Raw genomic sequence first — 135,023 nt, 5'->3', positions numbered from 1 at the left:
TGATTTCCTGAGTTTGAGCCCCACACTGGGCATAGAGATTACATAAATAAAATTCAAATGAGATAATGTGGAGCTTATCTGACACATCAGAGGAGCCCAGAGAAGGGTGTCCCCCCCCGCCCCCCATTATCATTACTAGCACAAGTCACTGGGCTAGGTGAACTGGCAAGAGCTTTGGAGGAAGTCTTCCATCAGATATAAAGTCCCACAGGAAGTGCGGAGTCACAGCTGAGCACACCAGTCAGTAGCCAAATCTTTCTCCTCAGGCCTCAGGGGACCACTGTGGTGTCATGAGCTGGGTGGGGATGCAAGAGACAAGACCTTTGCCCAGGCTGTCAATTATACCTACCCACTTCCAGACAGAACCCCTGGCACCAGCACCAATGACCAGAAGCCCAGGGGCAGAGATGCCATTCTGCCACTCATTGCCTGCACTGATTTCCAAGCTGTAGGTTGGAAGGCCAAAAGGCATGGAGTTCCTTGTGTCCCTTGAGTTCCTTGTGTCCCTGGGATGCTACTCAATTAAACCTGGGCACCAGGGCTGGCTTCCTGGGCTTGTAACCCCAACATTTGCACAGGTCCCTCTCTGAGAAGACCTTCACACTTGGTTTAATGCTCTGCTGTTGCTTTCTTGAAATTCTTGATCATTTTTGAACAAGGAGTCCTGCATTTTCATTTTGCACCAGGCCTTGCAAACTCTGCAGCTGGTCCTGCTACATGCCTTGTTGTTTGGATTTATTTCCTTAAAGTGGAGACCTTGAGACATTGGGTTTTATGCTTTATCCTTATGTAATTGAAGAAAAACGTCATCTTTTAACACAGTAATATGCACTTGGGTTCCATTTAGTAGGTATTAATTGAGCTCCTAGTAAGTGCTGGATATGGTGCCAGAAGGAAGAGATACAGAGACAAACATGACATAGGCCAGCTCTCAGGAAGCCCTCCCACTATGGTAGACAATTTTACCAGTGGGATAGAGATGGGAATAGAATAGGAGTAGTTAGCCTAGCTTAGGGGTCCTGGAAGGGCTTCCTGGAGGAGGTGATGGCTATGTGGAATCTTAAGGAATGAGGAAGGATTAGCTCTATCTATCTAATGTGGTGAGCCCTACCCAGGCAAACATTACAGTCTCAGCATAGAGACATAACATAACAGGATGTGGAGGAGACTGCAAAAGATTTATGCAAGATGAACACATAGATGAAATCTTCATTTATAAACACCAGTAAACATAATATGTATTAAAATAAATACATGCATCTTATAATAAAGACCAATATTTTACATAAATAAAATACATATTACCCTGTAAGTTATCTCCACCACTGGATTCGGGAAAACAGCACCCGTTTTAGTTGGGTATCCCGGGAACTCCAGTGTCTAGATGTTTAGACAACGGGTCAATCAGCAAATATTTATTGAGCGCCTACATGCCAGGTGCTGTGCTAAGTGCTGGAAATAGAGCAGTGAATACAGAGATGCGCCTGCTGTTCCGAAGCTGACATTCCCGGATGGGTCAATACACATTTTGAAATGAATGAGTAAATGAAAGGAAAAAAAATTATTACCCAGTAATAAGTTTTCAGGAGAGGAGCAACAGGGCCATTTTTGAGTTTTAGTTGAACACAGAGAAATCTCACTTTTTCTGCTAAAAATAACTCAGATCAGTGCAACTAGTCGCAACCTCAAAGGTGAGTCAGGCTTGCAAGAACTCAGAGCCTTGGGGGTTGAGAGTCCCAGATGCTGTTTAATTATCTTAGGGTGACACCCCGTATCTGCAAGTTCCAGATGTTCATGCAAGATAAAGCCATGTGTTTTGTTTCTGTTTTTATTTTTTATTTTTTTTGCTTCCGTAGGCCTCACCGCCAGCCGCCCGCCAAGCCGCTCCGCACATGCACTTCGGGGAGCCCAGGAGGCCGGCAAATTCAGTCGCCCAAGCCGCCCGGGCCGCGCGGCGCGGACGCACGCCCAGACTCGCGCGATCCGGAATGAACCATCTATGCCCTCCGAGGGGGGGATGGCGGGTCAGCTCCGCGCGGAGTCAGGGCCCGGACCCTGGGAGTCCCGAAGCAGCGCGGCCTGGAATACCTTCTCGCAGGACGACCGGGGAGGGGCGGCTTTGCCAGGGCGGGCAGGAGCTGCGGGCGGGGTCAGCCTTCTCGCAGATTCCACACCTCTTCCCTCCACCCCCCCCCCGGCGGTGAACTCGGCTGCAAGGCCCGGGGCCCACCGTTCCCGCTCCAAGGTTTCCCACCCGGGTTGGGGCGTGGAGATCGCGGCGGCCGGGTGCACCGTGCGGGAGGTGGGGGACGGGGTCGGGGTGTCTGGCGCCCGTTGGGCCCACGCGGTGCGCGCGCGGGGTCGTCCCAGGAGGGACCCGTGGCCCCATCACAGACCTCGCGCGTCCCACCGCCCCCTGGCCTCCGGGACCGCACATCCCGCGTGGGCTCGCATGGCAGACAAGAAACTGGTGGTGGTGTTTGGAGCCACAGGTGAGCGAGCGCAGCCCCGCGGAGCCCAGGGTGGGTGGATGGGGCCTGGAGAGAGGGTGCTGCGTCTCGAACCCCTGACCCGGCTGGGGCTGGGGGTGGGGTGGGGCCGGGATGGGGGCAGCACCTGGGCGCACAGCCCCCATCCCGGGAGGGAGATTTAGTTTTGGTACTATGTTCACGTGCCACTTAGTACCAAAACTAAATATCCCTCCCACCTCCGTCCTGACAACCCCACCCATCACTGTCATCAAGTTTCTAGAGTATCCTACCAGGTTAGAGAGACACAAAGATTATTTTTTTAAATGGTAAAAGGTCTTATTTTGCCCCCATCTGTTTTTTTTTTTTTTTCTTTCCTGTATATGTTTTTAAAATCATAGAACAGGGGAGCCTGGGTGGCTCAGTTGGTTAAGCAACTGCCTTCGGCTCAGGTCATGATCCTGGAGTTTCAGGATCAAGTCCCGCATCAGGCTCCCTGCTCAGCAGGGAGTCTGCTTCTCCCTCCGACCCTCCCTCCTCTCATGTGCTCTCTCTCTCTCTCTCATTCTCTCTCTCAAATAAATAAAAATCTTAAAAAAAATAAAAATAAAATCATACAACAACTTCAGGTATACAGCACATACCGTACAATTCACCCATTTAAAGTGTGCAGTTCGCTGATGTCTAAGTATATGCACAGAGCTCTCTGGCCATCACCACAGGCCGTTTTAGAACATTTCGTCACTCCCAAAGGAAACCTCATACCCACTAGCTTTTCTCTGGACTTTCCCCAGCCCCTGGTAGCCATCAGTCTACTTTCTGTCTGTAGATTTGCTCATTCTGGACATTTCCTGTAAATGAAATCATACAGGATGTCGCCTTTTGTCGCCTTTCACTTGGCATCATGTTTTTGAGGTTCATCCACTTTGGGTTTTTTTGTTTGTTTGTTTTTTGGGTTTGGGGTGGGGAGGAGGAGCAGAGGGAGAGGGAGAGAGAGAATCTTAAGCAGGCTCCGTACCCAGTGCGACCCTGGAATCACTACCTGATCCGAAATCAAAAGTCAGATGCTTAACCCACCGAGCCACGCAGGCGCCCCAAGGTTCACCCACTTTTCAGCATGTATCAGTACCCCACTTCTTTTTATAGCCGAATAATATTCCATTTTATGGTAGACCACATCATGTTGATCCACTCATCCATTGATGGACATTTGATTTGTTTCCACCTTTTGGCTATTGTGAATGCTGCCGGGAACATTTCAAGTACAAATTTTCATGTAGACAAGTTTTTAATTTGGGGGGTACATGCTTAGACTGGAATTGCTGGATCATATGGTAACTCTGTGTCTAGCCCTTTGAGAAACTACCAGACTGTTTTTCAAAGTGACTGCACCATTTTACATTCCCACCAGTACTGTGTGAGGGTAGTTGTACTTCTGCACCTTACCTTTTCCACTCCAGGAGAGTTCATGTTCACCTGTGCAAGTCATACATACAGATCTGCCACATTCTTTTCAATCACTTTGGCATGGATCGATCACTTATTTAACCAGATTTTTTCTTTCTTTCTTTCTTTTTTATTTTAGATTTTATTTATTTGAGAGAGAGCATGAGCAGGAGGGAAGGGTAGAGGGAGAAGCAGACTCCCCGCTGAGCAGGGAGCCCGACTATTTAACCAGATTCTTACCGAAGGACACGTCATTTGTCTACAAATTTCCACTATTGCAAACAGTGCTACAGCCAATTTTCTTATACGGGGTCGGGGTGTCTGGCGTATATATTTGTCGCCTTTTGTGAATCCATCCATATATTTATGGATGATTTTTATTTTATTCCTTTTGATGATGATTTTACTTTTTGTCATTTTCTCAGTCATTTTTATTTTAATTTTTTAATTTTATTATTTTTTAAAGATGTTATTTTATTTATTTGAGAGAGAGAGACAGCGAGAGAGGGAACACAAGCAGGGGGAGTGGGAGAGGGAGAAGCAGGCCTCCCCCTGAGCAGGGAGCCCGATGTGGGGCTCGATCCCAGGATCCTGGGATCATGACCCAAGCCGAAGGCAGACGCTTAACAACTGAGCCACCCAGGCGCCCCTCTCAGTCATTTTTAAATCTATTTTAAAGGTTTTTTTTTAATTTTTAAAAAATTTTTAAGTCATGTCTGCACCCAAAGTAGGGCTCAAACTCATGACCCCGAGATCAAGAGTTGCATGCTCTTTTGACTGGGACAGCCTGGGGCCCCTCAGTCTTTAAAAAAAAAAAAAAAAAAAAGGGAAGAAGATGGTAGGTAATACTATATTTCTTAAGCTAAAGGGTGGGTACATGGGTTTTGACATCCCTTTGTGTATGCGTTAAATATTGTAATACATTTTACTTATATATTTTGTACAAGTAAACTCATGACTCTGAGGTTGCTCTTTCTACCTCCCAAGCAGCCAGCTGCCCCATAATACATTTTAAACATTTTTTAAAAGATTTTATTTATTTATTTATCAGAGAGAGAAAGAGAGCACAAGCAGGGGGAGCGGCAGGCAGAGGGAGAGGGAGAAGCAGGCTCCCCACTGAGCAAGGAGCCCGATGCATCCAGGACCCCGGAATCATGACCTGAGCCAAAGGCAGCCGCTTAACCGACTAACCCACTCAGGTGTCCCACATATCAAACATTTGATAAAAGGTGTGATGCCTGCTAAAACATGGAGGAACTTTGAAAACAGTATGCTAAGTGAAAGAAGCCAGACACAGCAGACTATATATTGTATGATCCCATTTGTGTGAAACATCCAGAATAGGCAGATGGATCGAGACAGAAAGTAGATGAGTGGTTTCCAGGGCTGAGAGGGAGGGCAATAGGGAGTGAGTGCTGATGGGCATGGGTTTTCTTGGGGGGTGGGAGGAATGAAATGTTCTCAAATTGACTGTGATGATGGTTGCATGCTCTGAATATACAAAAAACCACTGCACTGTACGTTTTATGTATTTATTTGACCTGAAGCAGCGAGTCTTACTGGTGAAATTCGAGGCAAGTATAATGCGTGCATGGTGGGAGAAGTCTCAGTTGCCCAGTATAAGTATTTGTTTACTCTGGGTAAAATCAGCCAACTAGTATATGGATTTTCCAAAATACTTTTTAAATAAATACACATTATCTACCCTTTAAAAGGTGAGTGAATTCTATCTCAATAAAGCTGTTATTTTTTAAATGGTGTAAGGCGTTCAGTGAGGATCACAGGTGAAAAGCGTCTGGGTATCTGGCTGGTGGGGAGCGTTCCCTTCGGGGCTTCCCCTGAGCAGGACCCCCAGGCAGGTCCCACCCTGCAGGTCTTTCTGTCTCTTCACAGGTGCTCAGGGGGGCTCAGTGGCCCGGACGCTCCTGGAAGATGGGACGTTCAGGGTTCGAGTGGTGACGCGGGACCCTGGGCAGAAGGCAGCAAAGGAGCTGAGGCTGCAGGGTGCAGAGGTGGTCCAAGGAGACCAGGATGACAAGGCCAGCATGGAGCTGGCCCTTAGTGGGGCCCATGCTGCCTTCATTGTGACCAACTACTGGGAAAACTGCAGCCAGGAGCAGGAGGTCAAGCAGGTGAGGGCAGGTGGGAAGATGTGGGGAGGCTGGCCTAGGAGCAGGGCATCTTACAAGGAGCTCCCTGGGACGCAGCTCCAACTTCTAGAGAGGGGCTGATCCTGCCTGTGACCACTGTCCACTGCAGGCCTTTTCCTTCCTCTTCCATGCAGTCCTCCTGGACTTTAGTGAGTACGGGAGGCAGCTGCTTCCTCTTCCAGTAACTTTTGCTTAGATGTCATTCAGACACCATAGTTTGCCCTTTCAAAGTGTATTAATTCAGTGTATACTCTCAAAGTTGTGCAGCCATCACCACCACCTAATTCCAGAATATCTTGTCACCCTGAAAAGAAACCTGTACCTATTAGCAGTCACTCCCAGTTCCTCCCTCCCCCAGCCCACTTTGTCATCCAGTAACTTTTTACTTTCTAAAAAACCAACTCTGTTGACCTATCATTTTGTGATAATAAGATGCACACATTTTAATTGTACTGTTGGATAAAATTTGAATATAAATATACTCACATATTACCAATCTAATCAGAACACATTTCCATCAGCCCAGAAAGTCCCCGTGTCCCCTTTGATGTGTTGTATGTTTCGGTTTATTCTGTTTTCCATGCACATTCTCTCTAGTTAGTCGGTTATTGAGCCCAGGCGGCACGGGGAGGGATAGGAAACAGAGAACGTGAAACGTGGCCATCGTTCTATCCCACTGAAGATGGGGACACTTGCACAGGGCCCGTCACACACAGGTACTCAGGGATCTGTGGAATGTGGTGGCAGAGGAGAGTCCCCTGCTGACTGGCCAGCACATTAGCTTTCAGCCCTGCGTCATCCACAGCCCTGCTTTGGACGTGGGCCTTCCGTGCCCTGGGCTTTGTTAGGAAAAAGGGCCTTCGTAAAATAAAGGGAGATTGGACCACCACTGGTCTCCAGACTTGTTTTTAGCCTTGATATTGTTTTTGATTTTTTTTTTTTTTTTTACTTGACAGACACAGCAAGAGAGGGAACACAAACAGGGGGAGTGGGAGAGGGAGAAGCAGGCTTCCTGCCGAGCAGGGCTCGATCCCAGGACCCTGGGACCATGACCTGAGCCGAAGGCAGACACTTAACGACTGAGCCACCCAGGCGCCCCTTGATATTGTCTTTGAATACATCTTATGTGGAAGCCCATCCCACAAAGTGGAGAGCACAGCTTTTCTGATGGATGGCAGCCTTGGCTCATTATCCCAACTGCCTATGTTCGCATCCCGTGGCCGCCATTACAAGCCAAGTGGCTTAAAACAACAGGAACTGACTCTTCTCCGGTCTGGGGGCCAGAAGTCCAAAATCAGGGAGCCTTCAGAAGGAGGGTCTAAGGGCGATTCCACTCCTTGCCTCTTCCAGCTTCTGGTGGCTGCTGCCTCTCCTCATGGCCACATCCCCGTAGTCTCTACCTTCATGTGGCCTACTCCTCTCCATGTCTCCTCTTCAGTCTCTTATAGGGACCCTTGTCCTCAGATAGAGGGCCCACATGGGATGATACCAAGTTCCTTAACTATATCTGCAGATTTCTTTTCCCAAATAAGGTCACATTCACAGGTTCTGGGGGTTAGGATGTGCACATATCTTTTTGGAGGCCACCGTTCAACCCCCTACACATTCTTATGTGGTAGGTGGTGTGGCTGTCCCAGTTTAACCGCTGCCAGAAGGTTAGGTCGCTGGTCCAGGATCTCGAGGCTAGTGCATTGCAGAGCAGGTGTGGCCCCTGAGCATTATTTGTGCTTCATCCCTGAGCTATACCACCTCCTTAGCGGCCTGCTGAGGCCCTTCAAGGAGCATGGCTTTGCATGGAGCAGGCAGAGGTGGGAGAGCTCCGTGCAGCCCTCTCCCAAGCAGAAGACCTACCCCCACCCGTCACAGTGCACATGGGTGGGCCGCAGTTGAGCATATCGGGAAGTACAACCACCTGGGTGATCTGGAGAAGTAACGCTAAGACAGAAGGCTCACAGTGGTGTGTGAGAGGGCGCGGTACCACGTGCGAGCATCATTCCAGAAGAGGGAGCCTTATCAGAGGGTGAAGTGGTGTCGGCCTCTTAGCATCAGGCACAGTGGCAACGGGGGTGGGAGAGCCAGGGCTCTGACTGGGGACACACATCTTCCCTCTTAGCTTTGTGTCTTCTCCTTTCCTTCTCACCAGGGAAAGCTGCTGGCCGATCTGGCCAAGCGCCTGGGCCTTCACTACGTGGTCTACAGCGGCCTGGAGAACATCAAGAGGCTGACGGCTGGGAAACTGGCAGCAGGCCACTTTGATGGCAAAGGGGAGGTAGAGGAATATTTCCGGGACATTGGAGTTCCCATGACCAGTGTGCGGCTGTCCTGCTATTTTGAGAACCTCCTCTCCTACTTCCTGCCCCAGAAAGCGCCTGATGGAAAGAGCTACTTGCTGAGTGAGTGCCCTTCCTCCTTCCTGAGCGTCCACTCTGAGGAGTGCTGTGGGTGTTGTAGAAAACAGGCTTGTCCTCAGATGGTTCCAGGTCCAAGCCCTGGTTCCCTCATGTTAGGCCTGTGACTTTGCACAAAACATGTAACTTCGCTGGGCCTCTGCTTCCTGCTCTGTGAAATGGGTGTGACTGACTCTTGCAGGGGCAATGAGAAAATCTATCAGGAGGCAGTCATGCGATGCTTCGTCCTAGAGACGAGCACACCTGTTACTTCTCCTTTGGGAGTAAGGAGAGGACTTGGAGGATCAGGTCCAGTGGTAGGTGTCACAGAGTAGGAAAGCGCTTTCTTCTCCGTCTGTAAATGGGCTACAGGGAACCTTAGGCAGCTTGTGTCCTGTGGTTGGCCAGGGTCCTCAGCCGGCCATCCCTCCCCTGTGCGTGAACAGCAGGGACGGTGAGCAGTCTGGGCCTGGTGTTGGCACACTGGCATCGCCCTTTTATAGTTTGCAGAGCTGGTCGGGGATACCTCTTGTGTTCCGACTCTAGCTGAGCTCTGTTCCCACAAGGTTTCTGGGTGATGGGCAGCTGTGGTGGACCCTTCTCATGGGTGTGGAAAGCATCAGGACCCAAGTGCTCCTGCTCTGCCTTCCCAGCCACCAGACCACCTTGGCAGGTAGAGTCACCCACCGACTCCACACATTTAGGGAGCACCTGCCATGTGCCACTCTGGGCCAGTCCCTGGCCGTGGCATCCGGCATTCCTGTTAGCATAGCTGGCTTTCCAGGTCAGGAATCCCAGATACCACAGAGTGCACGGGGGCCGGCGGCTTGGGAGCAGCCCCTTCATTTCCTTCCCGTTCCTGTCTCAGCCCCGGGAGGGTAGGCAGGCCCAGCGTTTGCCCCACTCTGTAAATGGAGCAACCAGGGCTCAGGGCGTAAACAGGGGCCAAGGTGGCAGAGCTCGGATCGCATCCCGTTTCCTGAGTGAAGCCCACTGCCACTGTGCTGACCTGTGCCCGTGTCCTGGCGGTGGGCATGGCAGCAACATGTGCTAGCACACCCCTCCCCCCCCCAGGCTTGCCCATGGGTGATGTGCCCATGGATGGCATATCTGTGACCGACCTGGGTCCCGTGGTGCTCAGCCTGCTGAAGATGCCGGAAGAATACGTTGGCCGGAACATTGGGCTCAGCACCTGCAAGCACACAGCAGCAGAGTACGCCGCCCTGCTCTCCAAGCACACCGGGAAGGCCGTGCGCAACACCAAGGTGGGCTCCCGCAGCCCTGGGCCCGGATGGGTGCCGTCCCAGCTCCCACCAGGGGGCTCTGGCACCCCGGTCTGGTCACTCTCACCCCTAGTGGGGGCTTTATGGGTGGTAGGGAAGCAGTGTCTCGGGCAGCCCCCTCACTCCGGGCAGGGTAAATCTTAATTCTTATCACTGTGAACCTTTGTCATGCTGTACTTGGGAGCCAGGTCTGGCTTAGACAGTTGACTAACTAGCGAGGAAGTTTCCAGGAAGAGGGGATACGAAGGTCCAGGGCAAGGCATGAACACAAAGGGGTGCTGGGCTTCTCTGGGGTGTGACTTGAGGGAGGGAAGGGGAAGGAGACCAGAGAGATGGGCCCCACCCTGTCTCCTCTTGGCCTGGCTGGGAGGGTGGGAGGCCCTCTGACCCCCTCTCCCCGCTGACCCTCAGTCTTCCTGTTCAGAACCCCGGGTGCCTTGTTTCTTATTGGTTCTTCCCATTATGGTAGTGAGACTGACTTAGTAAAGAAATTTTATTAAAGAAAATCTGGGAAACTCCCAAGTCATTGAAAGATAAAAACCACCCCCAGAGCCCCCAGACCCGAGCAGAGCAATGATGGGGACGCCATGGCAGGGCGTGTTTCAGGTGGGTCAGACTCCCCAGACTCAGATCCTGCTCTCAGCCCTTAACACCCACCAGTGTGTGACCTTGAGGCACAGTCCCAGATCCTCTCTGCCTCAGTATCCTCATCTATAAAATGGTTGTATGAATAGTATCTCCTTCCCTGGTTGTTAGGACTGAACGGAATAATTGATGTTAAGTGCTTCCTTAGTGCAAGGAGGTGCTCTAGAAAACATGCCCTAAATGGCCGTGCATTACATCTCAACAAAGAAAGGTCTGATGCAGCTGTGGAGGATTTCAGGAGCTGAGTTGACATTCAGTTTCGTCAGGAAAAGGGAATAGCTTTGGTTTTTGAGCAAGAAAGTGATGTTTGCAGAGTTCTGGTTTGGAAAGGGCTAAGAAGTTTCCATCTCATGATCTCAAAAGAACTCAAAAGGATTTATGATTTTTTTTTTAAAGTAATACCTACACGCAATGTGGGGCTCTAACTCATGACCCCAGCATCAAGGGTCGCACACTCTTCTGACTGAACCAGCCAGGCGCCCCTTGAAAGAACAGGATTTAAGTTGACTTAAAACAGTGGTTTTTGAACTTTTAATCTTTTTAGTAAAAGGGTTTTCAGATGAACTTACTGGAAAGGACTTGGGTCGGGACTGGGTTGCCCACAGCTGGGGTGACAGAGATGCTGACAGACCCAACAGACTCCCCTCTGTTTCTAGACGACTCCGGAGGACTACGAGAAGTATGGCTTCCCTGGCGCCCGGGACCTGGCCAACATGTTCCGTTTCTATGCCCTGAAACCTGACCGAGACATCGAACTGACCCTGAGGCTCAACCCCAAGGCCAGGACGCTGGACCAGTGGCTGGAGCAGCACAAAGGAGACTTTGCTGGTCTCTGACCCTGCCACCTCTCAGCCCCGTCTGGGGGCATGGGGAGGTGTCACAGTGATCCGTTCTTGTGTTACAAAAAAAATTATTTTTTAAATAAAGGCCATTGTTCTCACAGATGGGTTCCAAAAGAAGAGGACTTTGTTTCAGGGACTGGGGTTGGGGTGGCAGCTGCTGGGGCATGAAAATTCCAAAAGGAAGCATCAAGTGGTGGGGGCCCAGCACCCCTCCCCTGCCGGGGGCGGGAAGGCTCAAGACACAGGATATAAATGCAGTTATAAGTTTCATCCAGTAGGTGGGAGACAGCGCTGTGACCACAGCTCTGACCGCTGCTTCGACTACATTGGACTGTCCAGGGCACAGAGGGGATTCCCTAAGCCAGCCAACAAGGCATGCCTGTTGACAGCTGGTGAGGCCAACTGCATGTTCCTTCTTGGAGCTTGAAGGTGTCACCCTCCGGGGTGGGGCCTTCCCCCTTTTGCGGCAGCCCTGAGATGTGGGTGATCTTCAGAATAGGCCAGGCAGAACATGTGAAGGGCAGTGAAAGACTGTGGAGCCGAGGTCGCCATGATTGCACACCGCTGAAAACGGGTGATGCGCTTAGAGCAAAGGCTGGGGGAGGCAAAGTCAAGGAAGTGACAGCGAGGCCTCACTGGTGGTGTGCGCACAGGCTTGGAATGGCAGGGCTCGTTTGACTTCTGCTCACTTTAGAAAAGAGGAAGGTCAACGCCCAGAGAACACAGGTCATGTACCAGAGGCCCCATGGCAGGCTTGTTTTTCGTCTACAGATTTGCATAACCTCCATCCTACCGAAGTCCCACCACATACATTCAATCCATTGATTACTTGAAAGAGCATTTGTTTGACAACCTAAATACAACGTTAACCAAAAAGGTTATGCTCTCCTCCTTCAGGAGCTTAGGTTGGTGGGAGAACCAGATACAAATATGCATAAATACTTATAGATTGACACAGGGCTGCAGAGAAGAGGTGGCACAGATAATAATGGGAGGAGGGGGCCTACTTTAGGGGGACAGGGACAGCCTCTGAGGTCTGAGGGAAGGGCAGCAAGCCCCTCTTCCCCCACAGGGCAGGAAGACTGTGACAGTGTGGGCTTCCAAGAGAATGACAGGCCATCTGCATCCAGCCCTATGTGAGCCAAGTCCCCCAGGTCTCAGGGTGGGAAATTCACCTGCTTGGGGCTGAGACTCACTGTGATGAGATCCGAGAGTGGCCGGAGGTCAGTACGGAGCCTGGGAGGAGCCCCAGGTGCAGAGCAAACCAGCGAGCCCACACTGGGTTCCAAAGTGACAGGACCTGGGCACATCGCTGAGCCTCACCAGTTTGCTTACCTGGTGCTACCTGGCCAGTCTGTTCCAAGGGCACCATGAGATCGTTTGTGAAAGCAGTGTCTGACACCTCTGGGTCACCTTCCCTCTCCTGACACACACGGTCAAACCCTCCTAGGCTCCAGTGCCCTTCGGCCTGTTCTCTGTCCCTTGTAAAGGGTGGCACCCACTGACCCCATCCCACGTGTGGCCAAAGCAGCTGACCTCAGTGGGAACAGTCCACATCCCAAAGCCAGTGAAGTAGAACTGTGCGCAACAATCAGGATGCTCCACGTGCTATGAACTATCCACACTGTGCACATAACCCAAATGCTCGGCAGTAAAACTGCTCTATGATGTTATAATGTCATGATAGATCTGTCCAAACCCACACAACGTACACCACCAAAAGCGAACCCTGATGTAAACCGTGGACTTTGGGTGATGATGACGTATCAGTACAGGTTTATCAGTTGGAACAAGTGTCCCGCTCTGGTGGTGTTGATAGTAGGGGAGGCTGCGCATGTGGGGCCAGAGGGTGTATGGGAAATCTCCGTACTTTCCTCTCAGTTTTGCTGAGAACCTAAAACTGTTCTAAAAAATAAGGTATGTTACAAAATAATCCTAGTATTTTGTTTTTTAAAAGATTTCATCTATTAGAGAGAGAGAGCACAAGCAGGGGGAGAGGCAGAAGGAGTCTCCCTGCTCAGCAGGGAGCCCGATGCCAGGCTCCATCCCAGGACCCTGGGATCATGACCTGAACCAAAGGCAGACGCTTAACCGACTGAGCCACCCAGGCACTCCCAATCCTAGTATTTTAAACCATCTGATCTGTAACAGACTTTCATGTCGACCCTCTTCTCTTGTCTCTTGGCAATAACCAAATGGGGCTGGAGAGAAACCCAGCCCTTCCCGCACCCTGGACACTGAAGTTGAGGTGCCCTGCCTTTGCCGTCATCACAGGAAGGACGTGCACGTGGGTCACACCCAGTGCTGGGGAGTCTGGTTCAGCACCACACAGAGGGGATGACTCCAGGCACCACAACCCCCTGCTGCTGGTGGAGGTGGCCCAGCTGGATGGATGCCATGCGTGCCTGGTTTTCTGAAATCTGGTGCCTGAAATACAGTAGTTAGGTGTCATTTCTCACTTTCCTAACTGTGGTAAAATACAAAGTTTACCGTTTTATTTTATTTTTTTTTAAGATTTGAGAGAGAGCAAGAGAGAGACAGGGAGGGGCAGAAGGACAGGGAGAGAGAAACTCCAGCAGACTCATGCTCAGAACAGAGCCTGACACGGGCCTGATCCCAGGATCCGGAGATCACAACCTGAGCCGAATCCAACAGTCGGACACCTAACTGACTGAGCCACTCAGATGCCCCCCATTTTAGTCATGTTTAAGCATACAGTTCAGTGGCATTAATTATATTCACTGTTGTACAGCCCTTACCACCATCCATCTCCAGAACTTTCTCATCTTCCCAAACGCCGTTCCTATTAAACACTAACTTCCCATTCCCTTCCCCACCCCACCCACCCCCTGGCCCCGCATAAACGATTCTACTTTGTGTCTATGAGCTTGACTACTCCTAAGTACCTTATCTAAGTAGCTGCCAACATTTTTAAAATGAGACAGCTTTCATAGTGTTATTGATAATAGCCAAAGACTGGAAATAACTCAGATGCCTATCAGGGAATGAATGGAAAACAAATGTGGTCTATCCACAGAATGGAATTTACTCAGCCATAAAAAGGAATAAGAACTGATTCATGCTACAAAAGGAATGAATCTTGAGACATTATATGAAGTGAAACCAGAAGGAACCAGAAGAGGTCACATACTGTATGATTCCATTTATATGAAATGTGCCGAATAGGCAGATCATAGAGGCAGGAAGCAGATTCGTGGTTGCCAGGTCTGGGGGACCTGGGGAAATAGGGAGTAACTGCTAATGGGTGTGGGATTTCTCTTTGGGGTGACGAAACTGTTCTAAAATTGTAGTGATGGTTGCACAGCACTGAACTAAAATCCACTAAATTGTACACTTTAAATGGGTGAATTGTAGAATACAGGTTACCTCAAAAATGGAGTAACTACAATCTCCACATAAAAATCTGGATGCCCAGGGCGCCTGGGTGGCTCAGTCGTTAAGTGTCTGCCTTTGGCTCAGGTCATGGTCCCAGGGTCCTGGGATCATGACCCGCATTGGGCTCCTTGCTCAGTGGGGAGCCTACTTCTCCCTCTGCCTCTCCCACTGCCCCTTCCCCTGCTTGTACTCTCTCTCTCTGACAAATAAATCTTTTTTTTAAAAGATTTTATTTATTTATTTGACAGAGAGAAACACAGCGAGAAAGGGAACACAAGCAGGGGGAGTGGGAGAGGGAGAAGCAGGCCTCCTGCTGAGCAGGGAGCCCAATGTGGGGCTTGATCCCAGGACCCTGGGATCATGACCCGAGCTGAAGGCAGATGCTTAATGACTGAGCCACCCAGGCGCCCCTAAGTAAAATCTTTAAAGAAAAAAAAAAGATGGGGCGCATGGCTGGGTCTGTTGGTAGTGTGTGTGACTCTTGATCTTGGGGTTGTGAGCTCAAGCCCCACCATGGGTGTAGAGATTACTTAAAAAAAAGATCTTTGGGGGCACCTGGGTGGCTCAGGCAGTTAAGCGTCTGCATTCGGCTCAGGTCATGATCTTCAGGTCCTGGGATTGAGCCCCGCATCAGGCTCCCTGCTCAGCGGGAAATCTGCTTCTCCCTCTGCCCATCCCCCATTCGTATTCGATCACTCCCACTCCCTCTCAAATAAATAAAATCTTTAAACAGTAAAAAAATTTAGAAAATTAAAATAAGATCCAAAAAAAAAAAAGAAATACAAAGTACAGGTTTCCCAGCGCTAAAACATACCTCAGCAAGAGCGATAAGTATCCGAATTCAGTGACAGACCCCAGTGCAGCAGAAGGGCAGAGTGAGGGTGGGGCAGTCTCTGGACACCCAGGTAGCCAAGAAGCTTGTGAGACTGGAGGGGACTGTCGTCTTTGAGGAGGGGTTTTCATGACAGAGAAGCAAGCATTCAAGTCCACCCAAACCCAAAGGCCTCAAGAGGAAGAGAATGGCTCAGGTGGGAAACAAATCCGAGCAGAGACCTGCCAGTGGGTTGGAGCCAGACTCCACTGCCCAGGTCAGCCTCATCCACTCGTGCACCTTTCCCTCCCCACCTACTTCTCCACTCCTCTCTGTGCCCACCAGCTCTTTCCAACCTCTTCACCCAGCCCCGCAAGGGCTCCCACAGCTCACCTGCTCAGCCCAGAGCCCCGGGATGGGTCTGAGCTCTGTGCTCAGGGCCACTCTGGTTGTGCCGGGCATCGGGGCTTTTGTGAGACAGCCTCAGCTGGGAGCCCCAACTAATTAAACTACAATGAACAAAAATTTTAACACAATAAATAAATAAATAAATAAATAAATAATCACTGTTCCTCTGAAAATAATAGAGGGCAAAAAAATCTAGTGAGGGGTGCCTGGGTGGCTCAGTTGGTTAAGCGACTGCCTTCGGCTCAGGTCATGATCCTGGAGTCCCGGGATCAAGTCCCGCATTGGGCTCCCTGCTCAGCAGGGAGTCCACTTCTCCCTCTGACCCTCTTTGCTCTCGTGCTATCTCATTCTCTCTCTCAAATAAATAAATAAAATCTTAAAAAAAAAAAATCTAGTGAGGGAGACAGTGACATGCACATCTTCTCGTGGGCTCTCTGAATTTCAGAACATTCAATCCAATCAGCACATTGTCCCATGGCAAGCTCCCTGCTCTGGGATCTGGGCTGGGAGGTCAGGGCTTGTCAGAGCACCACCCAGCCACCAGTGTGCATATGCTCCAAGGCCGGTGCAACTCCATGGACAAAGCCAGCTACCTCTCCAGCCGGCCCCAGGAAGGCCAGCAGTGATGTGGGACAGCCCTGTCAGTAGACAGAACACCAGCAACCCCACTGCTAAGCACCCTGTAGAAGGAGGGTTGAATTCAAATTTCAAAGAAGAAATGACCACAATTTATGCTTTAAGTATCTTTTTGCAGTAATATCTTATTTACATTGATATAGAATCATTTTACATTCTTAGATCAGACAGTAATAGATACTTTATTTTAGTAAATTATGAAGGAAAACAAAAAGGAAACTATTCATAAGTTTTCTCCATTAGCCTGTCTTACCACAGGGGTAGGATCTGGAAACACATGGAGCCCGTACATCCTACAAGCCGATTCTGAGGGACTGTGGTTTGCTCTGGCTGGACGGTGAAACCTTCGACTGCTCAGACTGTGCTTTCCTTTTCTGAACAAACATTTCTACAGAAGATGATGATTCTCAGCATTGAAAAACTTACACACACTTCTGAAAACAGATGTCAACAGTGTGAGTGGTGAGAACTAAGCCCCTGGCAGAGGGGCCGGGGCATTGGGTTAACAGGCTGTTAGCCTGCTGGGCCCAGACTGCAGCCGTGACCACCTGTGGTCCAGCGGAAGGGCAGGAGCCCCACACCTGGCTTAGAACAACAGAACTCAACAGTCGGGGACGAGAGGTCACCCCACACACTGTGGAAGGAAGGACTATCCGTCCTGATAAAGATCACGGCCCACATGGTCAGGAATGGCATCTCCAGGGACGCCCTTGATATGTGCCTCCCCAGGCCCCAAGGTGCCCATGTTCCAGCTGCTTGGGATCTTTGGGAATTAAAACAAACTCCAGGAAGGAAATAGGACATCTCTGCTGAAGGATGGATGATGTGGTGGGGCGTGCAGGCCCCAGGTTCCTCAGAAAGACAACCTGGAAGGAAAGACTCATTCCAGAACCTCTCGGAGGTTTGCCGAGAGGGAAATTAATCACTTCATGACTCGGTGCAGCTTAAGGCTTCATTTTTAAGCTGTAAGCATGGCCTTTAATTCTTTAGTATCACCACATTTGATTCCAAATTAGAGTTTTAGCTCTGAAAGATGGTCCAGTTGTTTTATTCCGCCTGAGCCAGAAGAGGCCACGTTACCTACCCATGGACAGGAAAGTTCTACCACCCCTTACGCGTGCCACACCCTACTGCCAGGGGCTGTCCCGTGACCATTCAGTGGAGACGTATGTTGTCACATGATTTTGCTGTTGCCCTCTGCAGGAAGGGGCCCGGTGCTGCTGATTCTGGAATCCTTCTGGTGCCCTGGCCATGAGGAGGGGCTGCTACTCCCGGTCTAGTTTCCAGTGGACCGTTTTCCTGAGCCAAGACACAAATGGTTACGTTTCACCAGCATCCCAGGAGGAAGAACCCTGTGGGTGAGCTTCCGTCATCCCTGGGAGGGGGCTGCACCAGGAGTCCCAGCCACCAGGGACCAGAAGAAGTGAAAAGCAAGTCCCAAGACATCACAGTGAGCAAGCGTGACTCCCGGCAGCCCCCTGAGGTTTACATGGCCCTGCGCCTCCCAGGCAGGATGGGTGCTATGAATCAGACAGGAGGCTGGGGAGATCTGAGTTCTAGGCCTGGCTCTGCTATGACTTGCCCTCTGTGACCGTGGGCAGCCTGGTTTCCCTGGCAGCTGGTGGAAGGAGGGCTGTGAGGTGGCCCCCCCTCAGTGCAACCCTTTCAGAAAGTGGGCTTGACAGAAGGCCGGCTGGGGCGGTAGGGTTCAGCCCAGCGCTGCTGGCTGAGGCTGCCACCTTGCCCTGATGCAGGCATCTGCACAGACCAGGAGGCCTGGTTCTGAGTAGAGCCAGATACACCACACCTAGATTGGCACCTCTTCCAAGGCTGGGAGTAGGGAGCAGGGGTACGATATTGGTTAAAGTGAGGGAAAGGAGGGATTAGTTCACAGGGATACAAAGGGGAAGAAACCTCAGGGTTTTCCTACCTCGGCTAGGTATCAGGAGGTAAACATTTTCTTAAGTTTGGAAAGGAATCCCTCCTTGTCCTCCCCAGCCTCAGGCCTAGCCTTGCCTCCTGCGGAGCTATCCATGGTCCTGCCACCTGGGCACAAACAGCAGAAAGAACTGGGGTGAAGGGCGCCACCTCCAGGAGTCCCATCCCTGGCCCCGCCTACCCACACCTGGCCACCCAGGGGCTGGTCACTCAAGAAACCACCAAGCACCAGCCTGAGAGGGGAGGGGACCATTCCCAGGCTGGCCAGGGCAGCCTCGCCTGTCAGATGACTGAAGCAAAAGGGCCACTCTGTGCTTTAGTGTATCACAACTGCTCAAGTCAATGGCCCACAATAGGGAAACAAGACACAGAGAGGGACAATGACCAGCTACCTCTATCATAACAACTGTCACAACTGCCAAGTGCCAGATGCCGTCCAGGCCAGGCCACAGAGATTTCACGGGAGCTCATTTAATTCTTTACAAGTAAATTTCACAGATGAAAAAAAATAAAACACAAAACACAAATGCACAGAGAGGTTAGGTAGTTTGCCCAAGGTGAGAGAGCTGGTAGGTGGGAGGGAGAACAGAGTTCAAAGCCAAGCAGTCAGGTCCAGAACCCAAGCTCTTAAAAACCTTGCCACTGACTCTTGTAAGGTGAAGAACACGTGCCAAGACCAACCTACCAGCTTCCATGCTCCATACGTGTGCACCTAACGTCTCCGGGACACTCAAGGAGGGGACTCGCTGCCTCGTGGAATCCCACAACACATGTGATTCTTCTAACCTATAACGATGGCAGCAGGGGACCCTGTATGTCACTGGGCAAACTCCCTATCAAGAGCATCTGAGGGGCACCTGGGTGGCTCAGTCGGTGAAGCCGCTGCCTTCAACCTAGGTCATGATCCCAGGATCCTAGGATCAAGCCCTGCATCCGGCTCCTCGCTCAGCAGGGAGCCTGCTTCTCCCTCTCCTCCCCACTCGTGCTCTCTCTCTCGCTATCTCTCTCTCTCAAATAAATAAATAAAATCTTAAAAAAAAAAAAAGCATCTGAGCCAGATGCTCCAGACAAAGGGAAGCTGCTCTGCTATATCTTCAGGGCCCAGGCAGAGGCTACAATCAAGGCCGCCACATAAGCACATCCTTTTCAAGATCTGCCAACCAGCAGGCAGGCAGGGCATACGAATGCCATGAGCTAGACTATGCACCCATGCTCAGCATTTTAAACTGTAGGGCACGTCACTGATGTGCTAGGACGCATATGCCAAGTACGGTGCGTGGCACAGGAAGAAATGGCCACGGTCCCCAAGGTCTCAGCCAGGGTACCAATCCCCAAGCAGGGGTGGGTAGGACCATCCTGGGTTCAGCCCCCTGGGCAGTCCCATGCACCTGGCATGCTCTCAGAGCTGAGAGAGAGAGCAGTGGCCCGAAACAAGGATGTGCTAACCAAGGTCAGAGCAATCACCAAAGCCAAGGTGGCCGGGTGATCCCCGACTCCCAGGGGCCCCCCACGGAGGACCTGGGCACTGAATAATCACCACAGCAGAGGTGCCATTACCACAGATGACAAAGCCATGTGTGCCTCCCCTTAGTCCCTTCTGTCCCCGTTCTTACGTAAAGGCTTAAGTAACAAAGACCCTCCTAACACAAAGCAACACACAAACCAGAAATTTCCCATCACTCCTGGGCCTCCTCGGACACAGGACAGCAAGAATACTGAATTTCGTCGTGTTCTTGTTACGGGGATGACAAATATTTTGTGTGTGTCCATGCATCGCTATGTTAGAGCTGGCAGAGCTTTTAACACGGGCCAAGTACCATGTCAGATGCTTTCCCTACTTAATCTCATCTGATCATATAAGGACCCCATGAAGTACGTGCTATTATCGTTTCCAACTTACAGATGCTACTGCTGAGGCCTGGAGAGGGAAGTGATTTGCCTAAGGCTTTCCAGCTAGTAACAGCAGAGCAGGGCCCCGCATCAGCGGACCTCAGAACCCAAGCTGCTAGCTACCAGTCACGATGGGGCACAGAAACACTCAAGACTGCTGTCACCCTCCTCCTCCAACTCTGCTGTCCTTGTCACCCAGAAGGCTGGAAGCAGTTATGCCCCATGGCGATAGGCATGTGAGCCACAGTGGCCAAAGTCCCCAGAAAAAGCATCTAGTTAACTGGTTAATGATTCACAACAACAAAAAAACAAACAACAAAACAGACACACGTCCAGAAATTCTTACCCCCTACAACCAGGAACACCATCTCATCTATTTTATGTTTTTAAAGATTTTATTTATTTACTAGAGAGAGAGAGAGCACGCGTGCGCAGCTGCAGAGAGAGAGGGAGAAGCAGACTCCCCGCTGTGCAAGTAGCCCAACATAGGGCTCAATCCCAGGACCCCAAGATCATGACTTGAGCTGAAGGCAGACGTTTACCCGACTAAGCCACCCAGACGCCCCTCATCTCTATTTTAAATTTGGATAGAAGGACTACAGTCTCCTTCAGGAGTAAGGTTTACTGGCAGGGACATCAAAGGATATAAACACTGAATTTAAAATTCTGAACCAAGCATCAGGAATAAACTACGTACACAGATGACAAAGTCTATAAACACACTGCTTTTCTAGCCTGGGGCAGGAGGGGGGACGTGTCCTTACAGGATATCCTGGACACTCAGGTGCCTGCTGATCTCAGGACTGGGATACCAACAAGGGCACTTGGCTTTTTTTTTTTTTTTTTTTAAGATTTTATTTATTTATTTGAGAGAGAGAATGAGAGACAGAGAGCATGAGAGGGAGGAGGGTGAGAAGGAGAAGCAGACTCTCTGCTGAGCAGGGAGCCCGATGTGGGACTCGATCCCGGGACTCCAGGATCATGACCTGAGCCAAAGGCAGTCGCTTAACCAACTGAGCCACCCAGGCGCCCCAAGGGCACTTGGCTTCTGAAGCTTCCGTAAATACAGCCAGTATGTGATTTCTGCCTTTAGAAGAGGAAACGCCCATGGTGGAAGCCCCACTCCAGCTGAATGGGCATTACACGAGCATTTCTACAGAGCATCTAGAAATGCTCTGACCCCAGCCAGAGGGGCTGCCCAACCAACACAGACAGAGGTCCAAGGTGAGGACACAGGTCTCCTCTTTCCTGAGAAGGGCTTACACTCCCATCCCTCAGAGCATCTCTCAGCTGATGGTTAGGAAAATGAATTCAAATAAACTCAGCCAACATTTACTATGAGCAGCCTTGCACCAGGTGCTATGCAAGGTGCTGGGGGATTCAAAGAACATGCCAGCTTACTACAGGCAGGGATCCCAAGTCAGAACTGCTTGATGGCTGTTTATATATAAGGTGATACCAGGGGAGAGTAACAGGTAATACTCATCCCATGAATATGTGCCACGTTTTGGGGCCAAAATGTTTTCTCCATGAGCACAAAGTCCTAGTGTTATGAGGAGGGTCTGGCACATATCTGGGGTTCAATGCTTGCCACCTTCTCCCGTTATCTGTAAGCTGGCTGAAGGCAGGGATCCTGTCTGTGCACATCATTTCTTAGCACAAAACAAATGCTCAATGAACATATGTCTGAACAAAGAGGCCAACGGGACTCCAGGATCTGATTTCTGAGGGACTGGGTCACCCTACAGGTGGAGGTGCAGGTCTATACTGACAGCCTGACTCCCTGAGCCATCTACACGCACAGGCTGAACCAGCAAGAGTACCTCTCATTCTATTAAAATGTCTTTCCCTTCATCTTCTTCCTGCCTCCACCCTGTGTAAAGGTCAACACCGTCAACTATGTCAGAGAAGAGAAACAGCAGGTGGGATACCCAAATAATCAGCTCTGGAGCTGGTTTCTACACTTACAGTTAAAAGTACATATGTGTGTTGTCACCAAGAATTAACGATGATCCAGAAACATAAATAAACCACACTGTCTTTAACTCAAAAAGTCACACAGTAACATCAGACTGTCCTGATTCCCCGTGTCCTACTGCTTAGCCTCGAGCCTAAAAGTCCCTAAGCACACCGTGACTTTCTGGACTTTCTGGTTCACAGACCAGGAAAGAAGTTAGGCTCAGCCATTAAGGTTTTCACCAGCTGCATTAGGAACCAAAAATAATCAAGGGATACTAAATCCCCCCAAAGCTTTAGGTCAGTTTCCTATGTAACTGTATCTATCCCAAATGCCTTCCAGGTGCCCCTTCCCCTAACGAAAGCAAAGACACCCAGGAATCAATTTTTATCTGTAATGACTCTCGTCAGTCTCCAAGGACATCCTGACTCATATGTATTTGGAGGCTGTTAAAAAAGTGATCTGAGGGACACCTGGGTGGCTCAGTTGGTTAAGCATCTGCCTTCAGCTCAGGTCATGATCCTGGGGTCCTGGGATTAAGCCCCATATTGGGCTCCCTGATCAGCGGGGAGTCTCCCTCTCCCTCTGCTGCTCCCCCTGCTTCTCCCCCTGCTTATGCTCTCTCTCTCTCTCTTTCCCTCTCTCCCTCTGTCCCAAATGAATTTTTTAAAAAATAAAAATAAATAAAAAATTACGTCTGGGAGCCAAATTTTCCACTGGAATACAACTCTAAAATGACAATGAAAGTGAATGGGAAAAGAAAAATAATTTGACATACCTACTATACTTTATAAACAACTTTTAAAAACGCATCCAGTGCATATATTAAAGTTAAGCTACACTCAGCAAAATTATGTCAATAAAAATTTAAAAAGAACTAGCAAAGTGTCTGGCACACGTGAGGTTCCCAACAAAGCCTGGCTGAACAAGGGGCAAAGGAACGAGCTATCAGAACAAGGAACCATGAAAGCCACAAGGGTCAGAACGACACTCATAAGCTGACTCTATGACCAACTCTCAATTTAAACGACCAGTAAGGAACTTATAGACACACCAACATTCTAATATAGTGAACAAGGCCCATGTCACCATCGTGGGCTCACTCAGGCAGATGTCAAGCTCCCCGTAGGTGGGGAGAGGAGGAAAGCTAGGGTGTCTGCAGAGCAAGTCATGCTAGGTGACTGGGAATGGTTGGTTGCGATTCAGGAAGACGCTGGAGGAGCACAACCAGAATTAGGTGGAAGAGCTATTCCCATTTCTTTTTAGTTCAAGGGATGTTAACAAGAATATAAAAGTTCAAGCACCAAACCATTCCATTTGGTCAGGCTACAGACAGAAATTGTGGTGGTTGCTTTTGCACAGAGGACTTGGTCCCCTGGACTCAATGAAGCTCAACAAAGTCCATGCAGAGGCCGTTGCTGCTGGGACCGCCACCCCTGGGATCCCAGGCCAAGCCCTCCAACTCCCTGGGAAACTCCCACCATCTGCCCCGAGTGACCATTCGGGCTCTGAGGACATGGGAGGGGCGTGCAGGACCCAGACAAAAACACGACGAGGCAAAGAAGAGGAAGCATGGGTGGCTGAAGCCAGAGCACCTGCACAGCCTGTCCCCACCAACAGAGGACCAGCACTCCTCCGCAGCACACCCCCACCTCCCACGGGAAGAGATGCCACAGCCACAGTGTCGTTCACCAAAGCTCACGCCTGCCAGCATTTCGGGGTCAAACCACTAACATGTAGATACACTCCAGACAGAGCATGACACTGGAGCACAGGGTGAATGAGGCATGTGCTCATGGCCAGATGAACTCAGAGTCAGACCTGCCGTGCACAGGCAGATCTGCAGTCACGTGACCGGCTTTTTTACTGAGGTCTCGGTGAGGCGCTCTGGGTCAGGACTGCAGAAAGCCTTCCAATCCATCTTCTCCTTCAGCCGCTACAAGGAATGTCATGTAGGGTTGTGCCCAAGGTCACAAGGCAAGTGGCAGAACTGGGGATAGAACTCAGCAGAGCAGCTCTGGAAGACACACGGCTGCTCTATGGCAGGAGGCAGGCTGGCGCTCTCTGACCGCCTGACCTCTGCGCACACAGAGCAAGTCAGGGTGGCTTTACTCAGGAGCACAGCTGGCACTCAGCTCCTCCTAGCTCACAGCTCCCCTTTTTTTTTATAGTTTTTCTTTTAAGATTTTATTTATTTATTTATTTGAGAAAGTGAGAATGAGAGAGAGAGAAAGAGAGAGAGCACATGAGAGGGGGGAGAGTCAGAGAGAGAAGCAGACTCCCTGCTGAGCAGGGAGCCTGATGCGGGACTGGATCCCGGGACTCCAGGATCATGACCTGAGCCGAAGGCAGTCACTTAACCAACTGAGCCACCCAGGCGCCCCAGCTCCCCTCTTTCTACCCTGCTCCCTGCAAGTGGAAACCCCAACATGCTCCAGAACCGTGCATCCTCCGACAACTGAGAGGACTTCCGCACGTCGCCGTGCTGCCTTACCCGTGCTGGTGCTGGTGATGCCGTTCACTGTCCCCTCCACGTCGGTCTCGTCCTCAGCGTAGCTCAGGATCAGGCTCTGCTGCCGGCTTGTCAGTCTCCTGTGGACCACAGTTGAGTGTTTCCTCCAGGCAGCCCTTTAATGATGGGCTTGGCCAGTTCCCATGTCAGCATGTGGGAAATGTGGGGCCCCTGACCTAGGCAGGGAGACACACCCTGAACCTAAGAGCCAAACCCACCAAGCTTCAATCAAGAAAATGGAAACTGCTATGCTCATCACAGTGAGCACCCCATCACCTAACAAACTGTCAAATCCTTGCTGCTCACCTGAAAATTAGCACAGCATTAAGACAGAAGAAAATCTCCTAAAATACCCTAAGCTGTTTTTAAACAGCTGCCATAAATACTAAACAGTTTACTTAAAAGAGGGCGGGAGGCCTCTTACAAGTGTCTTATGTAGGAAGTTAACTAACTAAAAGGAGTCACGTTAAGTCAGTCTTCCCCAGAGGGGTGGGATGCCCCAGCACTGTGCTCAGACCTTCCTCCCAGAGGATGCAGATGTCACATGCCATGATCCAGTTACAGATTTGCCTCTCCCAGCAGACCCCTAGTGCCCTGACAGCAGTAATAACAAAATTGACAACAGCAGCTACAGCCACATGTGCCCCACGTATTACTCAATTTTTGGGCAGCTAATGAGTCCACTTTTTTTTATTGTGCCCACTTTGCAAGGGGGAACTCGGGCAGGACACACCTGGCTAGAGGAAGGAAGTAGCACAAGCCTGCACAAGCCTCCGTGCTCACAGCAGCGGACAGCGGGCCCAGGCCAGGAGGCCAGCACAGGGCCCAGCAGGTAAAAAGCCTTCCACCGGGCCCTGCTGGGTGGGGAAGGTGCGGAGATCGGGCAGACCTCACCATGGCTACATGGGCACGCACTTTGGAACTCTTATCTTGATGTGAATGTAGTGATCTCCATAGCCATAGCTGTTAATCCGGGGGATTCCCTTCCCACTCATCCGAATCTTCTGGTCTGTCTGAATCCCAGGGGGGATCTATAAAGAAAGGAAATCTGTGGTTTGCCTTGGTCTCCAGTTACTCAAATGGAAACATTTCACTACATAAAGACTTACTCCTAGGAAAGAACTGCCATTCAGGTTTCTAGACAACCACATGGAAACTGGATAACCTGGGGTCCATCCGGAGCAGAGCCTGTGACAGGGACTTGCAAGCAGGCGGTTTGGGGAGATGAGCCCACAAGGAGAAGTGTGGGAGCACAGAGAGTAAGAGCAGGGAGGAGGGAAGGCCCACACAGGGGCCTGGGGCCTGGTGCCCGTAGAGGAGCAGATTCGACCCAGGAACTGCCTTCCCCGGCGATTCCACAGTCAAGGCCCACAGTCTGTGATTTGAACCCAAGGAATGGCCTGACCTTCCTCCTGCCTCCCCCAGACCTCATCTCTGAGTCCCCGACATGCTACTTGCTCACAGGTTCTGCCACTTCTCAGCTGTTTCAGAAAAAAAGAGAGTGATGAAGTACAAGACTGGCAAAGACATCCCTGCCCTCTTACCGTCACGGTAATGGTCTCGTATAGGCCCTGAGCTCTGGCTGTCCCTCCAAGAAGAGCCTGAGCTATGGAAATAAAGAGGTCGGAGTGGATGTCTGCACCGTCCCTCCGGAACACAGGGCTTTTCTGCACCTAGGGCCAAGCACAAGATGCAGTCATGGGTGGAGAAGTCCTCCCTGAGAAGGACAACAGCCCCACATCCCAGCAGCCTGGGCACAGGCCCTGACATGCATTATGGTGACGCTGCTTCTGTGTGAGGAACAGAGTACCGAGGGAGAGAATGTACTTTCACCAAAGCAGAATGTGGCCCCAGGCTCCAGGAGTTACATCAGATTTGTTTCTACGCTGCAATGCAAGAGTGTCAGTCTCAGATCAAGTCGTTCAACTGACAAATAAAAAAGTAAAATTGGCTTTTTGAACATAACAAAAATCTTACTCTAATGGAAGGTTTACACAGACTAGTAACATCTACAAAGGCAAAGAGTTTACTCTCCTAACAGTCATTTGGTACAAACTACCCTCAAGACAGATGGGCAGGGCGCCTGGGTGGCTCAGTCGGTTGAGCGCCTGCCTTTGGCTTGGGTCATGATCCCAGGGTCCTGGGATTGAGTCCCGCATCGGGGTCCCTGTTCAGCGAGGAGTCTGCTCGTCCCTCTCCCTTGCCTGCAGCTCCCCCTGCTTGTGCTCTCTCTCTGAAATGAACAAAAATCTTTAAAAAAAAAAAAAGATGGGCAGCACGGGAATGACTCTGACTTTATAAGAACTTTTGGGTGTCAAAGACACTCCTTGCCTTGCAGCCATGCCCCCTCTCTGTGTTCTTTTTTTTTTTTTTTTTTTAAGATTTTATTTATTTATTGAGAGAGAGAGAAAGAATGGTAGAGAGCATGAGAGAGAGGAAGGTCAGAGGGAGAAGCAGACCCCCCGCTGAGCAGGGAGCCCGATGCGGGACCCGATCCCGGGACTCCGGGATCATGACCTGAGCCGAAGGCAGTCGCTTAACCAACTGAGCCACCCAGGCGCCCCCCCTCTCTGTGTTCTTGTCTATTATCACATGGGAGCGGGGTCTACCTGTCGTAGAGCCTGGCGTCCAGCAGGTCACCTTTGTCTTGCATCTCCTTGTCTAGCAGTTCATCCTTTACAGTATTTTTATCTTTTTTTTTAAATTATGAAGTATTTCACACACATATGAACAGGCAAAGTAAATAACATCACACACACACACAATGCGCACAGCCCAGCTGAAGAACCAACCCTCCCGGCCCCTTCCCCCACCCGAGGGACCACCACGATGAATGGAGGAATGACCGTTCCTACATATACACACGTATCCCCAAACAATACATAGCACCATCTCCATGTGAACCGTTGACCGTGTCCCTCCCTGCCTCTGCTTGCAATCTGCTTTCCTTCCCTCACTGGTAACTGAGAAGTCTCGAGATGTGTCGTGCTGACACGTGTGGCTCCGGTTTCTTCCTCTGGCTGCTCTGAGGCACTCTGGTCCCCGTGTGGTGCACTCGGCCACTCTCTTCTCCCTCTTCTCCGAGGGCAGTAGGCTGTTGTCAGAGTCTCGCTGCTACGAGTGAAGGAGTCTCGCACGCAGCCCGCGTGGCCTTCCTCAAGCGTGCACCTGGCAGGGCTGCGGGGACAGGGCGCTATCCCCCTCGCCATCCCCCTGTTCCAGAAAACCAGGTCTGCTCCTGCACATGGTACGTAAAGCTGTACTCGCTATCCCCACAAACAATTCAATACATAAGCTAAAAACACAAGATGTGTTCTGCATTTTTATGTGTGCAATGTTTCCAACCTGTAAACATCTTGAGGAAACTGCTCTGTCCAAACCTAGCACGAAGGTTTGACGTGACGCATGTTTAACAACCATACCAAGGTGGCCACTGTTGCCCTAAGAAACGCAGATGGCCAGATATGCTCCCATGAAGTGCCAGCCTCTCTCTAGCGAGAAGCCCGGGCTACACCCACACCCAGAAGGAGAGGACTGCAGAGAAGCCATATAGGCAGAGCACCTACCCTGAACGTGATGAAAATTTCCCGTTTTCCTACAGGCATCCGTACAGTCTGGCCATCCTCAACTCCTATAAGGAAGAACAAAAGTTCAAAAGGGAAGAATTACCTTGGGACCTCCCAAGGAATTTTCTGCCCTAGATCCATTTACAAACCACTGACTTCCTTACTCATGCCTATGAGGAGCAACACAATTACCCACAGTACAACCAACGAGTGTAACTTTTCAAGGGTGCAAATACAGCAATTGATAAGCAAACAAGAGCACCTTCTATTCATTTATCCAAGTGTACTGGACCCCTGCTCCTACCAGTCTGCATAGTATTTCAGTAAGTTCAGAGTCTAGTAGGGGAGACAGCTATCGACCAAAGAGTTAACACTAACAAACGCATCATTACAAAGAGGGTCATGTTCTTCGAAGGAAAAGACAAAGGACACGTAAGGAATAGGGAGAGTTCCAGAAGGCTGCCCCGGGGAAGTGACACTCGCGCTAGGAGCTTGGGGAGAAGAGTTAGCCTGCTGAAAAGAAGGTGGAAAGTGAGCTTGAGACACACGGAGTGGTATACGCTGCTCTGTCCTGGAAGGCAGCCTGTTCAAGGAGCTACGTGAAAGTCAGGAAGGCCGCAGGGCAGGCAACCAGGGGAGACTAACAAGACGGGAGGCTGAAGAGGCCAGTAGGGGCTGAGACTGGAGGCATTACTCACCCCAACAGTCACAGCATGCTCTGCAGGGCGAGTGACATGATCACCCTGCAGGGGAAAGCCCGCCCCAGGAGAAAGAGCCAGTTGGGGAAAGCAGTCACAGGCTGCCCCTGGGGGCCAGGAGGGAGGAGTGGTGGTGCAGACTGGGCTGGCAGCGGGGACCATGCTGGTCTCATTGATGGAAGGTGGAGGAGCCCCACAGGAGCACAGCAGACATGTCAGGTCCCTTCTGCCCAATGTGGCATGCAAGGGTAGCCCATAGCATAACTAGTGCAAAGATGAAAATTCAAGGAGATTCTAGTCCGCCCCTCCAGTCCAGGGCTCCAGGCCCTTAACCACAGCTTCTCCAACAGCCCAATCACAAGGAAACAAAGGCCTCAGCTCTCCCAGCCCCTAGTGCATGGAGGTGCCCAGGACCAACCGGCAGGGACGGGGATCACCACTTTCTTCTTCTGCTTGGCTTGTCCTGCTCCTCTGCATACCACGCAGGGAGTCGTGATGATGGAGCCTCGGCCCCCACATCTCCGACACGTGGAGCGCATCACAAAAGGGCCAGTATTTATGGTTTCCTAATAAAGAGAAGAAAAATGGAACCTTAAGCACACAGGTTAACGCTAACGACCAAGCCTCTGGGGACACAACATACATCAGAGAAATGTCTCACTGAAGACTCATGTTCTGTGTGAACACACACTAAAACACACCGCCTCAGAGCACAGGGGCAGGGGCTCACACTGTCAATCTGATCTTCTAGAACATGCTAACTTCTCAATGCCAAATCACCAAGCTGATTATATGAGCTCGGAAAATGAGACAGTGCCTCTCTGTAGAGGTTCCTGAAATCCCTGGGGAGGTGAACAAATACATCTTAAAAAGAGCACTGCCCCTGGGCGCCTGGGTCACTCAGTGCGTTAAGCGTCTGCCTTTGGCTCAGGTCATGATCCCAGGGTCCCGGCTCCGCGGGGAGTCTGCTTCTCTCTCCCCCTGCTCTTGTGCTCTCTCTCTCCCTCTCAAATAAATAAAAATCTTCTTTTTTTTTTTAAAGATTTCTTAAAATTTATTTGACAGAGAGAGAGAGAGAGAGACAGCAAGAGACGGAACACAAATAGGGGGAGCGGGAGAGGGAGAAGCAGGCCTCCCACCAAGCAGAGAGCCTGATGTGGGGCTTGATCCCAGGACCCTGGGATCATGACCTGAGCCGAAGGCAGACGCTTAACGACTGAGCCACCCAGTCGCCCCCAATTAAATAAAAATCTTAAAAAAAAAAACAAAAAAACTTATGTTTCAAAGCTACAGTAAAAAACCTCTACACATAAACCCTTCTGTTCTGATGCTTCTACTCTGTAAGACAGAACCCCAAAGGTGGAATTGCTGGGACAAATAATTATTATATTTAAAAATTTATGTGTCAGAGACTCTGGACTCTGGGAAACAAACTGAGGGGTACAGAAGGGACGGGGGTGGGGGAATGGGGTAGCCGGGTGATGGGTATTAAGGAGGGCACGTGATGTGAAGAGCACTGGGTGTTATATGCAACTAATGAACTGTTGAACACTCCCATCAAAAACCAGTGATATACTATATGTTGGCTAACTGAAAATAAAAAAAATTTAAGTGTTACATTTACTTGCACATGGTACAAAATTCTAAAGTAAAAGGAGGTACAGTGAACAGTTAAGTGCCCCCCCACCCCCATTTCCTAGTTGTTCCAGGTGCCCTCCTCAGAGGCACAGCCACAGTGATATGCTTGTGTATCCTACTTCATCTGGACACACGCACTTTGAGCCATCTATGTGCGCATTACAGGTTTTCAGTCACCCAAGGCGGCACTATGCACATGGTGCTGCAGCGTTTCTTTGGGTTTTTACAATTAAATGATCTCAGAAAGCACTTCTCACCAGCATACAGCATCCTGTGACCTGTATGCACCACGATTTCTCAGGCCACTCACTCCTGGTGGTCACTGGGGCTTCAGTATTATACACAAGGCTGCAGGGGACACCCTGTACAAATGCTGCATCCCAAGTGTGGTCTGTAGGGTAGCTCCCCACAGAGATGCACACACAAGGGTCTGACGGCTCCTGCAGTTGCCATTCCCATAAACCAGAGTGCCGTCAGGGAGTGTGCACACTCATGTCCCACAGGCTTGTTGGCACGGACTGTGACCATCTTTGAAACGCCTGCCCCTCTGGAGGGTGAGCCAAGGGCATCTGGTTTCCACCTGCAGGCTGCTGAGAGATGTTCACCACCCACCCACATTTCCTCTACGGTTCACCTCGCCCAGTTTTCCCAATGAGCTGCTGGCCTTTCCCCCGTTATTCTGAAGGAGCTCTTTACATATTAGGAACACTAATCCTTTAGCAAACATGTTACAAATATTTTTTCCTAGTCTTAAACATCATGTTTTTAGAGAAATACACTTCGGCTTTACTACCTTATCTCAATCTCTTCAGAAAAAAAAATTTTTTAAAAGAAGTTACATCAATTCAGGGCATTGGAGAAAGGACTTTTGAAGTGAGAGGGAATTGGGAACAATCAATGAAAACTATCTGTAACAAGTGGCATCAACTCAGCTCCCAAAACTGTAGCCACGGGAATGCATGTGCTCCCCAGGAGCGCCCTCTGGAGGACTGTCCGCTCAACTGCACACTGAGCAGCAATCTGGTCCTTTTCTCAACAGGACCAGGTATAACTTTGGGTATACCCATCAATGGACTCTTATCTGGCCATCAAAAACAGTATTTAGAAATACTCAAAGACATGGAAAAACACAACATGTGAAAAGTGTGGGAAAACTGCATGTATGATCCTCAACTGTTGAAAATTACACACATACAAGCAAGACCATTCAAAATGATATGACAAACTAGAAAATATACAATTCAAATCATTGACGAAGGACTAATTTACTTAATTTATGATTTTTATTTATTTCTTTATTTATTTGAGAGAGAGAGAATGGGAGATAGAGAGCATGAGAGGGAAGAGGGTCAGAGGGAGAAGCAGACTCCCTGCCGAGCAGGGAGCCCGATGTGAGACTCGATCCCGGGACTCCAGGATCATGACCTGAGCTGAAGGCAGTCGCTTAACCAACTGAGCCACCCAGGCGCCCCTAATTTACTTAATTTAGAAAGAGCTTCTACAAATGCTGGGGCGCCTAGGTGGCTCAGTCCATTAAGCGTCTGCCTTCAGCTCAGGTTATGATCCCAGCATTCTGGGATTGAGCCCCACATCGGGCTCTCTGCTTGGCGGGAGGCCTGCTGCTTCTCCCTCTCCCACTCCCCTGCTTGTGTTCCCTCTCTCACTGTCTCTCTCTCTCTGTCAAATAAATAAATAAAATCTTTAAAACAAAACAAAACAAAAAAAAGCTTCTACAAATGCCTCAGAATAAGACCAATTACCCAACAGCGAGAAGGAAAAAAGGCTGAAGAGATATAAAGAAAAACTGGTCCTCAAATTCTCAAGATGTTCAACCTCACACGTGACAGATGCAAAATGAGCATGAGAAATGGCGTTATGTGAAGGTACTCAGTGTCTGTACCAGCACAAGATCAACAGGGGCTTGGCTAGGTAAGGGATGGCGCATCTGTGAAGGAACCGCTGTGGCCATGCAAACTGGGGCAGCTATGTAGAGTGTTTGCCAAATACACTAAGTAGAAACAAAATAAAATACTGAGGTACAAACAGAGCTAACTGTATTATACTGTTCGTATAAAAAACCATGCATGCACGTACACGCATCTAAGACAACGGGATGCTTCTGAGGAGTGGAAACACAATGGCTGAGAGCCGACAATGGGAGGGATACTTATTTTACACTATTTACAATTTGTACCAACTTTTTATTTTATTTTTTTAAAGATTTTATTTATTTATTTGACAGAGACACAGCAAGAGAGGGAACACAAGCAGGGGGAGGGTCAGAGGGAGAAGCAGGCTTCCTGCTGAGCAGGGAGCCCGATGTGAGGCTCGATCCCAGGACCCTGGGATCATGATCTGAGTCGAAGGCAGACGCTTAACGACTGAGCCACCCAGGCACTAACTTTTTAATGATTTGCATATATTACCTATTAGAAAACTAATTTAAAACAAAAATGAAATTCCATTTTTTTGAATTTTTTAAAAAGATTTTATTTGAGAGAGAGAGCGAGCATGAGTGGTGGGGAGGGGCAGAGAAGGAGAAGCAGGCTCTCCATTGAGCAGGGAGCCTGATGTGGGGCTCAATCCCAGGACCCTGGGATCATGACCTGAACTGAAGGCAGATGCTTAACCAACTGAGCCACACAGGCACCCCTAAGATTTACTTATTTTAGAGAGAGAGAGTGCTTGTGCGTTGCATGTGCGAGTAGGGGGAGGGGCAGAGGGATAGAGAATCTCAAGCAGACTCCCGGCTGAGCACAGAGCCCAACATGGGGCTCAATCACTCGACCCTGAGCCTATGACCTGCGCCAAAATCAAGAGTCAGACACCCAGTCAACTGAGCCACCCAGATGTCCCCAAAAATGAAGTTCCTAATCAACAACTGGACAGGGGCGCCTGAGTGGCTCAGTCGGTTAAGCATCTGCCTTCGGCTCAGGTCATGATCCCAGGGTCCTGGGATCGAGCCCCACATCGGGCTCCTGGATCGGCGGGAAGCCTGCTTCTGCCTCTCTCCCTGCTCCTGCTCTCTCTCTGTATCCCTGTGTCTCAAATGAATAAATAAAATCTTAAAAAAAAAACAAAACAACTGGACAAAAACAAACTTAAAATGCTAGAGTGGTGGGATTATCAGGGACTTCTACTTTTTAAGAACTTTTCTGCTCTCAAAGACAACTTCTACCTCATACCAGCATACACACACAATGACTAATTTTAAAGGTGGGTAGTAGAGAACTTCTCAAACAGGAATCCATCTTTTTTTTTTTTTAAAGATTTATTTATTTGAGAGAGCGAGAATGAGAGAGAGAGAGTACATGAGAGGGGGGGAGGGTCAGAGGGAGAAGCAGGCTCCTTGCTGAGCAGGGAGCCCGATGCGGGACTCGATTCCGGGACTCCAGGATCATGACCTGAGCCGAACGCAGTCGCTTAACCAACTGAGCCACCCAGGCGCCCAGGAATCCATCTTAATGGAATATAAACATAATCAATGAAAACCTAACTACAATTAAATAGACAGAGATATAACCATAGTGAAAAGGGAGAAAAAGAATTGACCCAAATAACTTTTGAGCACAGTATTTTAACTATACACCTTCAAACAAAAGATGAAAAGAACTCTAAACAGCAAATGCCAGTAACTAGGATATTTTTCACAGTATTCTGAGTAACAATCCTGAAACTCCTTTTTGTGTTATAGAGTTGAGCAAACGAGTAAATATATTGAGGATAATCAAAGCCAGACTTCTCTTTATCAGAAAAAAGTTTCATAGGGCGCCTGGGTGGCTCAGTCGGTTAAGCGACTGCCTTCGACTCAGGTCATGATCCTGGAGTCCCGGGATCGAGTCCCACATCGCACTCCCCGCTCAGCGGGGAGTCTGCTTCTCCCTCCAACCCTCCCCCCTCTCATGTGCTCTCTCTCTCTCTCTCTCTCATTCTCACTCTCTCAAATAAATAAATAAAAATCTTAAAAAAAAGAAAAAAGTTTCATATACAGACAGGCAGAAGACTAGATGAACCTTGTGGTAATGGGCTAGAAGTGGAACTATCACGTTGAACTCACTGGTTTGTCAGAGCAATAGTGGGTGGAGGGATAGGTGTGTACGTGTGCGTGTACATGTGTACCTATAATGTGAATAATATGGAAGGAGATACAGATATGGGTATGTACATGCATGTTTGCACACACGCACTCACATATGCTTTTTTTCCCCAGCCTAGTCTGCAGGAGGGCGTAGAAGCAGCAAACCTCCAGACACAATGAGCACACCCAGAGCACAGGTCTTGGTTTCTAAATCCCAGGAGACACTAGAAGCAACCAGGACCCCCTGGAGAAATGACTGGCTCAAGGGTATGGCAGGAAAAGCACAAGCTGAGTCTAGAACATCCTACTGTGATTGATAGGAAGTGCTCAAAGAATGAGGGGGACCTGTCAAAGGATACATGAGCCAGCTAGAAGGGACTCTACAGACCAAGTCAAGAACAATTTGAATATCGAAGACAGTAATTATACCGATTACAGCCCAGCGAATAAAATAAGAATGCCTGAGTTCATACTGCTATAAAAGAATACACCAATGGAGACTAGAAGTTCTTCATTTCAGAAGAATGCCAACTAAGACACGCAGAGGGATGCTGGGATCAGAAAATCACCATCTTGCGACTGTTCCAGTAATAACTAATTAGCAAGAATGATCAATGGACACCACAACTATTGGATGAAAGTTTGATGAGGAACCGGATATTTATAGAGTGTTAGGGTGCCTCACCACAACTTCCTCATTAATTACAAAGGGAAAATTAATAACTTTACAGTGAAGGAAGTTGGTGGACACTACCTTAACTAACTACTAGTGATCAAATGTCACATCACCACTAATGGGACAAACGGACACCTTATGACTCCTGACATGATCCACTGGAAAGGGATGTGGTGTTTCGCCAAAAACACATCATCTGAATCTTATCATGAGAAAATATCTGATGAGTTCCAAATAAAGGGCATTCTGCAAAACAGCTGGCCTGTAATCCTAAAAAATGTCAAGGTCATAAAGAAAAAGAAAAGCTGAGGAACTATTTGATATTAAAGGAAACAAAAGATATGACAACCAAATACTACACAAATCCTAGCTTAGATCCTGGACCAGGGAAAAGAGGACACCATAAGGACAATTGAAAAAATGTGAGTGCTCGCCTCAGCAACACATATACTGAAACTGGAACGATACAGAGGAGATTAGCATGGCCTCCGCACAAGGATGACATGCAAATTCGTGGAGCGTTCCATATTAAAAAAAAGAAAAAAAAGGAAGAAGAAGAAGAAAAAAGGTGAATAAGTATAGATAACGGTATTGTATCAACATTAAATTTCCTCATTTTGACAACTGCACTAGGGTTATGTAAAAGAACGTTCTTATTCTTTGAAAATACATAACACAGATAACAAAGCAAATGGGACAGAATGCTGACAACTGGTGATCTGGCTAAGGAATAACGGAGTGACCCTTTATACTCTTCTATAAATTTGTATTATATAAAAAATTTATCCGGATGCCTGGGTGGCTCAGTTGGTTGGGTGTCTGCCTTTGGCTCAGTCATGATCCCAGGTTCTGGGATTGAGCCCCATGTTGGGCTCCCTGCTCAGCGGGGAACCTGCTTCTCCCTCTCTCTCTGCCTGCCGCTGCCCCTGTTTGTGCTCTGTCAAATAAATAAAATCTTGAAAAAAAAAAAGAAAAAATGATGACGCTTCAAGCAAAATTTAAACCTCCCTCCCTCCACCATGGTTTCAAATTACCAAAATTTCCCAAAGTGTATTTTCAGAGAGGATAGTGCAGTATCACTGACCAAAACAGAGCACTCAGGAAAAAAGAAGGTTACAGATAAAACAGTCCCAGCAAGTTATAGCCTCTCAAAGCACTAAGTACTGCCGGGTAACCGGTCCTGGGAGCACAGAAAGCAGGGTAGTGAGGAAGAGAGTGGGCAGGCCAGAGGTGGGAGGCCCCGAGGGAAGGGGTGGGGATGGGGGCTCTTACCATTCCAGAGCCACCACAGTAGTGGCAGTTCTGCAGCTTGGTGCCAGGCTCGTTCCCCTTGCCGTCACACCGCTCACAGGTGTCAGTGATGTTCACGGTGAACTCCTTGTTGACCCCCTTGGCCGCTTGATTAAACGTCAACTCCATGATGTACTAAAGAAATCAGAGGACAGCCTGATATCTTTCTTTTGATAATTACCAACATGATCCTCCACTTTAAAAAGTAAAGGAGGACAATGGTCAGCAGTTCCCAGTTCTTTTAATTTTTCTTTTAAAGTAGTTTTATATTTACAAAATTGAGGAGGAGGTAGAGAGGTCACCCACACACCCCACACCCCGCCCCACACATGTACAGCCTCTCCCATCATCAGCATCACTCACCGGAATGTACATTTTTTTTTAATAAAGGATGAACCTATATGGACACATCATAATCATCCAAAGCCCATAGTTTACATTATGGTCCACCCTTGGTGGTGTACATCCTACGGGTCTGAACAAATGTCCATTGTTATAAAATCATAGAGTACTTCCACTAAATGTGAATTTCACTAAAAACTCCTCTGTGCTCCACCTACTCATCTCTTCACCCAGCTACTCTACTTTTAAACTATTTTACTTACCTATCCTCGGCCTAATAAGAATGGATGGGACTCAAGTGATTCTGCCGTACTCAGGATTTTTAAAAGGGAATGTTTGTTTTTGTTTTCAGTGAAAATGTACTTTTCAACAAACTGTTCACAGATAATATTTGGACGCAGTCCTTAAAGACAGCTGGAAAGATCCACAATCATAACTTAAGTCATAAAACATCCCCCCTCTCTCAACTCCGATCATGTCTTATTAAGACATAAATATGCCGTGTGCCTCCCTACTGGATTGAGCTCTCCTAGAATAATGTAGCAGGCCTTCAAGATAAAATACTTACACCCTGAGAGCCTTAGCCTTAGGCTGCCTGATTAAGCAGCTGCAAGAATATAGTTAAAATGAATGTACACATATTACCTACATGATTTTACTTAAACATTAGAATGATTTCCTACCAAAATGGCAGCTTCCAGATCATTCAATTGAGCTGCTATGCCTTTTTTTTTTTTTGAGAAAAAGAAACTGATAAAATCTGTTTGCCTCACATTGAACAGCTAAAATGTGAATGATTCTTCGAAACAAGGAGCTTACCTCCTGAGGCTGATTGAATACATTCTGGAAATCTCCAAAAGAAGATGATGAGAATTCCCCAAAGATCTTCCTGAAGAGCTCCTCTGGGTCGACAGTGGGGCCTGCCTTCCAGTAGCTCTGTCCGGAGCTGCCGGCCCCAGGATCGAAGCCAGCAGAGCCGTACGCATCATACTGCTTCCTCTTCACTTCATCACTCAGCACCTACCAGGAAGGCCCAGCAGTCAGGTCCGCCCGAGTCTCCCAATGCCCAGAACACAGACACAAGAGCACGCCAAGTACAGGTAAGGGGATCGTAGCAACATTAAATTTCTTGGTTTTGACAAATGTACTGTGGTCATGCAAAAGAATGTTCTTGTTCTTAGAAAACACACACTGGGGAACTGAAGAATAAAGAGAGAGGTCTGTGACTTACTCCCAAACGGCTGGTGGCACGCGCACACCGCGCACACACAAAGAGCAGATATGTGATACTCTATGTATCCTGAACCCCCCAGATGCTCTAAGTCTGGGGAGAAGGTCACTCTGGAATGGCTTAGCAGTCATCCACAAGTACGTGTTTCATCCCTCTGATTATAGTTCAAATTCCTCAAGGGCAGCCTTCTACTTTTACAATCCCCACCAGCCCCAGGAGACAGCAATGCCCTAAGGAAGGGGGTCATTAAATAAGTGTGGGATTAATTAATCCAACCAGGAGCTCCTAGACCCAACTATAAATCCAAATGACCTGGGAACTCTGTTAATACAGATGATTAGATCCTATTTTCTCCTGAGATGCCAAGTGGGATCTAGCAGGAGACCAGGGAATCTTTTCTTCACTGAGGTAATCTGGCATAGGGAACACAGTCTTAACACGGGACCTCATGACATGTCAGGCCACCCTGTGCCACACACTCGGATGTACGCAAGCAGCTGAATGATGGCAGCTGCACACACAGGTAGGTCGTGTTACCTCATAGGCTTCTGCCAGCTGGGAGAACTTCTCCTTGGCTTTGGGATCATCCTTATTTGTGTCTGGGTGGTATTTCTTGGCCAGCTAAGGGAGGAAATGGTAAATTACTATGGACACAAGATGATGACTAACAGTGGACCCCAAATGACAGTCACAATCTCACCTCCTTTATAGCAGTTGTTTAAGTTTTGTGACCAACAGAAATACTTAGAACAAGGTTTAAGACTTTAAAATAGGGGCGCCTGGGTGGCTCAGTCGTTAAGCGTCTGCCTTCGGCTCAGGTCATGATCCCAGGGTCCTGAGATCGAGCCCTGCATCGGGCTTCCTGCCCCACGGGAAGCCTGCTTCTCCCTCTCCCTCTCCCACTCCCCCTGCTTGTGTTCCCTCTCTCGCTGTGTCTCTCTCTGTCAAATAAATAAATAAAATCTTAAAAAAAAAAAAAAAGACTTTAAAATAAACCTGTCTCTTCAAATCTGAGGCATATACACACTTTCCAACCACAACAAACATCTATCAAAAATAACAACTGATCCTTTAGAACTTGGGCACCTTTACGAAAGCAGTGTAAAACAGTGTGTCTGACGGACTACCATCTATGTAGAAAGAGAAGACACTATCTACCAGCTGTATAAACTATTCTGAAAGAACACACAATAAACTGGTAGCACTGATTGCAACAGGAGGGATGCTGATAAACGGGAAGGAGGCTTTCCACTGTATACTCCTTTGTACCTTTCAAATTCTGAATAAAGGAAATATACCGCCTATTCAAAACACAGGTTTAAAATATTAAAAAGGGCGCCTGGGTGGCTCAGTTGGGTAAGCGACTGCCTTTGGCTCAAGTCATGATCCTGGAGACCCGGGATCGAGTCCCACATCGGGCTCCCCGCTCAGCAGGGAGTCTGTTTCTTCCTCTGACCCGCTCCCCTCTCATGCTCTCTATCTCATTCTCTCTCTCAAATAAATAAATAAAATCTTAAAAAAATAAAATAAAATAAAATATTAAAAAACCCGCTCGGCTGTCCAGGGCATACAGGTGTGCTGAGCCACTCTAAAACAAAGGTGACCGGGCGCCTGGGTGGCTCAGTTGGTTAAGCGACTGCCTTCGGCTCAGGTCATGATCCTGGAGTCCCGGGATCGAGTCCCGCATCGGGCTCCTCGCTCAGCAGGGAGTCTGCTTCTCCCTCTGACCCTCTCCCTTCTCATGCTCTCTATCTCAAATAAATAAATAAATCTTAAAAAAATAAAATAAAATAAAATAAAAATAAAATATTAAAAAACCCGCTCAGCTGTCCAGGGCATACAGGTGTGCTGAGCCACTCTAAAACAAAGGTGACCGGGCACCTGGGTGGCTCAGTTGGTTAAGCGACTGCCTTCGGCTCAGGTCATGATCCTGGAGTCCCGGGATCGCGTCCCGCATCGGGCTCCCTGCTCAGCGGGGAATCTGCTTCTCCCTCTGACCCTCCCCTCTCTCATGCTCTCTCTCTCATTCTCTCTCTCAAATAAATAAATAAATAAAATCTATAAAACAAAGGTGACCTTGTGGCTGCTCTGAGCAGTGCTGTGCACGTAGTAGGCCGTTCACTGTGTGTGCTACCGATGCCTTCCAAGCCTGGCTTACCAGGTCCCTCACATGAGGGAAGGAGGCACACAGAATGCTAAAGCTTACTGGAGAAGCCGCGTGGCTCTGACATCCTGAGCGGCTGTACTCATGACGCAGGAAGTTAAGCGCACAGCCTCAGGGTCAGAGGGCCCAGAGTCACTGTCTGCTAGCCCTGGGACCTTGGGCAGAATGTCACTATGCACAACTTCCTCATCCGTAAGATGACAATAATGATATCTACTTCACAGGGCTGTGGTGGGGATAAAATGAGATAACGCATATTCTACAAGGAGCAGAAGGCCACTGGGTGTTATATGCAACTAATGAATCGTTGACCACCACGTCAAAAACTAATGATGTAGTATATGCTGGCTGACTGAACAAAATAAAAAAAATAAAAATAAAAATAAAATGAGCACAAGGCATGGCACACAGTAACATTCAACATCAGCTATTATTAGAACATAAAAGGGAGCAGAAGGACATGTTCAGGAGGTGGGAGCATCTAATAAGTTCTGACAGGAATTTTAAATTGTCAATTGATGAGCCAAAACTTCCTGATTGTTACCAGTATACCCCAAACCATCAGGATGACCACTGTGAAATACAGCACTGAAGCAGACAACCTTAGAGCTCACAGGTGAGGTACTGTGTCCACAGCTTAGGTGAAAGGAATGAGGGGAGATGTCATATGTAAAGATCAAGTTTGTGCCAAGTAAAGACAAAACAGCGTCACGGCTCAGAGTGCCAAACGAGGACCCAAAGGAGTTCAAATTCAAGCAAGTTCTCAGACACATCACAGGGCTGTATGACATCACGGGGCCATGCCGGAGACAGAGGACGACAACCACAACACAAAACAGTCTCATTTTAGACAAACACGATCACGTGAGATTCATATGGTTTCAAAGGGGGCTGGGTACATTTTAACGTAATTTTTAAACACATCATCACAGTTAAAAAAAAAAAAAAAGAGGAGTGTCAGCACATTATCCAACTGTGAGAAACATGACAGGATTCTTTCCTGTGACGGGGAACTCGCTTTCACCCAAAGTGGAGTGTACCATGACCAACAGCTCTCATCAATGGAGAGCTCTTCATCAGAGTAAGTCTAACTCCTGCTTTTGGTTCATAGGTCACTTTAATCCCCTTTTACAAATCAGCCTGGCAAATAATTGACCCCACAGAGTTCTTTCTTTACACTAAGAATCAAACAGCTCTCAATCTTCCATGGTAGCAAAAGAAAGCAATACAAGTCACTAAGCCTACAAAGAAAGAATTGGTCATGTGCTACCCAACTTTGGTTTTCAGGAGGATGGAGGGTGCTGGCAGGTTTCCAGAAACATCTACCCACTCCCCAAAGTCAGGGAGACAGAATAAAGGCAGCAGCAGGAGAAGCTCCGCCATTGTAGAGTAGAGCGCCACTGGTGCCTCTGAACTCAAGCTGCTTCTGGAGATGCTGGTCCTCACAGCAGCTCGTGGAAGCAGGCCAGAGACTGTGTGTTAACCCCAAAGCAGGATCTCCAGGGACAGCCAGTAGATCATCGTGGGCCACAGAGCTGGTCCCAAAAGCCAGGTAAGACAGAGAGGTATACTTATGAGATTAGCTTAAGGAAAAGAGAGATCTTTTGCAGTATCTTAGTCTCATGTACGACACATATTGACTGATGGGGCCTTGGCTGGATGTCATAACCTCTTTAAGCCTGTCAGGAGGATGGAATGATGCAATATACCCAAAGCTTTCATCAAGGTCTGACCCCAGAAATCTCTCTATAAAGGCTACTTTAAAAATGTCCATTTTTAAATTGCACAGCTTTACCTAATCTTTTCATTTCCACACCTAAAAACTTGAGTGGTTCCCTACTTTTTTCTTTACATTACAGATTTTATTATTTTTAAGTAATCTCTACACCCAACCTGGGGCTCAAACTCATGACCCCAAGATCAAGAGGTGCATGCTAGACCAACTGAGTCAGCCAGGCCCCTCCCTGCTCTCTCTCAAATTAAGTTTCTAGTGCTTACAAACAGCCTCATGTGTCCTGCTAGTTTGGCCCCAGCCTCCATCATTTCACTCCTCTCCCACTCTTACATCTGGTACCTTACCCTCTAGCTCAAAGGAAGCAGCATGTTATTCACTATCCCAAGCCAGGGTCTCTGCCTCCTACCCCCCGTGCCTTTGCTCATTCCATCACAACCCAGTAATGGACAAAGAATCTAAATACATATAAAGCAAATGGCCAATAAGCACATACAAAGATGCTCAACATCATCAGCGACCACAGAAAAGCAAATTAAAACCACAGTGAGACACCATTTCACACTCAGTAGGGTGGCTATAATCAAAAGGACAGACAAGGGGTGGCTGGGTGGCTCAGTCAGTTAAGCGTCTGCCTTCAGCTCAGGTCCTGGGATCGAGTCCCACATCGGGCTCCCTGCTCAGGGGGGAGCCTGCTTCTCCCTCTGCCTTTCCCCCTGGGCTTGTGCTCACTCTCTCACTTGCTCACTCTCTCTCAAGTAAATAAATAAAATCTTTTAATTAAAAAAAAAAAGGATAGACAAGAACAAGTGTTGCTGGGGATGTGGAGAAGTCAGAACCCTCCGATGGTGGGAATGTAAAATGGTGCGGCCATTTTGGAATAGTCCGGCAGTCCTTCAAGAGGTTAAACACGGATTTATCATGTGACCCAGCAATTCCACTCCTAGGTATATGAACATACTCACAAGAAATGAAAACATGGGTCTACACAAAACTTATATGTGGATGTTACCAGCAGCACTACTGATAAATAGAAAAAAAGGGGAAATGGCACGTGGGTGGCTTAGTCAGTTAAGCATCCAACTCTTCGTTTCGGCTCAGGTCATGATCTCAGGGCTGAGATCGAGCCCACGTCAAGCTCCACACTCAGCGGGGAGTCTGCTTGAGATCCTCTCTCTCCCTCTCCCTCTGCCCCTCCCTGCCACATGCACACACACGCGTTCTCTCTCTCTCAAATAAGTAAATCTTAAAAAAAAAAAAGACTTTAAAAAATAAATAAATAAAAATAAAAATCTTTGGTTCTTCCTCTCTTTTTTTCTGAAGCATTAACCAGCAGGGCACTATGTGTTTGAGGAACAGTCCAGGAACACCCATTGTTTTCATTTCATTCTACACTGTCAGCCACACAGGACCCATATGTATGGGCAGATACACCTCACTGGTGAGCAGACTAGACCAACAGCATCCCTTCTACAGTCTTGTCCCTAAAATCTGGATTCCATACAGACCTGGTAATAGGCTTTCTTGATCTCCTTCTGGCTGGCATTTCGGGGCACTCCTAGTATCTGGTAATAATCCTCTTTGGCCAAAGGGGAGCTCGTGTGGAAGGAGGCAGTACAAACAAAAGGGTAACTTTTTACTCCTAAAAAAGAAAAAAGGAAAGAAAATCACTCTGGGAATGTGCTCAACAAAAGGAAATTGTGAGTGAACAACCAGCCAGGTTATAACTGTGAAGGAACGGAGATCATAGCTTTGGAGTCAGCTTTCCTCCAAGCCCTCTGGAGACCAAACTCACTTCACTTAAAAATGGCCAAGGCCACTGTATATAATGAATATAAAACAAACACCACTGGGCAGGGCTGATTCTGCTGGACCACAATACAGTGAAGAGGTACCCTAATTACACCACCAAAGGAGCAGCACACCAGATGGAGGCTATACCTGGGGGATGATTAAAAAGGGACCTTGTCCCACTGTTACACTACCCAAGCACCTGCCACATGCCAGGTATCTTCACATGCTTTGTCTCCCTTAATGCTTAACAATTCCCCAGGTTCCTTCCCTTCACCATGCAACCTTGGGCATCTGCTTCTGGGGTGGTTCTCGGAGGGTGGTCCCTGGACCAGCAGCACCATCAGCTTGTTGGAAATGTCCATTTTCAGGCCCCACCCCAGACCTGAATCAGAAACTCTGGAGGTCCAGTAAGCTATGCTTACTAAGCCCTCCAGGTGATTCTGCCACATGCTCAATTTGAGGACCACTGTACTAAAGAAATGGTTCTTAGTGTTTCAAGTCACAGATCTAAGAGAATCTGATAAAAGTGCTGCCCCTCCCCTAAAAACAATACACCTATATAGACACACAGGATTAAAAGGTGCTAGGCCTGAATCTGTTTACCCCAGAGCAGCTAATGGGTCAAAGCCCAAGGCAGGCAGCCGTATGTCCTTTCATGCTTCTGGCATCAGCACCAGGAGGACCAGCCACCAGCAGACACACTCTGCCCCACTCAACTGCCCTCGTGGCCTGTGGTAGAGAACTAAGCTGGACTGGTCTGTCAGCAAGTGAAGCGGGGGAGCCACCCCACACTTTGAGCCCTGCCTAACCCCCAACACATCCTGTGACAAATGAAGATAGGCAGGGCAGGGCAGGGGGTGAAAGAGAGCCACGTTAAGGCATAAGAGTCGTGACAACTCCAGGTTTCCACGTCAGACCTCTGCCTACAGAGAAGTTTCTGGATTCACCATTCATTCATACAGCAAATACTCACTGAGCATCTACTACTTGCCAGGCACTAGGTTCTGCTTCAGGAATAGGTAGCAGACCACTGAAAGGGAACTGCCCTTCTGAAGCTTATGTATATTCAAGATCTTAACACTGTAGTAGGCACTGAAGACACAAGATGAAGAAAAAAGCCAAAGCCAAGGAGCTTACAGTCCTGCACAAGAGTGTGGGAGGCAGTGTGCAAAGAGCTTTTAGTACACAAGGACATGCAGAGTCACATACAAAGAGTCACCTAATCAGGGTTTCTCAAACTCACATTATTGATGATGGGACTGGATTCCTCCTAGTGGAGGGGTTTTCCTATTGTTATGGGCTAATTCTGTCCTCTTCCCCCAATTCACGTATTGAGGCCCTAATCTCCAGTGCCTCAGAATGTGACAGTAATTGGAGGCACGATCTTTAAAGACAACCCTGCCAAAACACTGATCTTGGACTTCTAGCCTCTAGAACTGAGAGGATAAATGTGGTTCTTTGTTATGGCATCCCTGGCCAATTAAAATACCTGAATGTCAAAGGATGTTCAGTAGCATCCTGGCCAACTATTTGTAAGTAGCACACTCTACTCCCCCCTCTACCCCTGCCACACGCTGGCAACTAAAAATATCTCCAGACATTGCCGAATGTCCTGTAGAGGGCAAAATCATCCCCAGTCGAGAACCACTGATGATCCAACTGAAAAAGTTCCAGAAAGGTCTTTTAAGGCAGCTGCTGTTAAGCTGTAGAAATTAACCAGGCTAAGGAAAGGTTTGAATCTGCCCAGAATTACACCTACAGTCCTGATGTTATTTGAAACAGCTTCCCCTTTACTGCTCAAAAGTGCCTCATTTGGCTGCAAAATCATGTATTACCTTTGGTTCACAGGGAAGTCCTCGTGCATTTAGTAACTAGTGATGTAACTAGATTTTATGCATGTAGAGGGGTGGCAGGAGGTAATGATGCTGCTGATGATTAATGAGGGCTAGGAATAAACTGAAGGGCCTTTGAGCTATGCTAAGGAGTCCGGATTTTATCATGCAGGCAATAGGGAGACACTGCAAGTGTTAAACAGAGAATGGATGGGCTTTCCATGAGAAAGCGCTAACAACAACAACAACAAACTGGAGGCCTGGGAGACCACTTAAAATTAATCTGAACACAAAATACAACCAGGGGTGTTGAGGCTATCCAGGAAGCAGGCAAGATCATCAGACAGGAGAATGACTAGGGAACACAACCAACAGCACAATTCAGACACATGGTTGGTTCAACGTTTCCTCCTTCCTTCTCTCACTATAATGGAAGTCGTCCAACGCAGAACAGAACCATCAATGCTAAACACTTAGAGGCTTAATACATATTAATTTAGTAACGCCTCCAGCAATTAAGAAAGCTGGTTTTGAACCAAGGCTCCACCATCTTTCTGCTTTGTCACATTATACAAGCTGTTTAACATCTAGGCTTAAATTTCTTTATCTATACAATGGAATAGCAACAGTGTCTATCACATGGAAATGATCCATGCCTGGTACATGTAAAGTGCTCAATAAACGTTAGTTTGTATTTTTATTACAATTACCCATTTAAGGACTTAGGAAAGACTAAGCGTGCCCTTCAGTTAAAACTATGTGGTGGAAAGAGCATAAGCTATTAAAGGTCAGCCCTGGGTTTGGGATAACTCTTCTCATCTAGCTTTATGACCTCAGTTTCCCGTTCTTTAAAATGAGAATGACGACACCCTTCTTGCAAGATTGTTATCATCAAGCGAAATGGGTCACAAAGTGCCAAGCACCGTAACAGGTGCTCACCGAAGAATAATTACCTCCTCCCTTCCGGCCAGAAGGTGAAGGGAGAAGACGGGAACGGAATAGGGTAACGGAGCAGCGGCAGGCCGGAAAAAGGCTTCTAGAAATGTTGACAGAGAAGTGAAGGTTGTAGGCCTACGGAGCGTTTCACTACCGCCGCCAGGCTCCATGTAGCTCTCCCTTGTTCACGACTTCTGAGAAGCCATTTGGACCTCTCTGCCTCCTGCTTGCCAGTCTCTCCAAGCAAATCCTCTTACAGGTCAGAAGACACCCTCCAACCCCGCTACCCCCGCAGTCGGATCGAGTCACTCCCTTCCGGGCCTTATAGCCCCCACACTCGGGCTCTGGAACCTGCCCTCACCTTTGAAGCTGACACCGGGTCTCAATGTCAGCAGCGCCCCGGAGCCCCGAGCTCCCAAGGAAGGCGCGAAGGTAGTGACGTTCAGCTTGTAGCCCAGCGAAGCCCCCACCACGCCCCCCCTGGGCGGCCCGGCGCCTTTCCCCGCTGCAGCCGGCAGCCGGGGGTTCCCCACAGCCACCAGCAACCAGCGCGTGGAACACCGCGCCGCCATCTTGGCCCAGGGACACCGCGCCTGCGCCACCCGACTCAAGGAGGCCTCGCGAGGACAGCGCGCGGCCGCAGCGACGGAGCTTCCGGAGGCGGGGCCTGGTGCGCGCCCGCGCACGAACACAGGCGTCACGCACACGCCGCGGCACTCAATGCACCTTTCTTGCCAACGCCGAAATGAGATTTGTTCTGAAGAGCGCAACTAGGTATAGTGGCCCTGAAGAACCTCGTCATTCTGTGCAGGGTGGCCAAGATTGTACCTTATCTGTGTAAAGACGTGTTTGAGGGTAGCCAGGTGTGACCGTTCTGAGGGTCCCGGCGAAGGGCGGGACTACAAATCCCGCCGTGCAATGCGGCCCTCAGTCGCGAGATCCCAACATGCAGTGCGCGTCTTCCTCCGCCTGACCCGAAACTGAATAGTTTGCGTGAGCGTTACTCACCTTGTGTCCGCGGCCTCTGCCCTACTTCGGAAGCCTGGCCTCAGGCTCGTCTTCTCTCCGGCTGATTCCTCACGGAGCGGACTTTAATCACTCGATTCTGTCCTAAGCGTGTTAGTCTCCTCCACATCTGTAATGAGCTTGACAGTCGCGGAGGGAAAGCCGAGCCCCGCACAAACCAATGTAATAAACGTTGTGAGCACCTACTATGTGTCACGCACGTTCTTATAGACTATTGGGGATACAGCGATGAATGACATGCTATCCCTGCTCTGGGGGAGCAAACGATGAATCGAGAGAGACGGGGTTCTTAGCAACTAACCTAACATGACCAGTGCTGTCGTCGTTATAGACAGTGTTAGAGGCGAGGAGTTTCTGAAACAAATTGGGGGTCTGGAGGGTCAGGGAAGGCATCTGAGAGGTAACATTCCAGTTGGGACTTCGATGGCAAGTGCCTCAGAGGTGGAGGGGACAAGTATTCCAAGGAGCAGGAACTTTACATCTCTAAGACGTCTTAGAGATGTAAAAGTGCTCGCCCAGTATGTTTAAGCCCTAAACTTCGGGTGTGTGACTGGAGATGAGGCTAGACAGGTAAACATGGCCTAGTAAGACTTGCAAAGGAATTTCAACTTATACACACCCGCCTGTCACCCCAAACAATAAGAAGGGAACCCTAGGGTTCACTGATGGGTTTAAGATGATGTGTGCTCCTTGCCCCTTCTGCCCATTGTATCCAAATTTTTGTGGATGTGAATGTTAATCTAGGTAAGAGCCATAGCTTTCATTGATAAGATTCTCCACAGGCTCTGAGATTCAAAGAAGGTTTAAAAACCACTGCTCTAGGCGCCTGGGATTGAGCCCCAGGGCCCCTGCTCAACGAGGAGTCTGCTTCTCCCTCTCCCTTTCCCTCTCCCCCCCCCCCCCCGCCCCGCTTGTGCTCTCTCTCTCTCTCTCTCTCAAATGAATAAATAAAACCTTAAAAAGAAATAAAAGGGCGCCTGGGTGGCTCAGTCGTTAAGTGTCTGCCTTCAGCTCAGGTCATGATCCCAGGGTCCTGGGATCGAGTCCCACATCGGGCTCCCTGCTCCGCGGGAAGCCTGCTTCTCCCTCTCCCACTCCCCCTGCTTGTGTTCCCTCTCTCGCTGTGTCTCTATCAAATGAATAAATCTTTAAAAAAATAAAAAATAAAAAATAAAAACCACTGGTCTAATGAAAAAGGTACAAGTCTATTGTAAGGTGGAAGGAGTAGTTGAGAGTTTGTGCTAGGGAACCTAGAGAGAATGCATTTTAGAGAAACAAGGCAGAGGTTGTCATGACATGGGAAGTAAAGAAAAGAGTTTAATATGTTCAACGAATATTTAAATGTCTTCAGTATAGGGACGCCTGGGTGACTCAGTCCTTAAGCGTCTGCCTTCGGCTCAGGTCATGATCCCAGCATCCTCGGATCAAGCCCCACATCCAGCTCCCTGCTCGGCCGGAAGCCTGCTTCTCTTCTCCCTCTCCCACTCCCCCTGCTTGTGTTCCCTGCTCTCGCTGTGTCTCTCTGTCAAATAAATAAATAAAATCTTTAAAAAAATAAATGTCTTCAGTATAGTGGTTAGGAGTATGGGCCCTGGAGTTAGATAGTTTGGAACTGAATCCCAAACCTGTCACTTACCAGCTGTGTGTCCTGGGACAACTTCTTTTACCTCTCCGTGCTTCAGTTTCCTTTCTCTAAAATGGGGACATAATGGTAACTACCTCAAAGGATCATCTGAGGAATGAGTGAGATAATCCACATAAAGTCTTCATACAGTATTTGGCATGGAGTAAGTACTCAATATATGTTGGCCCTATGTGCCAGGCCCTGGGCTAAGCACTGGGAATACCAAGTACTTGCCCACAGGGAGCCCAAAACCTAGGGGGAAAGAGTGGGTGAGGGTGCTGGGTGAGAAGTACAACTTTCAGGAATAAACGCGGACAAGAGGCAAAGGGACTTTCATTTACCACCTCAGAGTGAGTTAGGAACTGGTGGAGGGCTCACTAATATGAAAACTTTGTCAGCTTTGTAACTTCCTCATATTTTTGGTAGTTCCGCCCCCCATCTATTTCCCCATAATGATTAACAGTAAAAAATAAATCACACTAAAAGGGGGAGTGTGTTTTTATTTTAGGGGATAGCAGGAAGGCTGATTGCCTGGGAGCCTGCATTCCCCCTCAGGAAGTAGAGAACCTCCAGGAAATGGAGTGGGTGCCGGTGACTACTGAAGGAGAGAAAGATGGGTTCGGGAAGCCACCAGAAAGATGCCCTGATGAGATCAGCCTAGGTATGTATGAGGTCCCTTTCCCTGCTAGTCACTACAGAGAAGCAGGAGATGATACAATTAGTAAACATGGGTAAGTTACAAAGCTCTGGAAATCTTCACAGCAGAGGTCCTTGATCCATAGTACCTGAATTACCTTGATTGGATAGATAATTGGGGGGGCAATGAATAAGCTTCTTCTTTTTTTAAGATTTTATTTATTTATTTGACAGAAAGAGAGAGTCTCTCTCTCTTTTTCTGAGAGTACAAGTAGGCAGAGTCAGGCAGAGGGAGAGGGAAAAGCAGGCTCTCCGCTCAGCAGGAAGCCCGATGTGGGGCTTGATCCCAGGACCCTGGGATCATGACCTGAGCCAAAGGCAGATGCTTAACTGACTGAGCCACACAGGCACCCCTGAATAAGCTTCTTTCTGCCCCCCTAACGCCAAGCTGAAAAACCCAGGGAAGGAGCTGGTTTGGGGAGAAAGATGATGAGTCACTGTTGTTTGGACTCATCATGCTTGAGATGTCTGTGGGACCAATTTCAGACTTGGTGGCTACAGAGAGATCTGAAAAATTCAGCTGTGTTAAGAACATTTTCTTTCCAATTTACAAAGAGCTTTGTCATATTTTCTATTTTGATCACAATCCTGTGAGGTAAAGCAAAGACTATTCCTGTACTTAGAAATGGACTCCCTCCCCCACCACATCCCCTACACACAACAAAATCAGCTCTGAAAGATACAAAACTCGTCCAAAGTCACAGAGCTAGTGTGTGGGTGAGCCAAGATCCATACCCAGGCCCCCTAACAAAACCCAGAGCTCTTTCCTTTAAACCATGCACGTTCCTATCTTGTGATCAATAGCTCCTAGTCAGGGCCCCTGGGTGGCTCAGTTGGTTAAGCAACTGCCTTCGGCTCAGGTCATGATCCTGGAGTCCCTGGATCGAGTCCCACGTTGGGCTCCCTGCTCAGCAGGGAGTCTGCTTCTCCCTCTGACCCTCTTCCCTCTCGTGCTATCTCTCATTCTCTCTCTCTCTCTCTCAAATAAATAAATAAAATCTTTAAAAAAAAAATAGTTCCTAGTCAGATAGCCCTTACTAGTTTAGAGTACTTTCTCACGCTGAATTTCCTCTGCTTCTCACAACAAAAGGGAGGCATGGGCAAGTATTTATTACCACCCCACCTACAGAATGTTTCCCTGCCTTCCAAGGACTGCAACTGTGACAGGACACAAAATGACCCATCCCAGGCTTGTTGCCAAGAACTAGGAGGAGCACACGGGCCACATCTACCCACATTCCCCCAGGCAGAATGTGTCATGTGTCCATCACCCACTGTCCCCCCTTCCCCAGTCTAAAGCCAAAAACTTTAGCTTTAAGGAGAAGCAAATGTTACTTGCAAAAGGCATACAAGGCTCACAAGCATCTCCCCCTCTGCACTTGTCACTTCACTGTTCCACAGGGCCCTTTCCCTCTCTCCTGAGGCAGTGAGATCAGTGAGTGCTAGTAGGGAGTTTTTGTTTTGTTTTGTTTTTAAGTTGATTTATTTATTTAAGCAGTCTCTACACCCAATGTGGGGCTCGAACTCCTGACCCCAAGATCAAGAGTCACATGCTCTTCAGACAGACAGCCAGGCGCCCCTAATAGGGAATTTTATTTTATTTTATTTTTTAAAGATTTATTTATTTATTTTGAGAGAGTGAGAATGAGAGAGAGAGTACATGAGAGCGGGGAGGGTTAGAGGAAGAAGCAGGACCCTCGCCGAGCAGGGAGCCCGATGCGGGACTCGATCCCGGGACTCCAGGATCATGACCTTAGCCGAAGGCAGTTGCTTAACCAACTGAGCCACCCAGGCGCCCCCTAATAGGGAATTTTAAGTATGGTCTAGTCTGTGATTTCCTGCAGACACTGACCATCCAAGCCCACAGTGGGACTAGCTGAGTCCATGGCTATCCAATGGGATGGCTGTTCCCCTCCCCAAGTGAGTGAGGATCCCTTCTAGGGAAGACAGAGAGGCCTGAGCCAATCTCTGCAGAGGCAATAAAAGACAGCTGTTTCTCTAGTTGTAGCATTTCCTTTCCTCCCCAAGTGACTATAGGACAATTCCAAGGGGGTGTGGGATGTGTGACCCAGATGTTCCCCAGCATGAATGACATCTGCCGTGGAGCAGTTCCCTACAGAACAAGGAGACAAACTCTCCTCGCCTTGATCCCCTGTGTGTTCCCCAGTGGGACCTCTGTGCTAATGATTTCCTAAATGTCCCTTTAAATAAACCACAGGTGTCTGACTCACAGCTAAATATTCTTCTGCCCAAAAGAGGCTTAAGCTTAAGTGATGTTTCACAAACCTAAAAAAATGAAAGGAATTCTTTTTTTTTAAATTTATTTATTTATTTGCCAGAGAGAGACAGCGAGAGAGAGAACACAAGAAGAGGGAGTGGGAAAGGGAGAAGGAACTCAGGTCATGATCCTGGGGTCCTGGGATTGAGTCCTGCATTGGGCTCCCTGCTTAGTGGGGAGTCTGCTTCTCCCTCTACTCCCCACCCCTGCTCGTGATCTCTCTGTCTCTCTCAGTCTCTCTCTCTCAAATAAATAAAATCTTTTTAAAAAATCAAAACAAATCACTAGGTGTAGTAAAACTTCAGAGCCCTAGGAACATGTGGGTACGCCTCCATTTGAGAAACAACAAAATCATAACACAAGGTGCTCTGTCATGGTGGGATGGGATATGGCGCGTTTTTCCCAATTTTTGAAATGTATTTTGTTGCGTAATTGTTTTCTGTGCTGAGAACTACAAGTGCTTTTCTGCATCAGCTCCTGAAATGAACAAGGCAGGGCTTAAGGTATGAAATTTTTTTTTAATGGGCATCTTTTAAAAAAAATAGTTTATTTATTTGACAGAAAGAGAGAGAGCACAAGCAGGGAGAGCTGCAGGCAGAGGGAGAGGAAGAAGCAGGCTCCCTGCTGAGCAAGGAACCCAATGCAGGGCTTGATCCCAGGACCCTGGGATCATGACCTGAGCCCAAGGCAGCTGCTTCACCGACTGAGACCCCAGGCGTCCTCAACATGCATCTTAAACAGTCATTTCAGGGGCAGATTACTAGATCTAAGAAATTTGTTGTTGTTACTGAATCCATCCATCCCTCTCCTTTTTTTTTTTTTTTTTTTTTTGTGACAGAGAGACAGCCAGAGAGGGAACACAAGCGGGGGGAGTGGGAGAGGGTGAAGCAGGCTTCCTGCCAAGCAGGGAGCTCAATGCGGGGCTCCATCCCAGGACCCTGAGATTATGACCTTAGCTGAAGGCAGACACTTAACCGACAGAGCCACCCAAGCGCCCCCATCCATCCCTCTCTTGCAAAAATTCTGACTTGTGGAAACCACTAACTTCACAGAAGATTAAGGTAACATCAAGATGGAAACTTCTTTTCTTTGGCATCACAGTTTAAAATAAGGATGCAGCCTGAGGCTCTTTTAACGTTTTTGTGCCTTTTTTTTTCCTTCCCAATTTTCTCCTTGCTGCCCTCTTCTCTCCACTAATATCCTTTCAGGTACATAAAGTGTTTTGTTTTCTAGAAGGAGGACTTCACTACAATGGATTCCTAAATTCCTGTTTGCTGGTAATTATTCTTGGAAACGGCACCTGTGAAATGTAAATCATCCTGGCCCCAAGTTAACCAGACATCCTTGTTTTGCTGGAATTTGATCCACCTTTTGATAAACTGTCCTTTAGGGTAGAGAGAGGTCTTCCAGTATCCTGTAGAAACAGCCAAGTGGAGTCACTAGGAGTATAAAGAAACAAAGCTGGTAATTTATAGGTTCCTGGGACTACAAGGCATCTTGCAGCCTGTCAGTTCAACCTCACAATTCACAATTTATTCTGCTCAAGTGTGCAGCAGCCTTCGAGCGCTAAGCTCTCTACCAGAATCACTCTCTCCATCTAGAATGGATCTGGGAATGCATGAGATGGCAAGTCTCTAGGCCTTGATGTTCTTCTATCTCTTCCTTCTCCTTGCTGTGGAGCTTGGGTTGGTGGCTGTGGGAATGGGAAAGCTGACTGACATTCTTCTACTCTGTTTCCATCAACCTTCAGTTTATGGAAATACAATCACATGACTCAACATAGCCAGGGGCATGGCATGGTTCATTTCTCTCCTGGGAGAGAAGGTCAGAGGTCAGAAGCCTAGGTGCCAGGGCCAGGCAGGTAAAGGATGGGTGGAGGAGTGGCATATAGGTTGAGGGATCAGTAGGAGTGTGGTGAATGGGAAAACATGCATGATGGTGGCAGGTGGTACTCAGTGGGCCCATGTGGAGATGTGGACCTAGCCTTGCCAAATCTTTCCATTTTTCCAGAGAGGCTGAAATCCAAACTTTTAGGAAATTTACCAATTTTTAAAACATCATGTGAACCAACTAAAATATATCTGTGAATCAGATTTGGCCCACAACATGTTCATTTGTTACCTCTGGGGGTTAAAGACTTTTCTGACTTGCCCATTTAGGCCCATCTGACATAATGATAAATTAAAACAAAGCGAAACAAAAACAAACTCAGGAATAACAATGACATGACATCAAGCAAATTGGGAAGGTTTACATGAACCTTTGCTGTAGATGTATAGTTAATTTATATTTAAAAAAAAATTAGGGGCATCTGGATGGCTCAGCTGGTTAAGCATCCAACTTTGGCTCAGGTCATTATCTCAGGGTCCTGGGATGGAGTCCTGCATCGGGCTCCCTGCTTCACGGGAAGCCTGCTTCTCCTTCCCCCACTCCCCCTGCTTGTGTTCCTGCTCTCTCTCTCTCTCTCTCTCTGTCAAATAAATAAATAAAATCTTTAAAAAAAAAGATTCATCCATGTTGTATCAGGGGTCAGAACTTCCTTCCTTTTTGAAACTGAATAAAATCCCATTGTATGTATAGACCACATTTTGCTTATCCATTCATCTGTCGATGGACAATGGATTGCTTCCATGTTTTAGCTTGTGAATAAGGCTGCTTTGAACACAGTTGTACAAGTATGTCTTCCTGACCCTGCTTTCAATTATTTGGGGTATATACCCCGAAGTGGAATTGTTGGATCATATGATAATTCTATTTTTAATTTTTTGAGGAACTACCGTACTGTTTTCCACAGCTGCTGCATCATTTTACATTCTCATCAACAGTGCACAAAGGTTCCAATTACTCTACATCTTCACCAACACCTGTTATTTTCTGGGGGTTTTGTTTGTTGGTAGTAACCATCCTGTTGGGTGTGAAGTGGTATCATAATACTTTTAATCTCTCTAATGGCTAGTGATATTGAGCATCTTTTCATACCCTTAATGACCATTGGTATATCTTCTTTGGAGCAATGTCTATCCAAGACTTTTGCCAATTAAAAAAATATATTTTATTTATGTACTGGGGGGGCACGAGCAGGGGAAGGGGCAGAGGGAGAAAGAGAAGCAGACTCCCTGCTGAGTGTGGAGCCAGACACAGGGCTCAATGCAGGGCTTGATTCCTGGACCCTGAGATCATGACCCGAGCTGAAGTCAGACACCTAACCAACTGAGCCACCGAGGCACCCCAGAAATTTGCCAATTTTTAATTTAAGTGGTTTGTTTTTGTTGTTGTTAACTTTTAGGAATTCTCTATTATATTCTCCATATGAGTCCCTTATAAGTCACACATATGAATTGTAAATATTTTCTCCTATTCTGTGGACTGCCTTTTTATTCTGTTGATGATGTCTTTTGAGGAACAGACTTTTAAATTCTTCATGGTTTATTTCTCTTTTGCCTGGATCTTTTGGTGTCATATAAAAAAAATCATTGCCAAATCCAGTGTTGTGAAGCTTTTGCTCTATGTTTTCCCTCTAAGATTTTTATAGTTTTAGATCTATAGTTGATTTACATGTAAATTGCAATGCATAATGTCTGAATGTCCCCTTCCTGGGAGGTTATAAGTCAAATATTGTTGATGCAAGAAGAGATGACTGCATACCATAAACAATCTATAGTAACGGATGGTATTAAACTATTAATAATTGTAATTCTAAAAGCAATATCTGGTATGGAGGAACCTCAAAAAAATATAAGTACTCTATCATCCAGTAATCCCACTTCTGGGTATATATCCAAAAGAATTGAAAGCAGGGCCTTAAAGAGAGATTTGCACATCCACGTTCATAGCAGCATTATTCACTACAACCAAAAGGTGAGAGAACCCAAATGGCTATTGATGGACAAACAAAATGTGGTATATCAATGGTATATATTATGTGGTGCATATAGTGGTATAATAGACTTAACAAGGATGGAAATCCTAAAAAAATGATAATATAAAAAGGTGCCACCTGGCTGGCTCAGTCAGTAGAGCGTCCGAATCTTGATCTCCTGGTTGTGAGTTCAAGTCCCACATTGGGCATAGAGCTTACTTTGGGGAAAAAAAAAAAGGAAGGAAATACTGTCACATGCTACAAATGGAAGAACCTAAGGACATTATGCTAAATAAAATAAAGGAAAATCACATACGACTCCACTTACATGAGATAACAAAAGTAGTCAGACTACGCGCTCCTGACTGCCTCAGAGGAGCATTCGACTCTTGATCTCGGGGTTGTGAGTTTGAGCCCCATGTTGAGTGCAGAGAGTATTTAAAAATGAAATCCTAAAAAGTAAGTGAATAAATAAAGTAGTCAAACTAATAGAAAGTAGAATGGTGGTTATCAGGGGCTGGTGGGAAGGAGAAATGAAGAGCTGTTGTTTGATGAGTATAGAGTCTCAGTATTGCATGAAAAGGTTCTGGATACCTGTTGCCCAACACTGTGAATGTCCCTAACACTACTGGACTGGACACTTAAAAATGGTAAATCTTATATTTTTTTACCACAATTTTTTTGGGAAAAAGAAGCAATATTGGCAGTAATCGAACACCACGACCAACATGAGACAACACTGCAGATTCTGCTGGAATTCCAGAGTCTGAAGAGTAGGCTCCCTGGAAAAGCTGTATCCAGGGGTTGCTGGACTGCTTAGAATTCCAAATCCCAGGCCTCAGTCAACTCCACTGACATCCTACTTTTATTTATTTTTATTTTTTTAAAGATTTTATTTATTTATTTATTTGAGAGAGAGAGAGAGAATGAGAGATAGAGAGCACGAGAGGGAAGAGGGTCAGAGGGAGAAGCAGACTCCCCGCTGAGAGGGAGCCCGATGTGGGACCCGATGTGGGACCCGATCCTGGGGACTCGAGGATCACGACCCGAGCGGAAGGCAGTCGCTTAACCAACTAAGCCACCCAGGCGCCGGACATCCTACTTTTAATTTACGGATATCAAAGTCTCTCTTAACTCACCTGGTAGGATCCAGGTGGGAAGTAGTCTTTTAGACCTCACAGTTTACTTGTAAAAACTGAAAAAAAGAACTTGCATCTGGGCGGCCCTTGGTGCCCTCCACCACTACAAACCTTCAGAATCGCCCTGCAGGCGGGTACCTCAGGACAGGCTGTCCTCTGCCACAGACTTCGGAAATTTTTGCAGCAGTCATTCACATTCCTCAGATCAAAGTCCCTTTTCCAGACACGCCTGAGCAGGTGTCCTGCCTGTTCTCAAGCAGAAAGCCTATTCTGGAGTTCCTCTCCAAGGCAAAGAGAAATGGTTGCGGAATGAAGCTGTTCTCTTTTCTTCCTGAGTTGTTTGGGGGCTAAGCAAGTCATTGGTGGGGCTCTGAAAGGTATTCTCCATTTCTCTCACTTTTCTCCCTTTCCGGTTACCTCTAAATCATACTTGCAGGTGTCGTTCCTGCCCCACGGCGCCCAAGGCCGGCAGCCAAGACATGCCCTAATGCGGGGATGCTGAAGGCCGCATCCCTGCCCTCGAGCCCACCTGGCTTAAGCAGGAGGGGTGCGACGCGGAGGCGCTGGAGTAAGCCCCGCGACAGGGATATGCGTCAGACCTGAGCGCCCCTTCCTTCCCCCGCTGCCACCCGCTATCCGTGTGACCGCGGCTAGCGGCTCCTCTGTCCTGAGCGCGGTCCCTGTCTCCGAAATGGAGCTAGTCCACTTCCGCCCCCTCTCCGCCCCGGGTAGGCCGCGCCCGGCGAGCTGGAGAGCCTCCCCGGGAAAAATTGCTGACTATAAAACCGGGACTGTGCCCCCAGCCCTGGCGCGCGCCCCTCGGGGTCGGGGGCGGACAGCGCGCCACACGTGACCTCCCCGCCCGCGCTGCCAGCCCGCCGGCATCGGGGCGTGGCCTCGCTGGGCGGCCTCGCAGCGATTGGTCGGGGGGCGGGGCCGGCGGCGCTCGCGCCGGGGGACAGATGCCCGGGGCGGGGCCCAGTGGGCCGGAGCGGGCTGCGATTGGCCGGGGGTGTGTCGGGGCGTGGCCACAAGCGGTCGCGAGCGGGTGGGGCCGGAGGCGGCGGGAGTCGCGGCTGCTGTCCGTGCACCTGAGAGCCGACGCCCGGGTCTTCGAAGCTACGCCCGCAGCAGTCCCCGTCGCCATGAGCCGCTTCAAGGTGTCCAAGTTCCGACACACGGAGGCCCGGCCGTCCCGCCGCCAGGTGGGCCCTGCCCGCGGGTCCCCGCGCCCCCGCCCCTCCCCCTCCGCTGGACCCCACGCGGGGACCCCTCGAGCCCGCCTGCCCCGGGGCGCCCCCTTCAGGCCCGGGCCCGGTGTCCCGGCTGCCCCGTCGCACCCGGAGGACAGAATCTGGCGCTCCCTTGCCGGGTCTCTCTCTGGCCGCTCCGTGAGCGCCGCGGTCCGCGGGCTCGCCCGCCTCGCCCCGGGACCCCCGAAACGGTGCAGCCCGCCCGGCCGGGCCGAGGCTTGAGGCCTGCAAGGCTGCCTGCCTTCTCGGCTTCCGGTCGGCCTTGCCGGAGACCGCGGCTCGGGCTCTGCTGGCACCAGCTCCTCCCTGCCGCCCCGATCGGCCCTGCCCGGGGCTGGAGTGTGGGAGAGATGCCTCTCTCTCTGCTGGCCTTGGCGAGTCCGGGTGTGTCAGCTGAAGAGCGGGAGCCCCTCAGACAGAGGCGCGCCCCTCCCTCGGGTTTCCGCCGGCGTTTCCTTCTCTCGCGGCTGGCGCAAGAGCAGCTCTTCTCTTACTGGGGTGATGCTCCCAGGGGCTGGATGGGGTATGGGGAGGCCCGAGGAGGTGGAGCCCAGAGGAAGAGCTGAACCAGGTGTTGGGGGGCGCCTCGGAACCCCGAAAGGGCAGCCGGCTTGATGAGGGGTGTGCTTCAGAGATGATGCCAGTCCTGGTCTGTTGCTCCCCATATTATTTGGAAGGTAGGCTTAGGAACTGACTTCTAGTAGCCCCATCAAGAGCAAACGCATAGCAGGATAGCCTGGGGCAGCAGCCCAATTTTCATCCTCTGGACAATATTTCCTCTCTACTTCCGTGTGCTCCTGGAACCACAACTATGAACACCACAGCACTTTCCTTCCTCTGTACTGCTTACAGTCTTGTGAGGGAGACATACAGCAAGCAGACAGGCCTGCAAGGGCACTGCAAGTTTTAGTGAGTGCCCTGAAGAACACACAGGAAAGGCTGGAATGGAGATGGAGTGGAATGGCCACATGCAGGTTAATCTCCATAGAGTCGTCAGGGAAGGCTGCAGGGAGGAGGTGACATTTAAGCTGAGGTCAGGAAGGTGAGAAGCAGCCAGCTACAAGAAGAGTGGGGTGGGAAAGAGCCTGGTGGAGAAATGAAAAGTGGGCCAGAGTGGATGGAGGGCAGTGATGGGGAAGCAAGGTGTCAGATGAGTCCAGAGCGGTCCTGCAGAGCCCAAGGGCCACTGCACTACAAGGCTGAAAGCAAAGCAAGGGGTGGAGAGGTGCTCAGACTTGCATTAATACTGTCTTTCTGAGTGCAGTAAGCATTCCTTGAATGGGTCTGGAGTATACTCGATGGGCCTTGGGTCTTGTCCCAGGTGGGCTTTAGTCCAACAAGGTAAACAGACAGGCATGGGACCAGGGATTACAGAGAGAGCTTTAAAAACAGTTTAGATTAGGGAGATGGGAGGACAGGTGATATGTTCTCCTTTTCAAAGATATTTCCTGTCACTCTATTTGTACAGTAAACATGAAATAATGCAAGATGATAACACAGGTGAAAATTGAAATAGAAACTTGCATGGAGGAGACGGTTTCCGGTGCACTGTGGGTGGGTAGGTTGGGAAACAAGGGTGTTCAATTTTTAGGCGGCAGGGCTGAGTGTGACACAGTGCTTTGATACCAACAGAGAAAACGTTTGGACCTTGCTGATCTTAGTTTCAGAAAGAATGCTCCTTTGCCCCTCCGTATGTGGGGGTGTTAACATTATTGCCTTTTCTCAGGGGTGCATTGTTCATCTTTCTGTGAGACTTTGTGGAGGAGAGGCCTTGATTCTTCCCCTATCTGAGCTTGAGTGTTTTTCTCCTGGGGCTTGCAAGGAGACCCCTGTACTTGGTAGAGGCCTTCAGCAGTGCCTTGGAGGAAGTTGAGTCTGTCTTCTGTTTTAGGTACTCACTTCTGCTTTTTCTGCTTCTCTCTCTCCCTTTTAAAAGAAACAACCCCCTGGCCTCTTGACTTCATTTATCCTGGCTTCCCTTCTGACAGTCTTCTCCCCCTTATTAGAGAACCGATTTAATAGACCAAATTACCCCCCTATGGTTTAGGTTATCATTTCTGAATGCACTGAAGGGAGTGCATGAGTGGGGACAGGGTTAGATCCAAAGGAATGCATTTCTAATGGAGCAGCCCCTGCTTTAGTTATGAGCAGAGACCTGGCCATCACAATTCTTATTCTTTATTTTCAGGCCTGGATCAGTGACATTCGAGCAGGAACCACACCCTCATGTGGGAACCATATCAAATCCAGCTGCCACTTGATTGCATTTAACTCTGACCGTCCAGGTAGGGAGGTGGACATGGATGTGGATGGAGATTCAGACACTGTCACCCTAATTAGGATGGGGCGGAAGGACAGGCTCATTTCAGGCTGGAGGCTTGGGGGCTCCTCGTGGGGCTCAGAGGTCAGCACCATGCAGGGCCTTACACCCCTATAAACTGGTTAATGTGCAGTGATCAGATTGGTTTTGATTAGGGCATGTGTGTATACTTTGTATAAACCACACTGGCTGTGGGTTGTTGTGTTTTTTTTTTAAGATTTTATTTATTTATTTGAGAGAGAGAGAGAGACAGTGCAAGTGGGAGAGGCAGAGAGAGAGGGAGGGAGAGAGAGAGAGAATGTGAAGCAGACTACACTGAGCGTGGAGTCCGATGTGGGGCTTGATCCCAGGACCCTGAGATCATGACCTGAGCCGAAACCAAGAGTCAGATGCTTGACTGACTGGGCTACCCAGGCGCCCCTGGCTATGGTTTTTAAGAGATTGGCCAGGAGGACAAGGAGAGGACTATCCTGTTTGTTTTTAGCTGTCCCCATGTGCTACCCACTCCTCATCTGGAGGTCTGGGATTGGCTGGGGTCAATAGGAATACCGAGATTTGAAAAGTTCCCATGTTAGTTGGGACTTTTTTGGTTGCTAGTGATAACTCAGACCTCAAACTGACTTAAACAAAACTTGATTACTTCCTTGGCTGGTGTAAGTAAGATGTCCAGAGGTTTTAGGCAGAGCTGTATCCAGAGGATCACACATGCCATTGGCCCTGACCTGTGTCCTGTCCTTTGGCTTAGCTGCCCTTGGGTGATGGCTTCTTTCTCAGGTAAAGCTGGGAAAAGTGGCCACTGGTGGCCCAAAGCTGACCGCATATGACCCACAATGCCAGAAAGAGATAACCTCTTTCTCCAGTATCTTCTGTACATCTGATGTCACAGCAGGTTTTTTTGTAGGTAAGAAAATAATCTTGGACCAATCACTGTGTCCAGAGAGGTATTATTTTATAATTGGTGGAGGCTCTGGGAAGGTCCAAGGCTGAGCTTTTGGGTCTCGTGTCCTCTGGGAGCCCTGGGCAGCAAAAGGTTCCCATTAGGACTGAAGTCAGAGCCCCCGTGTGTTTGACAGGTGTGCTGGGCATCGTGCCTCTGGAAGGCCAAGGAGAGGACAAAAGACAGGTGACCTACCTTGGCTGCCATTCAGGTGAGTGGAGACTGGACCCAGGAAGTCTAGAACTCGCTCCTCCCTCCCTGGGTATAGGGATTCATACTCACCTGGTTCCACAGTCCCATGGCTTGCCAGGTTCCTCCTTTTGTCCTCGCTGTACTTTCGTACAGCGAAAGATATATTGGAAAGCTGGGTCCTGGTTGAGAATTGCACTTGGGCAGAGAGAGGGGAAGCTGAGTGCTCCAGATCGTCCAACTGAGAGGGGGGGATGTGCCCTGGCCAGCGCCAGGCTCCAGGCTGATGCCGTGGAGTCCACTGTGGAGGACTCAGCCCTATGGGGTTCTTAGCCCCGCGACCTCTCCTGGAGCCCAGCAGACCACCCTTCACCACCAGGCCTCCTCCCCAGCCAGGCTGCTCAACGCCCTTCAAGGAGGGGGCTGGCTGGGCTTCAGGGCGGGAGACGGGCCCTCACAAAGAGAGCTTTTGTGTGCTGCAGCTGCTTCTGGGGGCTCCCGGCAGCCTGCCTGGCAGCCCGCCCGTTCCAAGGGAACAGTTCGCGCTCCCTGTCCAGCTGCTGTGGCTGCAGGCCAGCCCCTCGGGCTTGCCTTCCTGGCTGCCTGTTGGGTGGCCTTGGGGGAGGGAAAGGGTCTGACCCTTGATCCCCAGTCTGGGTGTGCAGCTCAGTGTAGGGGTCCAGGTGATGAGAACAGAAGCCAATAGAGTAACAGTGGTGAAGACCATTCAAGAGCTCTTTATGTGCTAAGAACGTTGTCTATACTTTTTCTTCTTATTCCTTCTTAAAGCCTTTTACAACTACATTGAGGCATCATTTATATACCATTAATATGACTTGTTTTGAGTGAGGAATTTGATGATTTTGATGGAAGTGACAGAGTTGGGTATCCAAAACCCAATTTTAGAACATTTCCCCAGAGGATCCTCATGCCCCTTTGTGGTTAATCCATTTCCACCTCCGGCACCGAAGCCTCAGACACTGGTTGATCTGCTTTCTGCCTCTGCTGCCAGGGACTGCAAGCTACTGTCCCGGCCACATCTGGCCGGCTGCCTGTCTTGGTAAATAGCATTTTCTGGGACACAGCCACGCCTCTTCATTGACGTTCGGCCTGTGACTTCTTTCTCCCAGCAACCACAGAGTTGAGGAGGTGTGACAGAGACCATAAGGTCCCCAGGCCCTCAAGTATTTACCGTCTTAGCCTTTTCCAGCAAACGTTTGCCAGCTGTAGCCCGGCCTTTTCTGGATGTTTCGCATAAATGGAATGATACCACACGTAGTCTTTCAAATCTGGCTTCTTTCACTTAGCGTAACATTTGAGATTAATTTTTGTTGTAACAGGTGGAAGGAGTCCGCTTTTTTTATCCACTCGTACACCTTTTTTTTTTTAAAGGTTTTATTTGTGTATTTGAGACAGAGATAAAAGGAGAGAGAACACGAGATGGCGGAGGGTCAGAGGGAGAAGCAGACTCCCCACTGAGCGGGGAGCCCGATGTGGGGCTCGATCCCGGGACTCCAGGATCATGACCTGAGCCGAAGGCAGTTGCTTAACCAACTGAGCCACCCAGGCGCCCTCTTACACCTTTTTGAAGAAAAATTTTAAATGACCCATATTTTAGCTAAGAAAACTAAGGCTAAAAGAGATTAGGAGCCTACCAACACTGGACTTGGAACCAGGGTCTGTCTGACCCCTGTATTGTTTTTTTTGTTTCTTTTGGTTTTTTTAGATTCATTTATTTATTTGAGAGAGAGAGAATGTGTGTGTGCGCGTGCATTGGGAGAGGGGCAAAGGGAGGGAGAATCCTGAAGTGGACTCCCCACTGAGTGTGGAGTCAGACTCAGGGCTCGATCCTAGGACCCTGACATCACGATCTGAGCCAAAACCAAGAGCGGGCCGCTCGACCAACTGAGCCCCTTGGGCACTCCTGGCCCCTGTATTCTTGATGCATGTTACCCGTGGGGGAGCTGCCCCAGGTTGCTGATGTCTGTCAGGTAGTGAGCCCCATTACTGGGGGGCCTTTGAGGAGAAGCTGGACCAGGCCTCTTTTGATAGGGTGTAGCTCACTGTGGCCTCAACTATTCACAGCCTTGCCAGAATGCTGCTCTGGGGGCACCTCTAGTTCCTCAGAACCTGCCTTCGAGGCGGCAGGCACCAGTGTGCCCTCTGAGGTGCCACTGGTGGGGGAGAGTGTAGTGGGCTGGCCTTTGGCTGTCCCCCTGCCTTCGGGGGTACCTTCTGCCTCCTGGTCAGGGCCAAGTGCCCTTCAGTCCAGCCACCCAGGGGAGCAGAGAGCTGGGAAGCATTTGAAGAGTGTTCCTGCGGTCTGGGCTGTGGGGTGGCTGGGGACCTGCTCCGAACTGGGAAAGGCAGTGTGGTGCTGTCTGAAGATGTAGGTTCTGAAACCGAACTGACCGCCTGACATCAGTCAGCCTTGCCCCTTCTTAGTTGTGTGGCTCTGAGCAAATTACTTAACCTTTCTCTCCTCATGTCCTTGTCCCCCAGTTGGGGATCATGCCATAGTGCCATCCTGAGGGGTTGTTGTGAGGATTTGGTGAGGTAAATGCACATAAAGGACACGGGCCTGCCAGTTCAGCTGGGCACTCAGGTTGGCCACATCACCGCTTCTCATTTCCTCGGGGATGCCAGGTTGGTCATGCTGGCTGCTGCATCTGGCCTGGGCCCTGCCCTGTCAAGTGCGGAGCCCACAGGCAGGGTGGCAGGGGTTCCGGAGTCCAGACCAGGGCTGTCCCAAGCGGTGCCTGTCTTCATCTGCCCCTTCTCTTTCTCCTTTTTTTTTTTTTAATATTTTATTTGTTGGAGAGAAAGAGAGAGAGCACAAGCAGGGGGAGCAGCAGAGGGAGAGGGAGAAGCAGGCTTCCCGCAGAGCAGGGAGCCTGATGCAGGGCTCGATCCCAGGACCCTGAGATCATGACCCGAGCCGAAGGCAGCCGCTCAGCCAACTGAGTCACCCAGGTGTCCCTGCCCTTCTCTTTTCTCTTCAGAGTCAGTCTGGCTCTGGCCTGAGAGGAAAACATACCCCCTGTGGAGGCAGGCAGCAGAAATAGTCACTGCGCTCCTTACCCTGGTGATGCAAGCCTGGCCATCATGCTCACAATTCCCTGCCACCCTCCACACTGAGCCCTGGCCTCCTCCCCCCACTGGTGAGGTTCAGGAAATGTGGGTTTCCTCTCAGGTCTGTGGCTCACTCGGTGTGCCCCTGTCTCCCTCTCCTGGCCTTCTGGAGCTGAGCAGCTCAGGTTCTTGGGTTGCAAAGAACTGAGACCAGCTCCAGCTTGCTTTAGCCAAAAAGGGATTTAGAGGAGAGCTTCCAGAGCTGAAGGCCTGGGGAGTTTCCAAAACCAAAGGAGCAGCTGGACACGCAGGCCTTAGGAGGGTCCTGGCATGGGAGCTGACGGCTCCCTCCCAGCTGGCTGCCCTCCACCCAGGCCAGTCCCTGAGGCGCCCTGTCACTAGGCCTTCCAGTTCCGGGTGTAATTCCCTTAAGAGAGAATCTGGCTGCTCAGCCTCCGGGTCAGATACACTCTGGCCACCCCCCCCCCCCCCGGTGGGGACTTGAGGGGCAGAGAGCTCCTAGCTTGGGCATGTCACCCAGGCCCCCGCTTCCCTGATGTCTGACCTGTTCTAGTCCTTCATATTCTTCAGGGCTCACCGTGTTTCCTCCATGAAGCTGCCCTGAGCCCTGACCTTAGAGTCCCCGTACTCAGCCTACCTCTTGCTACATCTGCAGAGGTTGTGTGTGTGTGTGTGTGTGTGTGTGTGTGTGTGTGTGTGTGTGTGTGTGTGTCTCTCTCGCTGTGGAGGTGCTGAGGGTCTGTCAGGGCTGGGTGGTGTCCAGTTTGTGAATCCCTCGTGGACCCAGAGCAGGGCTGGCACTCACATTCATTCACATGTTTGCAGGCCAGGCCCTGCATTGGGCTCTGGATTTGGGGCACATGCAGGTGCTTGGTGTTTTGAGGAACTTTCTGCCTGTCATCGTGCTGCTAACCTCCTGATGCCAGGGCCTTGGCGCATCCTGGGGGTTGTGTACCACAGGCGGGGATTTCCAGAAGTGCCTTTCCTCGTGGACTTTCAGCCTGCCACCGTGTAGGCAGAGTTGTCCCATCTCTGAAACCCTGGGCTGTGGTTCCCCACCTTGGGGAGATATCCTCTTGGGCTGTAAACAAAGTTCTGGTAAGTTCTCGCCAGGCCTGTGTCAGCCATTGCTTTCCCGCAGACCTGGTCACGGACCTGGACTTCTCTCCCTTTGATGACTTCCTCCTGGCCACGGGCTCAGCTGACAGGACGGTGAGTGGAGCTGCTGGACGAACTGCTCAATGTCCCTCCCAGTTCCCTCCAGGGCCCTCGGCCCCTGCACAGGCCTCCAGAGCCGGGCTAGCCCGGAGTCTCGGTTCCTCGGCCCACACCAGCTCCCTTGTGCTCCCGTGCCCTTGCTGGGAGCCGTGGACTTCGCTTGCTGTTCTGCTGCTGGGCTGCCTGAGGAGTGCAGGGCTGGGGTGGTGGGGGACACTGGAGGAGATGGAGCAGAGCCCCTGCCCCATGTCTCCCAGCTCCCCCCACACCCCTGCCTCTAATGACACCCCGTGATCCTGGGCTGGATTGCCCTGTCTTTCCTCACACGGGATACACAGCCCCCATGCCCAAGCACAGTCCCAGGGTTGGGGGCGGCCCTGGGCTCACAGACTTGCTCTTTCCCGTAGGTGAAGCTGTGGCGCCTGCCCGCCCCTGGCCAGGTGCTGCCCTCGATGCCCGGGCTGGTGCTGGGTCCAGAGCCTGTCCAGGTAGAGGTGCTGCAGTTCCATCCCGCTGCGGATGGCGTCCTGGCGAGCGCAGCGGGCACGGCCGTGAAAGTCTGGGATGTAGCCAAGCAGCAGGCCCTCACAGGTACCCCTGCCCAGCAGCCCCTGTCTGGGCAGCACTCCATCGCTCTAGGTGTTCGGTACTGTGAATTTTAGAGTATGTGTGTCCGTGGGAGGAAAGGTTGTGAGATTCTAGCCGACATATCACAAATGCTCCATCCCACTTCCTATAGGCATCTGTTTTCATCTCGTGAACTTGTTTTTCCTCTGTATGCCTAAGTACCTTCCTTCTACTGGTATTGCTCGAGTGGTGTGTCACTTTGGTTTTGAAAACAAACTTCTGGCTGCTTTTCTGCCTGACGGGGATTCTGCCGCCTTGAAGCCCCTTCCCCCAGGCTTCTGCTCTTGCTTTCACGGCTGAGCCTGTCTTCATGCCTTCCAAGTCTGGTGGCTGCTCTAAGCCACCCCCACAGCCGGGGGGCCTTACAAACAATGGAAATTCATTGCTCATGGTTCTGGAGCCTGGACATTCAAGGTCAGGGTGCCGGCCGACTCGGTGTGGTGAGAACCTGCTTCCTGGGTCACCGATGGCCGTCCTGCTGTGTATCCTCACAGCGGAAGGGACAAAGGGGTGCTCAGGGCCTCTTACCAGGTCACTGATCCGGTTCAGGAGGCTCCACCCTCATGACCCAGTTACCTCTCAGAGGCCCTGCCTCCAGATACCGTCACAGCGGGAGTCAGGCTTCAACATGTGGGGAGACACAATCAGACAAGCATAGATGATGACAGCTTTGGGTCAGATTCCTCAGTGAATGGTTATGACCCTGTGACCCATGCGGATGCCTTGTATTCTCTGGTGACGCCACAACGTCATTTCTGCCGAGGGCCTTACATGCTCATCCCCTTTTTAGGGCAAAGACGCAGGCTCTGAGAGTTAAAGGATGGCCTTGCCTTCTAGGGCTGTGTGGAGTGTCCAGGGTAGGCCAGGCTCACTGAGGTGAGGTCCCCACCTCGGGCTGGGACAGAGAGACGACCCGAGGGCTGTCGGTAGTGTGAACTGCCCAGCTCCTGGTACCATCCAGGAGACCGGCCTGACCTTTGAAGCAGAGGGGTCCAGGTAGTCTGTCATCAGGGGGTCACTCAGCTGTAACTGCTGTGTCTCAAGCCCTCGCAGGCCTGGTGTTGTGCTGAGGGCTTCCTGCCGACTCGGCACAGTGGTGCCACCGGGCAGCGCTGCCATTCCCATGTCACAGATGAGGTTAAACAACGGGCCCAAGGCTAAGGAGCAGGTGGGCAGCAGGGCTGGGGTTAATCCCAGGGCAGGAAGCCTGGGCAAAGTGGTTGTCTGCTGCTGCAGAACAGATAATCACAGAATGTAGAGGCTTAAAATACTTATGAACATTTATTTATTTTTTTTAAAGATTTATTTTATTTATTTGAGAGAGAGAGAATGAGAGATAGAGAGCACGAGAGGGAAGAGGGTCAGAGGGAGAAGCAGACTCCCTGCTGAGCAGGGAGCCCGATGCGGGACTCGATCCTGGGACTCCAGGATCATGACCTGAGCCGAAGGCAGTCGCCTAACCAACTGAGCCACCCAGGTGCCCCTTATGAACATTTATTATCTCACAGTTTCTGAGGGTCAGAGATTTGGGAGCTGTTCAGCTGGGTGGTTCATGCTCAGGTCTCTTAAGAGGTTGCAGTGGAGATGTTGGCTTCCTCATCAGAAGACTTGATTGGGGCAGGAGGCTCGGCTTCTCAGAGGGTTCACGGATACATTGCTGGCTGTGAGCAGGACACCTCAGTCCCCGCCACGGGTCCTCTCCCTGGGCTGCGTAAGCACCCCCGCAGCATGGTGGCTGGCTGCCTCTGGTGGACCATCCATGGGGGACAGAGCAGGGAGGAAGCGGCAGTGCCTTGAGTGGCCCAGCTTTGGAAGTCTCCACTTACACCAGACTCTCTTCGTTAGAAGTGAGTTACTAAGTCTTGCTCACATTCAAGACAAAGGGAATTAGGCTTCACGTTTTGAAGGGAGGGTGCGTTAGATCACTAGGGCTGCTGTAATGAAGGACCACAACCTGGATGACTTCAAATAACAGAAACTTCCTGTCTCATAGTCTGGAGAACAGAGGCCTGAAACCCAGGGGTCGGGGCAGGGCTGGTGCCTTCCAAGGGCAACGAGGGCGAGTCTGTCCCAGGCCCCACTGGCGCCCCTCGGCTTGTCCGTGGTGTCTTCTCCAAGTCTTCGCATCGTCTTCCCTCTGTGCACCTCTGACTCTGTGTCCACATTTCCCTTTTCACGAGGACCAGTCCTACTGGACTAGGACCTACCCTAACGATATCAGCTTAAGTTATCTTCCACAAAGACCCTGTTTCCAGGGCGCCTGGGTGGCTCAGTCGGTTAAGCGACTGCCTTCGGCTCGGGTCATGATCCTGGAGTCCCGGGATCGAGTCCCACATCGGGATCCCTGCTCAGCAGGGAGTCTGCTTCTCCCTCAGACCCTCTTCCCTCTCATGCTCTCTATCTCTCATTCTCTCTCTCGCAAATAAATAAATAAAATCTTTAAAAAAAAAAAAAAGACCCTGTTTCCAAAGAAAAGTACAACATAGGTGCTGATGGTTAGGACGTCAGCATTTTTTTAAGTTTGTTTATTTTATCTTTTTTAAGATTTTATTTATTTATTTGACAGAGAGACACAACGAGAGAGGGAACACAAGCAGGGGGAGTGGGGGAGGGAGAAGCAGGCTTCCCGTGGAGCAGGGAGCCCAATGTGGGGCTCGATCCCAAGACCCTGGGATCATGACCTGAGCTGAAGGCAGACGCTTAACGTCTGAGTCACCCAGGCGCCCCTATTTGTTTATTTTTAAGTAATTTCTCTACCCAGTGTGGGGCTCGAACTCCCTACCCTGAGACCAAGAAGTCACATGCTCTTCCGACATTGCCAGCCAGGAGTCCTAGCATCTTTTTGTGGGGAGACAATTCAACCTATAATAGGACGAGCATCACATAATTTGTGGACATACTTGAAAACTGTCACACTGGGGGAGGAGCAGGGATGGCCCAAGCAGAGGCCCAGGGTGGGAATGTGTGTGGCTTGGCCATGGGCTGGTGTGACTCAGTTGGGGTGTGTTGGTGAGTGACTGGAAGTAAGCCTGGGTAGGACGTGAAAGCCAGGCTGAGCAAGGATCAGGGAGGCTCAGAAGGTTTTTGAGTAGAAGCGTGGCCTGATGCAGGCAGGGCTGAAGGAAGAAGTCCAGGCGCAGTGCAGCGGGTTTGGAAGGAGGCGCTGCCCTTTCTCCTCCTGCTGGAGAGAAACCCTTGCAAGCTGCTGCCTCTGCCCTGGGCGTGACCCCAAGCTAGGCCCTCTTGTGCCCACTTCACTGGTGCCCCCATTGCCCAGCACAGGGTGGGGAGACCCTGGGCCCCTTCCTGACCTTAGCTGCTTCTCTACAGAGCTGGTGGCCCATGGGGACCTGGTGCAGGGTGCTGTCTGGAGCCGGGATGGAGCCCTGGTGGGAACAATGTGCAAGGTAAGCAGCTGGACCGTGAGTCTTGGGGAAGTGCCTGTGGTGGGGACTGAGGCGTGCCCGGCTCTGTGCGGGGATATCATGTTGAGGAGCGCATGTCCTGGGCTGTACCTGGCGGGCTTGGTGAGATTTATGGGGCAGAAAAGCACTCAGGTCCGGGGCATTTGTGAATCCCTTCACCTCAGCTGCCTTTACATTTTCTGCTTCACACCTGCATCTGGAAACCCCCACACCCCTTCAGTTTCCAGGGTCTGGGTTCCCTCTCAGATAGGGGCTCAAGCTAAGCCCCATGTTAGCCTCCCCCCCACGGCGCTGTTTTGTGTATTGGACTCCCCTCCATCCTCAGCCAGCCTCACCTGGCTGCTGTGTGCTTTGTCCACACTACTATCCTTTCCAGAGTGTCGTGTGGAGCAGCATCCATACACAGGGCTTTGTGCTGGCCCTCACACCCAGTCAGCAGGCCTCAGGGTCCTCACTGATGCCAGGCCCTATGCCCACCTGGTCCCCTGCTGGCGAGAGTAGCCAACATGGGCCAAGGCATCTTACAGATGAGAAGATCAGTGTGAGCCGTGACACAGGCTCTGAGAGAGGGACATGAGGAGCTCTGAGCTGGTTGAGAGGCCAGGAGGCTTGGCCTCAGGCAGGGGCCCCAAAGGGAGAGTTACTGGGGTTGGGTGGGGAGAGCTGGGCAGTGTAGCGACAGGTGCAGGCCTAGAAGGGGCTGGGTGCAGAGAGCAGTGGGCAAGGCTGGAGTGGTGTGCCCAGGGTTACGCTTGTTACCGTAGAAGCAGCAGGAGACCCTGGAGCGTTTAAAGCCAGAGGGGGGCCGTGGCATGAGGTGAGCAGATTTGAATTTTGAAAGCTCTCCAGTTGCAGTGTGGACAGAACATTGCAGGGATGGGCAGTATCTAAAAGGGAGGGCAGGACGCCTCCTGGGGTAGTAGAGTGGGCCTGAAGGAAGGGTCAGAACCTGTGCGGGAGACGGAAGGAGCCACCCTGTGGCAGGAAGGAAGCCAAGACAGGGCTGGCGGTCTATGCCCTGAGGGCCAGGGCGACAGGGTCCCCGAGGGAAGTGGCTGGGGACACCAGGAAGAGTCAGCTGAGAGGTGAATAGTGCTTATCTGTTGGATTGGGGAGATGGGTGAGCTTCGGGACTTCTGGGGACCTGCTGCGTCCTAGAGCCACACACGCAGTATGGAAGGACATGGGAGTCTGTGAGGGCTCTTCTGGGGGCTCACTGCAGGGGCAGGGTGTCAGGGGTTTCTCTGAGGGAGAAAATATGGGGTCTGCATACTTGGGGGATCCTGTTTCCAAATTTCTCTGCCTTCTTAGAAGCCCCATTTCCCAGGGTTGTTTTGTTTTTTTTTTAAGATTTTATTTATTTATGAGAGAGAGCATGAGGGGGGGAGAGTCAGAGGGAGAATTGAGCCTGATGTGGGACTCGATCCCGGGACTCCAGGATCATGACCTGAGCCGAAGGCAGTCGCTTAACCAACTGAGCCACCCAGGCGCCCTCCCAGGGTTTTTTTTAAGATTTATTTATTTTATTTATTTTATTTTATTTTTTAAGATTTTATTTATTTGAGAGAGAGAGAGAGTGAGAGATAGAGAGCACGAGAGGGAAGAGGGTCAGAGGGAGAAGCAGAGTCCCTGCTGAGCAGGGAGCCCGATGTGGGACTCGATCCCGGGACTCCAGGATCATGACCTGAGCCAAAGGCAGTTGCTTAACCAACTGAGCCACCCAGGCGCCCCCTAAGATTTATTTATTTTAGAGAGCGAGTGTGCATGAGCAGGGGGAGGGGCAGAGGGAGAGGGAGAATGTCAAGCAGGCTCCCCACTGAACTTGGACCCCTATACAGGGCTCGATCTCAGGACCCTGAGATCATGCCCTGAGCTGAAATCAAGAGTCGGACGCTCAACCGACTGAGCCACCCAGGTGCCCCCTGACCCAGTTTTCTAAATCAGCTTTTTCCCCATTTGGTTCATCAGACAGTAGGTTCTAGACATTGGCCTGAGCTCCAGGGTCCATGGGGCTGCCAGCCCCCAAGGAGCCCCTGCCGGAAGGCGGGGTGGTCACACAGCATGGTGTGGTTTGCTTGCTCAGGCTCCACGTGGACGAGCACAGCTTCCCAGGGACAGTGAGGTTGGGCCTGCCCTCACTGAGGAGGAGGGGACAGACATTCCAGGCAGCTGGACAGGGTTCTGGGCTATGACCTCTCCCTCCAATGAGAAGCCCTCTCTGCCCTGCATTTCCATGCCCTTCGCTTGTGTGTGAGAGGTGCACCGAAGGAGACCTGGAGGGAGGGACAAAGATGCTCTCGGGAAATTCTTACTTTATGGTGACCAAAGTACAGTCGTTTATGCTGGGGACCAAAGTACAGTCGTTTGTGCTTGTTTTACTAATTTGGGTGAGCAGGGGAAAACTTAAAGAAAAAACATCACCTGCGATCCTCCCACCCAGGGACAACACCAGTCACCATTTTGACATCTTTCTGTCTCAGCTTTAACAAGGCATCTCTTTATGTGTGGAGATCATGCTCTCCAGGTTACTCTACCCTGCATTCTGTTCTGCATAATAAATATGTTCTCCAGTTCATCAGTAACTAAACGACCATCATACAAAATATCGTATTGGTTTACCAATTTACTGTTTTTATAAGTTGTAACATCTGAATATATTTGTATATAGATTTTGTTTCTTGGGGCACCTGAGTGGCTCAGTCGGTTAAGCATCTGCCTTCAGCTCAGGTCATGATCTCAGGGTTCTGGGATCGAGCTCCTCATTGGGCTCCCTGCTCAGCGGAAGCCTGCTTCTCCCTCTCTCTCTGCCGCTCCCCCGCTCTTTCTCTCTCTGTCAAATAAATAAATAAAATCTTTTTAAAAAATATTTATTTGAGAGCTAGAGAGAGGGGGAGAGAGAGAGAGCAAGCACGAGCAGTGGGGAGGGAGAGAGGAAGAAGCAGATGCCCTGCTGAGCAGGGAGCCCAATGTGGGGCTCGATCCCAGGACCCTGAGATCATGACCTGAGCCGAAGGCAGACGCTTAACCTAAGACTGAGCCACCCAGGTGCCCCAAATAAATAAAATCTTTTAAAAAAAAATTATTTTTGTGTTTTGTTTTGTTTTGCCTTTTGTTTTTTGGTTTTTGTTTTCAACGTGACTTAGCTTAGAGCACGGACTGGTAAACTTCCGTGCAGGACCAAACAGTAAGTACTTTGGGTTTTGCCGGCCACGCTGTATCTGTCAGCACCACCACCTTGTAACAAGGAAGCAGCCACAGACAAAATGTCAGTGGGTGGGTGTGTGCACGCTGCAGTAAAACTGTATTTGCTGAATCAGGCCTGGGGTTGGATTTGGCTGATTTGGCCGGTGGGCATTAGCTTGCCCACCCCTGATCTAGATTTTTACCAGGGATATTGCTAGCTTCTAGGCTATGAAGATTGGTAAGGTGGTTGATAGATTTTAGCCAGCTGTCTTCCAGTGGAGTAAAGCCAGCTCTCATGGAGGCTGTGCTTTGCAGGCTGGACTTTGGGAGGAGACTTGTGTGTCTGTAGGTGAGCAGACCGGCCCTCTGAGCCTGCGCTCCTCACTTGAAAAATGGGGGCAGCAGGAGTACTGGTTCTGCAGGTGAAAGCCTGGCCACTGGGGCTGCCTCCCTTCTCTGGCCTGACAGCCCCAGTAGGACCTGAAGGGATCAGATCTGCAGCCACATGATAGCTGGGCAGCTGTGATGGGGGGTGGCAGGAAGGCGCTGTGGTTTCCCCAGTGGCAGAGCCACCCTGGGCCGAGGAGGGCAGCATCCTCACAGGAGGGGTAGGTGTGGTCTCCTCCTGTATGAATGTTTTGAGCAGGGACTGGCTGTAGCGGCCCTTGCACAGACCAGCCTGCCTGGACCGTGGCCCTGGAGAGGGAGGAAGGAAGCCAGCTGCGGGGCTCAGGGCAAGCGGGGGCCACCTCTGTTAGAGCTCTGGCTGCCAGGCCAGACTGCTGCCTGTGAGGGGGGTCCCACCAGTTGTGTACCTCTGACCTGCGGGTATGACCTGGAAGGCCCTTCACCTAATAGCTGCGGCCCCCAAGGTCAGTGTAGGCTGTGGCCAGGAGAGGTGGCTCCTCTGGGTCTTACATCCTCTGTCCCGGGCCCCCCACCCTAGCCCCAGGCAGGATGTCTGAGGGTCAGGTGTCTAGAGGCTTGACATGGATCACTGCCCGTGGAGCAGTCAGAGAGGCACCTTCCTTCCACAGAGCTCACAGCTCAGCATGGTTGATTCTGTTTTTGCCGAGGCTACAAAGCGATGGATTAAGATGTCTTCCAGGGTTTCTGCAGCCTGGTGAGGAGTTGCAAGCAGCTGCAGGCAAAGGGAGGTGGGGTGGGCTGAGGGCACGAACAAAGCCAAGCGAGAGCAGCGGGCGTGGTGTGGGGGGGCACAGCACGGGGGGTGGCACTGTGGGGGTGAGACAGGAGGGGACGTGGGGAGACTGTGAGGAGTGTTGCAGCCTCCAGGAGAGGGGGCGGTGCGGGTTCCAAGCCTTGGTGACCAGCAGGAGGACCTAGAGCATAGGGAAGAGGTGTCAGGTTTGGGGATTTCATGCACAGGGTTTACTGCGGAAGTGTGCAGGAGCTGTCCAGCCCCTCCTCCCCAGGGATCTGAGCCCCATTTACCACCTAGTTTGGATGGTGGGGTGGGGGCTGAAGAGCAACCCAGTTGCAGAGTGCCCCATTGTGTCCTGCCCCCTCCTGTTGGTATGATGACTCAGCTTCTGGCCTGCCGGTGTCCCCTGAGGAAGGGTGAGTGTGATGAGGCCACAGCTCAAGCCAGTGGAACTCCCTGTCCCCTCTAGACCCAGAGAACCTAAAGTTGTGGGGAGGAAAAATGCAGATTTCCTGAGTGGGTCGCTGGAGTAGAGCCCTCCCCCCTGCCCTGCTATTCCTGGACCTAGGTGCTCCACCTGTGGGGACACAGCACCTTACAATGCTGTTGTCTGGATGCAGTGTCCTGGAAGGCACACTGTCCCAGCAGCGTGTGACCTCCACTCCCATGACCCGTCAGCACCGTCTCTGGGGACACCACAGTCCTGTGTTCGCCGCCACCCTCTTCTATAAAGGGGGGATCCTCAGGATCCTGGGTGGGTGTGTCATATGCCAAAATCTTTGGGGAATGTGCAGAAGGGGAGGCCACCCCCGTGACTGAAGGTCAGGAGGAGGTGCCGGTGGGTTTGTCCTGAGCATGTTGAGGGAGCCAGTGAGTGGGCCTGCCCTCAGCAGGAAGGAGCCTGAGCTCTGCTTAGCCTGTGGTGGCAGGCTGGGCTCTTGGTTTACACACAGGGCTGCCTGAGTCGGGTGGGGTGTGGGAAACACTCTGCTTCCTCCCAGAGCCTCCCGCTGTCCACACTATCTCCCACCTGGCTGGCTGGTTCTACCTCTCAGGACCCCTGATTCCCTCCCCTTCCTGCTCTCCTCCTTGCGCCTCCAACTAAGGCAGCCGTCAGGGGGCGCGCCGGCCTCACGGATGGCCGGGCCAGCGGCGCTCCGGCTCGGCGGGGTCTGGTTGTGCCTTGTGAGCCCGGCAGGTCCGTGCATCTCCAAAGCCCAGTGCTACCCCCTCTGCCACAGCCCGGCCTTCGGTGCCCAGTATGACCTCTGGTATGGATCCAACGTCGAACTCTGGCATTTACTGGCCTGGCTGCCTTTGGGGAGTACCCGGAGTGGCAAGAGTTGGGACTTTGACCCTTGAGAGGTGCTGCCATCCGTCGTCCTCTTCCTTCCTAGGGCTCGGGGGTTTGCCTGGGTCACAGAGCCCATAAGTGGTGGAACTGGCTCTGTCGCTTAGCTGGGAGTGGCCCTTGCTGTCAGGAGGCATCCTCTCTCTTTTTTTTTTTTCAATATTTTATTTCCAAGTACTCTCTACACCTAACGTGGGGCTTGAACTCACGACCTTGAGATCAAGAGTCGCACATTCCACGGACTGAACCAGCCAGGCGCCCCAAGGAGGCATTCTCTCTTGCCCATCATCTCTCAAGATCCCCTATCTCTCACTGTCTCGCTGTCTCTCCCTCTTCTCTACCTTTTGCTGCCCTGTCTCTGTCCTCCATCTCTAGTTGTCCTCTCCGTCTGTCTCCGTCTCTCTCCATGTTTCACTGTTCTTTCTGCCTGTTTCGGTCCTGTGTGTCTCTCTCTCCTCTTCTGTCTGTCTCGAAACCGCATCCTCCTGAGCCCAGAGCTGCGGAGTGGTGTGAATTGATGCTGCTGCACAGCTAGCTAGTTCCTGAACTGTGCCTGCTTCCCATCAACACAGCAAGTGCTCGGTAAACGGCAGCTGGAAAGACTTTGCCAGGAGTGACCCAAGAGCCCTGGGACCCCGCCAGGTGCGTCAGGAAGACCTGGGACTGGCCTGCCACGGGAGGCCGGGCTTTCAAGGCCCCTGGGCTGGCCCCCGCTCTTGTCCAGTTGTGCACTCACCCACCAGCCCCTCCATTCCCACCATCTCCTCTCCTTGCATGGCCTTGTCTTCCCCTTCATGTCGTGTGTCGGCAAGTTCCTGTTTCCACATCTTCCTTCATGCATTTCCACTTCCTGTGAATACCTTTCCCTTCCCAATGCAAGCTCTGCTTGTCCTTGGAGATTCATCTCAGGTCTGAGTTTCTCCCCGAAGTTCCCTGTGACTGCCTGTGGGTTGCAGAGTCCAGTACTCGGCAGGGACTGTTTGCTAGCCTTGCATCCCACGCACCTGGGCAGGAACCAGGCAGAAACTGAGCAGATAGTACCAAGAGTTCCTATATCCCTCCTACCCCCATCTGGTCTCATGTTGGTTGGTGTGATGCATTTGTTATAGTTAAACCAATATTGCTACATTGACTAAAGGCCAGAATTTACATTAGGGTTCACCTTTGCTGTTGCATTGTCGGGGTTTTGACAAATACACATCAGGGGTTTTGACAAATACACGACATCATACACCCACATTACAGCATTGTGCAGAATAGCTTCTCCACCCTAAAATGCCCTGGGCTTCACCCCTTTGTCCCTCCCTCCCTCTCTTTTTTGCTGTCTCTATGAGATTTGCCTTTTCCCTAGTGTCATATGGTTGGAATCATACAACATGTAGCCTTTCCAGATTGGCGTCTTTCACTTAGTAATGTGCATTTATGGGCCTTCCATGTCTTTTTGTGGATTGACAGCTATTTCTTTATAGTGGTAAAAATCACATCATAAAATTTACCATCTTAACCATTTTTAAGTCGACAGTGAAGTGAAGGTTACTTACATTGTTGTGAAACGGATCTCCTGAACTGAAACTCCATACCCGTTAAACAACAGTTTCCCTTTGCCCCCCGCCCCCGCCCTTGGTAAGCACCATTCTACCCTCCATATCTGTGATTTTTGACCAGCTTAGATACCTCAAGTAGGTGGAATCATGTACTATTCGTCCTTTTGTGACTGGTTTATTTCATTTACCATAATGTCCTCCAGGTTCCTCTGTGTTGTAGCATGTGACAGGATTCCTTTTTTCATGCCGAATAATACTCCATCATGCGTGTATACCACACTGTGTTGACCCACTCCTCTGTCCGTGGACACTTGGGTGACCCCCACCTCTTGGCCATTATGCAGAACACTGTGAGTGCTGGGAATAATAATGTGCTCTGTGTGACCTCTTCTCTCTTCTTTTGGGGATGTACTCAGTAGGGGAATTGCTGGATCATAAGGTAATTCTATTTTTACTTTTTTGAGGAACTGACACACTGTTTTCCACAGCGGCTGCTCCATTTTACTTGCCCACCAACAGCTCACAAGGGCTCCAACTTCTCTACATCCTTGCCAACGCGTATTGTTTCCTGAGTTGTTTTTTTTGTTTTGTTTTGTTTTGTTTGTTAAAGATTTTATTTATTTATTTGACAGAGACACAGCGAGAGAGGGAACACAGGCAGGGGGAGTGGGAGAGGGAGAAGCAGGCCTCCTGCCGAGCAGGGAGCCCAACGTGGGGCTCGATCCCAGGACCCTGGGATCATGACCTGAGCCGAAGGCAGACACTTAACCAACTGAGCCACCCAGGCGCCCCAAGAGTATTTTTGGCTTTGTAAGAAGCTGCCAGGCTGTCTTCTAAAGTTACTGTTCCATTTGCATTCCCATTGGCAAATAAGAATTTCTGTTGCTCTATAATCTTGCCAGCATTCAGTGTTAACATTTTTTAAAATTTTAGCCATTCTAATAGGTGTGCAGTGGTAATTCACTGATGTTTTAGTTTATAAGTCCCTAATGAGATGTGATATTAAACATCTTTCACATATTCACTTTTCATCTTGTGTATCTTTTTTGGTGGGGTGTTCATTCAGGTCTTTTGCCCACTTTTTAAATTGGGTTGTTTTCTTATTTTTGAGTTTTAGGTGTTCTTTGTATATTTGGGATACAAGTCTTTTCTCATATACATGCTGTGCAAATATTTTCTCCTGGTCTCTGGCTTGTCCTTTCATTTTCTTAACAGTGTCTCTGTAGACCAGAAGTTTATGGTTTTAATGAAATCCAGTTTTATCTTTCATAGGTCGTACTTTCGATGTATCTAAAAAGTCATTACTAGGGGCGCCTGCGTGGCTCAGTTGGTTAAGCGTCCAACTCTTGATTTTGGTTCAGGTCATGACCTCAGGGTTGTAAGATTGAGCCCCATGTCAGGTTCCATGCTCAGTGCGGAGTCTGCTTGAGATTCTTTCCACTTCACTCTCCATCCCCTTCTGTTCCTCCCCCAGCTTGCGCACACTCTCTCTTTCTCTCTCTCAAAGAAATAATATTTTTTTAAAAAGGAGAGAAAGTGAATTAAAAATAGATAAATAAAGTTATTGCCAAATCCAGGGTCACTGAGATTTCCTCCTGTATTATCTCCTAGAGCTTTTGTAGGTTTGTATTTTTCATTTAGGTCTGTGATCCCTTTCGAGTTGATTTTTGTAAAAGATGGAAAGTCTATGTGTAGATTGATCTTTTTGCTTGTGGATGTACAATTGTTCCAGTATCATTTGTTGAAAAGACTGTCTTTTCCCGGGCACCTGGGTGGCTCAGTTGGTTGGGTGACTGCCTTCGGCTCAGGTCATGATCCTGGAGTCCCGGGATCGGGTCCCGCATCAGGCTCCCTGCTCGGCGGGGAGTCTGCTTCTCCCTCTAACCCTCCCACCTCTCATGTGCTCTCTCTCTCTCTCATTCTCACTCTCTCAAAATAAATAAATAAATCTTAAAAAAAAAAAGACTGTCTTTTCCCAATTGTATTGCCTTCACTCTTTGTCAAAAATCAGTTGACTGTATTTATGGGGTTTTGTTTCTGGGCTGTCTGTTATCTTTCTTCGATCTATTTGTCCTTAGACCCATACCACACTGTATTGGTTAACAGAGCTTTAGAATAAAGTCGGGCAGTATCTGTCCTTTGACTTAGTCTTCTCCTTCAGTATTGCATTGACCGTTTTGAATCTTTAGCCTGTTCATATAAACTTTAAAATCAGTTTGTCAATAACCACAAAATAACTTGCTGGAATTTTCATTGGGATTTCATTGAATCTGTAGATCAACTTGGGAAGAACTGACGTCTTGCTGGTATTGAGTATTCCTATCCATGAACATGGAATATTTCTCCGCTTATTTGATTTTTTTATTCTTTTCATCAGAGGTTTGTGGTATCCTTCCCATAGATCTTGTACGTTTTTTCTTAGATTTATAGCCAAGTGTTTCAGATTTTTTGGTGCTGATGGAAATGGTATTGTGCTTTTCATTTCAAATTCCAATTGTTCATTTCTGGTTCGTTGTTTTTCAAAATATGAAAATATGAATCCATGCTCATTGAAACAAGGTAGAACTGTGTTAAGATGAAAACAGGAAAAGCTAATCACCCCCCACTTTCCCCCTCCCCAGTACCCAGCACTAATGCACAGCCCATGCTATTCAAGACCTTTCTTCTTGCTCAGCAAACTTGCAAAAGCTACAGGAATGTGGTCAAATAGAGATCTTTGTTTATTTTTGCTGCAGCAGAATCACACCATCCATGTTATTCTGCACCTTCCTTGTAGCATTTAACAATTTATCATGGCCAAGCCTGTACATAGTCAGTGGATACAAATTCTGCCTCCTTTCTCCCCCACTTCTTTATGCATGTACATTTGTGCATGCACACACTGATTATTCCACAGGAATAAAGTCCTTATACAAGGTATGGACGTTTTATTTTGACATATATATACATATATAATATATATATTTATCTTTTGATCTATTCTCATCTTCACCCTTAGGTAATCTGAGTCAGTAACTGTATGCTGAGTGATGGTTAGGATGTGTAAGCTTGCTATCCTGGTTAGACACCTGGTTCTTTAGGTGTAGAAATGACATCATCTTTTGTGCTCCTCTGGGCTGGGCTGAACACAGGGCCAGGCAATTACCAGCTGGTAGCCTAGAGTTTGGTTCTGGGTCTCAGTTTCTCTATCTGTGAAGGGGTCATGGTGATAGCACCACTTCATGAGGTGGTTGGAAAGATGGGGAGAGATCGTGCGGGTAGTAGGCCTGGCACATAGTAGGTGCTCAGGGATTGTGAACTCCTGTCTCTGAGTTCTCTATTGTGGGTTACTGGGGCAGGAACAGGGGAGAAGTGAGAAGGAACCAGGCTGGGGAGGGATCCCCTGGTGCGTGATGCCAGCCCTGTGTACTAAGAGGTGGGGCCATCAGAGCCTGTGGGTGGAGGAGACAGGCTGGCCTCTAAGGACCCTGCCTGTCCTAGTGCACTCTGTTTACCCCTCTCTCCTTTTTCAGGACAAGCAGCTGCGGATCTTCGACCCCAGAGCAAAGCCAGGGGCCTCCCAGGTGAGTTGTGTGGGCAGGGGGCTGGGTTGAGGCTCTAGTGGCTCCAGCAGGTACAGGTGGGGGCAGCCTCTTGGCAGAGATTTTGCCACACCCCGTGCCCCTGGCCACGGCCCTATGGGTGTGTAGGGGTCACCTGGGAGTGGGCTTCTGCTACCAGGAGCTCTTCCTGGGAAACGTGTTTTGGGTCCTGGAAGGACCTGACTTTGATCACAGTGCGGGGTGCAGCCTGGCTGTCTATAGGCCTTCAGTGGAGGCATCCTGTGGCTTTAGGAAGCTAATTTGAGATTCCAGCTTCCTCTACTTCTTTGAGACCCTTATCCCCCCTACCCTTCCTGGCACAGTTGGCAGAGGCCAGCCTTGGAGGAGCCAGAAAGACATGCCACCCACCCCGTACGCTTCCAGTCTCATAACCAGTGGGCCCTCATTCTGTACTTGGGGTCTGTGGGACCCAGGCACTGAGTGTGTTTGGTTTGTGTCTGTGATGGTGCTTGGGGTGCTTGGGGCCTTTTGAGTCCTGAGTGGGTGATGGGTTCTGGGCTCATGCTATACCCACTGAGCTACTGGGGAATCATTCATTCATTTGATGTCAGCTTGGTGCCAGGCACGTGGTGAGGGGCCTGTCACCTGGGCTGGGGGAAGCCATTATAGCCATTATAAGCAGAAAGTGGGATGAGTAGGTTTACAGTTTTAAAAAATTTTTCTAGAAGGTGAGGAAGCTTCTTTCCTGAGGAAGGTAAAGATCAGGATCCTGCTGCCAGCTCAGGGAAAGAGCTCCCCAGTGAAACCCAGGCCCATCACAGATGCCCTGTGTCCATCTCTAGGACTTGTTCCCTACCTGGGGTCAAGGGTAATTCACCAGCCTAAACCTGATCAGCAGTAGTCAGGGGTGGGGGGCCTTCCCCCCAAAACCTGTAGCACGCACATGCGCATGCACACATGCACACACGGGATCCCCGTCATGTAGGCCACAGCAGCTTTTTGCCCAAGACAGCCCAGCCAGTTCTGTTTCTGACTGGCTGAAGACCAAAAGGAGGTCCTGTATTAACAGGTGAACCAAGCCAGGCAGAGGTGGTTTTAGCCCACCCACCATTCCAGCCCACCGTGGCCATGCTTCCCAAGGAGGTTGGCCTTGTGGCTGAGTCTCAGTACAGTGTGGGTATAAGCAGTGCCCCCCTCTGGAGCTTTCTGTGCTTGACCTCCAAGCCTCTGCCTGGAAAGGGGTTCCCAGGTTGAAGGAGGGAGGCTGAGGCCCTCTACCTCCAGCTTTCTCAGGGTCCAGGGCACTTTGCATCGTACTCCCATTCTTGCCCCGACTGAGCATTTTATGGGGCCAGCTCCCCTGGCCCAACATTGTCTTCCTTCCTTCCTTGCCTCTTCCTCCAGCAAGCAGTGGGGCGGTGGGGGGGTGGGGACCATGATGGTGCCGAGGTGGAGAGACAGTGGCTGCCGTCCAAAGGGCTCCCAATCCCAAGTTCCTAGAAGAAGGGGGAGAGGATCTGGTTCTGGAGGGAGCCCCCCTGAACGGGGCTTCTGGGCCAAGGAGACCTGGGAAGAGCGTGGGTGGCTCCTACCCCCTCCCAGCTGCTGGGATGGTGCCTGTGCTCTGCGCTGGTGCGGGGGCAGCAGGGCCTGGAATGCTGCCCTCCTCGTGGCCCTGCCCCCCACTTCCGCCCAGGGCATCTGGCCCACACCTGGCTTCTATTAGGAAAACCACTGCTGGCGGCCAGGGTCGGTGTGAGCTGAGGGGCCAGCTCGGGGGAGAGGCCTTCTGGGAGCGCCTTCTTTTGAGATCCTCCTTCCCCACTAGAGGGGGGGCATTGTTGAGGGGCGTCGGGAGGGTGCACTAGGGGCTGTCACTATAGCCTGGAGGCTGGGCAGGGAGTCCTCTGCTGTCTTTTCTGCACCCTGTGTGACCTGAGCTTGGGTCGGGGGATGCTTGGGCAGCTCCCTCCTGTTCCCACATCCCCAGCTTTGTTTCTAGATTGCATTTATGACTATTTATTATACCCCGAGCCTTGGCACACACAATCTTTTTCCACCCTCGTAATTGTCCTATAAAGTTGGCCCTTTAGTCATTTCTGTCCTAGGGTCACAGCAGGGCAGCCTAGGCAGGCTCTATCTGTTTGATTCTTCATCCTTCGATGTGCTGGAGTCTGGGTGGGGGCGGCCAAGGCCCTTGGAGCCATGGGTGTGCAGGGATGTAGCAGTCTGCAGCTGAAGGGGTGTCCAGGGAGTGGTGAGGCTTCAGCACCAGAATCAGGGGCAGGAGGGGCCTGGGATGAGCCCTCTGACCTCTGGCGTGGGCTGGTAGACCTGTGCCTTTGGTGTATGTCAGGCAGGCCTTGGGGGGCCAGCATCTGGAGCCCAGGACTGAGCCTGGCCGAGGAGGGGCATAGGTGGGTGGTGGGGGTCTTACACCAGAGACGGTCCCCTCGGACAAGGAGAGAGCCCAGCAGCCCAGGGCTACTCCTCCAGCTGCCCTGCCCCATTCAGGAAGCGCTGCTGTGGCGACAGAGCGGGGGATTTGGCTGTCCTGCGGCTGGAATGCTGGGTATGTGCCTGCTCCTGGTACCCCTGTGCTGGGCAGTCAGCCCCTCCTGTTCTCTCTTTGGGGCCAGGTGTGGGGGAGACATGAGGGGACCGAGGGGCTTCTCCATGAGCAGGATGCCCTGCTGCCTGTTGGGACAAAGGCCACCCCTGTGAGGCGGAAAGCCCGAGGCCTGGCCTGCAGGCTGGGGATTACCACCAGCGGTTTCCCCTAAAGCCTCCTGTGACAGAGCTGGGACTTCGGGATGGCAGACTGCCTGAGTTCCAGCTAAACCTCCCCTCTGCTCAGGAGAATGAGAATTTGGGGGATCTGGAGAGAGGAGGGCTCCTCCTCCCTGAATCCCGCTGAGGTCAGGGAAGAAGGACTTGACAGTTTTGAAAATGAAAATCATTTTAATGATCTGTGGACAGTAGAAGGGGGAGGCGGTCAGTGGCCATCCCACCCCAAACGGTGGGGCTTCCTGTGGCCCCTGGGCACACTGAGGCAGGTGTGCCAAAGTGGGCATGCTGGGCCCAGGCTAAGCTCCTGCCTCGTCTCAGCTTCCTTGGTGCCTTCAGTGTCCTCAGAGACCAGTGCCCTGCCCATCACCACCCTGTGGGCAGCCTGGGTCCCCTGGTGTGAGCTCATCCAGGGATGTGTGCTGGGGGGCAGCTGGGACCTGGGGCCCCTCCTGGTCCCAGCTCTGCAGCCTTCTAGCTGCTGCTCTGTCTCCTCATCTGTTCTCACCTCAGGTCCCTCTCACACAGACACAAAGCAATCACCCAGCCCCCAGGGGGCAGGAGGCTCAGATAGCTGACAGCTGTCTTGCTGGGTGACTTGAGGCAGGTGGCTTCTCCCTAAGCCTCTGGTTTCTCCATGTGTGAAATAGGAAGGTAGAAGATGGGCCAAGGTAGATTCCGTCCCCGACCTGTGCCTCCATATGAAAAATGCTCCATCACAGTTCACACGCCCCTAGGCTTGGGGGTGCCTCCTCCCCCTTGCTCCCTGCCCCCTGTAGCTGCGCTGGCCGTTTTGCTCTCCCAGGTCCCCACTCTTCACAGGTGCTGGCCCGCCTGCCTGGCTCATGCCTGCTGGTCCTTCCCACCTTCACTCAAATGTTACCTTAAATTTATTTCCCTCTATTATACTTTTATCCTACTCTGTTATCATGCTTTTTAAGAAAATGCATATTGGATATGTGCCAGACAAGCCACCCTGAACATTTACCAGTGTTAACACTTCCCACAACAGCCCTCCAAAGTCTGTCCCATTACAGTGCTCTTTCTACAGATGAGGGAATAGGCACAGAGGTATAGAGCAATTCATGCTGGGATGAGGCAGTTAGTCACAGGGCAGGTTTTCACCCAGTCTGGAGAGCTGGTGCCCTTAACCTCCACTTTGTTCCTTCCTGGCACTTATAATAATGTGTAGGGACACAGTGATTTCTGTTTGGTTTAGCAATGTCTCCCAAGTTGTATATTCAATGAGTTGGGGAACCCTTCCTACTTTCACGTGTCCCCAGTGCCTAGTGGAGTATGCTGCTCAAACATTCATATTATGAAAGAGTAAATGAATGAGCAGCCCCGCTTCACCCAACAACGTGACCATCCATCTGAGAACTATCCGGCTCCCCCATAGCTCCTAGCATGGTCCTTGGCCTGGGGAGACCTCGTGTGTCTGTTGAATGAATGAATGATGCACGATGCTTTGCCGGCCATCTGGTTTGCTGTGTACATGGGATATTTACACACCAGTGAAAGGGAGGGCCCATGTGACACTTACCACTGACTCTAGGGTGTCAGGGCACGGCTGACCTTGCCCTGGTCCCACAGCCCCTCATACGTGGAGAGGAGTATGGGGCGCTGGTTCTCAGGCTCCAGCCCTGATTTCCTGTGCTGGCTGCCGAGTGGGGAAGGGAGCAGTGAGAAAAGCCCCTTGAACAACATGGGCTGTTCCAGGGTCTCCCACGCTGGGGTCCGCCTCCGCGGGCTGGGGAGGGGACGCTGGGCCAGCTCCTCCCAGGCTACCTCCCTCCCTCATTCATTCCCAAGGAGATCGTGGGAAGCTTGGAGGAAGCTGGCCACAGTTTGGGGTGAGCTATTTTTGGTAACAGGGTCTTTGGTCTCAGGCTCCAGGGGCCGAGGTGACTGGGAGGGAGCTGTTTGCATTTCCTCTGGCCCCCTCTGCTCCACCCCCCCACCCCCACCCCCACCCCCCCCCGCCTGGGCCCTGGGGACAAGGCTGCCTGTGGTATAAACCTTCTCCTCCCTGGGCCCAGGAAACCTTCCTGCAGGCAGCTCCAGCACTGCGGGAAAGCGAGGAGCTTGGACACTTGGCACTTATCTGCCCTCTCCGGGACCATTCCCTAGAGCTTAGCACCGGGCCCTCTCCCCAGGCCCTGGCAGTCAGGAGGCGGCCGTGATGCTCATACTCCCTTGGTCTGCAGTAGGCCAGTCGCTCTTGCATGTGGTGTCAGTTGGTCCTTGGACAGCCCTGCAGATGTGAGCCCCACTCATAAGTGAGAAAAATGAGGGTCTCCGAGAGCATGGGGATCCCCAGAGCCTGGGGATGGCAGCTGGCTGCTGAGTGCCTCCTCTCAGATACCTGCAAGGAACAAGGGTGTGCTGCTGCCCTGAGCCCTGTCCCTGCGGCAGGCAGCCCCGACAGTACCCTTTGGAGGAGGCAGACTGAGCCCAAGCTTGGTGGCCAGGTCAGCCCTCTGGGAGCAGAGCTGTCCTCAGCCAAGGTAAAGCTGGGGTCCATCCTGTAGTGTTACGAGGCCTCCCCTGTCCCCAGCTAGCCCCTGGGGGTTACCATCCCGGCCCCTACTGCCCTCTGTGGGCCTTCCAGGCAGGTGACCCACCCAAGAGGCCCCGACTCAGCGCCATCTTTTTTTTTTCTTAAAGATTTTATTTATTTATTTGAGAGAGAGAGCACGAGAAGCGGGGAGGGTCAGAGCAAGAAGCAGACTTCCCAGCTAAGCAGGGAGCCCGATGCGGGACTCGATCCCGGGTCTCCAGGATCATGACCTGAGCCGAAGGCAGTCGCTTTACCAATTGAGCCACCCAGGTGCCTGGCTCAGCGCCATCTTTTGTCTCCAGAGCACAGAGGCCCACGAGAACAGCAAGGATGGTCGGCTGGCGTGGACGGTCACCCAGGAGCACCTTGTGTCCACTGGATTCAACCAGGTAGGGCCACTCCCAGATGGGCAGGGCACCCACACCAAGAGGGTAGGGATGAGCCCCACTGGGAGGTGGGGGATGGCCAGCCAGCCCTAGGCCTGTCCATATACGGCCCTGTGTGCAGCCGGGTCTCAGAGCCCCAGGGGACCTCCAGCTGCTGAAAACTGGCAGATTCCATTTGCAATAGCTAAGCCTGACCCTGGGAACCGTGGCAGCACCCCCCCCCCCAGAGTCCGTGGACAGAACCGCCCCTTGTCCCTTGTCACCTTCGGGTTCTTAAAGGGGCAGGACATGAAAACCCAGACTCTCCCTCCCTGGCATGACTCACCCCCCCGCTCCATGCTCTGCGGTGGGGCAAGTACCCTTGTACCAGGCTGTGTCCTCAGGCGCTGGGTTTCCAGGGAGCCCAGGGGGCTGAGGGATGGGCCCCTCTGAGCCCCTCTTTGCCTCCTCCATGCAGATGCGTGAGCGGGAAGTGAAGCTGTGGGACACCCGGCACTTCTCCAGCGCCCTCACCTCCCTCAGCCTGGACACCTCACCCGGGTAGGAGCGGCTGGCATGCTGGGATGGGCTGGGGGGAGGGTCAAGGGCCTGGATGGTGTCTCGAATCCAGGTCTGTAGCGGACACTCGGGGTGAGGGCCTCTGCCGTGCTGTGGCAAGGCCACCTGTGGAGTGGAGGGGCCCAGTCCATGTGGAGCAGCCTCACCTGGCTCAGATCTTGTCAGTGAGGGGCTAATCACCGAAGCGGTTGGGGTGCTCAAGCTGGTCTGCGAGGTCTTGCAGAAGAAACCTGGTCCTGGCCCTGCAAAAGCCCCCTGGAGCTTCACCAGCAGGGGGTGGTGAGGCAGCTCTGCATGAGCCGATGAGCCTACTGACCCCATCCCGTGTGGTCCCTAGCAACAGAGGTCATGCAGGCTTTCAGCCCCTGGGCTCACACTGGCGTGTGTCGGCATTTGGGGCCCTGACCGTGACCCGGCAGACATATGGATAGGAAATGTGGGAATGTACTTGGTTTGGCTGTGGCCATTTTGGTGGTGCCAAGGGTCAAGGAGACTGAAGCTTCACTAGATGGCAGGGTGGACATGGGGTGATGTCAGGTGGGATGATGTGGAGACAGACGGGCTGGCAGGCTTGGAGGCACAAGTGACAGAGGGAGGCAGGCCTTGGACTCACAGGCTTTATGAAACCTCCTCAGCCCTGGCCACACGCCTATCTCTGGTCGTTTTGAGGGCGGGGTGTGCCCCGGCAGCTTGGGACTACAAGTGCACCTCATCTTTCCATCCTCCTGGAAGTGCATGCAGGAGGGTTTGTGGTGGTGCCATAGAGACTGGCCAAGCCAGCTCTATGCAGGGGGCCTGGGCTTGCTGTGGCTTTAGGCACAGGAGGCTCTCAGTGGTGACTCCCCATATCACAGCTGAGGAAACAGGTGCAGGAGAATGGGGGACCAGCCTGGCTGGGGTAGGAGGAGGCGGGGGCCTGGTTCCCTTTCAGAAGCCTCAGCCCTGCTCAGCCGGGAGTCTTGGAGGGGCTTGCTGGGACCCCCACGTGCTCCCCAGGCAGGGATCTGTGAAGGTCAGAGCCAGGAGAGGGTCTTGGTTCTTGGCTGTCCGTTCAGCCCCTTCCTCTTCCGTTTCACGGCTAGGGAAACTGAGTCACTGAAGGTGCAGTGATCTGTCCAAGCTCCAGGAGTAGCATGGACCGTATTTGGGGGCGGGAAAGCCTGACTGCCCTAAGACCTCTTGCCAGGGCATCTCCCAGAGAAGGGATAATGGCGGCAGTGACCCTCCGCTCCCACCCCTTCTTACAACCAAGGGAGAGGTTGGGGAGCTGGTGAGGCCCATTTTGCAAACGAGGAAGGCGAAGCTGAGTGAGATCCAGTGCCTTGAAACCACACAGTGCAAGGCCTCTGCTTACTCTGGGCCCTGGGGATTCGGAGGGAGCAGTCACTGGGACCCACTGCATTGGAAGAATAAGAGCTCCTGGGCCTGATGCTGCATTCGTATCTTTTCCTCCACACCTCCCCAGGCCAGACAACCTCTTCCCTACAGGGCTCCCCAGCAGGAGAGAGCTGGCCCAGCCTTGAAAGGGGACCCAGGGCTAGCCATCAAGTGCTCCTCCACCCACCACTTCCTGCCTTCCAGACTCCACCCCTGGCCCCTGATGGGTCCCCCTCCCCCGCAGAGCAGCCCCCGCCCATCCCCAGCGTGGCCCCTGGAGGAGTTAACGATGCCCAGACCCTTCGGTGCCACTGGCCAAGGCTGACCCTGTAATTAGAGCAGTTAAGAATAGCTTTGCGGGGCCAGCAAGGCCTGGAATTTCTCAAATCACTCCCAGATGGGTGGCCAGACCAATGTCCCACCCCCACCATCCCCCAGTCCTGGCCCCTGCCCTGCCAGGCCACACCCTTGGCAGGGGAGTGGGGACTCTCCGGCCCTCGGTAAAGCGGGTGGACCAGGGTGTAGTGGTGGCAGATCGCTTGCCCCTCAGCCTCCCTGAGGTGTCAGCCCTGCTGAATGATCTGGACTGAAGATGGGAAGTATGCAGGGTGTCAGATGTGGGGACAGCCATGGATTTCCACTGTACCCCTCAATTTCTTCTCTGTTTTACAGATTTTCCATCTCAATTTGAGCAGAACAGTGAGTGTTTCTTTTAAAAGCTAAAGGGGGCCGGGGGTGAGGCACACACCTCTCCCTGTCATCTCCTAGGGAGTGCCCAGGGCCCCACCCTCCCAGAGGCTTCTGTCACAGCTCCCACCTGTGTCCTCCTCATCCCCATTGTCCGTGGAGTGCAGCTCACTCAGAGGAGACATGCCATGGTTGGAAGAGCAGGGCATCAGGGGCCTGTCCGTGAAGCCGGGCTCAGGCAGCAGGCCCAGCGGGTGTCCCAGGCACTGTGGTCCATGCAGGCTGGAGGCGGGAGGGTAAGTGGCAGGGCAGTCTTGGCACCGAAGGAGCAGCTCATGTTCTAGACTGGGAGGTTCAGAAACACCGTCTTGGGCGGTGCTTCTGGGTGGGTGAACAGTCACCTGTACCCATCGGCCGCAGGCAGATGGGGATGTATCTCCTCATGTTCCTCAAGAGGCATCTGAGGCCAGAGAAGTTGATTGTCTGTTGAGCTCACCACAGCAGCCATTCCCGGCAGGGTGAGGCTGGGGTTTGGTCTCTGCTGCTTCACACCAGGGAGCTTCTGTCCTTCGCGGTGGCCCCACGCGTCTCCTGGAGGCCTGCATGGCTGGCAGCCCCATGCTGGGCCAGGGAGGCTGTGTTGGGATCCTGTCCCTGCCTGCTGTGAGCAAGCTGCTGGCTCACCTCCCCAGCCGGTGGTGCTTCTCTCCTGCAGGGCATTTGCTGGGCATTAACAGGAGCATGTGTAGCCCGTATGGCACAGGGCCTGCGGCAGCAAGGACCCACTAGTCACACTGGCATCTCCCCACATCCGTCCCTGGACCCTGCCCCGGAGCCACTGGGATTGCCCTGCGTAACAGTTGCCTCTTGGCTTGGTCTCCACTCTGGCCCTGGGCCTCCCTACACCCCCCAACCCTGATCTGATGGGACACCCCAAATACCTTTTCTGGGAGGGCTGGAGTGAGTGTTTAGCCTCTGTCTTTGGGTCCTGCCTCCCCACCCCACCCCCTGCCATCCCACTAGGCCAGGTTTGGCTTTGCAGTGAAAACATTTATTCAACAGCCACGCTGTGTTCAGCAGCAGCCCACAGGCCCACAATGGCCCCTTTGACAAGGCTGCCGAGGGGGAGGGCAGCCCGCGCCATAGCCGCTCCCCTAATGGGACCCAGGCTCACAGGAAATCCACCTGGGCCGCCACTGCCTCAGGAAGAAGGGGCCCCACCCAGGCTCACTGCCACCATCCTCTGCCCGCCACGACCCACCGCCCACCTCCTCCCTTCCCATGCCAGAACCCACAGCAGTCGCTAATTGAATCCAGAGCCTCGCGTGGCTGGGCCTGACTTGGCGCTGACATCAACGCCCTGAGCCCCAGGGCCTGCTCCCCAGGCCTGGCTGAGCTGCCTCCTTCCATCCAGGGTGAGGCTGGTGGGGCCCAGGGGCCATGACCCGCAGAAGGGATGCAGGCATGGGGCCTCGGGGAGGCTTGCTCAGGGTTCGCAGCGCCTCTCTGCGGCCCCAGGGCCCACTTTGCCTCCTGTCTCAGGGTCATGGAAGAAGGTGTGCTACCATCCTTGTTCCCAAGCTCCCAGCACCCAGTCCAGGCCAGAGCTGCAGTCTGCATCCCTGGCCCTGCCCCCACGCAGCCCGTGGCCTTCCTGGAAAACACTCCCCCTTCCGGGGTTTCTGGAAAGCCTGGGCACATCCCCAGTGCAGAGTAAAGAGGCATCACAGGGCCATCAGGCCTTTGCAAGCCAGGCTCAGATCTTTGGTCCTGTTCCTGGGCCACCTGCCCCTAACAGCCCCGGCTTGGCCCTTCCTCTCCACTCACCAGACGGTTCCTGTCATTCAGGATCTGTGCTGCCCCTCCACCAAGACCCCTCTTTGCTGCTAGAGCATGAGGCCGGGAGCAAGGTGCCCCAGCCTGAGCCCACGTAGAAGGGTATCAGGACTTTAGGGAGGGCTGTGTGCTCTCTCTGGCCCAGCACCATCTGTGGGGGCCTGCAGGACACAGCTCTAGGGACCCCTTTCACAGAGGAAGGGAGGCAGTGAAGTGCCTGTCAGGCCCTTTCCCAAGGAGGGATCCTTGGGGACCCTCTTGGCCTTTATCTGCCGTGAGCCTTGCTCAGCCTCACAGGAGCACTACAGTTCCTGTTGGCAGACCACTGGCCCTGGGTGGGGTGAGGCTGCCTTCATGTCCCTCTTGTTCAAGGTTAGAAGCTGCCCAGCTCCCATCCCTGCTCCCGCCTGCACCCCAGTCTCAACTGAGAGGCTGTACCAGTTAAGGCTGGGCAGACATAGCCCAGGGCGGGGTACCTGGAAGGGCCACCCTTCCTGACATGGTCCTCAACAGCAGCCCTCCCAAGCCCAGGGGTTGCTGACCAGGGCCTGGTGCCCACTGGGGAGAGGGTTCCTGGCCCCCAGCTTCCCCACAAAGACAGCTGTCCGTTTACACCCACCCTGCACCCCCACCCTCCCTCACCCAGCCCAGGTAGCCTGGGCCACGCCAGAGAAACACACTCATTTTATCTTTTATTTTTCTTACAAAAGGCCTTCATATCATTGTTTGTCTTACAAAAACCAAAGTCCTTGTCTCTGAGCTTGAAAAACATTTTCCCAGAATAAATGGGAAAGAATCTCTTATAAATATGTTTTTAAAAAACCAAAGCAAAACATGTTCCTAAAGCGTCTGTCTTTCCAGTTTCTTTTGTTTCTTTGCTCCTTGGGGCCGAGGCTGACCCACATGCCCCATCCCCAGCCCCACTCTCCCTCTGCTGTCTTTCTGGGGGCTTCCTTCACTGGCCCCCAGTCTCCTTGGGAGTGGGGCCTGGCAGCCCTGGGCCTGTGTTACCAGCACACGGCAGGGCCCGCCCCACCCTTCCCCAGGGGTTGTACGTTGCAGAGGACAGGGCAAACGCCACCCTTGTAGGCACTCAGGCTTGGGGCACCTTAGAGGTGGTCACGTGGGTCCCAGGATCTCATGGATGAGGAGACGGAGGGGCGGGGTCTTGCTGTCGTCACACAGCCGCGATCTTGATGTGTTCTCCCGGTAGGGATCTGAGAACTTCCTTGGTCTGGCAGCAGGAGGGCGCTGGCGGATCCCAGCAGGGCTGAGAGCCCGGCCTAGCAGCCTTGTCGCTCCCGGGCTTAGATGTAGGGCTTGGTGGGAAGGGGCCCCTGGGGGCCAGGCCCCGAGTAGCCCATGAGTGGCACCTCACACTCCGGCCCACTGGGTAGGGCCTCCCCACCGCCCTCAGTCGCCTTGGGGCCTGGCTCCAAGGGGGCCTTCACCCCCTCTAGCTCCAGAGGCCCAGCCCCGGGCCCCACCTGTCCTTTGCCGTGCGCTACAGCCGCCGCCGCTCGCCCCCGCCGCACGCAGTAGGCCGCCCCCACAGCAGCCAGGGCAGCCAGGAGCACGGCCGCCAGGGCTGGCGCAATGAGGAGTGGCAGGTTGCCCTCTCGGGCCTGGGTGACGGGGGCGTGGTTGGAGCGGCTGGCTGGCGGCGTGCGGGCCTCCCCACAGGCCTCTTCGCCCTCGGGCAGCCGCCCGACCCCCAGAGGCCTGACGCAGATGGAATAGGTCGCGTTGGGCCGCAGCTGGGTGACTGTGTACTCGGCAAGTGAAGCAGGCAGGCGCAGCGTCACGGGCCGCTTGTCGGGGCCTGACAGGTTGCGGTAAGTGAGGCGGAGGCTTCTGAGCTGCACGGCACTGCCCTGCAGGTAGCGCTGCAGCCCCACGCGCAGGGAGGTGGGGCTGGCCGGCTCGATGCCCAGGGGCAGGGGCTGGGGCGGCTGCAGCGTGGCTGGGGCGGGGCTGGGCGGGGGCCCCTGCCTCACCCGGCTCTCGCAATATAGGCCTGTGAAGAGCTCAGGGCACAAGCACTCCAGGTGACCCTGCACCCCCAGGTGGCAGGTGCCCCCGTTGAGGCAAACGGACGCCGGGCAGTCCTGGGGCCTGGGGGGAGGCCCCACCGTGGGCAGGGCCACAGGGGGCACGCTGGGGGCCTCGGTAGCCAGCTCTGTGGGGTTGAGCCAGGTGGGAGCCGGACTGGAGGGGGAGAACGTGGGCCCCCACACCGCGGGCTTCGTGGTGGGCACTGTGGCCGTGGTGGTGGTGGCGGGGCAGCCAAAGTCAGCATATTCGAGGTCTAGGAGCAGTCGGCCAGCATTCTTGGGCGGGAAGTGGCAGCGTGTCTCCTCCGGGCTGGCCAGCGCCACATGGCTCTCCCGTACCCAAGGCCCAAACCAGCTTAGGGGGCAGACGCAGTTGAAGGGGTTGCGGGCAGCCGCCAGGAGCCGCAGGCGGGGGAAGAGGCCCGACAGCTCATGCGGGAGTGCCTGCAGGCTCAGGTTGCTCAGGTCCAGCTCCTGCAGGGCCACCAGGCCAGCCAGGCCCTCGGGCCGCAGCTGGGCCATGCGGGTGTTGCCCGCCAGCCGCAGGCGCGTCAGGCCCCGCAGGCCCTGGATGGCGGGTGGCACACGCTCCAGCTGGTTGTCAGACACGTCCAGGTCGTGGAGGTTGCGCAGGCGGCTGAAGAGCCCCTCGTCCAGGCGCCGCAGCCCCAGGCCAGCCAGCCGCAGTGCCTCCACGTTGGCAGTGTCCAGGGTGCCAGGCTCCAGGGCTGGGAGGCTGTTGTGGCTGAGGTCAAGCAGTAGCAGGCGCGGGAGGCGCAGCGGAGGCAGTGCCCGCAGTTCGTTGTCCTGCAGCTTGAGCTCCAGGAGGCCGTCGAGCGTGTCAAAGGCTCCGGGCTGGATGTGGCGGATGCGGTTCTTGCCCAGGTAGAGGCGCTCCAGGCGCCTCAGGCCGCGGAAGGTCTCGTTGGTGATCTCGCGAAGCCTGTTGGCCGTCAGGTCCAGGTTGCTGAGGTTGGCAAGTGGCTGGAAGACCCCGGCGGGCAGGCTGGCGATCTGGTTCTGCGACAGGTCCAGGAGCTGCAGCCCCGGCAGGCTGGCAAAGCTGGCTGCGTCGAGCGTGGTGATGCCGTTCTCGAAGACGTAGAGGCCCGCTGTGTCGGGTGGCACGTCGTGGGGCACGGTGGCTCCCTGGCGGGCGGTGCAGAAGACCGTCTGTGGCTGGTGGCACTGGCAGCCGGGTGGGCAGCCCTGCACCCCAGGCTCTGGGGCCAGCAGCGGCAGCAGCAGTGGCAGCAGCAGGCGGGGGGGGACTCTGGAACACATCTTCTGGTTCCTGGGAGCAGGGGGGAGAGAGAGATGACACCATGAGCCAGGGGTCTGGGGGACAGTCAGGGACCAGGAAGGGCATTCCCTGCCCCCAAATCCAACAGCGCACAGCAGGTATGGTCAGGTCCCCAGTGCCCCGGCCCCATTCCTGTCCCAGCCCCATCAGCTCCCTCACTGAGTGACTTTGAGCCCTCCCGTGATTTCGTTATGCCATCACTTGCTACTTCTGTGCTGTCACCAGGGCTTGGTGGGCTGATGCGTGCAGAGAGGCTGGCACCTAGACACTCAGTGGCCACAAAAACTCCCCTCTCCTTAACCCCAGCCCTCTCACCTCTGCAGCTCGAGAGAACGTGGTCAAAAAGCATCAGGCTCCGTGCCCTCCCTTCAAGTCCCCTCCCCCCACAAATCTCTGCTGAGGTGGACAGGCAAGGGGGGGGAGCCCGTGGGTCCAAGAGCAGCAGCCCCTCCCCCCAGCGTCTGGGAGAGAAGGGGCGGGCAGCCAGTGCGTAAGTAGAGAAGCTGGCTGCCCCGTGCCGCCGGCCCCTGCCGCCACGCTCTGTGTCCTCCAAGTGAGGAGGAGACCGCCGCGGGAAGACTTCACATGGAAACTATGGGATCGGTGTTTTTCCACTTGTGAAGTCAGACCTGCCCGGTATGGGAGCTGAGGGCCCTCCAGGATGTGGCCAGGGGGAATGTTCCTAGGGGAGGGGGCAGAGGGGGGCCTGAGCTATTGGCAGGTGTTCCCCTGTGTTGGGGGGGCAGATAGGGAGGCAGGGAACCCTGGGCTTCAGATCCCCCATCTCTGAGGTGTGATGACAGATCCAGAGGTGGAAGGTCCTGGCCTCCCTGGGCTCATCCAGGGGGCACGTTGAGGGACACTGGCTACGGGGTGGTCCCCAAATCAGCTGGCTCTAGAAACATTCTGCAGACTGGTTCATCTGCTATTCTTTGGGGTCCACTCTGGCCTGAGCACTGAGAATAAGGAGCGGCAGCTCTTCACCCTGTGTTAGCTCACCGAGCATTTACAGTCCCCTCGTGTGGTGCCCCCAGCAGCCATGGCAGGTGGAAACTATCCTCATTGCTCCCAGATGACAGAAGGGCGGCGGGGGGGGGGGGTGGTGGCTCCAGGAGGTGTAGTGACTTGCTGCCGTCCCACTGCCAGGAAATCTGAGCCGGAGCCTAGGTCCTTAACCATGTCCAGGTGCAGCTGGGCCTGCAGCCTGGGATGGTCCTGCCCTGCTGATGAAGGGGCGGCTCCCTCAGCTGCTCTGGGCTCCAGCTTGTAGCTGGAACTGCTCTAGACTGAATGGGGCCACAGAATGAGGCCCCCTTTCAGGTTCCTGGGGGAGCCCAGGGGCCACCCTACCAGCTGTCCTCACTCTCTGGGCCCTGAGAGTCCCCAAGAGGCCGGCACCCTTCCCCTCCAGGTGCCTTCTGCTCACACAAGGGCCTTTTGTGCTGGGGCTCAGCCTCCCCTTCCCCCACACCTGCCAACCATCACGCTATGGTAGGTAACATGGCCCCCTCAGCTGAGTCCGTGTTCTGCCCTGCTGCCATCCATCGGGCTCCTCTCCCAGGAACACAGGCTCCCGCAATGTGAGGCAGAGGAGGGGCACGTGGTCCCAGGATAGACAAGACAAGTCACTGGGGAGACCAGTTCTGGGTAAAGGCCTGTTACCAGGTTGGGCCTGCGCAGGCCCTGCCCACCTACAGGGTCCCCTCTGCCCCGGAAGTGGGACTATCAGCCTCTGCCCCTCACTTGTTTGTACTGATGACCACCTTACAGAGGCCAGCCAGGGAGGCCTTCCCTGACCCCCAGCTGGTGCCCCTTCCCCTGCTCTCTCTCCTGTTCACTTCCCTGTGTCCCAGAGCATGCTTAGCTCATCTTTGCTGAGTAAATGGTGGGGCAGGGCTTTGTACCAAACCTCAGAAGATGCTAGGACCAGGACCTGGAAGGCCTTGTTCCCCTCTGGCCCTGCCGGCACCATCCCAGGGGGGCTGCCTGCACCACACCCAGCCTCCTCCCCCAAGTGGACCCGCTCCACCCTCACTGACTCAGAAGGCAGCGGGTGTGGCCTGGCCTCCAGATGTGGGCTGTGAGCGCCCTCCGCCCCCCACATCCACGTGTGGGGTGAGCCGCCTCCCCCTGAATCAGCTCTCCCAGCGGGGCAGGCAGGGTCAGGAAGGGAGCAGCCAGGCTCCAGGGTGGGAGGGGACCCTACACGTGGCCACCCCTGCGGCTTCAGCTCCCCCTGGGCTATGTATAAGGTCATGGTTAAGAGCTCATGCTCCAGTCAGGCAGCCTGGGCCAGGGGCATCCCAGTTCTGAGGCCTTGCTTTCTTCAGTGTCTCCCCAAGCATTTCAGATTTGACATAGACTAGGACTGCGAGCATTTAGAACTGAACAGCCCAGGTGTGGCCCCTGGGGGCCTAGGTTGCTGCTGGGGGGTGTTCCCCACTCTGCGCTGAGGAGGGGCATCAGGGTGGGCTCTGGGCTTTGCCCAGAGTCTGTTGGCCCTTTAATCCATAAAGTCATCATGAGGGAGCTGTAGGGTGGTGTCCAGCCACAGGGTGGCAATCTGGCTGAGTAGGTGGGGAGCAGGGGTTGGGTCAGAACAAGGGCAACTGGCATCCTGGGCCGGGGAGACCCCAGCAGGCAGCAGCTAACCTGCTGCCCACCTGCTAGGATGCTGGGGTGAGTACCTGGGCCCGAGCAGGCAGTCGGCACTGGGGCTTTGGCAGATGGGAAGCTGGGTGCCGCTGCTTCGGGGGCTTTGCCATGGGCTCTTCTGGCACCAAAAGCAGATCACATAGCCCCCAGAAGGGACCCAGAAGGTGAAGGCCGGCCTTGGAGGGGGTGGGCAGCAGGGCAACAGGAGACAGAGGCCTGAGTTCAGGCCCAAGTTCGGCCCCTAAATAGCTTCCCAAGTCCCTTTCCAATTCTGGGCCTCAGTTTCTCACCAGCCCTGCCTGACTCTCTGGAGTTGTTCTGAGCACCCGGGGTTGTAGTGTTGTGTTGTTCTGTTTGTTTTTGAGTGGGGGAGTTCTTTTAACAAGTTCTGGGAGTGATTCCGCCTGTCTGGGCTCGTTCTGGTGTGTGTGTGTGCGCACGCACTGGGGGTGGGGTGTCTCATGGGAGGTCATGGCTTTCCTGGCCATTGCAATTCCAGCAGCCCTGAAGGACCAGGGGCCTGGGCTTTGATATCTGATCTGCTGACCCGAGGCAGGGAGGTGGGACCTTTCCCTCTGCAAGGGGTGTGGAGAGCCTCCTGGAGGCAGCCCTGGGGCTTGGGGGGTAGTGGAAGTAGGAGGGCAAAGGGTCCAGGTCGGCGCTCTTCCCCTGGACTCTGCAGCCTCCTTACCTTGGCCTGGCCCACCATGGCGTGGTGGGATGAGGCAGGAAACTGAGGCCTAGGCTCTTGCTGCTGGCTGTGCTGCCCTCCAGGGGACAGTTGCTGGGATGGGGCTTTTTAAGGTCCCACTGCCTGTGTGGTTGCATGACAGTCTAGCCATGGTCCTTTACCTTGGTTCCCGTCTGTGAAGGGCAGGGGAGAGGGGGCGTTCCTGGTTATAGTGCCTGATTGTCAGGGCTATTTAGTTTGTACTTGGAGCACATGCTAAGTGGTCAGTAAACATTAGCTACTGAAGCTGTTACCCATAAAACCTGAGCTCTGCCTTCTGCACATATGGGGTGAGGATGCCATGGTGTGGGAGGGGCTTCACGCCACTTTCAGCACAGACAGGAGGCCCCCCTACGCCCAGAGTGAGGCCTCCATGGGGAGGCTGCCCTCCATCCTCCACCCTTCGGTGTGGGAGAGAAGCTGGAAAGAGCAGCCTGATGAGGAGTGTATTTAGTTCTGGAAGGGGTGGGGGAGTGAGCTGTCCTTTGGCCAGCCCCCCTCAGCATATGACCTGGGAGTGGGGGAAGGGAGCAGAGGGAGGGGCTCTATGAGTAAGGACATCCTCTTCAGCCCTCACAGGGACCCTGGTGCCCCCACCCACCTCTGAGTGTGAGGGACATCTGGAGGCACCCACTCACACACAGGCCCTGGGTCAGGCAGGTGAGTGGGTGGGACCCAGGCATTTGGGGGACTGCATCAGAGCTCAGGCTGCACATCTCACTGCTGCTGGGGAAGGCCACACGCCTGGCTGGTGGGGGCATAGGGTCAGACAGACAGACAGACAGACGAGGCCAGCCCACCCCTTCCTGTGCCAGACACTGCGGAGTGGGTGCAGGGGTCAGGTGCTGCAGGTCTGACCCTGAGGCCCTCGGCCTCTGGCTCCCAGTGCTGCCCCCCCCCCACCCCCAGCTAAACACTGCCGGCCAGGCCTGGCAGTGGCCCAGCCCAGGAGTCTGCCAACCCCCCCAAGGCAGGCGGGGACCATGCCGGCGGCCAGGATGGCTGGCTCCGGTTTCGCTGACGTGTCTGAGGAGGCTCAGAGCCGAGGCTGGGTCCGCCCATCTCGCCATCCCTGGGGCACGGCAGAGCAGAGAGGTTGGGGTCTCTGTTCTAGGCCTTCAGGGGAAGGGGACAAGGTGAGGGTGGGGACAGCAGTCTGACCCTGTGATGAAGCCAGGAGTCCCTACTTTGGTCTCGGCTCATCTGCCTTACTCTCTTTACCACTCCAGCCCACTCTCCTCATTCTACACATGAGGCCCAAGACACCACTTTATGACCTTATCCAGTTCCCTTTCTGCATTTATGTCTCCCACCTACAACCCCAGGGGTTTCTCAACCCCAGCTATACATCAGAATCTCCTGGGAAGCTTTGGGAAGTTCCTGATGCCCTCTCCACTCCTTGCCAATGAATAAGAATTTCTGGGATAAGGCCCAAGCAGAGTTGTATTTTGGAGAAGCTCCTTCAGTGAGTCTCCCTTACAGGGCTCAGACCCTTGGGCAGAAGATTGCAAAGGGGGACAGTCTTGATGTCAGCCTTGTCTCCCTGTCCAGGGAGGGCTCTGGATCGCCAGCAGGTGTGCCTGGCCCCAAATGGGTGTCTTCTGTGGCACCATGGGTGACTCGGCAGCCACCAGACCTGTCAGCCCAGGCCTGGGAGACCAGTGACTAAAGCCATTTTGCTCAAGTGGGCCCTCAGGGTGGCGGGATATGTCATCTCAGTCAGGAGAGGTGCCACTCTGTTGGGAGAGGACACCTGCTGCCCCGGGAGCTATTTGGTGGCTGTGGCCCAACTAGAAATGGACCAGTCCAGATGCCACCATCGGCACGCGCGGGTGTGATGCCACAGGGGCTGGGCTCAGTCAGACGCAGGGCTCCTGGCTGTCCTGTCCCCACCCAGGGCCAAGCATCCATCAAGTAAGGCCCTAACCCTGCCATTAACCCTGGATTTGCCAGAGGAAGACCTTAGTCACCAAGGGAGGCCACCAGCCCAAGCCAGCTGGGCCCAGGTTGTCTGGGTCCTGGGCAGGGACTGAGAAGGAAGTGACCCCAGAGGGGTCTTTGCCCTTCTCACTCTTGCCATGCCCGGGGTTCTGGGTTCCCCTGCAGCAGAACTGGCCCTGCCTGGGGTCTGCGAACTGATCAGGGGAGCTACAACCCAGCTCCCTCGCCCAGGTCTCTCAGTTCTTACTGCTGCCCATCCAGGCCCAGGGCCAGTAGGGGCCCCAGTACTGCCTCAGCCCCAGCCCCTTCTCAGTGCAAGCCAGCTCTCTCCTCCCTCTTTAATTAAATCTCTCAGGCAGCCGCAGAGGAATGTCAGAGCCTTATTGCATTCCCCTGGAGGAGACTGGTTGGGGGAACTGTCCCCAACCTGGAGAACTGGCCCCTTGCCTGCCTCTACGCCTCAAAACCAAGGTGGCTCAAGGGAGCCTGCTTCAGCCTCCTCATACCCAGGGAGGCTGGAATGAGGAAAAGTGGGGGAGGCCTGAGGGCCTGGCCAGCCAGGCGGCCCAGCCAGCTGAGGGAAAGCAATCCGGCTGCCTCTGGAATGTGGAAACCGATAAAAGGAAGAAGGCTGAGCCCCTGTCCGCCTGCGGTGAACTCAGACTCTTGCAGCACCCCTGCCCGCCCCCAAACACAACCCTGTTCCAGTCACGCGCGCACAGACACATGCCCACGCCAGACACACGCCCACTGGGCCGCGCTCTGACACACTGACACACACACACACACACACACACACACACACACTCCCTCCCCCTTCTCCAAGAACTCTTGCAAATTCCACAGCAGTGAGGGGAGCTGGTTTTCTTGGCAGCGCAGAGCCTTGGGCTCCCTGGCTCAGGGAGGGACTCTAAGGGGAGCTGAGGGGGGCTACAGGAGGGGTCACTAACCCCATGAGGTAGCATTGCTCCCCTTCCCGAGAGCTCAGGGCCTGTAGACGGTCAGGGATGCTTCTGTGGGACAAGCTCACCCAGTCTTCTCTCTGGTCACCAAGGGGGACCGGCTGGCTGGCTTTCTGAGGTGGGAGCTGCCTCCTGGAACCAGCTGAGAGCTGCCCAGCTCAGGGGTGGGGTCCACTTATAAAACCCCATGGGTCTTGCTCCAGCTCCCCCAGAGCAGTAGTAGGGGTGTCAGGAATGGGAGCCAGAAACTCTGGACCCATCTCCTGCCCAGGGCATTTCCCTGCCTGCCACAGGAGGCTTCCTAGGGAGAACACATGTCTGGGCAATGTCTGAGGGGCTTCTCGTGTTCAGCCCCCCCACTCTCTTTCCAGAGTCTGGAGAAAGTGCCCTGGGACACCAGTCCCCCACCAGCCACATCTGACCCTCTGGACCCACAGGTCCCAGAGTAGCTGTTTCAGTCTGCATCTGGGGGAGGTGGGGACAGCCAGTGCCCGGGGCCCCCCGTCTGGCACGTGTGTGCTCATCCTCCCTCCCTAGGCCAGATAATGGTCTGGAGGGAATCCAGCTGGGCTGCTCATTACCAGAGCCCTCTTCCTGCCTCTGACACTCTGTTTACAGAAGCTCCGGGGGCTGATTCCCCTGGGAGAAGACAGCCAACTCAGGGGACTGCTCTCCCATCCCCCCACACACTGGCCTTATCCCTGTTGGGCCTTGCCAACAGCTGGGCCCATACTGGACTTCACTGCCCTCTGGACCAGCTCAAGTGGACCCCACTTGGAGGGCACCCACCCAGCTACCCTTCTGTGCCCCCAACACCCAAAGTCCAGCCTAGCGGGAAGGAACCTTTGAAATTTAGTACAGTCTCCCAGCCCTATAAGCTCTTACCCTGCAGAGGAGCGCTCTGGGTCCTGGTGCCTGTTCCAGAACCTCACCTGCCCTTGGTGCAAAAGGCAAGCAGGGGGACAGTGGGACCCTCGGGGCCTTTTCCTCCTTCCCACCTTGCAGACTCCACCCCTGGGCCCCAGCAGGAGAGGCAGTCAGTGACCCTGCTGTGGTAATCTTTAACGAATGGGGGCAACGCAGAATGGTTGGCACCAATTGCCTGGCCTGCCAGTGACCACAGGGGACCTCAGCAGCCCTCAGGCCCCAGAGCTGCCAGCCCAGGGACACAAAGGACTAAGCTGGCTCCAGGCCATTGGGTTCATAGCCCAAGCAAAACCCTGTCCCTGGCAGAGGCAGAGATGGGGCACCCTAATATCTGGAAAATGAAGGGCCCCAGCCAGCCAAGGTCTGTCTCCTGCCCCCCACGGGGCATCAGATACCTCCTAGCCACCCCCACTCCTCCCCAAGGCTGCATGCCTGTTGGCCCCCTGGCTCTGTCCTAAGTGACAAGGGCCTTCAGTACCCCCAGGCGGCCAATCTACACAGATCTGTACAGGCTCACGGAGGGCTCCAGGCCCAGAACCAGACTGTCCCACTCCAGGAGCTAAAAGTAACCAAGTCTATGGCTTGGCTGTCCCCTCAAAGGGGTTTGATTCATAAAACTGGTCATGCCGGAGGGCCCAGCCGTGGGAGGAGGAAGCGAGGGAGGGGGTGTTTATTTTGTCTGCTCACAGCCCTGCCGGCTACTGGCCGGTGAGCCTTGGACGCGCGCGCGGCCGTGGGGCTGTCCGGGACTGTCCTAGGAGGGGGCGAGTCGGGCGCGGGCAGGGGTGCATGGGGCCCGCCCGCCCTGCGCCCAGGTCGGCTCCGAGGATCGTGCGGGGCTGGGGGTCGCGTGTCCGTCCTGAGTGCGTGTGCGCGCGACGGGGGGGGGGGGTTCGCGCGCGTGATCGGCGCGTTGCACAGCCCGGCCCATGGCGCCCCCGGTCTCCGCCCGCAGCGCCCCGACCCGGCAGACACTCACCGGGGGGCGGCGGCGGCGGTGGCGACAGCGGCAGGAGCCGGGCGGGGCGGGCCGGCCGGCCCGGTGGGGTCCTGGGTTCCGGGATCCGGGGGCAGCCGCGTCCGTGTCTCCCGGCCCCGGGCTTGCGCTGCGGAGTCAGCTCTCGGTCGGCGGGTCGCACTTTAAGGGCTGGGGGCGGGGCCGCTCCCCCGCGAGGCGGGGCGGGGCGGGGCCGACAGAGACCCGCCTCCTCTCTCCGCTAAAGGGGTCATTTCGCCGGCTGCCTGATAAACTCACTCACCCACCTCCCGACCGAGGCGGGAGTCCCGCGCTCCCGTCTGCTCTGCCGCTAGTCTGCCATATGACTCTGGGCGGGTCCCTGTTTTTAGTAAAAGCAAGAGAGTGAGACCAAGAGTCCTAAACCCGGATACCGATGACACATCAGGCAGGCGATATAAGGGCACTATTTAAACTCAAGGAGGAGACCCCACAGCTTGTGGAGACCTGGAGAGGTGGCGGTGGGTGGGTAGGGAAAGTGGGGGTTGGTGTAAGGGCTCTGCCTTACGACCTGCCCCAGTCTGCCAGAGTTTCAGGTTTTTCAAGAGAAACTGGAAATCTGGAGTTTTTAGGCGAAATCTCTCAATGTGTTATTGTTGGTAGCTAATCCCAGTTTCAAAAACTCTTGGGCAGGCCACACAGAGCCCTCTGAGAGCCTTCTAAGTACAATCTCTAATGCCGAATCTGAGTTCTGGGGTCCTTTTAACCATGAGGGCTTTCAGGGAGGTATCCCTGGGCCACCTTTTCCACATTTTAGATGAAGGGACTGAGACACAGGAAGGGGAAGTGAGTCTGCCCAAGGCCCCACAGTGCTGGAGGGGTGGGATGGGGTGGGAGGTTAGGCCTCACCATCAGTGTGGGTGGGGCCTGGGTGCAGCTGATGGTGGCCCTTGGTGGGGGGGAGGGTGGTGCCAGGGGCTAGACTAGTCCAGAAAAATCCCCTGCCTTGGAATATTCCAGGAAAATGCTCTGCCCTCCTGCTCTATGTTTGTGGTCAGAGTCATGCCTCAGAGCCTTTGGGGACCAGCTCAGCTCCCAACTTCCAGAGGGCCTTGGCATACCTGTCATCCCCTCCAGCCCGGCCTGCACTACATGCTTTTCTTGGTATATGTAGATGTGGGGCATGGCTTGTGAACCTCTGCTCCTGGGCCAGTGCTGGCTCTCGGCTGTGTTTCATTTGGCCTATCTGGGACTTTTTAAAACTTTGAAGCCATTGCCAAAATTGAAAAATCCGGTGGTTTCACATTAAAATGGGACTTCCCAGCTTGCCTTAAATAGGAACAACGGGCAAGGGCTGAGTAGTAGCTGCCCCCTCTGATAGAGGCCCAGGCTCACTGGCTGCCCCAGTCCCCACCACTCCCAGGTGTCTCCCACCAGGTTGCTTCACTCACTCACATTCCTGAGACATTTGAGTCTACGGTCAGTACCGTGTGGCTTTGGTCGGATGGCCCTGTGTCCCCTAAAGCTCTCAGGAGGGTCCACACATGCCCCCCCCGGGGGGGTGCTCCAAGGGCCTCTAGCCAGACTTTCCCCAAGGAACAGGACTTCTTGACAGGCCCCCAAACTTCTCGCCTCTGGGTCCAGTTCGTGCTGATAGGGATAAACCACCCGCCTAAAGGGTCTCTCCCGCACCCCAATCCTGAGCCTGGACTCACCCATGCTGTGCTCCTACTCCCTCCAGAGGTGTAAGGGTAGCTTCCAGGGGACCCCCTCCCCAGTTTTTCCATTCTCTTCTCATATGGAATCAAGATATTACACACATACACCCCTTAGAACCTGATTCTAAGGCAGCTAGGGGGTGTGGGGCAAGGCTTGGTCCGGGAGGAGGGGTCCCAACTGCCCAGCCTGGGTGGCAGGGACAGATCCAAAGGACCTGGACTGCTTTGAACCAGTGGCAATGCCAGGATGTCTAGGTTGGTGAGTCTGAAGGGGAGAGATGGGCTGGCAAGGAAAACCAGAGAACTCTTAAAGCTGTTCTTCCTGACCGGCAGTACTTCCTGTGCTAAATGCAGGAATATTGGGAAAGCTGATGGGATTATCAGGCGCTAACTCCTCCCTCACATGACCTGGTACCACCATCCCATCATCCTGCATCTTCTGGGACGTGGGCCTGGAGGTGGGGGCCCAACCTGGGCTGTAGACCTTCTATGACTTTGGTCTAGAGCAGACCCCTGGACCTGGGTCAGAGTCCCTTCCAGTGGCAGGCCCAGATGCCCACCCCGCGGCATACCATGGCAGCAGGAGGGGTGCCTGTGCCACCCCTACCTCCCCTGGTCCTCTGCCAGGCCAGAACTGTGTTCTGCATTCCAGACCCACACCTGGCTTGGCTCTCTTTCCAAGCCCGGGGTCAGGCCCGTGCCAGCTGTTGGTCAACCCTGGGGGCTGGGTGCCCTGACCCCATTTCCTGGCTTGTGCTGTGGATGGCTCTGCCCGAGGTGAGGAAGACTGGCCTGACCTGTCGGAGGAGCCAGCCCTGCCCTCCATGACTTCCTGCCCCCGCGCCCCCCAGCACCTGAGTCAGTGGGCTGGCCAGTTGGGGCTGATGTGGTGAGAGTACAGGGAGGCCAGGTGGAGCGTCTTGAGGAGGTTGGTTTAGAGCACTGATGAGCTGTCAGTGCCACCCACAGACCCGTTCCCCAGTTCTTGCCAAGGTGACAGTGGGGCCTCAGGAGTCACTCCACTCGCTCTCAGACACTGCCCTGAACCCATCACCTCTCATTTCTACCCTCTCCTGTCCGTCTCCACATGGCGATCTCCACTCAGCACACGTCTGATCCTGTTCCCCTTCACTTAAGACATGTCATCAGCTTCTTGTTGCTTGTCCGATGGAGGGAGGCAGAATTCCCCTTCTTATGTACCAGGCCCCATTCTGTCTGGCCTCTACCCACCTGATCCCCAGGCTCAGCCCCTCACCCTCACTGCCTAGGCCACCAGCCACATCATCCTTCACCCTGTTTCCCAGACAGACCAGGTACCTGCCCGCCACACTGCAGAGCTTTTGCACAGGCTGCTCTTCCTGTCTGGAGAGTACACTCCCCACCTGGTTGATTCCTCCTCAACCCTTGGGGCATAGGGAACACACTCCTCCCCTGCGGCCAGCCAGAGTCAGGTCCCCCTGCCCCCTGCCGTGCGTCTGCAGGGAACCTTTCCTTCGCATGTTTGGGGGGTTGGAGTGTGTCGCCTCTCAGGCAAGCCATGAGCAACCTGAGGACAGAGGTGGAGTCTGTTGCACTCACTTCCAGTCAAAACTGCAGGCTGAGCCAAGGGCTGGGTACAGATCAGCTTGGCCGAGGAATGAATGGTTGGGAGTGAATGAGTGAGTGAATGAAAGTCCTGTTAGAGCCGCTGAAGGGACCTGCTTCTAGCCCCTATGGAGCCAGCATCAGTGTGGTGGGCGCCCCAGGTCACACGCCTACCTTGTCCCCCAGCCCGTCTGCTCCCCCACAGAAGGCACTAGTCAGACCAGGTCAAGAAGGGCAGTTCTGAGCCCAGCTCACTCTGTCAGCCCAAGGTAATTAGAGCCCTTGTTACTCACAGGTGACCGGCCCAGAGTACTCCAAGAAGCTGTGGAGACACCCAGGGCCTCACCCAGCTCCCCAGCCCAGTCTGTGGCTCCCAGTAGGGTAGGGAGGGGAGGTGGGCAGCAAGTGGGCTTTGGGCAGCTAGCCAGGAGGGAATGGACAGGCAGGCGAAGGGGAGGGCTGGGCCTGGGTGAGGGATAGATGCAGCTGCTACAGCTGGGCAACCTCTGGGACCACAATGAGGAAGGGGCTCTGAGGGTGAGTGTCAGCATTGGGGTGAGGGTCCAGGCCCTTGGGTTCCTAGGGACGTGAAACCAAGACCAGGAGAGGAAACAAACGGATGAAGGCACCTGTCAGAGTTTTCCTGGACAGTGACAGGCCATCAGCCCAGGGGAGACTGGCATAGAGCAGCAGAGTTGCTGGGGGCTTCCAGCCTGCCTTCTATGTTCGCAGCCACTGCCCCCCACCCAAAGCCCCACCTTGGGAGCAGAGGGGGGACGGAGAATGGGGAGGGCAGGGAAGGAAAGGAGGCCCTGGTCCCAGCCCCTGCCTTAGTTTTAAAGTCATGCTGAGAGGGGTTCTGAGTCTCTAAGATGTCATCAGGAGCCTGGGGTAACCGAGGAGGGGGTCCCCAAACCTTAGTGCGGACCTGGAGCACCCAGGCCAACTGCACTGGGCAGGGATGGAGGGAGTCCCTGGTTCCAGCACACCCACTCATCTTCCCTGGTAACTCTGGCCTGATGCCTAGGCTGGCCAAGGTGGGACCAGGGACAGAGTGTATGTGGAGTCTTTCTGGAGCTGGTGAGCCTGGGATGGAGCTCGGTACTGAGGTATAGAAAGAGGGGCCAGCTCCCCTATGCCCAGGGTCCATACGAATCCTGAAGTGAAGGACCCAGGGCAAGAAAGGCTGGGACATGGGGATATGCTCGCTGTCGGCGTGTTGGTAGCACAGGGAGAGAGAAGGTGGAGGGTCCCAGGGGACAGGCTGGACACACAGCCCCGTCAGCAGAGGGGCTGCATCCCTCCTGGCTAGCGTGGTGCTTGGCCTGAGCCCCTGTCTGGAGTCACGAGGCTGACAGCTCTCCAGCTGCCCCTCAGGCACAGAGGCTGGCCGCATCCCGCCAGCTAGCCCTCTCTCCCTCAGGTCTCTGCTGCCCCTGCTGGACCCAGACTCCGGGCTCCTGATCCTGGCAGGAAAGGTGAGCAAGACGCTGGAGTGCCTGTCCATGTCAGCACCCCGTCCCCCCAGGGTAGTGCCCTCACGTGCCAGGTCTGTCCCAACCTTTGACCTAGCCAGCCGGCTGGGAGACTGGGGACAGCAGGGTGCCATCCACCCCAGAAAGAAGCCGAAGCAGTGTGACTCGGGCTGCACCCTTGCCAGGCTGAGTGGCCTTCAGGTCAGCATGACTGTAACTCCCAAGAATGTCAGATTTGTGGACAAGGCCAACAATCAAGCAGGGTTAGCCCACGGCAGGTGCTCTGTAAATCCTGACCATGCCCTGTTCTTCGTTCACGGTGAAGCCCACTGCGGATACAGCCCAGAGTACAGGGGCAGGAGCTGGGGTGGGTGTGGGGGGCGTGACCGCGAATGGCACTCAGGCTGGGCTTGTTTCAGGGGGAGAGTCAGTTGTACTGCTATGAGGTGGCCCCCCAGCAGCTTGCACTGAGCCCAGGTAAGCCCTGTCCTCCTCCATCCTCCCCCTCCTCTCTCCCACCCTCCCTGACCATCTTCACGTGGTGTCCCCTCCACAGTGACCCAGTGCCTCCTGGAAAGCGTGATGCGCGGGGCGACTCTTGTGCCCCGGCGGGCACTGGCTGTCATGGGCTGCGAGGTGCTCTGCGTCCTGCAGTTGAGTGACACGGCCATCGTGCCCGTCAGCTACCACGTGCCTCGCAAGGTGAGGGGGACCCCGGGTGAGGGGCTAGGAGGATCTTGGGGGGCCTGGACCTCCCTGGCCACGTACCTGTCTGCCACCAGGCTGTGGAGTTCCACGAGGACCTGTTCCCAGACACAGCAGGCTGTGTGCCTGCCTCCGACTCCCACGCCTGGTGGGCTGGGAGCAACCAGCAGGTAGGGCCACGGCCTGGCTGGCCACTCCCAGTGCCCCCCCCCCGCACTGCCCTGCAGTCCAGCTGTATGCTAACCCACCCTCAAACACCTGTCCCCCCTGCCTCAAACACCAGCCTCTTCCCACAGGTGCAGAAGGTTAGCCTTCACCCAGCTCACCAGCCCTACCCCAGCTTCACTTCCTGCCTGGTGCCCCCTGCGGAGCCCTCCCCTGATGCAGCCCCGTCAGCAGCAGCCCTGCCTGCAGAGACACCTGTGGGTGATGCGGATCCCAGCGTGAGTGCCCGGGCCGACCACCCGTCCTCCCCGTCATGCTGCCGCAGTGGGTGCCCTGAGTCAAACTGGACAAATGCGTTTGCCTGCCTGATGGTCTTTGAGCCTTTTTTAGCTTTCAAGCGAAACAGAGAGAAACACGTGAAGCATAAATAAAGAACTTTGCACTGTTCTTGCAAACACATTAAATTGAGCAAACACATGAAAAGCAAGACTTTCACAGAAAAATCCAGATTTCTGGCTTCTCTTAAAATCCTGGCAGATCTTAACCGAACTGGGCCTGTCCTTCTACAAAGCTAGGAGCTGGTAGCTGCCACCCTCTGTCCCCACAGTCTGAAGCTGAGCTCGCCCTGTGCCACCTCCAGCCCTTGTCAGCTTTGGTGTTTGTGTTTTCACCCAACGCCCCACAGTGGGGCTTCCTGCCCCCACGGTGTCCCACAGCCCGGGAGGAGGGGCCCAGAGTGATGACCCCAGCACCCCCTCTCTCTTTGGCGAACACACCCAGGGGCTTGCTGTCTGACCCAGGGTGCTTCTCTCCCAGGAGGGCTTCTCCTCTCCTCTCAGCTCACTGACCTCGCCCTCCACGCCCTCCAGCCTGGGGCCCTCCCTCTCTAGCACCAGTGGCATCGGCACCAGCCCCAGCCAGAGGTCCCTACAGAGCCTGCTGGGTAAGTGTGTCAGGGCAGGAACTAACCCTGCCTCTGTCCACCGCCCCTCCCGGTGGGGTCACCTGTCCTTGTGGGATGAGGTGAGTCTCAAGTAAGAGGGCAGCCTGGATGTTCCCTGGAGTCCTGGGCTTGCAAGTCCCCTTCCCAGGCGTAGTTGTGGGCATAGTTCTGGGTGAGTTGTATTGGCAGAGGCCGGGGCATGGGCCGTGCGCCCTGCAGTGAGGGGAGCAGGTAGCCCGGACTCAGGGCAGGCAGGCAGGCAAGCAGGCAGGGCATCCTCATGTGGCTCTGTCCCTGATGCCTGCCAGGCCCCAGTTCCAAGTTCCGCCATGCTCAGGGCACTGTCCTGCACCGAGACAGTCACATCACCAACCTCAAGGGACTCAACCTCACCACACCTGGCGAGAGTGACGGATTCTGTGCCAACCAGCTACGCGTGGCCGTGCCCTTGCTCAGCAGCGGTGGGCAGGTGGCTGTGCTTGAGGTGAGGGACCCTACCCACCACGGTGCCCCCAGGGCCTTGCAGGAAGCTAAGGGCATTGGGTACCCACACCAGCTCACATTCTCTGAGCACAGACCATGTGTCAGGCACCCACGTGGCATCCCCTTTAATCCCCTCCACTGTCCCACAGGGACACCACTCTTATCCCCCTTTTACAGATGGAAGAGAGCAGTGAGGCACAGAGAGGTTTAGTGACCTGTCAGGTCACATAGCCGTGTAAGTGGTAGAGCGGGGGTTCGAACCCAGGCTGCCTGGGCCTCAAGCCTGAGCTCTTTCCACCACTCCACGCTGCCCCCCCCCCCCACTTTCTGGGACTTCACAGTTGGCACTTGGTGCTCAGAGCACAAGATGGCTGAGACAGACAGAGAGCTTGGGCTTCCCAACAGTGGGGCATTGGCTGCAGAGGGTGGGGGCCCAGGCACGCTGTTTGCCGTGCAGCCCCTGGGGACTGAGCTGTCCTGCCTGTTACTGATGGGCCTCCGCGGGATGATGCCTCCCACAGCTACAGAAGCCTGGCCGCCTGCCCGACACAGCACTGCCCACGCTGCAGAATGGGGCAGCTGTGACTGATCTGGCTTGGGACCCCTTTGACCCCTACCGCCTTGCTGTTGGTAAGGAGGCTGGGCGGTAGGTTCACGGGAGGGCCCAGGGGTCTGAATGAGGGTAGGGGGAGCCCGGAGGTCTTGGGCACAGCAGTGATGAGCCTGTACTCTGCAGGTGGGGAGGATGCCAGGATCCGACTGTGGCGGGTGCCCCCAGAGGGCCTGCAGAAGGTGCTCACAACACCTGAGTCTGTGCTCACAGGTCAGTTGGGCCCAGGGTGGGACATGGGAGATGGGCGGTGACTCCTGAGGGGCTCAACATTACCCCATGCCTCACCCCAAGGCCACACAGAGAAGATCTACTCTCTGCGCTTCCACCCACTGGCAGCCAATGTGCTGGCCTCCTCTTCCTATGACCTTACCATTCGGATCTGGGACCTTCAGGCCAGAGCTGAGCGGCTGAGGCTGCAGGGCCACCGGGACCAGGTAGGACATGTGTGGGGGCAGGGACCCAGCCTCAGGCCCAGAGGCTGCCTCTCATATCTATCTGCACCCGCCTCCAGATCTTTAGCCTGGCTTGGAGTCCTGATGGACGGCATCTGGCCACTGTCTGCAAGGACGGGTACTTGCGGGTCTATGAGCCCCGGGGTGGCCCTGAGCCCCTGCAGGTGAGCAGGATGCACTGGGGGCGGTCTCCAGGCCCACCTGAGGGATGGCTGTTGGGCCTCACGTGCTGTATCCCAACAGGAAGGCCCAGGGCCTGAGGGGGCCCGTGGAGCCCGTGTTGTCTGGGTGTGTGATGGTCATTGTCTGCTGGTGTCTGGTTTTGACAGGTAAGGACTCAGGGACCACCATCTCCATCTCCATACTTAAGCAGCTAGTTGTGTCCTCCTTCCCCGGACACACATACACCTGTTAGGCATTAGAAGCTGTCCCTGCTACTCACTAATTGGATGGCTGGCTGGATGCATGCATGCATGCATGCATGGGTGGGTGGGTGCATGAGTGGGTGGATGGTGGGTTGGTGGGTAGGTTGGTAGATAGTTGGGAGGGAGGGAGGGAGGTGAGGAGGAAGAATGAGTCAACTGGGAACCAGAGGGATGAGAGCCACGCACTGCTGCCTGGAGCCCATGCCCGGTGGGGACCAGGTAAAGAGCATGAAACAACCAAGCCTAATAGAGAAGTCCAAGGGATGGGTATTTGGCACTTTGGAGGAAGGATCAGGAAGGGCATCCTGAGGGAGATGTCATCTGAACTGAGTGACAAAGGAGCTAGTAACTAGAAACCCAGAAGAGAGGGCATTCAAGTCTGGGTGGAAAGGCCCGGAAGCTGACCAGCCTGGCTGGAGCAGAGGATGAGAAGCAGAGTGTGGGGATATAAGTCCAGACTACAGGTCACAGTGGCCACGAGACCAGTGCTGGTGTTAGGACTGTGCTGAGGAGGGTCAGGGGCAGCAGAGTGAGTACTAGTCGGGGATGAGGCTGTGGCATGATACCAGGCCGGTAGTTCTGAGAGCTGGATCAGAATGGACAGAGGCACTCTTCAGCTCTGAAGCCCTCAGGGCCCCCAGCCTGACAAGACCAGGATGCTTGCTGGAGTCCTTGCCCTGACCCAGGCCCCTGCAGCTCTAAGGACCTGCTTCTCCCCGGATCTCCCTTGCAGCCGAAGTGAGCGTCAGCTACTCCTATACCCCACCGAGGCCCTGGCCGGTGGTCCTTTGGCAGTGCTGGGGCTGGACGTGGCTCCCTCGACCCTGCTTCCCAGCTATGACCCAGACACCAGCTTGGTGCTACTCACGGGCAAGGTGGGCTGGGGTGTGCACATGAGGTGTTGGGCGGCTGAGAAGTGGGGAGGAAGGCAGCTTTAGCTGGCCGCCTCACTCTCACCACTCCCGTCTCAGGGCGACACCCGCGTGTTCCTGTACGAGCTGCTCCCCGAGGCTCCTTTCTTCCTAGAGTGCAATAGCTTCACGTCCCCTGACCCACACAAGGTGAGCCTGGGACGCTCCCTGGTCCTCCTTGATCTGTGGGAACAGGGCTCCCACGCCCTCTCCTGGCCAGATGGGGAAGTGCAGGGGCCTGTGGGGTCAGCCGGTCACTGGGCCAGGGTGTGCCTGCGTTAAACTCCACCATTATTAAAGGTTAAACCATAAAGCCTTAAGTTATATGAGCCTACAAATAAATTATATTAAAAGCCAGGGCAGTAAACATCCAGGGTATCACTTCTTAATTATTTTAGCTGATTTTACTGTTACTCGTGCTGTGGAGCTTATCTATTATATCCGTGGGGTCTGTCAGTGGAAATGCCCTATGGTGCTAACACATGCGTCTCCCCAGCTCTGCATTGAACAAGTTATGTTGGTAGCATGAAATCTCCATAGAAAGAGGCGATAATCAGGGCTGCCGATCAGGGTATCTTTCCTCCAGAGAGCTCCCTGGTTTGGGGACATGCCATAGTTCTGGCGCTCCGTGAGGGCCCAGGTGTCAGCTCAGAATCCCCTGTTCTCCCAGGGCTTCATCCTCCTGCCCAAGACAGAATGTGACGTGCGGGAAGTAGAGTTTGCCCGATGCCTACGGCTTCGCCAGACCTCCCTGGAGCCTGTCGCCTTCCGGCTACCCCGAGTCAGGGTGAGGTTGGGGGCCCAGCACCCCAAATACCTAGTCCCCCTTCCCAGCCCCTATCAGGGGCTTTGAGGTCTGACTGACCCTGTCACCAAACAGTCCCATTTCAGTGCTCTTTGGGGCACCTGTACCCCTTACTCTGCTGAGATTCTGAAACTGGCAGAAACCCCAGCCCTGGGTCCTGGGTCTTATCTTATCCCCTTCCCAGGGGATGCTGGTGTGCCCTGGGTCTCTGGTAGGTGCCTCAGGGTAGCTCCTTTCTCCTTCCCTACAGAAAGAGTTCTTCCAGGATGATGTTTTCCCAGACACAGCCGTGAGCTGGGAGCCTGTGCTCAGTGCCAGCGCCTGGCTGGGAGGTGCTAATGGGCAGCCCCGGCTTATCAGCCTGCAGCCTGCCGGCATGACCCCAGGTAGGATGAGGAATTGGAGGGTGGTGAGTAGGAAGCCCAGGAGTGGGTAGGGATTGGAGAAAGGGGCAAGATCCCCTGTTCCTGCTGGCATACAGAAACCTCCGGCACTCCCGAGGATTTGCATTTCCAGGTTCAGACTCTGAGCCTTTTGAGGGCAGGGCCCAGGGTCTGTGTTTCCACCACATTTCCCACCCCTGACATGCACGCATGTGTGCACACACACTGCCGGGTGCCCACGACAGGCCTTGTGAACAGAGGGTGAGGTAGCTATTGTCGCCCCCTCTGGGGTCTCTGCCACAAGATTCCCTAGGGAATGGGGCCAAAGGGTTGGGCAAGGAGTCCACACTGGAGGGATTTGCTGATGTCCGATGCTGTCGCTCCCCCACCCCAGTGAGCCAGGCCCCCCGTGAAGCCCCTGCCCGACGGGTCCCACCCTCAGCACTCTACCTGGAAGAGAAGTCAGACCAGCAAAAGAAGGAGGAGGTAGGCCTGGGTGGCGGTTGGTCACTGAGGCATGCACGGGGTCCTGGCGGCACGTGGTGATTGCCCTCCAGTTCTCTAGTCCAAGCCAGGCTGGGGCAGGAGCCAGTGTCTCCCCTCCCGTCTCTCGGTTGGGCGGCTTGATGGGGAGACCTTCCAGAGCCCTGAAGCTGACCCACGGGACACAGGACTCAGGGAAGGGCAGGGAAGGGCAGAAAGAGGCCTCCCTCCCGCCTGGCCCAACGCAAACAGAGCCGAGGGTTTGGGACCCAAGTGCGTTTTGACCCTGGCGCCCATTTGAGCGTCTGAGGCAGTGTGCAGAGAGAGCTGCCCTGTGACTCCAGTGCCGCGTGTCCATCTGCCTCGGGCACCCTGATCTCTGCTGAGTGGCTCTTCCTGTGAGAACCATCCACTTTGTCAGGGCTCTGATGAACATGGCTCTTCACAAGCGTGTCGGGGTTCAAACTGTGAGATCCTGTGCTCCTGGGCTTGGAAGCCCTGTCCTATTCCCTTCCCACCTCTTCTCCTGTCCACTCTCCTAGCTGCTAAATGCCATGGTGGCCAAGCTGGGGAACCGGGAGGACCCGCTCCCCCAAGACTCCTTCGAAGGCGTGGATGAGGACGAGTGGGTGAGTAGATAAGAGGGCCCTGGCATCCCCTCCCTCCCCCTGCAGCCCACGTCACCCCGCTTCCTCAGACCCCTCACCCCCCTCCCCCTCGGTTTGTCTCCCCAGGACTAGCCTGCCCACTGCTACCTCTAGCCTCACCGGCCGCTGCCACCTCCTAGAACCACCTGGTGTGGTGCCCCCTGCACACCTCACTTTTCACCCTCAAACTGGAAGATGCCTCCTGGCCCTGGCACACCTTGTCCCAAAAGCCCTGGCTTCCTCTGGGCCTTGGGCACTTCCGTGGCCTCTGGGCCCCGCTGCAACTCCTGTGGATTGTCTGCACCTCTGCTTTCTGTGGGACTGGCTGCTTCTCCGCTGCCTGCTAGCATGTGGAGCCAGGGGCGTGGCAGTGGGGTGGGGTGGGAGTGGGGGTCAGTAGCACGCCCCTGGGCTGGTCCCAGCCTGGGCTGGCTTCGCCCAGCACCTTCAGTTGTTACACGCCATCCCATCTTGCCTGCTGGCCCACTTCTAGTCAAGAGCCTTGGGGGCTGGCTCCCTGCCAGGCCATTCGGAGCTGCATCAGTCTCGGGGGCCAGGGACCAGCTGCCCTCCTCCTCAGGTTTGAAACCAGGAGAAGGGGGCATTACAGAGCTGATGGCCCAATCAAGGGGGGTGTGAACCCCTCAGGGACTGGCCTGAATATACCCTGGATGTTTTCAGCAATTAAACTTTTCTAACCTGGCCACCTCTTGCGCTGCTGTGGTCTTTGGGCTGACTGGAAGGGGAAGGGGACAGGAGGGTGGGTGAGGGCATTTTGGCTCTGGGTTCCCCCTTGTCCCAGGTCTCACTTTGCTCCTGAGTCCTTTTCAGCTGCTATGAGTTCAGTCATTCATCCAGCACATAGACAGTGCTCTGGATGGTAGACATAGTAATGAACAGGAGAGATAAGGCCTCTCGGGGCCCTTGTTATAGTCTTCCTGTGCTGGGGACCCAGACCGTGTGCAAGTAAGCAAACTGTGCAGAAAGCTGTAAAGAAGACAAAATAGGGGCACCTGGTTTGTTCAGCTGGTAGCGCATGCAACTCTTGATCTCAGGTAGTGAGTTCAACGTGCCCCATGTTGGGCAAAGATATTACTTAATTAAAGAAAGAGGACAAATTATGTGAAAAGGGAGCAGCTGAGATGCAGGGAGAGCAGGGTGTTCAGTCTGAGGGGCAACCTTTAAGATGAGAGCTGAGACGTGAAGGCCCCACAGAGCCGCAAGAAGAACATTTCAGACAAAAGGAAGGGCAGCGACCACACTGAGGGAAGAAAGAATTTGGAGCGTTGGAGGAAAGGGCAGTGGTCCAAAACATAGTCCAAGGCAGCCTGACTTAACATTAATTCAGCAATCACGTGTCAAGTACCTTCCCTGTGCCAGCCACCTGTCCAAGACTGGAGAAAAGAGAAAAGTCCTGTCCACCAGGAATCCACATTCTAGTGGGAAGGAACAGGTTATAAACAGTGAACATAAAATAAATGAATTATAATAATATGGCAGAAGGTGGTAAGTAAGATTAAGAACTCCGGGGGGGAAAAATAGAGGGGACTGAGAGCCAGACACAAAAAAGCCACATACAGTACGATTCCACTTTCATGAGCTGTTCAGAACAGACCAATCCAGGGGCGCCCAGATGGCTCAGTAGGTTAAGCGGCTGCCTTCGGCTCAGGTCATGATCCCAGGGTCCTGGGATCGAGTCCTGCATCAGGCTCTTTGCTCCCTGGGGAGCCTGCTTCTCCCTCTGCCTCTGCCATTCCTTCCCCTCACTTGTGCTTTCTGGCTCTCTCTGTCAAATAAATAAAAGCTTAAAAAAAAAGGAATAGACAAAGCCATAGGACAGGACAAAGCTTAGTGGTCACCAGGAGCTGGGGGAGGGGCAGTGATTGTTAATGGGTAGGGATGTTTTGAGGCGGTGATGAAAATGTTCTGGTGTTCTAGTGGTGGTGGTTGCACAACTGTGAATACACTAAAAAGCACTGCACTTTAAAATAGTGAACTTTATCTCAAAGCCGTTACTAAAACACAAAAGAATGCAGGACAAGTTGCAGCGTTGGTAGGGGAGCGGGGTGGGCTTCACTGAGAAGGTGACACTTGAGCAAGAACTTGGAGGAGAGAGTGAGATCTTCCCAGGCAGAAGGAACCTAGAAGGAAACCCGTTTTGAGGTTTCCTGTTTTCTTATATATTTGTGAGACTTTGGCATCCTACTCATGTTCGTGGGGTGTTGTAGGTTTATTACCTATCTTTTAGTACCAAATATTTTGGCAAAATGAAGGGAAGAAATTGCCCCGCATTTGACAAATGTATTTATTCTGTTGCATCTAGCGCAGCAGGATAAACGTGAGGGATACCTTGGGTCCTGGGACCGCCCATCGCCCGCCCCCGGTCGTGTTCTGAGCCGGAGACCGAGGCCGACTCCGCCTCTGACTCCGCCCACTGACTACATCACCACATACCCCGCCCCCTGGAGGGAACAGTGCGCATGCCTAGCGCGGCGTCACGCACGCGCTCTCTCCCTTGACCTCTGACCCGCCGGCCGCCCTTGAGTTGGAGCCGCGGGGCCAGGAAGCTGGAGCCCGCGACTCCGGGGCGGAACGACCACCATGGTGAGCCCCGGGTAGGGTGCTGCTCGGGGGCGGGGGGAAGGGAGTCCGTTTCGGGGCCGGGGCGGCGAGCTCCGGCCGGGCTGTGGGCGCCGCGCACCAGCTGCGTGCCCGGCGGGAACCGGGGTCCTGGGGCGTCGCGCCGGGAGGACTTCGGCGGGCGCTTTCGGCCCCGGGGCCACGGAGAGCCGCTTGACCGGAAGGCAGGGCAGGCGTAGCCGGCCGGAAAATACCCAGCAGAGGCGGTCGCCATGTGCGCACAGCCCCCGCGGGAGGCCAGGTCCTGCCCGGGAGCCCCTGCGCGGGCCCGCAGCTAGTTGATGGTGTCGCTTGTTATTGTCCCTTTTGAAAGCTGACGAAACGGGCTCCGAGACTTTGCCAAGGAAGTGGCACACCTGGGGCTTGACCAGGCCCCGCGACACCGAAAGCTGAGCGTTTCTGCGGTACCATTGGCACCTGGAGCCCATCCACAGACCTGGGCCACACTGGCTGCGACATGTCACCTGGGGACCTTTTAAAAAAATGCAGTGTCCTGAGCTCTATCCCCGGAGGTTCTAGAAGTTCCCCCAAGTGATTGAGGCAGTCGGTTTGGGGAGCCACTTCTTAACCAATGATAAGGATAACTTAACAACTTGCAAGTGCCAGGCCCTGAGCTGAGGGCTTAGTGGATTCTCTCACTTAATGCTTATGAAATTCGTACTGTCCTTGTCCCCATTTCACTGAGAAGGACCCTGAATTTGAGGGAGTTTGATTCCTTCAGGGTCACTTCAGCTGTTTCAGAGACGAGTTGAGTCCGGTCGCTGCCGTTTTTCTGAGGACCTACAACGAACCCTTGAACCGGGTCCCTCTCATGCATCCCTGTGTGTAACTCTGAGCTACCCTCAAGAGCCAAGTAAAATGTTGCTCTGGAGGAGTTTGTATCCTAAAGGAAGAATCGGGCAAGTCTGTAAAATACGACAGCATATTAATAGGAAAAGATAGTGTTCTGGAAAGGTTTCACTGGGGTGGGGAGCGGTACCGTTTTGAAGGATGTTGGGTTTTGACAGAGCATCAGAGTAGTAGGGAGGACATTCAGGGTTAATGGGTATTGTTTTGGGGGGTGATGAAAACGTTCTGGAACTAGTAATATTCTGTACTTTTTAGTGTATTTACAGAGTTTGTGAATACGCTAAAATCACTGAATACTTGAGAAGAGTGACCTGTATGGTGTGTGAATTGGGAGACATTGGGGTAAAACAGGTAAGAGAGCTAGCTGATTTAGAAGTAGATGATAGGGCCGCAGGGCAGAGAGAGGTGAGGGGAGAGAAAAGCAGAGAAGTCGTTTGTAGCCACAGAGCTGAGAATGTCCGGCCGAGAAGTGGACTGATTTTGCAGGCAGTGGAGAGTTGTGTGTGTTGGGGGATGGCCGAAGCACTCCAGCAGAGGGAGCGGTAGCAACAGGAATTTGGAAACCCTGTCTGGGGGCATAGAGTTTTTGCGGATGGTGACCTGGTTATCACATTCATTCAAATACCAGTTGGGCTGCTGTGCCAGCCATAGGCGGGGCCCCCAGGCATACCATGGTCCTGACTGCCCTCCTGCCTAGTTGTGATGCCAGCGGCGGTTTGCAGGGGCTCTGGGTCAACAAAGCCCCCCTCCCATCTCAGTGCCTCCTTGAGAAGGGGGTTAGTCTCAGTGGCAGTCTCTGCCCACTGACCGAAGAGCCTGGAACTGGGCTTTGAAGGGAACATTGCACATGGGTCTGTCTGAAAGCAGTTTTCTTTCTTGATGTGCTTAACATGAGATAAGCCACGTTCCTGAGTGTCCCCTAATGCTTGCCTGTGCTCTTCTGCCCCAGCTGCAGAGCTTTGGTCCTCAGATGAGAAACCATGTGTGTCATCCACAGTGGGTCCCGGGCTTGCCGGCCTGTGGCTCTGACCTCTGCTCCTTGACTGGCAGCTTGGCCTGCGTTGGATGCCGTTGTTCTTGTCCCAGGTCTTCAGGCCCAAGTGTCAGTCAGTGGACTGTGGGATGTTTGGGACTTTCTAGGAGAGGCCTTAGCCAGTGGCTGTCTTCATCACTTCTTGTCACTGGCAGAACTCTGAGCATGGCTGATCCACAGCTGGCACTGGGTACTGAATAGGTGGATGATCTCTAGACAAGCAGGATCTGGTCCAGAAGCAAAGACAGCTGTTGGGCCACTTTGAACCTGCTGCTGGCTGCCCAGTTGGTTTTATGTGGATTGCCTCCTGAGGACTTTGCAGCCCCCCAAGAGGAAGATACTGTTTTCCCCATTTTGCAGATAAGAAAAGTGAGGTTTAGAGAGGTTGAGTAATTTGCCCAGGGCCACACAGCTAACAAGAAGACAAGCCAGGAGTCCAGGTTATAGCTCCAAAGCAGCCCTCTCCCTCCTCTTCCACACTGCTTCTCACTGCCCTTGGCATGTCACCTGGCTTTTTGCAGGCTTCTCCCCTGAGGAATCAGCAGATATGTCAAATGAGTTGCCTTATTGGGAAAAGCTCTGTTACTCCATAGTGTCTGACCGTTGTCAAGCTTTGTGAAACAAAGACGAGTAATAAATGAAAAGCAACATTTATTGAGCACCTACTGTATCATCAGGTTCTGGGCCGGGCATTTTGCAAGCATTATCTAATCGAATCCCTGACAGCCCTATTGTTGGCCACATTTCACAGGTGAGGGAACAGGCTGAGGGAACCTGAGAGCTTGTGCCAGGCACGCAGCTGGGATTTGCACACAGGTGATCCCAAAGCTCGTCTGTATGACCACACGCCACACTTCCTCCCCTGGAGAGGCCTCCGAAAGGAACCTTCGTGGACCAGCCAGGCAGCGCCCTTGGCCATCCAGGGTGGCCTTTGAAACTGTAGGCTACTCCAGCCTGTGGGGCAGCCATGGAGCTCTGGCGGCGGGAATGACAGGCCACCAGGCCACGGTGGTTTGAAGCCTGCAGCAGTGGCTGGGGGTGCTGCGCAGTTGCATTCTCTGTTCTTAACGTTCATTACTGAGCAGCAGCCAGCACTGCTGAGAAGTCTGTGGGCAGTAAGGGCAGAGCAGTGGGGCCACCCTCGGGTGTGTGGCAGGCAGATGCACAGATGGTCTGAGGCCCGAAGGGTGTGCAGGCCCACGGAACCCTCTGAAGTCACCTACTGGTCTTTGAGCCTCTCCGTACCTCACACAGGACCAGCACCCCATTTGGGAACCTCCTGTCCCACTTGGGAGGGGCTTTGGGGGCGGAGGGGGAAGTTGGGCAACTTCCCAACCTGCAGTGCATCCATTATTTGTCTTGACACCCACAGTACAGCTGGCTGCAGCCCTGCCCCCTCCCTTTGATCACTGGGGCGAGTCTTCGCTGAGCTTTGCTTTCTGGTGTGAAATCCAGGACTTAATGAAATTTCTACTTACTTGTGAAATCCAAACCCACTTCCATTTATTAATTACTGCTAATGTCCCAGAACAAACATCCCACCCTGCCCGTGAGGGCAGGTTCATTGGAAGACAAACCAGGCCAGTTCTGGAGTCCAGATTCCACTGGAATCTGACGAGCCCTTCTTTGGCCTCTGGGTTGTGTCCTTGATCCTTGTCAGGTTGCTCAGTTGCCCTCCCTGCAGGATCCTATGTGGGGTGGGCAGCCTGGAGATGCCGTGGCTAATAGCACCGATTTGGGATTTCCTGCCCACCTTCCCCTTGAGTACTAGACCTGTCCTCAGGCTGATCATTAAACCTCCCTGTGCCTCGGTGTCTTGAGTTTTTGGGTTAAATGGCCCAGTAACTAGAATGTGATTGGCACAGTGACTGGCACCCAGGCTCAGTTGATACTTATTGACTGACGGAACATCTAACAACAAACAAGGGCAAAGAAGAGAAAGGGAAACCGCTGGGTTGTGCCTGTAAGCAGTGTCGACCTGCAGTGAGTGCTCTCCAGGTCCTCTGCACACCCTCTTTTGTACCATTGCACGCACCGGGCCATTTCCTGTGCTGTCTGTATGTAATCTCTGTTCCCAATTGGGTCTGTACAGTTTCCTATCTCAGCCACCTTCTCAGTCTTATCTCTAATGACTTTACAAGTCCCCTGTGCTTTTGGCTGCTCCCAGGACAACCTTTACACTTTGTCCTGTTGGACTCGCCGTGGTCCCTCTGCCTAGAAAGCCCCAGGACTCCCATTGTGATTCTGCCTGCCCTCAAAATCCAGCCCAGTAGAAATATCTTTTCCCAGAGTTTCCATCTCATACTGAGGCTTCCCTCCATTGCCTTTCTTCACTCCTGGGCATGCTTCATGAGACTCTCTGTCCCTCCGTGGTGCATTGAACCATGCCATCTCTAGGTAGAAAACTGCTGCGTCACTGTAGACGCTTTCCCTGCTGGGCTGGGTCAGTGTGAGAAGCTCTGAGGGCATGGCTGGCTTCTGTATATCCTTGTAGGCCGGGTGCTGAGCAGAGCTTAGCTGACTGCATGTGTTTGAACCAGTGGAGGAACTGGTGGCCAGTCCTCTCCCTCAGCAGTTGGCCCTCAGTACCTTTGTCTGAATGACCCTCTACTGGGCTTTTTGCTGCCTAAAGGTGGAGAGTCTTGTTCACTTTTGTTGTGTTGATTGGAATGGTGGTGAATAATCTTGGGAGAACTGAGGTGGCTCCAGGCTACCTGAGTTTCCCTGCTGGTTGAAGAAAGCTGGGAGCCGCCAATCTCAGAAGCACAGAAGGAAGGCCTGGGATGGCAGGGTGAGTTAATGGTCTGGGACCAGCCCCTGGTCCTGGATCTAGGCCATAGTATTGCTTCTGAAGCCATCCAGAGCAGAGGTTCTTTATCAGGATACTTTGGAAGGAGCTGCCTGTGCCTGCTGTTTGTGCTTCATTACTCATTACCTCAGAGACCTAGCCACTCGGCAGCCTTCTCCAGGGTCCCATCTCTGGAGAATGCAGCCTGCTAACCAGGTACGTGCTTTGTCCACAGGCCAAATACCTGGCCCAGATTATTGTGATGGGGGTGCAGGTGGTGGGCAGGGCCTTTGCCCGGGCCCTGCGGCAGGAGTTTGCAGGTAAGCCTGAGCCCCTGGCTCCCCCTGGGCTGGGGGTTCCTTTCCTACCTATGGCCGTTCACCTTGGGCCCATAGTGAATGCAGGGACCCTCTGGCAGCCTGGGGCATTTCCGGGGGTGAGGGACATTGTTGGACTTTGGGACATTCTCATGAAAGGGAAGCTGGTTGACATGAACAGGGAGGCGGGAGTTGGCAGGCTGGTTCACCTGGCCACCTGTTTTCGTAAATAGTTTTAGTGGAACACAGCCATACCCTCTGGTTGCTTACAAGGCAGAGTCAAGTAGTTACAACACAGACTTCAATTGTTCTGCAGAGCCTAAAATATTTACTCTTTGACCTTTAAGAAAAAGCTTAATGGCTACTGATTCTAGGGCCATTGAAAGGGAAGAGGTCACCCAAACCACCTGCTTTGTGGCCTAGGTAGCTGGTGGGCAGCCAGGTCTCAACTGAGCTGTTACTGCCTCTTCCTACCTGCAGCTTCATCCTACTTCCCATTGTAGCCTCAAGCTCCCCAACTTGCTGTCACTTGGGATGAGGGGGTAGGGGAGAGAAGAGGGACATCTCATGGTCTTGGGGACCAGAACCTGCCCCTTCCTCCAGTGGGGTCAGTCCTCACTTCATATGTTCCCCATCCAGTCCCCCAAAAAAACCCACTCCTGGAGAAGGGATGCTCCCTGGTCCCTGCGCCTATCTTCTCCCATGCACCTGGTGGGCTGAGCTGCCCACGTGGAAGGCCCAGGGGAACCTTTGGGCCGCTGAGGGCTGAGCATTCACCCCGGTATCCATACAGCCAGCCGGGCAGCAGCTGATGCTCGAGGACGTGCTGGACACCAGTCTGCAGCTGCCTCCAACCTGTCTGGCCTCAGCCTCCAGGAGGCCCAGCAGATTCTCAATGTCTCCAAGCTGAGCCCTGAGGAGATCCAGAAGGTGAGACTACCAGGCTGGCACTCTAAGACCGGTCTTGCTTGGGCAGACCAGAATGGCAGGCTGAGGGGTCAGGCCACCAGGATCAGGAGGAGTGAGGGTGGCCTGGCGGAAAGAGGCAGATGTGGAGGCCGTGGCTGCACCCAGCTTGGACTCCTAAGTTGCGGGAGCTTCTTGTTTCTAGGCCCGAGGCAAGCAGTGGCAGAGACAGAGCCCCTTCCTCCCGTGGGCACCTGTCCACTTCTCTGTCCTTGAGCAGTGATAGTGGCTTCCGGGGTTGCATAGTGGGACACACGGGGCGTCAGGGTTGAACCCTTTGGCTTTCCTTCTTTGTCATTTCCTAGCTTCCCCTGCCTCTGTAACCCCGAGACCGCACACCCTCTCACCGTCTCCCCTCCCCTGCAGAACTATGAACACCTATTCAAGGTGAACGATAAATCCGTGGGTGGCTCCTTCTACCTGCAGTCCAAGGTGAGTGCTCTTTGATGCTGGGAGGGGGGGCAAGCCAAGGCGCCTCTTCTCACTGGGGATCCTTCATTCCTGGGCAGTTCAGAACTTGGCAGGCAGGAAGGTGTGCCGGGCCCTTCCTTGGTGCCCCAGCCTCAGGGAGGCCCCCCTAAACTGCCACTCCTTCCAGCTGCCTCAGCTCCACAGGACCTGACTGGTTGGACTGAATTGGCCTGGGCCCCATGTCACCCTGGACAGTGGCCCTCCCAGCAGCCATGGCTCTGAGGGAACAGGACCACTAGCTGGTGGACAGTGTGGTGTGCCTGGGCCTTGTCCCCCTGGGAATGCTGGACACTGGTAAAGGGGGCACTTCTGTTTCCCAAGCTGTTAGCTCAGACCTGCCCACTGCCGTGCGGAGCCTGGAAAGAGCAGAGGGCCATCCCACTCAACTGCCCTGCCTGGTTCTAACTTCGTCCCCAGGTGGTCCGAGCCTGGGAGCGCCTGCAGGAGGAGCTCAGGATCCAGGCCCAGGAGAACAGAGAGAAGGAACAGATGCCCAAAACGTGACCACTCAGCTCGTCCTACTGCACCCTGCCCACCTCCTCTTAATTTATAGTTTGGTAATAAATGTCTTTTCTGCATTTCTCAGTGCACACATCCAGCTTCCAGCAGGCAGGCTGCTCTTCCTGCCAGCGGGGAGAGGGAGGCAGCGGCACTGCATCCCTGTTAACGCGCCCTTGATACCCCGCAGGGCTGGGGTGGGTGAGGTTGGCCAGGAGCCAGCCAGTCCAGCCCTGCCCGCTGAGCTGCCCCGGACCGGCTGCGGCCACTTGCCCTCACGGCCCCCACACCAGGCCCCTCCTGCAGTCTCACTGTCCTCAGGTTTTCCTCACCCTTCCCACCGGGTACAGAGCCCTGCACCCCGGCTCTGCCGCAGGCCGCCTTTCCCCTAGCATCTCTGGAATCTGGGTGGAATGCTCCAGTGCGGCTGGGAAAGAGAAGCCTTTGCCAGACTCTTGTTGGACCGAGGCCAGGGAGTTGTGTCTCCCCCAGAGCGGAGGCACTCACCAAAGTTACAGCAGGTAGTGGCAAGGTGAAGACCTGAACCCATGATGTTTCATCCAGAATCTTCCATCTCTGGCCCCTTAGCACCCTGCCCCCTCCTAGCAGCAGACCTGGCAGTTGTGGCAGCCTCTGGGTTGGAAGGAAGCCCCGGAACGGGGCTTCTGAGTGCCGCATTCTGGGGGTGGGCAACCCATACCAGGCACAGGACGGTTGGGGCTCTCGAGCAGGGCGGCCCCACTCATGGCACAGCCAAGACAGAAACCATCTTTGCAACTCATTTTATTGTTTCTTTATAAACTTCCTCTCACATGGAGGAATATATTGTTATAGTCATTAGCTTATCTCTTTTTTTTTCTTTTTTAAACTCTATGCTAACAGCAATGGAGCCAAGAGGAGGAAAAACATAAGCTACGATAGAAAGGCACTTAGAACCTGTTAAAATACTGATATCCTGGAATGTGCAACAACAAACCCACAACAACAACACATACACCAGCCCTTCCGAGCTTGGTCTATCACCGAGTCACATGCTGAGCTAATGTCGCCTTCCAGTGCCCTGTTCCTCTGCTCCCTGGGCTTGAGTCTCAGAGCCCTCACCCCCCAGCTGGGGACTTAAGGCCTGGGTCCTGGGTGGGGCCCAAAGAAAGGAGACCAGCTCCTTCCTGCTCTGCTCACAGCCCCTTCAAGGGGCAGAGCCAGCACTGCCAGGCTCTGTCGGGGCAGGCCCGGGCAGGGTGACCCCTCTAGGACAGAGGGGCAGTCCAGGCAACAGTGAAGGCTGCAGGGCTGCTGACGACCCTACTGCTGGCCTGCAGCTCCCTGTTCTACAGCAGGGGAAATGGAGTGCTTGGTCGTGTGGCCAAGGCGCCAGGAGTCCTGACTGCGGGGGCCAGCGCCTCCCAGATGGCACCGGGCCACCTCCAGGGAGGGAACAGTGAGGGCTCAGGGTGAGGGGAAGCATAATGCTGTGGTCCCAGGGCCTGGTGGAACCGGGCAGTGGGTGGTGGGGCACGTGGACACCGGCATCCTTAGCTTATTCCGGCCCGTGCCACGGGGGAGGTGGCGGGCAGGGGTGGGGACGCTCGAGGACAGGCTCAGCAGAGAAAGCCAAAGCAGACAGCCATGTCGTAAACCCAGGCTCCTTCCTCCAGCTTCCCCTTCCCAGGTAGAGGGCTTGGGCCCTTCCATGGCCATCCTTGTTTGCTTCAACCCCCAAGCCCAGGGCTTTCAGTCCATGGCCTCTGGAAAGCTCCCATGCCCAGCACTGGCCTGGAGCCCTCCCTCCCCTGTGTGCTGGCTGTGACTTGGCACCCCCAGAATGGGAGCTGTGTCCCAACCTGGGGTTGTCCCCAGCCAGCCTCCCACCTCCTGACACCCTGCAAGCCACCACAGTCCCTTGTGCAGTGGCACCGCCCCAGGCCAGGCCCTGCCCCACCTGTTCCCTGAGCCAAGCGAGGGCCCAGGGTCCTGGCATCTCCCCTCCTCACTCAGGGCTCCACTGCCCACACTCCCAGGGCTCTCTGAAAATAGAGGGAGAAGGCCCAGCAGCGAAGGGGCAGGTGAGTGGTCACAGTCCCCTCACTTGGGAGAGCATCCGGCCCAGAGAGGGGGCCGACCCTCAGGTAGTGCTGGCTGTTTTTGGACGGGCTAGTGGCAGGGGGGCAGCTGGCAGAGCGGGCCTCCCTCTCTTGAGTTTGGAGGCACCTTGTCATAGGGATAAGGTGGCTTCTTCCTGTGGCTTTGCCTGCGTCTGTCTTGCTCTCCCTCTGGAGGGTGGGCCAGAGGGAAAGGGGTCCAAGAAGCCCCCAGAGTAGGGGCCCAGAGAGGCTAGGCAGGACGGGGACATGGCTGGCAGGTGGGCAAGGCAGGGAGGGAGGGCGCCCTACCCAGGCTGGCGACTGGTTGAGGGAGGCACGGGGGGCTAGGTGGAGGACAGGGCAGGGGGAGGGCCAGAGGTGAGTGAGGCCTCAGCACCCAGGAGCACGGCTCTCCCTGGCTGGCAGGACCAGCTCCCCCTCCAGAGCCTGGGACACCACCAATGACCTTCTAGCACCATCCTTGCTGCCCAGCTTGTCTGGGGCTGGGTCCGCCTGGGGGACACAGGGCAGGCCCCAGGGGCAGGAGGACATTATTGCTATTTCGCAGAAGAGTTTCCGTTCGTCAGGGGCAGGGCTGGGAGCTGCTAGCTGGGCTGCGGGTAGCCGTCCTGCAGGCAGGTTCAGTTCACCACGGCTGGCTTGAGCAGCACGGAGCCCGGTGGGATGACCACCCAACCAGGAGCGAGTGCCTCTGGGCTGCTGGCTGCCGAGTTGACACCCGTGGACAGGTCCAGCACGGTGCCTGGCAGCAGGGGGAGTCCGTCAGGGCTTGGCCGGGAGCGGCTGTTCTCAGTTCTCTCCAGGGGCGTCTTGCGGCCCTCCATGCCCAGAGACCTGGCTGGCACTGCCCCACGCCCCTTCTCCCCCTCGGCCTTGCCGCCAGCGGAGCCAGCGAGGAGGGAGACCACAGGCAGGCCCAGTCCACCAGCCCCAAAGGGTGAGGGCAGCAGTGGGTTCTTGGCCAGATTGAGGGGCAAGACGGGGCCCGGCAGCCCGGGGCCCAGTGCCCCCGCTCCCCCACCGCCCCCGCCATTGCCACAGGCCAGGGCACTGAGGTCAAGGGGGCCAGGGGCCAGGGGCAGGGGCAGGCCAGGCAGGCCGGGGCCTCCAAAAAGGGCAGCAGGGTTGGGGATGATGATCTGGGCTCCGCTGACATAGGGGCCGCCGTCAGGGGTGGGCAGCGGTGGTTTGGGGGGTGGGCGCAGTTGCAGGAGCTCTTGCTGCTCATGAGACACGAAGTGGCCGTGGGCCTTGATGTGCTTGCGCAGCGAGCTGGGGTCCGTGTAGCGCTTGTGGCAGCCGGGCATCTTGCAGTAGTAGGGCTTGTCTACATAGTGGGTGCGCGTGTGCTTGAAGCGGTCGCTCGAGTTGGAGTAGCGCTTGCTGCAGCCCTCGTAGGGGCAGACATAGGGCTTCTCACCTGCGGGGCAGAGCGGGGCATGAGGGGCCTCTCCGCAGCCCGGGCTCCTAGTCCCAGCCCCACCCCGGGCCGCCCCAAGCCCCTCACCCTGGACGAAGATCCCCCTGAGATCACGGACCACAATGTGGGGGATGGTGTTCCCAGCACCCGGCACAGGATCTGATCCCAGGTGGGGACAGCAGGGCATGGCCACTGAGAAGCCCACTCGGTCACCCCCAGCTCTGCTCTGGCCTGGCTGTGTGCCTCTGGCCTCACTCGTGTGCTCCAGATTGGGGATGACAGCGACCACTTCAAAAGGCAGGACCACAAATCTGCTTACATATTTCCGGGAAGCCCCTGCTGGGAGGTGGCCCGCAGTGAGCACTGCAGGAATGCCCGCTGCGCTGTATTTGGTCCTGGCGCAGCAAAATGCCTCCAGACTGACTAAATGTCTGGTAGCCACTCTCGGTGCGCCTTTGAAGTGTGGCTGGCCCACACTGACATGTGCTGCGAGTGAGGGGAAAGATACTCCCCAGACTGATTCCAGACTTCGCACAAAATTAATTCCAGTGTCTCACTGATCCCTTTTTAATATATTGGATTCAAGAAAATATTTCATTATAATTCAATTCACCTATTCCAAATTGTGTGGCAATTTGGGATTTTTTTTTTTTTTTTTTTTGCAGTTAGGAAATTTAAAATTAGGTATGTGACTCCGTCACCAGAGCTGGCCCCACCATGTGCCGGAGCACAGTGAGGAGCGAGCGCGCGCCTCACGGGCGGCATCTGTCGGTCGATCACATGACGACGGTGCTGATGCCACAAAGGGAGATGTGTCCGTGCTCCAAGAGTGGATACTGAGGGGCGCCCCCCAGAAGTGGCACTCGAGAAGGGATGTGTCCCTCACCTCTCTGCCACTCAGCCCCCCGGCCAGCTGCTCACCTGTGTGCGAGCGGTTGTGGATCTTCAGATTCTCCAGGCGAGAGAAGCTCTTGCTGCAGGTGGGGCAGCGGTGTGGCTTCTCGTTGGTGTGTGTGCGGATGTGGATGAGCATCTTGTACCTGCTCCAGGGAGGGCACAGGGGAGCTCGACACAGCTCGTCAGACACCCGAGCCCCCTCCCGCCCCCCCAACCCCCCCCTCGCCCTCCCTCACCTGGCATTGAAGCCTCGGCCATGGCGGGCACAGCCCTCCCAGTGACAGCAGTACCCCGCGTCCTTCTCAGGCTTGACATGGTAGTCGTTGACATGATCCACCAGGTCTTGCAGGAGCTCGAAGAGCTGGTTACACTGTGGGGCCAGGGAGGATTCTGAGTCTGCATGGGGCCGCCCACCCCGGCCCTGGGCCCCTGTTCATGGCCCCCCACTCACCTTGGCCCAGCGACACACCAGCTGTTTGGGCAGGGGGAGCTCTGATGAGAGGCACTTGTCCTTGGGGGCGGTGAGGAAGGAGGAAGCAGGCAGGTGCAGGGCCCCCCCGGAGCCCAGAGGCAGGAAGAACTGGAAGGAACTGGGGACGCCATCTAGATAGCGCAGTGGCTGGAAGTCCTGGGGGACAGGGGAAAGGCAGAGCGGGTCAGTGCTCCCAGCTGGGCCAGGAGGCCTACATCCCCTCTGTCTCCTGTGGCAGGTTGAGTTGTCCCAGTCCCAACCCCTTGTACCTGTGGGTATGACCCTAGTTGGCAATACGGTCTCTGCACATGCAATCAAGTTAAGAAGAAGTCATACTGGGAGTGCCTGCGTGGCTCAGTCGGCTAAGTGTCTGACTCTTGATTTCAGCTCAGGTCATGATCTCAGGGTCGTGAGATCAAACCCAGCTTCGGCTCCACACTGGGCATAGAGTCTGCTTTTAAGATTCTCTCCCGGGCGCCTGGGTGGCTCAGTCGTTAAGCGTCTGCCTTCGGCTCAGGTCATGATCCCAGGGTCCTGGGATCGAGCCCCACATTGGGCTCCCTGCTCAGCGGGAAGCCTGCTTCTCCTTCTCCCACTCCCCCTGCTTGTGTTCCCTCTCTCGCTGTGTCTCTCTCTGTCAAATAAATAAAATTTAAAAAAAAAGATCCTCTCCCTCTGCCCCCACCCCTGCTCTCTCTCTCCCTCTCAAAAAAAAAAAAAAAAAGGTCATACGGGGTTGGGGAGAACTAAACCCAGTGACGGATGTCTTCATAAGAGAAAGGGAGATTTGAACTCAGACACACACAACAGAGGCAGGAAGGCAAGGTGGCACGAGGGGCAGAGATTGGAATGACACTGCTACGAGGCAGGGGATGCCGGGAGCCACCAGAAGCTGGAAAGAAGCAAGGAAAGATTCTTGCCCAGAGCCTTCGGAGGGAGCACAGCCCCATCAATACCTTGACTTCAGACTTTCGCTTCCAGAACTGTGACAGAATACATTTCTATTGTTCTAAGCCACCCAGTTTATGGTCTTTTCCAGGAAACCAATAGACCACTTTTCCAGAACCCACACTCCCTCCTTACCGGGGCAGTGGGCACCGCAGGCAGGTCCCCGTTGCCCTGGCGCTCAGGGGACAGTGAGCTGCTGCCATTGGGGGAATCCAGCCCGGACGGCGGTGACAAGCTGAGGTCCACCAGGGGGGCCGCCGAAAAGCGTCCCTCTACCTTCTCGGGGAACTTGGGGTTCAGCAGGAAGCCTAAGGGAGAAGCACTATTCAGGGGTGCTGGAGCTGGGAGTCCTCCGAATCCTGAAAGCAGATAACAGCCACACCCCCAGACCACCCTGGGACCCCAAGCATCTGAGCAGCAGCCTGCACAAGTGACAAATGGGACCTTTGCCACCATGAGAGCTCAGCCGTTAGGTGGGACAGGAAGTGGAAAGTACCCACTGAACAGGAACTTGAAGCCAGGCTCCTGGCTTGCTGTCACCCTGGCAGGTAGGGATCTTTCTGACTTTTCCTGGGCCCTTCCTGCCTCGCTGTGCCCTTCTGTAACAGGAGGGGTTTGGGCTGGGCTGCTTCCAGAGCCTTCTAGCTCAGACATGGTGGGTCTGGTTTTCAGAGTCCAGAGGAGGCAGAGTGGAAGTCCTGAGCCCCAAGCACCTGCTGAGAGGCACTTGCTGGGCTCAGTCCCCAGTCTGCACGGACCTGACTGACCAGCCACTCTGCCTCAAAGCCCAGGAGTTGGGTCACAGGGCCTCGGTCACTGCTTGTGAATCCCCTGCTCCCCCTTACCAGTGCCTCCATGTCCTCCCCAAGGCCTAGTTTGAATCCTGGCTCTGCTGGGCCAGCTTCATGAACGGGGCAGGTCAGTTGCCTCCCCCCAGGGACAATGTCACCTCCAGAGACAAACTGCTGGGAGGATAAATGGACAGAGCTCTAGCTCTAAGCTGCAAGCTGCAAGGGGCCTGCTTACATCCTGGGGGACATACCTTGGACGTTCTTCCCATTGCCACGGCTCCATCAGGGCCTGAGACACCCACCCCCACCCTGCCTGGGGCGCTGTACCTGAGGGCGGGGAGCCCGGAGAGCCCGGGGTGGGGCTGTCATCCACCAGGCCGAGGTCCCTGTGCAGAGCCCGGTGCCGGACCACACTCAGCGTCCTCTCCCGCTTTTCTCTCGCCGCCCGGAGCTTGGTGATGCTCAGCTTCAGGTCGAGCGGCTCGTCCAAGGAGTGCATGGTGATGAGGGGCTGGTCGGAGGTGGCTGCAGGCAGTGGGGAGCTCCCAAGCTGGTATTCAGGCAGGAACCTGGGGGAGGACAGGAGCTGTGCTGTGACACTGTGACTTCAGGCTTCTCAGGCTGCACCCACGGAAGCCGCCAGGGGAGGGAGGCGTGGATGTGCGGCAGCGTGAGCGCTGTCTTCTTGGGAAGGGGGACCCACTGGCTCTGGCCCTGGGTCTCATGAGGAGCGCCAAATACCTACTAAGAGCTTCCACATCCACTGCCCTCAAGTCTTTTCTGGAGGCAAAGCTCAGAGAGTCCATTTTGCCATGAAACTGAGTTTTAGAGACACTGCCTCAGGTCACAGAGCTAAGAAGTGGCAGAGCTACCAGCTTCAAAGCCAGGTCTCCCTGGAACTGGTCAGCCAGGTCCCAAAGGTCATTTCTGACCAAGTGGAAAGTCGTGCTCAGGATCACATGCCTGGTTTGAGCCTGAGGACCCAGAACCAGACCAAAAGAGCAATGAGTGTCTAGCTATTAGTGGTTCTCAGCTACTGATCGTCAAGGGCTCGCTGTGTGGGGCCTCCCAGGCAGCTGTGGTCACCTGCAAGGGAAGGAGGCTGAGACCTTGCCTCAGGAGAGCTGTGCAGAGCCTGGCCCAAGGGATAGGGGTGCGGGCAGGACGCCTTGCCTCCCAGGTGAGGCCCAGAAAAGAGGTGCCCATAGGCCCGGGGAGCCAGAGGGATCTGGGCCGCCACCAGGGGGCAGCTGGAGACTGTGGCCCAGCCAGGCCGACCAGGGACAGGGTTGGAGGGAAGTGGACCAGCTCTGTCTGGTGGTTAATGAAATATACGTATACATCGTTTTTTTTTCCACTGGTGATGATATTCTTTTATTACAAGTTCTCATGCTGGTATTTTCATGGTTCCTTAAAACCTCTCAATGGTGTGAGTTTCTTCACATTCAAATGACCCAAGAGCAAGGTCAACTCTCTATTCCAAACTCAAACTTTTTCCAAGGGCAACCTTTCCACGTGTGGTCGAAGTGTATCCTTGCATTTGCTAACTGAGATGATTACACCCTGAAAATCTACCCGCTAAACAAGCCAACACCATTAGAGACTCCATGTCATTCACCAAATCCACGTTTTCATAATTTAAAACAGAACACCCCTGTAACCACCACATGGTAAATGATCATACATCTCAGCTGTGCATGCGTGTGTGTGTGTGTGTGTGTGTGTGTGTGTGTGTGTGCGCACATGCACATGCCTCCCATGTATGCAGAGCTGCTTCATGGAGCCGGAAGGAGGAAGACAGCCCTTATGTCCCCACTCATCTTTTTTCCAGGCCATGCACCTCAGCAACATTATAAACAATTTTCTCTGGTCCCAAGTCCTGGCCCATCCATCTCCCCTGACAAGCTCTCCTTCTGCCAAGACCCTCAAGCACACAGGGAACAAGGCAGTCCCCTACCTCAGTTAGGACCCTCTGCTTCGAGGACATCCCAGGACCCTACCAGCACATGGCTAAATATCGGAGCCCAAGGAGGGGCAGCTACACTTGGTCGTGGGACCCAGTCTGTGACCTGACTTGTCCCAGTTAAACTGCATCAGGTGGGAGCAGTCAGATCTGTTTGGATTTGCCTCCCAGGCCACGCATGGGCCAGGGGCTCCCAGCGATGCAAGTGGGATCAGGCTGCCACCCTGCCCTTTAGGAGTTCCAGACCCAAGGCAGGCAGGTGGGTGGGTGACAGTGATGGATGGACCTGGGCCCCTTCCACTCTCCCTCTGGCTGGGCAGGGAGCTGCCCTCTGCCTGACCCCCCTCCCCCAGTTATGTCTGTCTGTCTGCCTGTCCCTCCACCTGTTTATTTTTAGACACAGGCCCAGTCCAACCTCCCTGAAGCTCCTCTGTGCTGGGAGCCTAGAAGGAGAGGAAGGAAGTAAATATTTATGCTGATTAAGAATTCAGGAGCCAGGAAGGGCTGGTGGCCTGGTCCTTCAGCTGGCCTAGGGCCACAGGCCTCCCCACAGCCTCCATCCCCCACCCCCAACCGGACCTTCCAGACAAGGGCACAATGCGGACAGGATGGTCTGGGAATTGGGAATTCAAACTGACACTTTGATTGGCAACCCTGTCCAGGTAACATTCTTTGGCATCTGCCCTACTCTCCTCCACCCCAGGCCAGACGGGGTCCAGGGAAGAGCCCTAGACCCTGGGTCACCTTGTGCTGAAGACCTGCAGCAGACATGCCTCAACATGCAACTAGGAAGGCCCCGCGAGAGGAGCCTGTTTTGTGGGACAGGGCAGGCACAGTACCCAGGTGGGAGTGGGGACTCCAGCACCCTCCTTAATCAGCAGGCCCAGTCCCCAGCAGAGAACGCCCCCCCACACACACACACTTCCTGTCACTGGGTTCTGCCCAGGGAGGCAGGGATTCATTCTGATGGAAGAACCCAGAACACAGTCCAGAGGCCCAGGCCCCCCCCCAAAGGAAGAAGAAGCCACCCCAAAAGCTCTCAGCATCCCCCAACCCCAGGCTGGCCCCACCCAGAATTGTCCTCCCAAAGGTGGCCCCACACCAGGGGAAAGACCCCATGACCTCTCTCCTGTCCTGACCTTGGCCAACTTCAAGGTGTCTCCTTCCACTCCCCACCCCCCAGCTTGCAGAGGCCATTTCTGAAGCGGGGCTCTGCTCTTTGTTCCCCTTGTTCAGGGGCTGGGTGAAGGGTCCGGGAAGGCGACAGCCAGGGTGTCACTCGCCTGGGCTTCGGAGGCCCAGAGGGGAAAGCGGCAGGCCCTGGAACTTGCGGAGGCCAGCCACGCCGGCACCCGATTCGACGCTCCTGACACCCAGGCGGGCTGGGGCGGGCGGGAGGGGGACACTCGGGCGTCGCATTTCCCAGAGGAGGCCAGGGCCGCTCCGAAGGGTGACGCGCACGGCTCCGAGGGGGCAGGCGAGCTTCGGAACCGAACCGGCGGCGGAGCCCGCGGCGGGGCGGCGGTCGGGCGCGACCCCCTCGCCGCAGGCGGGCGGGGAGGCGGCGCCGAGGTGGTCGCGCTGCCGGGCGCCGCGCCGCTGCTCCAGCTGCGAAAGGAACTAATTAGAGCCCGGGGAGCGGGAGGAAGCGGAGCGGTGCGGGGACCACCGGGGCGGCGGGGCGGGCGCGGGACCCCGGCCGGCGTCCCTGGGGGGCGGGGGTCACCCCGAGGGTGGGCCGCGCTAGCTCCCCCCCGTGCCCCCACCCCGGGGCCCGGCCCCCGGGCCCCGCCCGCCGCGCCCGCCCCGCCGGCAGGGCCCAGACAATGGCCGCTATTGTGCGCCCGCCCCGCCGCGCGCAGACGGCCCCCAGCTGCAGCGCCCGGAGAGCGCCCCCGCCCGGCCCGGCCTACCTGGCGGCCGAGCCCACCCGCGGCGGGCGGGGCGAGCGCGGGGGGCGGGGGAAACCGAGGCCCGAACCGCGCACGGACTCCGCGGGGGCGCTGTGGCGTGGGGTGGGACACATCCCGGGGGAGGGGGCGGGGGGTGTTCAGCATGAGTCCAACACCTACCGTGTGCCAGGCACCAGCTGTCCAGGAATTCTCCGAACCCTCTAAAACCCCTACTGGGAGTAGAGGCCGTC

The 135,023-nt window shown here is 53.7% G+C and overlaps 6 protein-coding genes and 1 non-coding gene across 12 annotated transcripts; 4 read left to right on the top strand and 3 right to left on the bottom strand.

Annotated features, from left to right (window-relative positions):
* Positions 1-1,865: 1,865 nt before the first annotated feature.
* On the top strand, positions 1,866-11,321 carry NMRAL1 (NmrA like redox sensor 1). The gene is made up of 5 exons (XM_028117570.2): positions 1,866-2,492; positions 5,808-6,046; positions 8,208-8,457; positions 9,526-9,716; positions 11,036-11,321. Exons 1-5 carry the CDS (start codon positions 2,000-2,002, stop codon positions 11,213-11,215), a joined length of 1,353 nt encoding a protein of 450 aa, XP_027973371.2. The 5' UTR covers positions 1,866-1,999; the 3' UTR covers positions 11,216-11,321.
* Positions 11,322-16,564: 5,243 nt separating this feature from the next.
* On the bottom strand, positions 16,565-47,353 carry DNAJA3 (DnaJ heat shock protein family (Hsp40) member A3). Of its 2 annotated transcripts, XM_028117572.2 has the most exons (12): positions 47,108-47,353; positions 43,693-43,826; positions 38,826-38,909; positions 37,877-38,077; positions 36,698-36,850; positions 29,452-29,599; positions 28,336-28,400; positions 26,314-26,442; positions 25,685-25,800; positions 24,752-24,849; positions 18,403-18,518; positions 16,565-17,771 (listed from the first exon to the last, which is right to left on the bottom strand). In XM_028117572.2, exons 1-11 carry the CDS (start codon positions 47,316-47,318, stop codon positions 18,415-18,417), a joined length of 1,443 nt encoding a protein of 480 aa, XP_027973373.1. In that variant the 5' UTR covers positions 47,319-47,353; the 3' UTR covers positions 16,565-17,771; positions 18,403-18,414. The 2 variants fall into 2 exon arrangements, with proteins under 2 accessions (XP_027973373.1, XP_027973374.1); XM_028117573.2 differs by lacking the exon at positions 18,403-18,518.
* LOC114219966 (U6 spliceosomal RNA) lies at positions 35,852-35,958 on the top strand. The gene has a single exon (XR_003611497.1). It is a non-coding gene; the product is annotated as a U6 spliceosomal RNA (small nuclear RNA).
* An 11,060-nt stretch (positions 47,354-58,413) lies between the features above and the next one.
* Positions 58,414-115,429, top strand: CORO7 (coronin 7). The gene is made up of 28 exons (XM_028117548.2): positions 58,414-58,573; positions 60,810-60,906; positions 62,015-62,089; positions 66,302-66,372; positions 66,786-66,969; positions 70,336-70,412; positions 81,186-81,236; positions 86,865-86,951; positions 87,406-87,488; positions 107,659-107,713; positions 108,130-108,187; positions 108,267-108,412; positions 108,493-108,585; positions 108,712-108,858; positions 109,397-109,523; positions 109,832-110,007; positions 110,528-110,636; positions 110,743-110,829; positions 110,911-111,053; positions 111,131-111,235; positions 111,315-111,400; positions 112,230-112,371; positions 112,468-112,557; positions 113,078-113,194; positions 113,463-113,598; positions 113,990-114,081; positions 114,621-114,707; positions 114,813-115,429. Exons 1-28 carry the CDS (start codon positions 58,514-58,516, stop codon positions 114,816-114,818), a joined length of 2,787 nt encoding a protein of 928 aa, XP_027973349.2. The 5' UTR covers positions 58,414-58,513; the 3' UTR covers positions 114,819-115,429.
* VASN (vasorin) lies at positions 92,140-94,744 on the bottom strand. The gene has a single exon (XM_028117550.2). It carries the CDS (start codon positions 94,742-94,744, stop codon positions 92,714-92,716), a length of 2,031 nt encoding a protein of 676 aa, XP_027973351.2. The 3' UTR covers positions 92,140-92,713.
* A 1,793-nt stretch (positions 115,430-117,222) lies between the features above and the next one.
* Positions 117,223-124,367, top strand: PAM16 (presequence translocase associated motor 16). 4 transcript variants are annotated; one of them, XM_028117626.1, is made up of 6 exons: positions 117,231-117,329; positions 118,470-118,565; positions 122,271-122,355; positions 123,146-123,282; positions 123,685-123,750; positions 124,111-124,200. In XM_028117626.1, exons 1-6 carry the CDS (start codon positions 117,327-117,329, stop codon positions 124,192-124,194), a joined length of 471 nt encoding a protein of 156 aa, XP_027973427.1. In that variant the 5' UTR covers positions 117,231-117,326; the 3' UTR covers positions 124,195-124,200. The 4 variants fall into 4 exon arrangements, with proteins under 4 accessions (XP_027973428.1, XP_027973427.1, XP_027973426.1 ...); XM_028117625.2 differs by lacking the exon at positions 124,111-124,200 and adding an exon at positions 124,207-124,367 and having other exon boundaries at positions 117,233-117,329; XM_028117627.1 differs by lacking the exons at positions 118,470-118,565; positions 124,111-124,200 and adding an exon at positions 124,207-124,367 and having other exon boundaries at positions 117,223-117,329.
* A 2,642-nt stretch (positions 124,368-127,009) lies between these two features.
* On the bottom strand, positions 127,010-131,416 carry GLIS2 (GLIS family zinc finger 2). 2 transcript variants are annotated; one of them, XM_088017314.1, is made up of 6 exons: positions 131,245-131,416; positions 130,262-130,476; positions 129,158-129,334; positions 128,943-129,076; positions 128,731-128,852; positions 127,010-127,809 (listed from the first exon to the last, which is right to left on the bottom strand). In XM_088017314.1, the coding sequence occupies exons 1-6, from the start codon at positions 131,414-131,416 to the stop codon at positions 127,010-127,012; spliced, it is 1,620 nt and encodes a 539-aa protein (XP_087873440.1). The 2 variants fall into 2 exon arrangements, with proteins under 2 accessions (XP_087873440.1, XP_027973370.1); XM_028117569.2 differs by having other exon boundaries at positions 128,731-128,849; positions 130,262-130,434.
* Positions 131,417-135,023: the final 3,607 nt, after the last annotated feature.

The sequence above is a fragment of the Eumetopias jubatus genome, unplaced genomic scaffold (assembly GCF_037043125.1).
Source record: "Eumetopias jubatus isolate StellerSeaLion01/CBP00866 unplaced genomic scaffold, mEumJub1_p1.0 scaffold_12, whole genome shotgun sequence".
NCBI lineage: Eukaryota > Metazoa > Chordata > Mammalia > Carnivora > Otariidae > Eumetopias > Eumetopias jubatus.
Note: the sequence above shows the minus strand (reverse complement) of the source record. Positions and strands in the feature narration are given on the sequence as shown.

Bases quoted from the DNA above. Each gene is read 5' to 3' on its own strand.
- NMRAL1 (XM_028117570.2), top strand. From the start codon at position 2,000: ATGCCCTCCGAGGGGGGGATGGCGGGTCAGCTCCGCGCGGAGTCAGGG. The intron at 6,047-8,207 runs GTGAGGGCAGGT...CCTTCTCACCAG, and splicing joins AGGAGCAGGAGGTCAAGCAG to GGAAAGCTGCTGGCCGATCT. The intron at 9,717-11,035 runs GTGGGCTCCCGC...CTCTGTTTCTAG, and splicing joins AGGCCGTGCGCAACACCAAG to ACGACTCCGGAGGACTACGA.
- DNAJA3 (XM_028117572.2), bottom strand. From the start codon at position 47,318: ATGGCGGCGCGGTGTTCCACGCGCTGGTTGCTGGTGGCTGTGGGGAAC. The intron at 26,443-28,335 runs GTAGGTGCTCTG...GCTTGGCCCTAG, and splicing joins AAATTTTCATCACGTTCAGG to GTGCAGAAAAGCCCTGTGTT. The intron at 18,519-24,751 runs GTAAGGCAGCAC...GTTTGTGCCCAG, and splicing joins CATCACCAGCACCAGCACGG to GTGGCAGGACCATGGATAGC.
- CORO7 (XM_028117548.2), top strand. From the start codon at position 58,514: ATGAGCCGCTTCAAGGTGTCCAAGTTCCGACACACGGAGGCCCGGCCG. The intron at 87,489-107,658 runs GTAGGAGCGGCT...TCTCTCCCTCAG, and splicing joins AGCCTGGACACCTCACCCGG to GTCTCTGCTGCCCCTGCTGG. The intron at 113,599-113,989 runs GTAGGATGAGGA...CCCCCACCCCAG, and splicing joins GCCTGCCGGCATGACCCCAG to TGAGCCAGGCCCCCCGTGAA.
- VASN (XM_028117550.2), bottom strand. From the start codon at position 94,744: ATGTGTTCCAGAGTCCCCCCCCGCCTGCTGCTGCCACTGCTGCTGCCG.
- PAM16 (XM_028117625.2), top strand. The intron at 118,566-122,270 runs GTAAGAGAGCTA...CTTTGTCCACAG, and splicing joins GAGACATTGGGGTAAAACAG to GCCAAATACCTGGCCCAGAT. The intron at 123,751-124,206 runs GTGAGTGCTCTT...CTTCGTCCCCAG, and splicing joins CCTTCTACCTGCAGTCCAAG to GTGGTCCGAGCCTGGGAGCG.
- GLIS2 (XM_088017314.1), bottom strand. From the start codon at position 131,416: ATGCACTCCTTGGACGAGCCGCTCGACCTGAAGCTGAGCATCACCAAG. The intron at 130,477-131,244 runs GTACAGCGCCCC...CAGGATTCGGAG, and splicing joins TCCGGGCTCCCCGCCCTCAG to GACTCCCAGCTCCAGCACCC. The intron at 128,853-128,942 runs GTGAGGGAGGGC...CCCTCCCTGGAG, and splicing joins GGCCGAGGCTTCAATGCCAG to CAGGTACAAGATGCTCATCC.